The sequence below is a fragment of the Notamacropus eugenii genome, chromosome 3 (genome assembly GCF_028372415.1).
Source record: "Notamacropus eugenii isolate mMacEug1 chromosome 3, mMacEug1.pri_v2, whole genome shotgun sequence".
Taxonomy (NCBI): Eukaryota; Metazoa; Chordata; class Mammalia; order Diprotodontia; family Macropodidae; genus Notamacropus; species Notamacropus eugenii.
This window is the reverse complement of record NC_092874.1, coordinates 297,967,489-298,084,178: the sequence shown is the minus strand read 5'-3', so window position 1 is coordinate 298,084,178 and position 116,690 is coordinate 297,967,489. Positions and strand designations below refer to the sequence as shown.

Below are 116,690 nucleotides of genomic sequence, written 5' to 3'. Positions count from 1 at the left end.
TTTTTCAAGCATTCTTCTCCTCATTGGCTTTTTGAACGTCTTTTGCCAATTGAGTTAGGCTATTTTTAAAGGTGTTATTTTCTTCAGCATCTTTTTGGGTCTCTTTTAGCAAGGTGTTGACCTGCTTTTCCTGTTTTTCTTGCATCTCTCTCATTTCTCTTCCCAGTTTTCCCTCCACCTCTCTAACTTGATTTTCAAAATCCTTTTTGAGCTCTGCCATGGCCTCAGCCCATTGAATGTTGATTTTGGATGTTTGGGATACAGAAGCCTTGACTTCTATGTCTTTCCCTGACGGTAAGCCTCGTTCTTCCTCATCTGAAAGGATGGGAAGAGATATCTGTTCACCAAGAAAGTAACCTTCTCTGGTCTTATTTTTTTTCCACTTTTTGGGCATTTTCCCAACCAGTTACTTGACTCTTGGGTCCTTTGTCAAGAGTAGGGTATACTTTGAGAATCTGTGAGATCTCAGTTGCTCCAAGGTGGCACGATCAAGCATGTGCTGCTCTGGACGCAGAAAGGGATTTTTATGTCCAGAATCTTAGCAATTACGTCTCCACAGCCACCTAGCCTCCAGTTCCATCAAGTCAGCACTGGGGGCTGATTTTCAGATAAGCTGTATGGGCAGGTGTAACGGGACGAGTTAGAGCCAACCCCTATCCATTTCAGGATGCCACACTGAGAGCCTGCCTAGATAACCTAGGGGCTTGTCAGTAGGGGTGGAACTAGATGGATTTCAGGAGGAAGGGTCTCGTCTTTGTTTGCAACGTGGCAGTTCTTTGTCCTGGCTCCGGATGTCCAGTGGAGAAGACACCCATATAAGGAAAGGTGATAGGTGATAGGTTCAATGTGAAAGGTGATAGCTGATAGGTTCAACGTAAGGCTTAGGAATGTTTTACATAAAGACTACATATGCATGTGAATGAGATGAAATACACGGAGTCTTCACCACCTTTGTCTCCCGCCCCATTTCATTACTCACGAGATCAAGGCCTCTTGCTGGACAAGAGCCTTGGGTCGCGGTCAGGGGTTCCCGTAAATGGTCTAGGGGACCCCAACAGGCAGGGTCGCCATTCACTGTGAGACAAAGACCAGCTAGGCCAGGTCCTCCACCCAGGGCTGAGGTAAGACTCAGCTCTTCAGTGCCCCCAGGGGTTTTTACGCTGTATGGGCTGCTGTGCACCCTCTGTGGCTGCTGCCTGCTGCTGGAGCTATAGGAAGGCCCTGCTCCCTTCCTGGCCAACTGAATAAACCACATCACAGATCTTTGGCGCCTGTGGGTTGAGGGATCTGAGAACCTGCTGCTGCAACTGGAGATTCCACAACTGGAAATTCCACTCCTGAGGTGTCCTCCTTCCAGAGTCTCATCATGTTACTCCACGTCACATCAGGCGGGCAAGGCCAGGCTGGGCTCCACGCTCCGCTCAGCGTCCAGCATAAACGATGTTTCTGTGGGCCTTTCAGGTCACCGTCGGCTGAAAATCTCCTCCACTCTGTTGTTCTCCACTTGTGCTGCTCCATGATTTGTTGAGAGTCCCTCTCTACAGGTATTTTGTGGGCTGTGTGGGGAGACCCTACATAAGTGTGTTTTTCTAGTCCCCCATCTTGGCTCCGCCCCCCCACTCATGCGTTTTCATATTAACGAAAATCCATCTGTGGTCTCCCTTATCTGTGGGAAAAAAAACCCTTATAATAAATATATACAATTCAAATTCCTGCAATTAAATTTTTTTCAATTCTTCTAACTCTTCCTGAAACAAGTATTTCTGCTACATAGATGACTGAACTCTTTCCTTTCCTAATCCTAGGTTACACTTTGCAATGTCTTTTTTGCCATTTTCTCTGCCCACCTTTGCACTGAAATCACCAAATATCAAGGTGTATATTGACTTCATCTGGAGAAATCTACCGTTTTTTTTCATAGAATTTCTTGACCTCATCTTTTGCTCTGATGTTGACTCCAAAGCTCCAAGGAGGTTTTGGGAGCTGCTGTATTTGTGTTTGGCTAATGAGATCTGTAAAGTAAGTAGGCTGAATCACCTGAGTCACTTCTTGTTTGTTAGATCCAATGATATCAATCCTTTTCTTGATTTCTCAAAGAGCCTGTGAGCCATCCTTCCATTTCCTGATTTCTGTGGCTTCATTTATAGCAAAAATGTCAATATTGATACACATGCTATCCTCCAATGGAATGCTGAATAGGAATCAATGGAGAAGGATCTCACATTTAAGGAAGTGCAGTTCAACTGAAGTTCAAACTATACCCAAAGGACTATACAACTGTGTTATATGTACCCTTTGACCCAGCAATACCACTACTAGGTCTGTATTCCAAAGAGATCATAAAGAAGGGAAAGGACCCACATGCACAAAAATGTTTATAGCAGCTTTTTGTGAGAGCAAAGTATTGGAAATTGAAGGGATGCTCATCGATTGGGAAATGGCTGAACAAGCTGGGGTGTATGAATGGAGTGGAATACTACTGTGCTATGAGAGTGATGAGTAGGCTGATTTCAGAAAAACCTGGAAAGGCTCACATGAACTCATGCTGAGTGAAGTGAGCAGAACTACGAGAACATTGTACACAGTAACAGCCACTTTGTGTGATAAGTAACTTTGATAGACTTCGTTCTTCTGAGAAGTACAAGGCTCTAAGACAATTCCAAAAGACTCGTTGGAAGAAATGACATCGACCTCCAGACAAAGAACTGTGAAGTCTGACTGCAGATTTAAGAGCACTATTTTTCTCTGTTTTTCTTTCTCGTTTTTCCCTTTTCTTCTGATTCTTCTTTCACAGCATGACTAATGTGGAAACGCGCGTAATATGATTGTCCACATATAGCCTATATCAGAGCGTTTTCTGTCTTGGGGAAAGGGAAGGGGAGACGAAAGGAGAAAATAATTGTGGAACTCAAAACCTTATAAAAGTGAATGCTGAAAAGAAGTATTTTTTTAAATAGAAAAGAAAATGAGGTTCAAAGCTGCAATTTCATAGCCACCTTCTGCTTCCTTTTCTGACACTGTCTGTTATCACTGGAGTCCTACAAGAGGGATGCCCACAAATTTTGTCTTTTTGTTTTAGGAATTGCCATGGCCAAAAGTCACCACCTGGTGGCGAGCCCATAGCTAAGACTGCTCAGGATCCTCATGCTCCTATCTCAGCAGCCTCCTCTTGTCCGATGCCTTCCCTGCCCCAGTTGACAGGGTTCTCGCCATCCTCATACTGACTCATTCATGTACACGGAACAGAAGAGACGCTCTCTGAGGACAGAGGCCACTTCACTGCTCTTTCTGTATCTCAGTCCCTACAATGTAGCAAGAACTTCTCAGATTATACAGAGCTGAATGGACTTACCACCTCCACACTGATCTGGGGCTTCCATTCCCCATTATCCATTGTGGTGTCCGATCCTTCCTATCCCAGAGATCATTCTCCTCAAAAGAGAAAATAGAAGTAAAGGAGAAGATTGTATCAGCTCATTTATGCCAATCCCTTCCTTGTACTTTCTCTTACCTGCAACATAGCTTGCTTGCAATGCACTCGCACGCACGCACACACACACACACACACACACACGCAGAAATTTACACTTGAATCTAAAATATTGAAGCGAGTTAGACCTAATTATGGGAAATCGAATGATTCCAACCATTCTCAAGTTATTTCCATTTTTTTAAGAGCTGGAGTGGGAGGATAAGAAGGTAGTCTAATCGGCACCCAAATAAAGGATGTTGAGAAATAAAACAGATATTAAGGTACTTGTGGAATTCACACACGAGGTTTACGTGGACCCACTCCCCGCGCGCGCCCCCGCCTCAGCTCGCCCCCGCTTTGCCCCCGCGCCCCATTGTCCGCCCGCCCCACGTTCGCCCCGCGTTCCCCCAATGTTCCTCCCGCGTGTCCACGGTAGCGGCCGACGCGGACGCGATCGCGGCTGGCGGGCGGGGGAGGGTCGGAGCCGTTTCTGCAGGTACCTTCTCTGCATGTACCCGGGCGGGTCAGGGCCGGGAGAGGAGGGGGCGGGGGAGGGGCCACGGCTCGGGCACGGTGCCCTCCTCTGTGCCAGGACACGGCCGCCCCCCCAAACCTGGGCACAGAGTTGGCCCCTCCCCTTGTCTGCCCCCCAAACCTGGGCACAGCTCTCCCGCCAGAGTTGCCCCTGGTGCAGCTGCCTCTGGTTCATCCCCTAACCTCTCCCCCAAATCCCCAGCATCCAGGGATGTCGGTAACTGAGTTGGGTCCCTCGGTGCCAGGCCTGCTTGCCCCCTTGCTTCCTCTCCCCACAAACAACCCCAAAATGGAGTTGCCCAGGCCCGGACTCACTTCCCAGTGCCAAGGCCTGGCATGCCTTTCCACCTCCCTCTGGGCCAAAGTTGTGTTGATTTTCCCAGTGAGTGTGTGCATACACGTGTCTGTGTGACTTGTGTGTATTTGGAGAGGGTGGGAGAGCTGGCAACAGTCCCGTGCCCAGACCTGATGCACCCTGTCCCCTGGCCCCAGATGCCCCCCTTGGCTGGCCAGACTGGGACTCATCACCCACTCTTTGCCTGGTCTTGGCCAGGCTCATCCTCCCAGTGCCAGAGGCCAGCTGCCCTCCAGCTTACCCTCTAACGTGGGGCATCCCCAGCCCGGGGATGATCCTCCCAGGATGAAGGCCCTGCTGCCCCTGGCTCACTGGGTGACCCTGCCAGAGCATCATGGCCCCCTTCCTAGTTCCTCCCTGAAGGAAATCCTCTCAGGCCACTGGCCACTTCCCTCCACTTCCCCTGAACTTTGCAGAGCTGAACCAAACTCAGACTCCCGGCACGTGCAAGTGATCCCTTTTCTTTGGGTTAGCAGCTCCTGAAAAGGCCTGTGGAGGGTGTTGTGGGTCATCGCTGGGCAGATGAGAGAAGGCCAGGCTGCTCCACGCTGGAGCTATTGAAAAGTGTCAATGTTTGTGGTTTGAAACCTTACCAATCCCCCAGGCCCTTTCTGGGCAGCCTGGAAGAGTCTGTCCATCTCTGGCCCTGCAAATTCTGTTCACAGTCTGGGCAGATCCTGTGTGCTCACCAGCCTGAGCCAACAGGAGTCCATCCCTGTGGGTCAGTGACTGCCAGAGCAAGACAGTAGGTGGCCTTCAGATGAAAGTCACTTGGCTGGGGAGGCATGTGAAGGTTCAAGGCAGGGGGATGGTAGCATCTTGGCCTGACAGTCCCCAGGAGACTGTGGGAGACTAGTGAGATTGTGGGTAAAATCAGCTCTCATTTGCACATAACAGGATGGAGTGGGGTGAGTCAGGATAAAGCAGAGGGATGTAGGGGGCAGGTGCCCCAGGTTCTAACACCACCCTGGCCCTGCTGGTGACCATGTGATGGCAGATGAGGCAGTATCTTTCTAAACTGGGCTTTTATCCTCTCACATGAAAACAAAGGACTCTTCTTGATGAGCGCCACCTTATTGGGGGCCAGTACTGTGACTGCCTCTGAAATCTCCAAGGGCCCTTTCAATACTAATATTCTATGGTTGTAGGTCAGCATAGGAAGTAGTAGCAGAGAGAGAGTTCTGCCTTTACTGGGCCTGCAACCATGCCTTGTGCTGTTCAAAACATGGGGGTTTTTTGAGGGGGGGAGGGCAGAGCAGGGATTAGATTATGATGACAGAGGGTAGGGTTGGCTTTTCCCTTTGACTGTAGAATTCAGAATAGTCAAGAGCTTAGATTCTCTGTCTTTATGATACTGGAATGCTGAAGATAAGGCTACCTGGCAGACCGGGGGCTTTCCTTGGCAATTTGGGGGGTGCCCATACAGCCTTTTCAGGCCTCCCCTGGGATGTGGTTAGGTTTGTATCCACAACAGCCTGACTACTAGCTGTACTGCTTTGTTTGAGGCCTCGGGCAAAGACTCCACCCAAGCATGGGGGAGGGAGGGTGAGAGCTGATGCTGATGCCCGAGTGGGTGGGCATTCAAAGACTCCAGTGGGGCAGACTTGATTACCATGTGGGGGTGGAAGCTAGCAAGGGACATCAGGCCAGCTGTCTGCCTTGGCTGCTGCCGATTTCCCTCTTCCTGTCCTTGCCAAGTGGGCACCCCATCTTCAGAGAAGCTCACGGGTCGACCAAATGGGCTTCCTTAGCCAGGGAGACATGTGGTTTCTTGCTTTTTAGGACAAGTCTAGTAGGAACTCTCCCTGCTAGCCAAACCAGGCCTTCTTGTTCTCCCAACTGGCAGAGACATCCATTGGGGTCTCTGTCCCACGACCCAAGCAAGCATCTTGGAAATGAAAGCAGTAACCCCCAGAATACAGCTTCTGGCAAAGGTCACAGGCCCTCCAAAATCAAGGTTGGGTATATTAGAGATGGTTTTATAGCATGGATAGACTAGGAAACCAAGCTGAGATCCCCTACAACCTGGTCTCGTCTGTAATCTGAGTTAGGGGTGGTCTAATTCATGTTCATGACATCCATGTCTCCTAAGGCTGGGACAGCCTCCCTTTTGTATCAGCCCTCTGTCACTGAAACTTTGCTTGTGCAATCCTTGACAATTCAGAAATCCCTGAGGAGGCAGTGAGGTTGGAGCTGAGGGAGCTGGGGGACAGGAAGGCCCAGGGCCTGCTTTGGAGGCTCTTCCTGGTGGTATGGGGACCCCTGGAGAATTTACCACTTGTCTGTTTACTCATTTGTAAAATGAGTTCAATAATCCAGTTGTCCATTGAGGGCTCTTACTAAAGAAACACATGACCTAAGGGGTGGGGTTAGTATCTGATGGTTAGCTTGGACCCCATCCACCCTCCAGAATGATCACAGAACTGGGTGCTGTTGGGGATGAGGGGAAACAAAGACATGGAAGGGAAAGCAGGCCTTTCCCTCAGAGTTAACAACTATGGCGAGAAGGAAATTGTGTGTGTGCGAAGCGACCTGAGAACAATCCCAAGGCAAGTGTCAAAACCCCAGATTCAGTAAAGACACCAAGGGAGACATTCCAAATGGAGGCTGGAGAGAGAGTGGGGGCAGCGCTTCACCAGGGAAGCCACCTGCAAGAAGATGTCACGGCCAGCTCAGGCACAAAGCTGGCAGGCTTGGCCCTGGTGAGCAGCCACCCTCAGCGTCTGGGAGACACTTCAGAAACTCTTTAGGAAAGCGCCTCTCTGTCCCAGTGCAGCCAGCTTTCCTTTTGGAGGAATCCATCCCTCCCCTTCAACGTCTCCCCCATCAGGCTCTTCTCAGGGGGTCCCAGAAAATCACACCTAGTCAGTCAGTAAGCACAGCTTCTCATTACTTTTTGCTTCTTCCAGGAATTTCTAGCACTTCTAGAGTGAGATTTTGATGATGTCTCGACGCAGTCAGCGCCTGAGCCATCGTTACCATGTTGATGATGATGGAGGCAGCAGCAGCAGCAGCAGTGGAGGAAGTTCCCTGGTGGCTGGTCAGCACACTGCCTTCAAGGACAGTCCCTTAAGGTAAGCCACTCCACAGCGGCCCTAGGTCATCTTCCAGATCACAACCACTCAGGGCAGCCAAGGGCCTGGCCAGCTTCCATGTGCACCTTTCTTTCCTGCCCCCATCTTTGGTGGAAACATCACTCTAGTGCTTTCTTTCCCCACAAATGCGAGAATTTCCTGTCCCCAGCACCGTCTCTTCCCCTTCTACCCCAACCTGGGCTGCTGCTGCCTTCACTCTCTGAGAACAGGAACTAGGGAGGGGTGACTTTGAGCATTGAGAGGGCCAGAAACTGAGGCTTAAAGCTGGGCAGGGAACAACCATCATGTGGCCCAGTACCCACGGTTTCTGGGGTGAGCTGCAGGGCCTAGCAAGAGCATAGGAAGCCATGGGGGTGATGGACCTGTGGGGGAGGAGACAGGTTCAGGTGGCTTTAGCTCCTCTTGTACCTCATCATGGTGGTTCCATTTGGAAAGAGGCCCTGCCTGGCCCATGGGAGCTGGGGATTTGTTCCAATGTTATAAAGGATTCATCTGTTGAAGGAATAAGAACAGAAGAGGGCTTTGGGGATCATTTCTTTTCATCCTAGAAGCTCCTTGAAAGTCTCTTCCTCCTCCAGGCCTTTCTCCCCCTGTTTTTCTCCTGCTTCATCTCCTTCACCCTCTTTCCTTTGCTCTTCATGCTTGGCGCCCCCCAGGACTCTGAAGAGGAAATCTGGCAGTGTGAAACGCCTCTCACCAGCCCCTCACCTGGGCCCTGCTTCCAATCCTCACACTACCTACTACAGTGAATCAGTGGTCAGCGATTCCTACGTCAGGGGCCCCCGGGTCGCCTCGGTGGACAAAAGCTCCATCCTACAAGATCAGCTGGACAGCGATGTCTACTGGAGTGAACGTGGTGAGCTCTGGCCAGAGCTTGACAAACCCGAGGGCTTGGGCTGGGGAGAAGGAAGGAAGCTCCTCCCTGTCTTCTAAAGATTCCTAAGGAGGCTAGTGTCTGTTGGGAGTTACCTTACTCCTCCAGGTTGGCTCATCTCCCTGGATCCTCCCAGGTGGGAGATCCTTCCATTCTCCTGAAGCCCCTCAGTCCCACAGACGGCATTTTTCCAGATCTGGGTGACAATAACCATGCCTCCTAAGGCAGAAGGCCACCTGGTTTTGTGCAGCCAATGAGCTAAAAATCATCTTTACATGTTTCAGTAAAGTTCCATTACACTTAAAAACATAAAAAGTGTTCTTACCTCATACAGAAATAGGAAGGGGGCCGGATTTTGCCCTTGTGCAGAACTCCATTCCTGCCCTAAACCACATGGGGGGGGCTTCTGGGTTCAGACCCCCAAAGGGGTGGGAAGTCTGAATTCTGAAAAGTTCTGCCAGGTGTTCCACCTCTGGCAGCTGCTGTTGCTGGAAGCCTGAAGCTCCCTGCTTATCAGGCACCTCCATGCTCTGTGCAGGTGGGGACTTGGTGAGGAGGAGGAGAGGCCTGGGAGGTGCTGAGAAGAGTAAGATCAATGGACTGAATGAGGGCAAAGTCACCTATGATATCTATGGATCTTCCTCAGGATACTCCTCGGAGGATGACTCTGCAGGTAGGCAGCACTTCCTGCCTACTGGAACTCCATCCCCTGGACGCTGCCCCGTGTACTTTGAAGGGTGCCCCATCCAGGGGGGATGGGGAGAACATAGATTTCAGATAAAAGGAGAGAGAACTCTGCAGTCTGGCTCCAGGTGGGGGTTTGGAGGTTGGGAGGGCCCAAGCCTCAGCATGGTAATGGGGATGCCTGAGGCCCACTTGTGTCTCCTTCTGGGTGGCTCCTCATGTCTTCACTTTCCTGCAGGGCACACACTTATGGACCAGCCTGGCTCAGCATCCTCATTAAGGAATGCTGCCTCCCAAGTTGGCGCTTTCTTGTGGGTGGCCATCACTTTTCCAGGTGGGTTCTGGGAGTGGGTGGGCACACTGCCCAGGGCAGTCCCTGCTGTGGGCCCATAAGAGCTTCCTCATTCCTACGCTGGGGCACACCAGGCCTGGGTGCTAACCCTAGGACAGTGTGTGGAGACAGGCTTTTATGGCAGGATCCCCAGGCACAGCTAGAAAGCCTTGGGAGATTCAAGGAGCAGCTGCAGAGTGGGCAGGCTGTGAGCAAGCTAACTCTGGGATAGGAGGGCGAAGCCTTTGAACCCCTCTGCTGGGACTTTTACAGGTTGGCTCTTTGGCCTGTTCTACTGGTGGCTGGGCACTACCTGCTACCGCCTGACCACAGCTGCCTCCCTGCTGGACGTCTTTGTCTTAACCAGGTCAGTGAGGCCTCCCTGGGCTCTGCCAGAACCAAAGAACCCATGCTTGAAAAAGCTTCACCACGCTTGAGCTCAGTTCAGCTTTTGAGACTTTTGTGCCATGAATCTTATGACAGAAGGTCAGGTCAGGGTCAGGCGTGTGCTGGAATCAGCTGGAACCAGCTTGAACCTGCTCCTGAGTGTCAGCTACCAGTCAGGGCTCCTCTGGGTATCTAGACTGAAGAAGAAGATGGGACAAGTTGTGTGTGCCTTCACCTCCTTCAGAACTGCTTGTTAACCCTTCCCCAGCACATGCCAATCCCCATGAGCACAGGTGCTGCTCTATTCCTGAGTATCTTGGAGGAGCTGTCCCCTCAGTAGTTCCTGCCTCTCATCTCCACTGACTCTGGTGGCTTCACCTTGGCCAGTTGGAAAGTCCTGAGCTCCCAGGGGTTGTAGTCTCTTCCCAGTCCTTCGGGTAGCCAGGCCATCCTTACAGTTTCTCTGTGGGGGGTCATGTCCAGGTTTCCAGGCAGCCTCCAGGGCTGTGTCCAGGAGCCTGTAGAGCAGGGGTAGGGAACCTGCGCTCTCCAGGCCACATGTAGCCTTCTAGGTCCTGGGGTGCAACCTTTGGACTGAGGCCAAGTTTTACAGAACAAATCCTTTTCTTAAGGAGATTTGTTCTTGGAAGTCTAGATTCAGTCAAAGGGCCACCCTTGAGGACCTCAAGTGCCACATGTGATCTCCAGGCTGCAGGTTCCCTATCTAGCTCTGGATTCTTGGGGCCACAGGCTAGGCCCAGGGAGACTAGCCAACCTTGTCAGGGCTTACTCCTTCCAAGTCCCAATTTGACAAGCACTGAAATGATTTAGCCAAAAGAAGCCTGCCCAATTCACTAGCATATAAGCACATTCCTGAGAGCCCTGGGAGGGAGATGCCTTCCACCAGCCCTGTCACCTTTCATAACAACATTCACACATTTGACCAAGGTCAAATTTTCTCCTTCCACTTGACCTCGAGGGCTGTCCATAAAAGCCCAGAGCTCCCCATCGTAGCTGTCCCAGGGTGGGGGCACACCCTTTGTTGGTTTCCTCAGCAGCTCAGGGAGGGTCGCACAGGAATCTGGTGGGGAAGACCAGGCACTAATGTCTCCTCCTTCATCCCCATGAAATCCAGGAGCTTTTCAACTCTGAAGAAGTTGTTTCTGCTTCTCTTGATGCTGTTGCTTCTGGCTTCGCTGGCTTACGGTGAGCCTTGCTGAGTCCCCAGGGCACCCTGCCAGCCCAGACAGACAAGGGCTTGGGGGCAGGGCTGCTGAACGCAAGTCTGGAAGACAGAGCTTTGAAGGGGAGCCTTTAGCCTTTAGGGGAAAAGGGACCCAGGCCTTGTATGGGAAAGTTCTTGTGCCTGAAATGGGATAGACGGCCTGTGTCTCCTCCTCTTGATCCAATCCCACAAGCCTTTCTTGTGCATCTTCTGTATGCAGGCCTCCCAGACTCATGCTGCATGCCTACTATGACAGTGCTGGCTTTACATGGGTGTTTGATCTGCCCCCTCAGTGGTCACTGTCAAGGCACTTGAGGGTGGGGGAACTGGTAGAAGAGCTGAGTCCACAATGAATGGGTTAGCTAGGCAGGACACAGCCAATGCCAGCTCTGGAGGCCTTTGCCCCTTCTCACTGGGGAGAATGGACAGGGTGGTCCTCCCTGGATGGTCCCAAAAGAGCTGTACTCTGTTCAGGAACCATGACATCACTTACCCCCTACTATGAGATGAAGCCCAGCTTGGGAATGGTGACACCACAAGCTGTCAGTTACCAGGACCTCTATTCAGCTGGCATCTCCTGAAAGCACTCTGATCCTCCAGAAGAGACAGGGCTGTATGTGGACCAGGCTTGGGACCAGGAGGCAGGACTTCTCCATGTCCTCTCCCCAGCTGCTTCTTGTCCCTCATTTTTCTCATAATCCAAAAGTGTGTAATGACTCCTGAAAGGATCATGAGAGATGCCTTTCCTGAAGGGTCTTGCCTTCCAGATCATGGGGCCCATAATGCATGCACCTTCCTTGGGCCAGGGTCTGAGCCCATGTGGATGTGACACTGCCAGACACAGTCCAGGTGTAGGTCCTCATCCTGGACATGTTTCCCTTCTGGTGCCTCAGCCTCTGCCTTCATTAGCCTTTCCTCCCATGTGCTAGGTGCTTGGTATTTTTACCCCTATGGACTACAGACATTCCACCCTGCTATGCTGTCCTGGTGGGCAGCAAAGGGCAGCAACAGGAGAGAGGAGGTGTGGGAAGCAGGAGAATCCACCCCATATTTCCAGGTGAGTGCCTGGGTGAGTGCCAGGAACACTTTGTGCAGGACAGGCAGACAGTCTGCTCACAACCAAGTCTGTTCCAATCAACCCCAGAATCACTCAGTCCACTACCATTTCTTAAGTGTGGCCTACTGTGTGTCAGGCACTGTGCTAAGGGATGGGAATTCAAAGAAAGAATTCAAACCCAAACAAACAAGCCCACAGTCCCTGCCCTGAAGGAGTCCCCGAGTCATGAGGAAACAACTAGGTACAATGGAGATCTACCAGGACAGATGGGAGTGAAGCAGTAGAGGGAGTTGGCTATGCTGTTTCTTCTATGGCAGCCATACAGACTATTACCATACCATCTTTGAAGACAGTTCTGGCCTGGCAGGATCTTCCAGGTGGTGTCCTCTCCTAGCGCTGTCTTTGAAACAGCTCTGCAGCACTATGAGGCATCAGAGGAGGGGGAAGCAGGATTAGCCAGAGGAAGCTGCTTTTGTTTCCATTTTGTAATGAACAAAAGTCTGTTTTATTTCCCTTCTCCCTCTCCCACCCATTCAGAAAAATGAAAAGCAAACCACTTGTAACAAATGTGCAGAGTTAAGCAAACCAGTCCCTTTTTGGCCATGTCTAAAAGATCTATGTCTCCTTCTGCCTCCTGAGGCCATCTCTCTGTCAGAAGTTGGGTCATTTTCCAGAAAAGTACTTGGTCACTGCATCGATCAGAGTTCTAAAGTCTTTCAAAGTTGCTTCTTTGTGGTTCTTCTCACTCTGCTCTGCACCAGTTCATACAAAGTCTTCTCAGGTTTCTCTCAATACCACCTATTTCATTGTTTCTTAGAGCACGGTTGTATTCAATCCTTACACCATAATTTATTCAGCTCTTGCCCAGTTCGGGGGCAAGCCAGTAGTTTCCATTTCTTTGTCTTTGCTGTTTGGGTGCCAAGTGTGTGTCATGCAGAAGATAGGTCATTCATCTCAGTGGTGACAGTCTCTTCTTAATGGTCTGTGCTGTGGGGCAAGAGATGAGAATATAAATCCAGGCTATAATGAAGCCTTCATTTAGTAACCTCGATTTATCCATGGATTTCCATCTCCAAACTCATCAATCTTTGCACCAGGGCCACTCACAAGCAGCATTAGGAGACTCTCTCACCTTGGATATGCAGATCCCTGGGGAGCCAGGGTCAGAAAACCTGGGCTCAAGTTTGAGCTTTGCCACTTGCTAGCTTTGGGACCTGGGGCAGTTCAATGCCAACCTCTCAAGACTCAGCCTCCCGCGTTCCCCCGCTGCCTTCAACTGAAATCATAGTTGCCTCCCCCAAAAGGCCTTCCCTAACACCTTGTCACACAGTGAAGTGATTCTGGAGGGGGGGGGGTCTCCAGAAATTGGTAGCAGAGCCCAGACTATCAGAGTTGATCAAGCTGGGAAGACTTGAAGGCTGTGTGCAGATCCTGGTGTCTGCCCACCAGAAGCTTGGCCACCAGGTGATTGGATTTGGGGAGTCATGATGACTTGGGAAGCAGATAAAAAGACCAAACAACCTTTGCCTTCTGCAGCCACCTTCTGTTTGTGGACAGAGGTCAGGGGACCTCAGAGAAGGAGAAAGAGTAATTGGTCTCCCTCAGTCCTCACACAGTCCAACCACAGTCTAAGTGGTTGACATTATTCCAGTGTAATCTGAGGGGTGACATGGAGTGGTGGGATAAAGGACATGGCTCTAGAAACAGCAACAGATGAGGTGCTGGATGTCAGATGCACAATGAGGTCCACGATTTTGGACACAGCCAGTGTCAGAATTTGATTTGTCTGACTTCTCATGTCAGCTGCAAGGAGTTTTTTTTTCAGATGTGGGGGGGAAAACAATCAGTGGAATGATCACTCACAGGCAGAAGAATTTGGAGGAGGCAAATCAGCCTCAAGGATTAGATTTCATCACATTTTTAAAGGCAACTAAAAAACCCCATAGTTGCTATTCCAAATGAGCATAAGGCAACAGAGGGCAAAGGAAGTCCAGGAGGAAGCTGAGAAGATCATTTTGTCCTTGTGACCCCAACACTCGGCATAGCCTGTTACACTTAGTGGGAGTGTATGAGTGTTTGTTGGCTGTCATTGTACTAAGTCCACAAAACAACGTGCAAGGGAAGAAGACACAACTATTATTTGTCAGTAAGAAAGTCCCCAGGCACAGGATACATGATCAGCACCAAAAGATGTCACAACGAAACCAAAGGACCATCTTCACGGAATGAGAAATGCTGGTTACACGAATCATTTCAGCATCAAGGACCAGATCAGTGACTGGGCCCCACAAAGGTCAAAATCGAGCAAGTTAGAAGAAAGGGGGACAAAAGGGGAAAAAACATACCGTACAGCTCCAACAGCTCCAGTCCTTCCTCTTCAGATGTGTCAACCACTCAGGCACGGCAAAAGGAACACTGACTCATAGCATCGTTTCCTAAGGATGTTTGACTGCTGCCCCAAAACATCACATTCCAGTGAGAAGGCCAGCAATCCTAGAGGCTGCCTCCGTCAGAGACCAGCGGCTCTTGTCAAGCAAAGAAACCAAAGGCAACACTGGATCTGAAAATAGGCCACTGGCGCAAGAGAAGAAGAGGGTGGTGACTAAAGGATACAAACAGTGGACCCGTGAAACGAAAACATCAGGAAGGGCCCTCAGCCTCCCTCTTCAGCTCAGTCCTGAGAGTGGAGGCCCCCAAATTCTTGAGGCAGCTCCTTCCCCTCTCAGTGACTCACCTTGTTAGGAAGCTGTTCCTGCCTCTGAAATGTGCCACAACTTCTACCTTGCCAGGACAAGCAAAGCAACTCTAACCCTGTCCATGTCCACAAAGTCTGAAAACCATTTTCATGTCTCCTCATCGTGTTGTGTGTTTCCAAAAGTTTTCTTGATATCATTGGTTTTTACTTAACCTACCTTTCCCAGTGTGTCTTCTCAGAAAGAGAAGCAGGGAATTTGGAAAAACCCTGCAAAGCTTGTGTGATCTACTAGTGAAAATCATTTTGAATTAGGTACATCTTTACACACACACACACACACACACACACACACACACACACAAACGCACACATCCCACTGACTTTGAAGACTTGTCTCTAGCTTTTGCTTTCATGTGACCCACCTTGCTCAGTGTATCCTTCCCATTTTGCCCTCCCACAGAGCCAGCCCTAAGCAAAAGAATAAACCAAAAAGGGGAAGAAAAGTTCAGACAGCAGGCGAGCCCAGCATTAGATGCAGGTTCCCTGCCAGTATTTCCCACCCTAGCCAGGACGGGAAGGGAAGAAGATCCTCATGGGTCATCTCTGTTCTTTCCATTTCCATGGTTGTCTGTGGTGCTTGTTTTCTTGTTCTCCTCATTCATTTATTCCACTTTTCCCCAGTTCATGTAAGTCTTCTAATTAAGCAGAGTTGTGGCTTCGTACAGCATAGTCATATTTCCTTGTATCCATAAGCCACTCCTCTGTCAATGAGTTCTTTGCTACCAAAGAACTTTCTTAGTGGTTCAATTGGTATGGCACTGAATAAGTTAATTTAGGTAGTTTTATCATTTTTATGCTACTGGCTTGACCTACCCACGAGGAGTGAGTACATCTCCAACTGTTGAGATCTCTACGTATGAAGAATGTTTTGTAATTGTGTTCATATAGTTCCTGTGTGTGTCTTGGCAGGCAAACTCTCAGGTTGTATACAGTATACAATTGTATACAGTTATTTTCAATGGAATTTCTCTTTCTATCTCTTCCTGCTGGATTTTCTTGATTAATATATAGAAATGCTGATGGTTTTGATGGGCTTCCAACTTTCTTTAAGTAATTGTTTGAACTGGTTTTGTTTTAAACTGGTTTTTTAGATGACTCTCTAGGGTTCTCTTGGTAAACCATTGTATCATCTACCAAAAGAGATAGTTTTGGTTCCTCATTGCAGTTTTTTCCCTTCAGTTTCTTTTCTGCCTTATTGCTATATCTAGCAGTTGCTGTAACTGGTACAACACTGAATAGCAATGGTTGGCAATGGACTTTCTTCCTTTACCGTGATCTTACTGGGAAGGCTTATCCCCATTACATATCATGCTTGCTCTTGGTTTTAGTTAGATAATACTTATTTTAAAGAAGACTCCATTTATTCCTGTGCTTTCTAGTGTTTTTCAACAGGGATGAGGCATTTTGTCAAAAGCTTTGTCTGCACCTGTTGAAATCATATAAATTTGTTGTTTATGTTATTGATATAATCAGTTACATTTATAGTTTTCCTAATAATTGACCCAGGCCCAACTTCTTGGTATCAATCCAGCTTGGTCACAGTGTCACAATATATCTTTGTGATATATTCCTGTAATCTCCTTTCTTAGCATTTAATATTTTTCATCAATATTCATTAATGAAATTGATCTATAGTTCCCTTTCTTGGGGAGACGTGACTCTCCTTGGTTTGGGTATCAAGATTATATTTTTGTCATAGAAAGAATTTGATAAGATTCTATCTTTACCTGTTTTTCAAATCGTTTATTTAGTGTTGGAATTGATTACTTTTTAATCATTTGGAAAAATTTGATTTAGTCCTGGGGTTTTTTCTTAGAGAGATCATTTATAGCTTGTTTCGTTCCTTTTTCTAAGATGGGGTTATTTAAGGGCTCTGTTAAACAGGACTATTTATATTTGTAAAATTCATTTCATTTAGATTTTCATTTTTATTATTGGCATGTAGTTGGGCAACAAAGCTCCTAGTAATTACTTTTATTTTCTCTTCATAGATTGTAAATTCACTGTTTTCATTTTCTGATGTAATAATTTGGTTTTCTTTTGTAAAAATTAAATTAGCCAAGGATTTATCTATTTAATTGTTTTTCTCAAAGCTTATAGTTTTATTTATTAGTTCATTGGGGTTTTGTTCTTTCAATTTCGTTCATCTTTCTATCGATTCAAGATTTTAATTTTGGTGTTTAATTGGGAAGGGATTAATCTGTTGGTTTTCTAAATATTTTAGTTGCATGTCTAATTCTTTAATCTGTTTCTTTGTCTCTTTGATTGATGTAAGCATTTGAAAATATACATTTCCCTCTAAGTCCTGCATTGACTGCATCCCCAAAATTTAGTTATGTCATTGTCACCATGAAATTGTTAACCATTTCTATGATTTGTTCTTTGACTCATCCATTCTTTAGGATCCATTCTGTAAGATCCATTCTTTTTCTCCAACTCCTCTATTTGTGTATCTTTCTGTTTCAAGCATATTTCTTGTAAATAACATATTGTTGGATTCTGGTTTCTAATCCATTCAACTGTATTCTTCCATTTTATGAGTGAGTTCATCCCATTCCCATTCACAGTTGTGTTCATTAAATGTATATTTTTTTCCATGCTATTCTTTTACACTCATCCTTTTGTTTTTTACTCTGTCCCTTCTTCAGTAGTCTTTTGTTTCTGACCTTTGCCTCCCTTAATCTATCCCGTCATTCTTCCCTCCCCCTCACCTTTCTCTTAGACGCTTTTCCTCCTACTTCTCCTTGCGTAAAATGAATCTCTCCATCTCATTGTGTGTGTATGTGTATTCTTCCCTCTTTCAACCAGTTCAGATGAGAATAAGGTTCGTGTTGCCTGTTCCCCTCTTCTGTCCCTCCCATTGTATAAACTCTTTCTAGTGCACCCCATTTATGAGATAACTTTCCCCATTCTTTCTCTCCTTCCCCACAACCTTCCAGTGCATTTCTCTTCTCCACCCTTCCATTCTTTTGAGATCCTCACAACATAATACAGTCATTCAGGTCGCTATCTATTTAGACTGCTTCTAGGACCCGTGGTGATCACAAAATTCTGAAGTGGTTACATGTATCATCTTGCCACACAAGGGATCTAAACAATTTGCCCTTTTTTAGTGACTTGTGATTTCTCACTCATGTTCACCTTATTATTCTTCTCCTGAGTTCTGTGTTTGAATGTCAAATTTTCTATTCTGTTCTGGTCTTTTCATCAGGAATGCTTGAAAGTTCTCTATTTCACGAAGGGTCCTTATTCCCCTGTAGGACGATACACAGTTTTGCTGGGTAGTTTAATCTTATTGTGGGCTCTAATCCTAGATCTTTTCCACTCCAGAATATGATATCCCAAGCCCTGTACTCCTTTAATGTGGAAGCTTCTAAATCTCATGTGTCCTGACAGTACTGGATTATTTCTCTCTGGCTATTTGCAGAATTTTCTCCTTGACCTGGCAGTTCTGGATTTAGAACAGTTGCTGGGAGTTTTCATGTAGGGGTTTCTTTCAGGAAATGATTTGTGGTTTCAAGTTCTACTTTGCCCTCTGATTCTAACACATCTGGGCATTTTCCTTTGTAATATCTTAAAATATTATGTTGAGCTCCTTTTTTGTTCCTGGCTTTTGGATAGACAAATGACTCTCCAATTCTCTCTCCTCAATCCATTTCTAGGTCATTGGAGTTTTGTATGAGATCCTATACATTTTCTCTTGAATTGATTTTATTTTTTGTTGTTGTCTCCTAGAGTTATTAGCTTCTATTTGCTCAGTTCTAATTTTTAAGGAATTCAGTATTTTTGTGCCTCTTTTACTAATTATTCATTCTTTTCTCATATCTTTCTTGTACCGCTTTTTAAAAATTTTTCCTCTTCCACTCTTAAAATCACTTTTTGTTCATTTTTATCTCATTCTTTAACTCTTCTAGGAATTCTTGTTCAACTCTTATCCAATCTACCCTTTTTCTTGGAGGATTTGCTTAAAGATATCTTCAAGTCATTGGCTTCTTCTGTCTTTCTGTCTTGAGCCATAGTAGCCCTTTGTGGTCAGGTTCAGTTTTGTTTACTCATTCTTCCAGCCTATTTCTTGACTATGAACTTGATGTTGGCATTGGGCTCAGCTCACCTCTGGGCTTTCTTAGTTCAGTCCGCAAACTTTCAGTGCTTCCATAGTGGTGATATCTGTTCACTGCTATTCTTGTCTGAGTTGTGCAAGTTCCTGACTCAGGTTTAGGTCTTCTGGCTTGCGGGTGCTGGAGTTTCTGTAGAATGTTATTGGACTCAGTCATTGTTAGCACACTTTGAGGTTCTGCAGGTTCAGAGGGACCGAACTTATTGAGTCTTCTTGCGTCTGGGTCTCCTACCCAAGGTATCCCACTGCAGGACTAAAAGTGAACATTGAGCCCCCAGCTGTGCTCTGGGGCTCAGGTCCAGAACCTCTTTGCAGAACCCCTTTCTTGATCAGTGCTCAGCTAGGGCCTCGCTCACTCATAACTGCTCCTCTCAGCCTAGAAGAGTCATTTGGCCCCCTTCATGCTCCCAGGATAGCCTGGGATCTGCTCCTGCTCAGGGATTCAGTTCTAGCCCTTTTACCATCCTTGGGCAATGAAATGCTTCCCACTGTCCTGGCTGCCATTATGTTGGGCTCCTGGCCAGCCCCCACCTCAGTGTCCACAGCTCTCTTATTTCTTAAGCTTCCCTGGGCTGGAGAAATGACGCACAGGGATGTTTTCTTGGCTTTCCTCATGAGAATGTGGTCTGGCACATTATCTAGATGGTTAGAGAGGAGGTGGGCTGGGCTCATCAAAAATGCCCACCCTCCCTCTGTTCTCTTGGTTCTGCCCCTGTGCTGTGTGGTTGGTGGGGAGGGGACCTTCTGCATGCTTAGCCTCCTTTGTACCTCTTGGGGAGGTCTCTGACCTGGCTTTTTGCCCTGAGCTCTCTCAGCTTCTTTGCCATTTCGACCCTGGTGACCCTGGCCCTCCCTCATCACTCTCCTGGCTCACTGCCGCAGTGTCCTGAGTGGCCTCCCTGCCTCCAGTCTGTTCTGCACTCTGCTCTCAAAGGAACTTTCCTTAAGAACAGAGCAGACCAAGTGACTTCCCTCCTCAGTCAATGGCAGGGCCTCCCCTTTGCCCCCCAGAGGAAAACAGCCCCACCCTGTCTTTCCAGCCTTAGCCTCATTGGTCTTCTGTACTCCTTTCACACTCGGTGACCCTACCCAAATGGCTGCCCCCATGCTGAGAATTCATTCTGGTGCTCTTTCTTCCAGTCAGCCTGTCAACCCACATGTATTTATTAAGCACTTCCTCAGTGCCGGGTCCCGGCCTAGGGGACACAGGTACACAAAATGAAACCATTCCCATTGACCAGGAACTTCCATTCTCAGGCGGAGACCAACAATGCTTACGTTTTTGTAAATAGCGTAAGTGTGAAATGAAGAAATCTGCCGACAGCAGTTAAACGACCTGGTGGCTTTTAATGTCCTTGTCTCCTCCATTCAAATGGAAGTTCTTCGTACACAAGAAAGGTTTCCTTCTTGGTCCTTGTGTTCTCAGCACTCAGCCCCACCTCGGGCACACAGTGGTGCTTAACAAATGCCCAGTGCTCCTTGTTCCTCCTCCTAAGAGACTTTTCATCTTTGTGTGTTTTCCTCCTTGTTCCCAAGGCTGAACAGCATGTCCTGTCCAAGGTTCATGCCCTAGAAAGGCGGCTGGAAACTCTGGCTTCTGAATACTCTGCACGTTGGCAGAAGGAGGCCATCAGGCTGGAGTTGCTGGAGCTGCAGGGGGCCAGTGGGAATGGAGGTGGAAAAAGCCTGAGCCACGAGGATATTTCAACTCTCCTGGAGGGCCTGATGAGCCAATGGGAACCCACCCTGAAGAAGGACTTCCGTAGGGACACCACTGCCCACATCCAGGTGAGGAGAACGCTCTGCTAAGAAGACCAGGTCGGCAAGCCCAGCTAGTGGAAGGCATAGAGGTCTTGAGGTGAGGCAGCACTCTGGGCTTGGCAGGACCTGCCAAGTTCTCTGGGTCTTGTTGAACGCCTGTCTCCTTTTTTGTGGTCTCCAGGAAGCACTCACCACCCTCAGGGCAGAACATCGGCAAGATTTGGATAATGTTCTAAAGAAGATTTCTCAGGCATCCCAGGTAATCCAGAAGCTCTGACGCTTCTGGAGGCAGAGACACAGGGGATGGAGGGTGGGGGGGGGGGGGAGGGGAGGGGGGCTGGGGGGGAGAGGGGGCAGAGACGTCTTGGGGGAGGTCACTTGTAGCTGGAAATGTTGGTGCTGCTGTCAGTAGACCTAACACTTGCTTACAGGTTTCTGGCCAGATTCCATACTTGTATGGGAGCATATTCGATTGACTCATTGTCCCTGAGAGCTCCTGTCTGAGGACTCTGGATCCCCTTGTCCGAAGGATAAGCAGAGAGCTTACTGATCTAAAGCAACCTAAGCCTCCTCCTGTAGCTCCTTTCTGGAACCCCTTTCCTGTACTGAGCACATCCATGCATGAAGACTAGGGAGGGATAAGATTGTCAATGAGAAGACTGTAACTCAACAGCTGAGTTTGAAACTCTTTTCAGGGACTGAGAAGTGACCTCACCACTCTAGGGAAAGTGGTTCATGCCTAATCTCAGCTGAGTTGGGGTCTCTGTCAGATGCCTCCTCTTGGTGGGATGATAAGAGAGGAGTCCAGTCTTTGAAAGGTCTAGCCCAAACTCAAGGTCAAGATTTCTGGAGCCCAACAGTTTGCAGAGACTCAGATCCTCCTTAGCAGACAGAGGGTCCACCCAGAGGAGACAATGAGTCCCCAGAGTGTGGTTTGGTGTTTTCATCAGTCTCATTGTGCCATCATCTTCCTTACAGGAGCTGGAAAGCTGGGTGCTCCAGCTAAAATCTGAATGGCAGAGGTAAGGCCCCAAACTAACTGGCAAAGAGAAGAGGAGGGAAGGAAGGCTAGAAAACTAGACCAGAGAAAGCACCACTGAGATTCTCTGGGGGGGTGTCAGTAGAGCCAGAATACTTGGGTTAGCATGTCCATAGGATTAATCCCAGCTGGTAAGGACCTCAGAGAGCAGATGAGGGTCCTGAGGCCTGGGAGGGAAATGACTTGGCCAGGGTCACACAGGGAGTAAATGTCAGGGAAGACTTGCACCCAGATCTCTGGTTCTGTTCTTTCCCTTTGATAGTGGTTCTGCTTGACTCTATCCTGTGTCACTAGCCAGTGGCTGCCCTTCCCTTTTCCTTTTGTCACTGTCTAGTTTGGCCCAAGAAGCCCTCCAGGAAAACATATTAAAGGCTATGGGTCCACTGGAGGCCCAGCTGGCTGGCCTGAGACAGGAACTGGCAGCCGTGAGCCAGAGACAGGCTGCAGTGGCAGAGGAAGTAGACCTTTGGCCACAGAAGATGGCAGCCCTGCGCAGTGATGTGAGTCCTCCAGTCCACCACTTAGACCACATGTGCCCCTCTCTCCAAGGTGGGCTGCCTGAGCATCTGCCCAGGGAGACCCAACCCTCTAAGGTGTCCACTGGGGTCCAATGAGATCTTTTTTGGTAGACCTGAAAGCAGTGGAAAAATGCCAGTCACTTGGTTCACAACCGTCCCTTCCCTGGCACCAGGAAGACATGCATAGGCTCTGAGCTCTCAGAGTCTTTCTAGACACCCCCTCCCCAGGTCCCCTGTCCCGGCCCTCTTTCTTCCTTACCTCTACTGTTTTGTGGATGGTCTCTGGTGGTTTCTAGGTGGAGTCTCAGTTCCCAGCCTGGATCAGTCAGTACCTTCTTCGAGACAAGGGCGCTAAGGCTGGGCTTCTTCAGCTGGAGGAGGTACAGGCCCAACTTCGGGACCTGGAGCACAGAATCCTCACTCAGGTGGCAGAAGGGCAGGTCAAATCTGCCAGTGAAGCTGCTGCCAGCCTGAGGCTGACCCTTCACAAGGAAGGAGTGACTGGGGTCACAGAGGAGGTGAGGCCTGCCCCATTCCCTGTCTGCCTGTCGGAGGTCATGGGTTTGCCCTGAGAGGAGCCTCCAGGGAAGGAAGGGGAAGCCCTGGCAGAGCAGGTAGCACACGTGGCCCTCTGGTGAAAGGGCTGGGCCAGTTCTGCAGGCAGCTAGGCCCATGAGTCCATCCATGCCTGTCTTTTAGGATGTGCACCAGATTGTGAATGAGGCCCTGAAGAGATACAGTGAAGACCGCATTGGGCTAGTGGATTATGCCCTGGAGTCCTCAGGTAGGTAGCCTGTAGAAAGCCAGAGGGCTGGGGACATGATGGTTGCCCATTAAGGGACAGCAGGAATTAAAAACTCATGATGCCCCTTATGGGACGGGGCAGTTGAAGGGCTGATGCCCTGGCAGTGACCCCTCATCTTCAGGACTACCTCTGTGTCCTGCCAGCCCTCAGCTGCCCCCACCTCACTTCTCTCCCTCTTGTTCTTTCAGGGGCCAGCATCATCAGTAGCCGCTGCTCAGAGACCTATGATACCAAGACGGCCCTTCTCAGTCTGTTTGGCATCCCCTTGTGGTACTATTTCCAGTCCCCAAGAGCCATCCTCCAGGTATGACAGAACAAAGGGCCCCCAGCTTGGCTCTCTGCCATCTCCCACCTTCTGTGGGAGCTGGGCTCTCAAGGTGGGAGGATTACACAATGGAAATCTATTCCATTGGCTGCCCACCTGACTTGTCACCTGACTTGTCTTGTGCCCACAGCCAGATGTTTACCCTGGCAACTGCTGGGCATTCCGGGGCCCCCAGGGCTTTGCTGTGGTTCGATTATCTGCCCGCATCCACCTCAGTGCTGTCACCTTGGAGCATGTACCCAAAGCCCTGTCTCCCATCAGCAACATCCCTAGCGCTCCCAAGGATTTTGTCATCTTGGTGAGTATCTGAGCCTTGCAGCTCTCCATTCCAGTATGCCTGACAGCCATTTCTTAACAGCAGCATTGTGAGGTGAGGAATGGAAGGATGTGCCCATTTTACAGCTGGGATATTGAGGCTGGTCTCTGGACTCCACAACCAGCCCTTTCCCTGCTCCCCCTCTTCTTAGAGAGAAGCCAGAAGAGGACAGCTGACAGCAGTCAAGATTTCAATGCTGTCTCAGGGTCCTTTTATACAACTCCTTTATACATGGGTGCCTCCATGGCCAGGTGTCCCATGGGGGAGCTGAGTGGGGATGATGAGCACCATTCCCTACAGTCACCTCCTTAGGGCAGAGTTGGAATGTCCTCATAAGGCGGATGTGGGTGAAAAAAGTGGAGCCAGAGGAGAAGAAGAAACGTGTAGGGGAACAGGATGCTTCAGGACCTAAATCCTGATAGATGAAGAAACTGAGGCACCTACAATTAAATTGTGTGTCCCAAGCCATTCAGCAGCTTAGGGGAAGAGGCAGAGAAGGAGGCCAGGGGCTTGGAGGGAAAAGGATCTGTCTACTGAGTTAGTGAGAGATGCTGGAAGGTGAGGGGACCAAAGAAGGAAACATCATGGTGGCTTTTGCTTTCTCCCCTTTACTCTCCCCAATGTATCCCCCCCTACACCCCCTTCCTCCTCCTCTTCCACCTCCTCCTCCACAACCTCCCCTTCCTTTGCCTCCCTGGATAGATCTGGATTCATGTCCTAACAGCATGACCTTTCCTCTAACCCCCTCCCATCCATCCATCCATCCATCCATCCATCCATCCATCCATCCATCCATCCCTTCCCTTTGCTTTTCCTTCTCTGTAGGGGCTAAATGAAGATTCACAGTCGGAAGGGGTGGCCCTCGGGCACTTTACCTATGATAATGCTGGGGAGTCCATTCAGACCTTCCACTTTCAGGTATGGAGGGCTGGCCCCACAGTGCCCCAGGGAGGCTGGTGCTCTTGAAGGCTAGATCACCAGCCATGGGGATGCTGTGGCTTTGCTAGGAGCTGCAGTTTGAGCCAGGACCCCATGGTTCTGATAGCAACCTGAGGGATAACATTCAGCCACTGAAGAAGGCCTGGGGGGGACGGGCTCTGGGGTCAGGATGTCCACCAAGGGATCACGAGCCTTCCTGACCCCAGTCTCCTCTTCCCACAGGGCAATGACACAGCCCCATACCAGGTGGTCGAACTTCGGATCTTAAGCAACTGGGGTCACCCTGAGTACACCTGCATTTACCGCTTCCGGGTCCATGGGAAGCCTGCCAATTAGCCTCTCCCCCCCAGGGCCTTTCCCCTCTTTCCCCCTTCAGCCCCTCCCCTCCCCCAGCAAGCACTTCATCCCACTTTCTCGCCCTCTCCCACACTTCATCCCTTATGGCCACTGTGGCTTCTGGGAGAGATACAAGGTGGGAGCCTACCACCATGGAGCAGTTTGGCCCCACCCTGCCCTCTCTGATGGAGAGGAGATCACCAGCTCAGCTATTTGTTTCACTCCCCATCCTCTTGAGGGTCAGGTGGCCCAGCTCCCTACCAGGCCCTGCCTGCCCTCAGGAGGTGTATACACAGCTATGTATGATATGTTGAAGGTGTGAGTCAAGACATCATGAGGGCCTTATTATGCTCAGCAGCACTCAGAACCACAGCTTAGGCCACCTTAGCTTACCTTGCCCAAGAGTCTAGGTCAAAGAACTTGGTTTATTGAGGGCATGACAACTTGGGCAGTTCCAAAGGGCAGACTGGTAGACAGTCTGTCTTGGGCATGCCCCAGCAGGTGGCTAAAGCTCCCGTCCATGGTAGCATGCATAGTTCTCTTTACCATGGGGCATGATGGGGGCAGTCTTTGAAATCTGAAGTATCTGGGACTGGCCACAATTCCCTGGTGTTAAGTTTATTGGGATAGAGTTGGGGTTAGTTTTTTGGAGTTAAGGCTGGGATGGGAGGGGAAGGGCAAATTCTTTGGCCCTGCGGGCCCATTGTATTATGTATATAGATAGATATTTATATTTATACATAGATCTCTTTGTTCTTTGTTATCAGACAGAAAAGCTACGGGCTTCATTTCCGGCTTCCTCCCCCTGGGGCCCAGGGTGATATTCACTCCAGCTCCAGCTTGGGGTGGGGGGCAGGCTGTCAGGCACGGATCCTCACAGTGACATTGCCATCCTTCCTGCCTTTTACTGTAGGAGGGAAGGCAGGCCTTCACACCACAGGGCTGGCCACTGGTCCCTGAAGCAAGCAGGGGCACTCACTCATCTGCAGGCTTTGGGGGTCACCAGCAGACAGTGGCAGGCTGACCCTAGCTGGCCCTCAACCCAGTTTGCTCCCTCTGCTTCTGTTCGCTTACCAGGAAGCTGGCGTCTGAGCAGCCCTGCATAGGAACCTACAGATGGGGTCTTAGTTCTTCCCCATCACAAAGGCTACTGTTTAATTCTTTACTTTGATTTTTTAATCAACAAATTCTAATTTATGCCTATGCAAATATAAATTTTCTCTGGGATCTGTGGCTTCTCCTTGTCCACCTGTTGCTCTTGAGGCCAACTTGGAGTAGTGGGGAAAAGAAGGTGGTATTCTGGTAGAAACTCCCTGGTTAAAGGGCGGCTTCCTTGCTGCTGAGTGAGGCCTGGGAGGGATTGTCCTGGGCATCGAGAGGGAGCTAAGCCCAGGCCTGGGCTGGGAGAAGCAAAGCTGGGTAAGGGAACCAGAGGAGGCTTTCTCATTTCTGCCTGCTCCTTTAAAGCTCACCCAAGGCCTCTCCTGGTCTTAATCCTCCCTCAGTGCGCCCAAATTGATGTTTTATACTTCCTTGTGTGTGTCTGCATATCCATACATAAACACACACCTATCCAGACAGACATTCCTCTGTGTGCCTGCTCCATCTTTCAGGAGCAGGACAGCTTTCTAAGGAAAAGAGCTTTGTGTCTGCCTTGGTCTCCCCCATAGCTAGCACAAGGCCTGCCACCCAGCAGACACTTTATCTGAGCATTGCTATTCACTTCAACTCAGGTGTAAAGAAAGAATATACTCTACAGCCTTCTCAACAAGGGGTCACCAGCATGCCTTTGACAGCCTCCAGCAAGGGTTAAACACGTCACAAACTGCCAGCCGTCCTCTTCCACTTTCAGACAGCTCAAGTTGTTGGGAAATTTGTCCTGAAATCAGGCTGAAATCTATCTTTGGGCATCTTCCACCCACTATTCCTCGTTCTTTCATCCTGGGTCAAGCAGAACACGCTAATCCCCCTTCCACATCACTTTTCAAATAGTAGCATTAGAGAGTGGCTACTGCGTGCCAGCCACTGTGCCGAGCACTTTACAAATATCTCCTTTGATCCACACAACAACCCTGTGAGGTAGGCACCATTTCTAGACCCATTTTGCAGATGAGGAAATGTAGGCACAGAGGTGAAATGACTTGTCCAGGGTCACACAGCTGGTAAGTATCTGAGGGAGAATTTGAACTTGGATCTTCCTGCTTCCAGGTGCAGAGTTCCATCTCCTGTGCCACCTGAAGACAGTTCTCATGGTCCTCTGACAGCTTCTCAAGGGCCTTACACCATGTTCTTGGAGCCCTTCATCATTCTGTTCACCCTTCTCTGAATGCACCTCACCTTGGTCATTTCTTTCCCACACTGTGATGCTCAGGCCTGAACACTGCCCTCTAGCTGTGGTCTCCTCAGGACAGACTTGGGCTGACCTATTACTGACCCCCCTTCCTAGATCGTAGGCCTCTCCATGCCCCTCAGGAAGGCACTGGTCATTCCAACCATCAAGTTTAACTAGTGATTCACACAGACACTGCTATCCCCTAAAATCCCCAAATCCTTTAACAGGAGCCATGGCTGCATCACCCTCCCCCACTCATTGGTTTTTCTTTTCTAATTCTTGTTGAGGACTCTGCTTTTACCTCCACTGGATATTTTCATTTGGATAGAATCCTAAATTTTAGCTAGCTGAAACCTCCTCCATCCTATCAGTCATGTGACATCTCCACCCCTCCCTCCCAGCTCTAGCATTGGCACATTTGGACAAGCACACCTTGTGCTATTTCACTGAAGTCGTTGATAAAAATGCTGAACAAGCACGGAGAAAAGGGGAGATCCCTGGGGCAATCAGGACAATTCCCCTGAGACCTCCCAGGGAGCTGGCATCAGCTCATTAGCCAGCACTCGACAGGTAGGGCAATGTAACCCGTTAACCCTTTCCAAATCCACCTGTCATCTGAGATTCAGACTGTGCTAAAATCTGACTGCACTTTGCAGAATTGCTCTGATCCAAGCAAAGACTAGCAGCTCATCAGACACCATTTTACAAGGGATCTGGGATCTTGGCAGCGTAGGCAGGAAATGCACATTTTTATCCTGTGCAGTTCTGCCCTCCTGTCACGAAAACAAACTGCTTCGTGGACCAAAGGAGAGATAGTGCTCAGAGTCTGAAAAAGTTCTTGTTCAACTGAGGTTGGAAATGGCTTTCTTGATGGAGCAGTTCCCACCTGCTTGATGAACTCATGCACCTTATATAAAGCAGTGAACAGGAAGGGAGAGTTCAGGATTCTCTGTCCAGAGTCACTTGCCCATAATGTCTCATTGAGGCACAAAGCACAAATGGGGCAAGAACATAAAATCAGGGTTACCTAAGGGACATTTAGAATAGGCTGGAGCTCACCTTGAGATGGGAGAGAAGGGAGAGTGAGGTTAATAAACCTTTGCCTCTATGCTTCTAACTTAAGGGGGAAGTGGTGGGGGGGAAGAGTTTAAAAAGGAAAGTAAGTTAATCTGGGTCCTACAATTACCTAAAGGTAACCTGTCCAATCCAGTAGGCAGAGATGCAGAGATTTTACAGAGCTCTAGGGAGCCCAGCCTCTTTACAGGCATGACCTGGATGAAGATCCCGACCAGGAGACTGAGAAAGGGCAGTCAAACATGAAGGAAGAAAAACAGGTGAGGTTGGACTCATGAAAACCTGGAGAGAAAAGAGTGGGAAGGAGAAGAAGACCCTGGATTCAATCCTGGGTCTGTTACTCTTCTCTCTTCATTCTACTTCACTCAGTGATCTCATCAGCTGCCATGGATTGAATCACCCTCTCCATGCTCATGATTTCTCAAATCTACCTATTCTGCCTAAAACCCTGTGCTGACCTCCAGTCTTTCATCTCTCGTTGCTTTGTTGATGCCACAAATTGGATGTCGTGTAGACATTTTCAACTCAACATGTCCAAAACAGAACTCTTCATCTTCCCCCTATTCTTTCCCCTCCTACCTTCCCTATTACTGTAGAGGGCACCACCATCTTCCAGGCTCCTAACCTTGGCATCATCTTCAAATCCTAACTTCTGTCCAAGGGATTGCCAAAGATTGTCCAATTTACCTCTGCAACATCTCTTGTGGATTTCAGCATTGCAGCACCTCTCATCAGTTTCACCTCTCCAACATCCCTTGCAGATTTCACCCTTCAACATCTCTCAGATTTCATCTTTGCAGCATCTCTGATCAGTTTTACCTCTCCAACATCTCTTGTCCATTTCAGCTTTGCAACATTTGTCATCAATTTCACCTCTCCAACATCTCTTGTCCATTTCAGCTTTGCAGCACCTCTCATCAATTTCACCTCTCCAATATCTCTCACAGATTTCATCTTTACAGCATCTCTCATCGGTTTCACCTCTCCAATATGTCATGCAGATTTCACCCTTCAACATCTCTTGCAGATTTCACCTTGGCACCATCTCTCCTCAGGCTCACCTCTGCAGCATCTTTCAAAAACAGAACTTTCTTCTCTGATGCTGCCCCTACCCTAGTCCAGGCCTCATCTCCTGTGCACTGTTGTTTTCTTATGACTCACCATTTATTTTATTTGTACAAAGTAGTGAAGAATCATACCATGGCTGGGGGAAAATGATGTTTTAGGATTTAAACAAGTTCTTTCATTTTGAAACATCTCTTTTGAAGGCTTGGGACTAGTAATTTTAGCTCCAGCATCTTTGGGTTTGGACTCAGCAGGCTTCCCAGCCTTGGAATCACTGGGCTCTGTGTCCTTAGAATCAGACTTGGCTGCCGTGGGATCAGACTTGGTGACCTTGATGGCAGACTTGGTGACCTTAAGGTCAGTGCGCTTTGGAGCCTTAGAGTCAGGCTTCATGATCCTGAAGCCTGGACGTTTGGTGGCAGCCCTAGGGCCTGGATGCTTAGTGGCCATCTTGTGGCCAGCATGCTGGGCACTCGCCTCAGGGATCTTAGCCCTAAGAAGTTTGACCTCGAAGGCCTTGGTGGCTTCATGGCTTCTGCTTGGACCTTGGGAATTGTTTGGTTTTTTTGGTTTACATCTTCTTCAGCTCCTTCTTGTGTTTCTTGGCAAAGCATGTGTTTCTCAGAAACTTGGAGTTGACCCATCTCAGAGACATGTATCACCGTGACTTAGGTTTCCTGATGCCATTTCTGTGCCATTTTTGTGATTGGTTGTGGCTGGTATGGTTCTTAGACTTAGCCATCTTTACACAACAACCTTCACTAACAGGCATTCCACCCACTAGAAGAAGTCAAAGCTAGAGACAGGAAAGGTCATGCCTGCACTACTGCAGTATTTCCCGGTGGATGTGCCTCCCTCAAGTCTCTCCCTCCTCCTTCCAGTTGTCAAACTGATTTTCCTGAGGTGCAGGTCTATGCCACTCAACTCCTCAATAAACCTGTGACTCTCTATTGCCTCCAGGATCAAATACAGAATCCTCTCTGAACGAGAGTTCAAAACCCTCCCTAACCTAGCCCTCTCCTGCCTTTCCACTCATCTCCCACTTCACTCCCCACTTCTTCAATCCAGTGACACTGGCCTCCTGACTCTTCCTTGCACATGACTGTCCATCTTCCATGCTGGGAATGTTGTCCCTCCTTTTCTGTGCTTCCCTAGCTCCCTTCAAGCACCAGTTAAAATCTTACCTTCTACAAGAAGCCTCCCCCAACTCGCCTTCATTCTGTCTTCTGCTGACTTTTTCCTCTTTTTCAGTACATTCTTTGTACTCATTTTTTGCACGTTGTCTCTCTCATCAGATTGTGAGGCCCTTGAGGGCAGGCACCCTGTTTTTGTCTTTCTTTCTATTCCTACCTTTTAACACACCTGGTGCATGATAAGTATTTAATAAATATTTATTGACTGAATGATCCTATTAAAAGCTGCAGAGCGATGGATGGAGGATGAGGACTGAGAGAGGACTGAGAGAGGATCGGACAGTCAAGAAGTCACCAGTTTGGGTGGAATAATGAGGTTGGAGGCCAGACTACAGAGGGTAAAGAGAGTGAAAGAAAGGAAGTGAATGTGCCTCTTGTAGACAATGTACCCAATCAATAAACATTCCTCAATCCGGCAGAGTACATGAGGGACAGAAACATCCAAATGTGGTCAATGGTAACCTCATTTCTTACAGAAACACCAACACATCTGTTGCATTTTTAGTATTTTTGTTGTCTCCTTGGCAGTTTCGTTTTTGATATATACTCTCGGGGTGGTTCAATCTCACACCTAGATTGCTGGAAATTTAGCTTTTCCTTCCACAATTTTTCTCCGTTTTTATAAAGGCAGAGGGGATCTTTCTTCATGATCTTCCATTGCCCTAATTCAGGTTTTGGGAACGAGGTCATGTTCTAAACCTGTGTTGCCCTTGGTTGCCACATTTCTCTATTTGATAATGGGATCAGGTGGTGCTTGGCTAAATATTTTCTAGGATATTTTGACCTCCTCTAGGTGGCAATTGCTTTATGTTGATTCAATTTCTGCCCTTTCCTTCCTCTGTTTCCTACTTTTCACCACTTTTCACTTACTTGAGTGGGTCAAGTTGAAGCTATTTGGATTGCATGCCATCTTATCTTTCTCTCTAATTTGGGGGTTTTGTCCTCTGCTTTAACAAGATGATTTGACTGCATATATTATTCAGAAATGATTCCCACATCGATAACCAATCATTTCTTATCCATTAAGATACATTTTAGGCTGAGATTGTTTGGCATTTGCCACATCCAGGGATTTCCTACACTCATGTTTTTTGTTTTTGTGTTTTAAATTAATTTATTTATTTAACTTTTAACATTCATTTTCACAAAATTTTGGGTTCCAAATTTTCTCCCCATTTCTCCCCTTCCCCCTAAAACGCCAAGCATTCTAATTGCCCCAATCACCAGTCTGCCCTCTCTTCTTGCCCTTCCCTTGTCCCCATCTTCTCTTTTGTCCTGTAGGGAGAGATAACTTTCTATACCCCATTACCTGTATTTCTTATTTCCTAGTAGCAAGAAAAATACTTGACAGTTGTTCCTAAAACTTTGAATTCCAACTTCTCTTCATCCCTCCCTCCCCAACCATTCCCTTTGGGAAGGCAAGCAATTCACTATAGGCCATATCTGTGTAGTTTTGCAAGTGACTTCCATAATAGTCGTGTTGTGTAAGACTAACTATATTTCCCTCCATGCTATCCTGCCCCACATTGCTTCTATTCTCTCTTTTGATCCTGTCCCTCCCTAAGTGTTGACTTCAAATTGCTCCCTCCTTCCACTGCCCTCCCTTCTGTCATCCCTCCCACCCTGCTGATCCCATTCTCCCCCACTTTCCTGTATTGTAGGATAGGTTTTCATACCAAAACGAGTGTGCATTTTATTCCTTCCTTTAGTCGAATGTGATGAGAGTAAGCTTCATGTTTTTCTCTCTCCTCCCCTCTTTTTCCCTCCACTGAAAAGTCTTTTGCTTGCCTCTTTTATGAGAAATAATTTGCCCCATTCCATTTCTCCCTTTCTTCTCCTAATATATTTGTCTCTTGCTGCTTAATTTCATTTCTTTAAGATATGATCCCATCCTATTTAATTCACTCTGTGCTCTGTGTGTGTGTGCGTGCATGTGTCTGTGTGTGTGTGTGTGTGTGTGTGTGTGTGTGTGTAATCCTACCAATTCCCCAAATACTGAAAAGTTTCAAGAGTTACAAATATTGTCTTTCCATGTAGGAATGTAAACAGTTCAACTTTAGTAAGTCCCTTTGACTTCTCTTTGCTGTTTACCTTTTCATGCTTCTCTTCATTCTTGTGTTTGAAAGTCAGATTTTCTTTTCAGCTCTGGTCTTTTCATCAAGAATGCTTGAAAGTCCTCTATTTTGTTGAAAGACCATTGTTTCCCCTGAAGTATTATACTCAGTTTTGCTGGGTAGGTGATTCTTGGTTTTGGTCCTACTTCCTTTGACTTTGGGAATATCATATTCCACGCCCTTTGATCCCTTAATGTAGAAGCTGCTAGATCTTGTGTTATCCTGATTGTATTGCCACAATATTTGAATTGTTTCTTTCCAGCTGCTTGCAATATTTTCTCCTTGACCTGGGAACTCTGGAATTTGGCCACAATGTTCCTAGGAGTTTCTCTTTTTGGATGTCTTTCAGGTGGTGATGGGTGGATTCTTTCAATATTTATTTTGCCCTCTCATTCGAGAATATCAAGGCAGTTTTCCTTGATAATTTCATGAAAGATGATGTCCAGGCTCTTGTTTTGATCACGGCTTTCAGGTAGTCCCATAATTTTTAAATTGTCTCTCCTGGATCTATTTTCTAGGTCAGTGTTTTTCCAATGAGGTATTTCATGTTATCTTCCATTTGTTCATTCTTTTGGTTTTGTTTTGTGATTTCTTGGTTTCTCATAAAGTCATTAGCCTCCATCTGTTCCATTCTAATTTTGAAAGAACTATTTTCTTCAGTGAGCTTTTGGACATCCTTTTCCATTTGACTGATTCTGCTTTTTCAAGCATTCTTCTCCTCATTGGCTTTTTGAACGTCTTTTGCCAATTGAGTTAGGCTATTTTTAAAGGTGTTATTTTCTTCAGCATCTTTTTGGGTCTCTTTTAGCAAGGTGTTGACCTGCTTTTCCTGTTTTTCTTGCATCTCTCTCATTTCTCTTCCCAGTTTTCCCTCCACCTCTCTAACTTGATTTTCAAAATCCTTTTTGAGCTCTGCCATGGCCTCAGCCCATTGAATGTTGATTTTGGATGTTTGGGATACAGAAGCCTTGACTTCTATGTCTTTCCCTGACGGTAAGCCTCGTTCTTCCTCATCTGAAAGGATGGGAAGAGATATCTGTTCACCAAGAAAGTAACCTTCTCTGGTCTTATTTTTTTTCCACTTTTTGGGCATTTTCCCAACCAGTTACTTGACTCTTGGGTCCTTTGTCAAGAGTAGGGTATACTTTGAGAATCTGTGAGATCTCAGTTGCTCCAAGGTGGCACGATCAAGCATGTGCTGCTCTGGACGCAGAAAGGGATTTTTATGTCCAGAATCTTAGCAATTACGTCTCCACAGCCACCTAGCCTCCAGTTCCATCAAGTCAGCACTGGGGGCTGATTTTCAGATAAGCTGTATGGGCAGGTGTAACGGGACGAGTTAGAGCCAACCCCTATCCATTTCAGGATGCCACACTGAGAGCCTGCCTAGATAACCTAGGGGCTTGTCAGTAGGGGTGGAACTAGATGGATTTCAGGAGGAAGGGTCTCGTCTTTGTTTGCAACGTGGCAGTTCTTTGTCCTGGCTCCGGATGTCCAGTGGAGAAGACACCCATATAAGGAAAGGTGATAGGTGATAGGTTCAATGTGAAAGGTGATAGCTGATAGGTTCAACGTAAGGCTTAGGAATGTTTTACATAAAGACTACATATGCATGTGAATGAGATGAAATACACGGAGTCTTCACCACCTTTGTCTCCCGCCCCATTTCATTACTCACGAGATCAAGGCCTCTTGCTGGACAAGAGCCTTGGGTCGCGGTCAGGGGTTCCCGTAAATGGTCTAGGGGACCCCAACAGGCAGGGTCGCCATTCACTGTGAGACAAAGACCAGCTAGGCCAGGTCCTCCACCCAGGGCTGAGGTAAGACTCAGCTCTTCAGTGCCCCCAGGGGTTTTTACGCTGTATGGGCTGCTGTGCACCCTCTGTGGCTGCTGCCTGCTGCTGGAGCTATAGGAAGGCCCTGCTCCCTTCCTGGCCAACTGAATAAACCACATCACAGATCTTTGGCGCCTGTGGGTTGAGGGATCTGAGAACCTGCTGCTGCAACTGGAGATTCCACAACTGGAAATTCCACTCCTGAGGTGTCCTCCTTCCAGAGTCTCATCATGTTACTCCACGTCACATCAGGCGGGCAAGGCCAGGCTGGGCTCCACGCTCCGCTCAGCGTCCAGCATAAACGATGTTTCTGTGGGCCTTTCAGGTCACCGTCGGCTGAAAATCTCCTCCACTCTGTTGTTCTCCACTTGTGCTGCTCCATGATTTGTTGAGAGTCCCTCTCTACAGGTATTTTGTGGGCTGTGTGGGGAGACCCTACATAAGTGTGTTTTTCTAGTCCCCCATCTTGGCTCCGCCCCCCCACTCATGCGTTTTCATATTAACGAAAATCCATCTGTGGTCTCCCTTATCTGTGGGAAAAAAAACCCTTATAATAAATATATACAATTCAAATTCCTGCAATTAAATTTTTTTCAATTCTTCTAACTCTTCCTGAAACAAGTATTTCTGCTACATAGATGACTGAACTCTTTCCTTTCCTAATCCTAGGTTACACTTTGCAATGTCTTTTTTGCCATTTTCTCTGCCCACCTTTGCACTGAAATCACCAAATATCAAGGTGTATATTGACTTCATCTGGAGAAATCTACCGTTTTTTTTCATAGAATTTCTTGACCTCATCTTTTGCTCTGATGTTGACTCCAAAGCTCCAAGGAGGTTTTGGGAGCTGCTGTATTTGTGTTTGGCTAATGAGATCTGTAAAGTAAGTAGGCTGAATCACCTGAGTCACTTCTTGTTTGTTAGATCCAATGATATCAATCCTTTTCTTGATTTCTCAAAGAGCCTGTGAGCCATCCTTCCATTTCCTGATTTCTGTGGCTTCATTTATAGCAAAAATGTCAATATTGATACACATGCTATCCTCCAATGGAATGCTGAATAGGAATCAATGGAGAAGGATCTCACATTTAAGGAAGTGCAGTTCAACTGAAGTTCAAACTATACCCAAAGGACTATACAACTGTGTTATATGTACCCTTTGACCCAGCAATACCACTACTAGGTCTGTATTCCAAAGAGATCATAAAGAAGGGAAAGGACCCACATGCACAAAAATGTTTATAGCAGCTTTTTGTGAGAGCAAAGTATTGGAAATTGAAGGGATGCTCATCGATTGGGAAATGGCTGAACAAGCTGGGGTGTATGAATGGAGTGGAATACTACTGTGCTATGAGAGTGATGAGTAGGCTGATTTCAGAAAAACCTGGAAAGGCTCACATGAACTCATGCTGAGTGAAGTGAGCAGAACTACGAGAACATTGTACACAGTAACAGCCACTTTGTGTGATAAGTAACTTTGATAGACTTCGTTCTTCTGAGAAGTACAAGGCTCTAAGACAATTCCAAAAGACTCGTTGGAAGAAATGACATCGACCTCCAGACAAAGAACTGTGAAGTCTGACTGCAGATTTAAGAGCACTATTTTTCTCTGTTTTTCTTTCTCGTTTTTCCCTTTTCTTCTGATTCTTCTTTCACAACATGACTAATGTGGAAACGCGCGTAATATGATTGTCCACATATAGCCTATATCAGAGCGTTTTCTGTCTTGGGGAAAGGGAAGGGGAGACGAAAGGAGAAAATGATTCTGGAACTCAAAACCTTATAAAAGTGAATGCTGAAAAGAAGTATTTTTTTAAATAGAAAAGAAAATGAGGTTCAAAGCTGCAATTTCATAGCCACCTTCTGCTTCCTTTTCTGACACTGTCTGTTATCACTGGAGTCCTGCAAGAGGGATGCCCACAAATTTTGTCTTTTTGTTTTAGGAATTGCCATGGCCAAAAGTCACCACCTGGTGGCGAGCCCATAGCTAAGACTGCTCAGGATCCTCATGCTCCTATCTCAGCAGCCTCCTCTTGTCCGATGCCTTCCCTGCCCCAGTTGTCAGGGTTCTCGCCATCCTCATACTGACTCATTCATGTACACGGAACAGAAGAGACGCTCTCTGAGGACAGAGGCCACTTCACTGCTCTTTCTGTATCTCAGTCCCTACAATGTAGCAAGAACTTCTCAGATTATACAGAGCTGAATGGACTTACCACCTCCACACTGATCTGGGGCTTCCATTCCCCATTATCCTTTGTGGTGTCCGATCCTTCCTATCCCAAAGATCATTCTCCTCAAAAGAGAAAATAGAAGTAAAGGAGAAGATTGTATCAGCTCATTTATGCCAATCCCTTCCTTGTACTTTCTCTTACCTGCAACATAGCTTGCTTGCAATGCACTCGCACGCACGCACACACACACACACACACACACACACGCAGAAATTTACACTTGAATCTAAAATATTGAAGCGAGTTAGACCTAATTATGGGAAATCGAATGATTCCAACCATTCTCAAGTTATTTCCATTTTTTTTAAGAGCTGGAGTGGGAGGATAAGAAGGTAGTCTAATCGGCACCCAAATAAAGGATGTTGAGAAATAAAACAGATATTAAGGTACTTGTGGAATTCACACACGAGGTTTACGTGGACCCACTCTCCGCGCGCGCCCCCGCCTCAGCTCGCCACCGCTTTGCCCCCGCGCCCCATTGTCCGCCCGCCCCACGTTCGCCCCGCGTTCCCCCAATGTTCCTCCCGCGTGTCCACGGTAGCGGCCGACGCGGACGCGATCGCGGCTGGCGGGCGGGGGAGGGTCGGAGCCGTTTCTGCAGGTACCTTCTCTGCATGTACCCGGGCGGGTCAGGGCCGGGAGAGGAGGGGCGGGGGAGGGGCCACGGCTCGGGCACGGTGCCCTCCTCTGTGCCAGGACACGGCCGCCCCCCCAAACCTGGGCACAGAGTTGGCCCCTCCCCTTGTCTGCCCCCCAAACCTGGGCACAGCTCTCCCGCCAGAGTTGCCCCTGGTGCAGCTGCCTCTGGTTCATCCCCTAACCTCTCCCCCAAATCCCCAGCATCCAGGGATGTCGGTAACTGAGTTGGGTCCCTCGGTGCCAGGCCTGCTTGCCCCCTTGCTTCCTCTCCCCACAAACAACCCCAAAATGGAGTTGCCCAGGCCCGGACTCACTTCCCAGTGCCAAGGCCTGGCATGCCTTTCCACCTCTCTCTGGGCCAAAGTTGTGTTGATTTTCCCAGTGAGTGTGTGCATACACGTGTCTGTGTGACTTGTGTGTATCTGGAGAGGGTGGGAGAGCTGGCAACAGTCCTGTGCCCAGACCTGATGCACCCTGTCCCCTGGCCCCAGATGCCCCCCTTGGCTGGCCAGACTGGGACTCATCACCCACTCTTTGCCTGGTCTTGGCCAGGCTCATCCTCCCAGTGCCAGAGGCCAGCTGCCCTCCAGCTTACCCTCTAACGTGGGGCATCCCCAGCCCGGGGATGATCCTCCCAGGATGAAGGCCCTGCTGCCCCTGGCTCACTGGGTGACCCTGCCAGAGCATCATGGCCCCCTTCCTAGTTCCTCCCTGAAGGAAATCCTCTCAGGCCACTGGCCACTTCCCTCCACTTCCCCTGAACTTTGCAGAGCTGAACCAAACTCAGACTCCCGGCACGTGCAAGTGATCCCTTTTCGTTGGGTTAGCAGCTCCTGAAAAGGACTGTGGAGGGTGTTGTGGGTCATCGCTGGGCAGATGAGAGAAGGCCAGGCTGCTCCACGTTGGAGCTATTGAAAAGTGTCAATGTTTGTGGTTGAAACCTTACCAATCCCCCAGGCCCTTTCTGGGCAGCCTGGAAGAGTCTGTCCATCTCTGGCCCTGCAAATTCTGTTCACAATCTGGGCAGATCCTGTGTGCTCAGCAGCCTGAGCCAACGGGAGTCCATCCCTGTGGGTCAGTGACTGCCAGAGCAAGACAGTAGGTGGCCTTCAGATGAAAGTCACTTGGCTGGGGAGGCATGTGAAGGTTCAAGGCAGGGGGATGGTAGCATCTTGGCCTGACAGTCCCCAGGAGACTGTGGGAGACTAGTGAGATTGTGGGTAAAATCAGCTCTCATTTGCACATAACAGGATGGAGTGGGGTGAGTCAGGATAAAGCAGAGGGATGTAGGGGGCAGGTGCCCCAGGTTCTAACACCACCCTGGCCCTGCTGGTGACCATGTGATGGCAGATGAGGCAGTATCTTTCTAAACTGGGCTTTTATCCTCTCACATGAAAACAAAGGACTCTTCTTGATGAGCGCAACCTTATTGGGGGCCAGTACTGTGACTGCCTCTGAAATCTCCAAGGGCCCTTTCAATACTAATATTCTATGGTTGTAGGTCAGCATAGGAAGTAGTAGCAGAGAGAGAGTTCTGCCTTTACTGGGCCTGCAACCATGCCTTGTGCTGTTCAAAACATGGGGGTTTTTTGAGGGGGGGAGGGCAGAGCAGGGATTAGATTATGATGACAGAGGGTAGGGTTGGCTTTTCCCTTTGACTGTAGAATTCAGAATAGTCAAGAGCTTAGATTCTCTGTCTTTATGATACTGGAATGCTGAAGATAAGGCTACCTGGCAGACCGGGGGCTTTCCTTGGCAATTTGGGGGGTGCCCATACAGCCTTTTCAGGCCTCCCCTGGGATGTGGTTAGGTTTGTATCCACAACAGCCTGACTACTAGCTGTACTGCTTTGTTTGAGGCCTCGGGCAAAGACTCCACCCAAGCATGGGGGAGGGAGGGTGAGAGCTGATGCTGATGCCCGAGTGGGTGGGCATTCAAAGACTCCAGTGGGGCAGACTTGATTACCATGTGGGGGTGGAAGCTAGCAAGGGACATCAGGCCAGCTGTCTGCCTTGGCTGCTGGCGATTTCCCTCTTCCTGTCCTTGCCAAGTGGGCACCCCATCTTCAGAGAAGCTCACGGGTCGACCAAATGGGCTTCCTTAGCCAGGGAGACATGTGGTTTCTTGCTTTTTAGGACAAGTCTAGTAGGAACTCTCCCTGCTAGCCAAACCAGGCCTTCTTGTTCTCCCAACTGGCAGAGACATCCATTGGGGTCTCTGTCCCACGACCCAAGCAAGCATCTTGGAAATGAAAGCAGTAACCCCCAGAATACAGCTTCTGGCAAAGGTCACAGGCCCTCCAAAATCAAGGTTGGGTATATTAGAGATGGTTTTATAGCATGGATAGACTAGGAAACCAAGCTGAGATCCCCTACAACCTGGTCTCGTCTGTAATCTGAGTTAGGGGTGGTCTAATTCATGTTCATGACATCCATGTCTCCTAAGGCTGGGACAGCCTCCCTTTTGTATCAGCCCTCTGTCACTGAAACTTTGCTTGTGCAATCCTTGACAATTTAGAAATCCCTGAGGAGGCAGTGAGGTTGGAGCTGAGGGAGCTGGGGGACAGGAAGGCCCAGGGCCTGCTTTGGAGGCTCTTCCTCCAAAGAGGTATGGGGACCCCTGGAGAATTTACCACTTGTCTGTTTACTCATTTGTAAAATGAGTTCAATAATCCAGTTGTCCATTGAGGGCTCTTACTAAAGAAACACATGACCTAAGGGGTGGGGTTAGTATCTGATGGTTAGCTTGGACCCCATCCACCCTCCAGAATGATCACAGAACTGGGTGCTGTTGGGGATGAGGGGAAACAAAGACATGGAAGGGAAAGCAGGCCTTTCCCTCAGAGTTAACAACTATGGCGAGAAGGAAATTGTGTGTGTGTGAAGCGACCTGAGAACAATCCCAAGGCAAGTGTCAAAACCCCAGATTCAGTAAAGACACCAAGGGAGACATTCCAAATGGAGGCTGGAGAGAGAGTGGGGGCAGCGCTTCACCAGGGAAGCCACCTGCAAGAAGATGTCACGGCCAGCTCAGGCACAAAGCTGGCAGGCTTGGCCCTGCTGAGCAACCACCCTCAGCGTCTGGGAGACACTTCAGAAACTCTTTAGGAAAGCGCCTCTCTGTCCCAGTGCAGCCAGCTTTCCTTTTGGAGGAATCCATCCCTCCCCTTCAACGTCTCCCCCATCAGGCTCTTCTCAGGGGGTCCCAGAAAATCACACCTAGTCAGTCAGTAAGCACAGCTTCTCATTACTTTTTGCTTCTTCCAGGAATTTCTAGCACTTCTAGAGTGAGATTTTGATGATGTCTCGACGCAGTCAGCGCCTGAGCCATCGTTACCATGTTGATGATGATGGAGGCAGCAGCAGCAGCAGCAGTGGAGGAAGTTCCCTGGTGGCTGGTCAGCACACTGCCTTCAAGGACAGTCCCTTAAGGTAAGCCACTCCACAGCGGCCCTAGGTCATCTTCCAGATCACAACCACTCAGGGCAGCCAAGGGCCTGGCCAGCTTCCATGTGCACCTTTCTTTCCTGCCCCCATCTTTGGTGGAAACATCACTCTAGTGCTTTCTTTCCCCACAAATGCGAGAATTTCCTGTCCCCAGCACCGTCTCTTCCCCTTCTACCCCAACCTGGGCTGCTGCTGCCTTCACTCTCTGAGAACAGGAACTAGGGAGGGGTGACTTTGAGCATTGAGAGGGCCAGAAACTGAGGCTTAAAGCTGGGCAGGGAACAACCATCATGTGGCCCAGTACCCACGGTTTCTGGGGTGAGCTGCAGGGCCTAGCAAGAGCATAGGAAGCCATGGGGGTGATGGACCTGTGGGGGAGGAGACAGGTTCAGGTGGCTTTAGCTCCTCTTGTACCTCATCATGGTGGTTCCATTTGGAAAGAGGCCCTGCCTGGCCCATGGGAGCTGGGGATTTGTTCCAATGTTATAAAGGATTCATCTGTTGAAGGAATAAGAACAGAAGAGGGCTTTGGGGATCATTTCTTTTCATCCTAGAAGCTCCTTGAAAGTCTCTTCCTCCTCCAGGCCTTTCTCCCCCTGTTTTTCTCCTGCTTCATCTCCTTCACCCTCTTTCCTTTGCTCTTCATGCTTGGCGCCCCCCAGGACTCTGAAGAGGAAATCTGGCAGTGTGAAACGCCTCTCACCAGCCCCTCACCTGGGCCCTGCTTCCAATCCTCACACTACCTACTACAGTGAATCAGTGGTCAGCGATTCCTACGTCAGGGGCCCCCGGGTCGCCTCGGTGGACAAAAGCTCCATCCTACAAGATCAGCTGGACAGCGATGTCTACTGGAGTGAACGTGGTGAGCTCTGGCCAGAGCTTGACAAACCCGAGGGCTTGGGCTGGGGAGAAGGAAGGAAGCTCCTCCCTGTCTTCTAAAGATTCCTAAGGAGGCTAGTGTCTGTTGGGAGTTACCTTACTCCTCCAGGTTGGCTCATCTCCCTGGATCCTCCCAGGTGGGAGATCCTTCCATTCTCCTGAAGCCCCTCAGTCCCACAGATGGCACTTTTCCAGATCTGGGTGACAATAACCATGCCTCCTAAGGCAGAAGGCCACCTGGTTTTGTGCAGCCAATGAGCTAAAAATCATCTTTACATGTTTCAGTAAAGTTCCATTACACTTAAAAACATAAAAAGTGTTCTTACCTCATACAGAAATAGGAAGGGGGCCAGATTTTGCCCTTGTGCAGAACTCCATTCCTGCCCTAAACCACATGGGGGGTGCTTCTGGGTTCAGACCCCCAAAGGGGTGGGAAGTCTGAATTCTGAAAAGTTCTGCCAGGTGTTCCACCTCTGGCAGCTGCTGTTGCTGGAAGCCTGAAGCTCCCTGCTTATCAGGCACCTCCATGCTCTGTGCAGGTGGGGACTTGGTGAGGAGGAGGAGAGGCCTGGGAGGTGCTGAGAAGAGTAAGATCAATGGACTGAATGAGGGCAAAGTCACCTATGATATCTATGGATCTTCCTCAGGATACTCCTCGGAGGATGACTCTGCAGGTAGGCAGCACTTCCTGCCTACTGGAACTCCATCCCCTGGACGCTGCCCCGTGTACTTTGAAGGGTGCCCCATCCAGGGGGGATGGGGAGAACATAGATTTCAGATAAAAGGATAGAGAACTCTGCAGTCTGGCTCCAGGTGGGGGTTTGGAGGTTGGGAGGGCCCAAGCCTCAGCATGGTAATGGGGATGCCTGAGGCCCACTTGTGTCTCCTTCTGGGTGGCTCCTCATGTCTTCACTTTCCTGCAGGGCACACACTTATGGACCAGCCTGGCTCAGCATCCTCATTAAGGAATGCTGCCTCCCAAGTTGGCGCTTTCTTGTTGGTGGCCATCACTTTTCCAGGTGGGTTCTGGGAGTGGGTGGGCACACTGCCCAGGGCAGTCCCTGCTGTGGGCCCATAAGAGCTTCCTCATTCCTACGCTGGGGCACACCAGGCCTGGGTGCTAACCCTAGGACAGTGTGTGGAGACAGGCTTTTATGGCAGGATCCCCAGGCACAGCTAGAAAGCCTTGGGAGATTCAAGGAGCAGCTGCAGAGTGGGCAGGCTGTGAGCAAGCTAACTCTGGGATAGGAGGGCGAAGCCTTTGAACCCCTCTGCTGGGACTTTTACAGGTTGGCTCTTTGGCCTGTTCTACTGGTGGCTGGGCACTACCTGGTACCGCCTGACCACAGCTGCCTCCCTGCTGGACGTCTTTGTCTTAACCAGGTCAGTGAGGCCTCCCTGGGCTCTGCCAGAACCAAAGAACCCATGCTTGAAAAAGCTTCACCACGCTTGAGCTCAGTTCAGCTTTTGAGACTTTTGTGCCATGAATCTTATGACAGAAGGTCAGGTCAGGGTCAGGCGTGTGCTGGAATCAGCTGGAACCAGCTTGAACCTGCTCCTGAGTGTCAGCTACCAGTCAGGGCTCCTCTGGGTATCTAGACTGAAGAAGAAGATGGGACAAGTTGTGTGTGCCTTCACCTCCTTCAGAACTGCTTGTTAACCCTTCCCCAGCACATGCCAATCCCCATGAGCACAGGTGCTGCTCTATTCCTGAGTATCTTGGAGGAGCTGTCCCCTCAGTAGTTCCTGCCTCTCATCTCCACTGACTCTGGTGGCTTCACCTTGGCCAGTTGGAAAGTCCTGAGCTCCCAGGGGTTGTAGTCTCTTCCCAGTCCTTCGGGTAGCCAGGCCATCCTTACAGTTTCTCTGTGGGGGGTCATGTCCAGGTTTCCAGGCAGCCTCCAGGGCTGTGTCCAGGAGCCTCTAGAGCAGGGGTAGGGAACCTGCGCTCTCCTGGCCACATGTAGCCTTCTAGGTCCTGGGGTGCAACCTTTGGACTGAGGCCAAGTTTTACAGAACAAATCCTTTTCTTAAGGAGATTTGTTCTTGGAAGTCTAGATTCAGTCAAAGGGCCACCCTTGAGGACCTCAAGTGCCACATGTGATCTCCAGGCTGCAGGTTCCCTATCTAGCTCTGGATTCTTGGGGCCACAGGCTAGGCCCAGGGAGACTAGCCAACCTTGTCAGGGCTTACTCCTTCCAAGTCCCAATTTGACAAGCACTGAAATGATTTAGCCAAAAGAAGCCTGCCCAATTCACTAGCATATAAGCACATTCCTGAGAGCCCTGGGAGGGAGATGCCTTCCACCAGCCCTGTCACCTTTCATAACAACATTCACACATTTGACCAAGGTCAAATTTTCTCCTTCCACTTGACCTCGAGGGCTGTCCATAAAAGCCCAGAGCTCCCCATCGTAGCTGTCCCAGGGTGGGGGCACACCCTTTGTTGGTTTCCTCAGCAGCTCAGGGAGGGTCGCACAGGAATCTGGTGGGGAAGACCAGGCACTAATGTCTCCTCCTTCATCCCCATGAAATCCAGGAGCTTTTCAACTCTGAAGAAGTTGTTTCTGCTTCTCTTGATGCTGTTGCTTCTGGCTTCGCTGGCTTACGGTGAGCCTTGCTGAGTCCCCAGGGCACCCTGCCAGCCCAGACAGACAAGGGCTTGGGGGCAGGGCTGCTGAACGCAAGTCTGGAAGACAGAGCTTTGAAGGGGAGCCTTTAGCCTTTAGGGGAAAAGGGACCCAGGCCTTGTATGGGAAAGTTCTTGTGCCTGAAATGGGATAGACGGCCTGTGTCTCCTCCTCTTGATCCAATCCCACAAGCCTTTCTTGTGCATCTTCTGTATGCAGGCCTCCCAGACTCATGCTGCATGCCTACTATGACAGTGCTGGCTTTACATGGGTGTTTGATCTGCCCCCTCAGTGGTCACTGTCAAGGCACTTGAGGGTGGGGGAACTGGTAGAAGAGCTGAGTCCACAATGAATGGGTTAGCTGGGCAGGACACAGCCAATGCCAGCTCTGGAGGCCTTTGCCCCTTCTCACTGGGGAGAATGGACAGGGTGGTCCTCCCTGGATGGTCCCAAAAGAGCTGTACTCTGTTCAGGAACCATGACATCACTTACCCCCTACTATGAGATGAAGCCCAGCTTGGGAATGGTGACACCACAAGCTGTCAGTTACCAGGACCTCTATTCAGCTGGCATCTCCTGAAAGCACTCTGATCCTCCAGAAGAGACAGGGCTGTATGTGGACCAGGCTTGGGACCAGGAGGCAGGACTTCTCCATGTCCTCTCCCCAGCTGCTTCTTGTCCCTCATTTTTCTCATAATCCAAAAGTGTGTAATGACTCCTGAAAGGATCATGAGAGATGCCTTTCCTGAAGGGTCTTGCCTTCCAGATCATGGGGCCCATAATGCATGCACCTTCCTTGGGCCAGGGTCTGAGCCCATGTGGATGTGACACTGCCAGACACAGTCCAGGTGTAGGTCCTCATCCTGGACATGTTTCCCTTCTGGTGCCTCAGCCTCTGCCTTCATTAGCCTTTCCTCCCATGTGCTAGGTGCTTGGTATTTTTACCCCTATGGACTACAGACATTCCACCCTGCTATGCTGTCCTGGTGGGCAGCAAAGGGCAGCAACAGGAGAGAGGAGGTGTGGGAAGCAGGAGAATCCACCCCATATTTCCAGGTGAGTGCCTGGGTGAGTGCCAGGAACACTTTGTGCAGGACAGGCAGACAGTCTGCTCACAACCAAGTCTGTTCCAATCAACCCCAGAATCACTCAGTCCACTACCATTTCTTAAGTGTGGCCTACTGTGTGTCAGGCACTGTGCTAAGGGATGGGAATTCAAAGAAAGAATTCAAACCCAAACAAACAAGCCCACAGTCCCTGCCCTGAAGGAGTCCCCGAGTCATGAGGAAACAACTAGGTACAATGGAGATCTACCAGGACAGATGGGAGTGAAGCAGTAGAGGGAGTTGGCTATGCTGTTTCTTCTGTGGCAGCCATACAGACTATTACCATACCATCTTTGAAGACAGTTCTGGCCTGGCAGGATCTTCCAGGTGGTGTCCTCTCCTAGCGCTGTCTTTGAAACAGCTCTGCAGCACTATGAGGCATCAGAGGAGGGGGAAGCAGGATTAGCCAGAGGAAGCTGCTTTTGTTTCCATTTTGTAATGAACAAAAGTCTGTTTTATTTCCCTTCTCCCTCTCCCACCCATTCAGAAAAATGAAAAGCAAACCACTTGTAACAAATGTGCAGAGTTAAGCAAACCAGTCCCTTTTTGGCCATGTCTAAAAGATCTATGTCTCCTTCTGCCTCCTGAGGCCATCTCTCTGTCAGAAGTTGGGTCATTTTCCAGAAAAGTACTTGGTCACTGCATCGATCAGAGTTCTAAAGTCTTTCAAAGTTGCTTCTTTGTGGTTCTTCTCACTCTGCTCTGCACCAGTTCATACAAAGTCTTCTCAGGTTTCTCTCAATACCACCTATTTCATTGTTTCTTAGAGCACGGTTGTATTCAATCCTTACACCATAATTTATTCAGCTCTTGCCCAGTTCGGGGGCAAGCCAGTAGTTTCCATTTCTTTGTCTTTGCTGTTTGGGTGCCAAGTGTGTGTCATGCAGAAGATAGGTCATTCATCTCAGTGGTGACAGTCTCTTCTTAATGGTCTGTGCTGTGGGGCAAGAGATGAGAATATAAATCCAGGCTATAATGAAGCCTTCATTTAGTAACCTCGATTTATCCATGGATTTCCATCTCCAAACTCATCAATCTTTGCACCAGGGCCACTCACAAGCAGCATTAGGAGACTCTCTCACCTTGGATATGCAGATCCCTGGGGAGCCAGGGTCAGAAAACCTGGGCTCAAGTTTGAGCTTTGCCACTTGCTAGCTTTGGGACCTGGGGCAGTTCAATGCCAACCTCTCAAGACTCAGCCTCCCGCGTTCCCCCGCTGCCTTCAACTGAAATCATAGTTGCCTCCCCCAAAAGGCCTTCCCTAACACCTTGTCACACAGTGAAGTGATTCTGGAGGGGGGGGGGTCTCCAGAAATTGGTAGCAGAGCCCAGACTATCAGAGTTGATCAAGCTGGGAAGACTTGAAGGCTGTGTGCAGATCCTGGTGTCTGCCCACCAGAAGCTTGGCCACCAGGTGATTGGATTTGGGGAGTCATGATGACTTGGGAAGCAGATAAAAAGACCAAACAACCTTTGCCTTCTGCAGCCACCTTCTGTTTGTGGACAGAGGTCAGGGGATCTCAGAGAAGGAGAAAGAGTAATTGGTCTCCCTCAGTCCTCACACAGTCCAACCACAGTCTAAGTGGTTGACATTATTCCAGTGTAATCTGAGGGGTGACATGGAGTGGTGGGATAAAGGACATGGCTCTAGAAACAGCAACAGATGAGGTGCTGGATGTCAGATGCACAATGAGGTCCACGATTTTGGACACAGCCAGTGTCAGAATTTGATTTGTCTGACTTCTCATGTCAGCTGCAAGGAGTTTTTTTTTCAGATGTGGGGGGGAAAACAATCAGTGGAATGATCACTCACAGGCAGAAGAATTTGGAGGAGGCAAATCAGCCTCAAGGATTAGATTTCATCACATTTTTAAAGGCAACTAAAAAACCCCATAGTTGCTATTCCAAATGAGCATAAGGCAACAGAGGGCAAAGGAAGTCCAGGAGGAAGCTGAGAAGATCATTTTGTCCTTGTGACCCCAACACTCGGCATAGCCTGTTACACTTAGTGGGAGTGTATGAGTGTTTGTTGGCTGTCATTGTACTAAGTCCACAAAACAACGTGCAAGGGAAGAAGACACAACTATTATTTGTCAGTAAGAAAGTCCCCAGGCACAGGATACATGATCAGCACCAAAAGATGTCACAACGAAACCAAAGGACCATCTTCACGGAATGAGAAATGCTGGTTACACGAATCATTTCAGCATCAAGGACCAGATCAGTGACTGGGCCCCACAAAGGTCAAAATCGAGCAAGTTAGAAGAAAGGGGGACAAAAGGGGAAAAAACATACCGTACAGCTCCAACAGCTCCAGTCCTTCCTCTTCAGATGTGTCAACCACTCAGGCACGGCAAAAGGAACACTGACTCATAGCATCGTTTCCTAAGGATGTTTGACTGCTGCCCCAAAACATCACATTCCAGTGAGAAGGCCAGCAATCCTAGAGGCTGCCTCCGTCAGAGACCAGCGGCTCTTGTCAAGCAAAGAAACCAAAGGCAACACTGGATCTGAAAATAGGCCACTGGCGCAAGAGAAGAAGAGGGTGGTGACTAAAGGATACAAACAGTGGACCCGTGAAACGGCAAACATCAGGAAGGGCCCTCAGCCTCCCTCTTCAGCTCAGTCCTGAGAGTGGAGGCCCCCAAATTCTTGAGGCAGCTCCTTCCCCTCTCAGTGACTCACCTTGTTAGGAAGCTGTTCCTGCCTCTGAAATGTGCCACAACTTCTACCTTGCCAGGACAAGCAAAGCAACTCTAACCCTGTCCATGTCCACAAAGTCTGAAAACCATTTTCATGTCTCCTCATCGTGTTGTGTGTTTCCAAAAGTTTTCTTGATATCATTGGTTTTTACTTAACCTACCTTTCCCAGTGTGTCTTCTCAGAAAGAGAAGCAGGGAATTTGGAAAAACCCTGCAAAGCTTGTGTGATCTACTAGTGAAAATCATTTTGAATTAGGTACATCTTTACACACACACACACACACACACACACACACACACACACACAAACGCACACATCCCACTGACTTTGAAGACTTGTCTCTAGCTTTTGCTTTCATGTGACCCACCTTGCTCAGTGTATCCTTCCCATTTTGCCCTCCCACAGAGCCAGCCCTAAGCAAAAGAATAAACCAAAAAGGGGAAGAAAAGTTCAGACAGCAGGCGAGCCCAGCATTAGATGCAGGTTCCCTGCCAGTATTTCCCACCCTAGCCAGGACGGGAAGGGAAGAAGATCCTCATGGGTCATCTCTGTTCTTTCCATTTCCATGGTTGTCTGTGGTGCTTGTTTTCTTGTTCTCCTCATTCATTTATTCCACTTTTCCCCAGTTCATGTAAGTCTTCTAATTAAGCAGAGTTGTGGCTTCGTACAGCATAGTCATATTTCCTTGTATCCATAAGCCACTCCTCTGTCAATGAGTTCTTTGCTACCAAAGAACTTTCTTAGTGGTTCAATTGGTATGGCACTGAATAAGTTAATTTAGGTAGTTTTATCATTTTTATGCTACTGGCTTGACCTACCCACGAGGAGTGAGTACATCTCCAACTGTTGAGATCTCTACGTATGAAGAATGTTTTGTAATTGTGTTCATATAGTTCCTGTGTGTGTCTTGGCAGGCAAACTCTCAGGTTGTATACAGTATACAATTGTATACAGTTATTTTCAATGGAATTTCTCTTTCTATCTCTTCCTGCTGGATTTTCTTGATTAATATATAGAAATGCTGATGGTTTTGATGGGCTTCCAACTTTCTTTAAGTAATTGTTTGAACTGGTTTTGTTTTAAACTGGTTTTTTAGATGACTCTCTAGGGTTCTCTTGGTAAACCATTGTATCATCTACCAAAAGAGATAGTTTTGGTTCCTCATTGCAGTTTTTTCCCTTCAGTTTCTTTTCTGCCTTATTGCTATATCTAGCAGTTGCTGTAACTGGTACAACACTGAATAGCAATGGTTGGCAATGGACTTTCTTCCTTTACCGTGATCTTACTGGGAAGGCTTATCCCCATTACATATCATGCTTGCTCTTGGTTTTAGTTAGATAATACTTATTTTAAAGAAGACTCCATTTATTCCTGTGCTTTCTAGTGTTTTTCAACAGGGATGAGGCATTTTGTCAAAAGCTTTGTCTGCACCTGTTGAAATCATATAAATTTGTTGTTTATGTTATTGATATAATCAGTTACATTTATAGTTTTCCTAATAATTGACCCAGGCCCAACTTCTTGGTATCAATCCAGCTTGGTCACAGTGTCACAATATATCTTTGTGATATATTCCTGTAATCTCCTTTCTTAGCATTTAATATTTTTCATCAATATTCATTAATGAAATTGATCTATAGTTCCCTTTCTTGGGGAGACGTGACTCTCCTTGGTTTGGGTATCAAGATTATATTTTTGTCATAGAAAGAATTTGATAAGATTCTATCTTTACCTGTTTTTCAAATCGTTTATTTAGTGTTGGAATTGATTACTTTTTAATCATTTGGAAAAATTTGATTTAGTCCTGGGGTTTTTTCTTAGAGAGATCATTTATAGCTTGTTTCGTTCCTTTTTCTAAGATGGGGTTATTTAAGGGCTCTGTTAAACAGGACTATTTATATTTGTAAAATTCATTTCATTTAGATTTTCATTTTTATTATTGGCATGTAGTTGGGCAACAAAGCTCCTAGTAATTACTTTTATTTTCTCTTCATAGATTGTAAATTCACTGTTTTCATTTTCTGATGTAATAATTTGGTTTTCTTTTGTAAAAATTAAATTAGCCAAGGATTTATCTATTTAATTGTTTTTCTCAAAGCTTATAGTTTTATTTATTAGTTCATTGGGGTTTTGTTCTTTCAATTTCGTTCATCTTTCTATCGATTCAAGATTTTAATTTTGGTGTTTAATTGGGAAGGGATTAATCTGTTGGTTTTCTAAATATTTTAGTTGCATGTCTAATTCTTTAATCTGTTTCTTTGTCTCTTTGATTGATGTAAGCATTTGAAAATATACATTTCCCTCTAAGTCCTGCATTGACTGCATCCCCAAAATTTAGTTATGTCATTGTCACCATGAAATTGTTAACCATTTCTATGATTTGTTCTTTGACTCATCCATTCTTTAGGATCCATTCTGTAAGATCCATTCTTTTTCTCCAACTCCTCTATTTGTGTATCTTTCTGTTTCAAGCATATTTCTTGTAAATAACATATTGTTGGATTCTGGTTTCTAATCCATTCAACTGTATTCTTCCATTTTATGAGTGAGTTCATCCCATTCCCATTCACAGTTGTGTTCATTAAATGTATATTTTTTTCCATGCTATTCTTTTACACTCATCCTTTTGTTTTTTACTCTGTCCCTTCTTCAGTAGTCTTTTGTTTCTGACCTTTGCCTCCCTTAATCTATCCCGTCATTCTTCCCTCCCCCTCACCTTTCTCTTAGACGCTTTTCCTCCTACTTCTCCTTGCGTAAAATGAATCTCTCCATCTCATTGTGTGTGTATGTGTATTCTTCCCTCTTTCAACCAGTTCAGATGAGAATAAGGTTCGTGTTGCCTGTTCCCCTCTTCTGTCCCTCCCATTGTATAAACTCTTTCTAGTGCACCCCATTTATGAGATAACTTTCCCCATTCTTTCTCTCCTTCCCCACAACCTTCCAGTGCATTTCTCTTCTCCACCCTTCCATTCTTTTGAGATCCTCACAACATAATACAGTCATTCAGGTCGCTATCTATTTAGACTGCTTCTAGGACCCGTGGTGATCACAAAATTCTGAAGTGGTTACATGTATCATCTTGCCACACAAGGGATCTAAACAATTTGCCCTTTTTTAGTGACTTGTGATTTCTCACTCATGTTCACCTTATTATTCTTCTCCTGAGTTCTGTGTTTGAATGTCAAATTTTCTATTCTGTTCTGGTCTTTTCATCAGGAATGCTTGAAAGTTCTCTATTTCACGAAGGGTCCTTATTCCCCTGTAGGACGATACACAGTTTTGCTGGGTAGTTTAATCTTATTGTGGGCTCTAATCCTAGATCTTTTCCACTCCAGAATATGATATCCCAAGCCCTGTACTCCTTTAATGTGGAAGCTTCTAAATCTCATGTGTCCTGACAGTACTGGATTATTTCTCTCTGGCTATTTGCAGAATTTTCTCCTTGACCTGGCAGTTCTGGATTTAGAACAGTTGCTGGGAGTTTTCATGTAGGGGTTTCTTTCAGGAAATGATTTGTGGTTTCAAGTTCTACTTTGCCCTCTGATTCTAACACATCTGGGCATTTTCCTTTGTAATATCTTAAAATATTATGTTGAGCTCCTTTTTTGTTCCTGGCTTTTGGATAGACAAATGACTCTCCAATTCTCTCTCCTCAATCCATTTCTAGGTCATTGGAGTTTTGTATGAGATCCTATACATTTTCTCTTGAATTGATTTTATTTTTTGTTGTTGTCTCCTAGAGTTATTAGCTTCTATTTGCTCAGTTCTAATTTTTAAGGAATTCAGTATTTTTGTGCCTCTTTTACTAATTATTCATTCTTTTCTCATATCTTTCTTGTACCGCTTTTTAAAAATTTTTCCTCTTCCACTCTTAAAATCACTTTTTGTTCATTTTTATCTCATTCTTTAACTCTTCTAGGAATTCTTGTTCAACTCTTATCCAATCTACCCTTTTTCTTGGAGGATTTGCTTAAAGATATCTTCAAGTCATTGGCTTCTTCTGTCTTTCTGTCTTGAGCCATAGTAGCCCTTTGTGGTCAGGTTCAGTTTTGTTTACTCATTCTTCCAGCCTATTTCTTGACTATGAACTTGATGTTGGCATTGGGCTCAGCTCACCTCTGGGCTTTCTTAGTTCAGTCCGCAAACTTTCAGTGCTTCCATAGTGGTGATATCTGTTCACTGCTATTCTTGTCTGAGTTGTGCAAGTTCCTGACTCAGGTTTAGGTCTTCTGGCTTGCGGGTGCTGGAGTTTCTGTAGAATGATATTGGACTCAGTCATTGTTAGCACACTTTGAGGTTCTGCAGGTTCAGAGGGACCGAACTTATTGAGTCTTCTTGCGTCTGGGTCTCCTACCCGAGGTATCCCACTGCAGGACTAAAAGTGAACATTGAGCCCCCAGCTGTGCTCTGGGGCTCAGGTCCAGAACCTCTTTGCAGAACCCCTTTCTTGATCAGTGCTCAGCTAGGGCCTCGCTCACTCATAACTGCTCCTCTCAGCCTAGAAGAGTCATTTGGCCCCCTTCATGCTCCCAGGATAGCCTGGGATCTGCTCCTGCTCAGGGATTCAGTTCTAGCCCTTTTACCATCCTTGGGCAATGAAATGCTTCCCACTGTCCTGGCTGCCATTATGTTGGGCTCCTGGCCAGCCCCCACCTCAGTGTCCACAACTCTCTTATTTCTTAAGCTTCCCTGGGCTGGAGAAATGACGCACAGGGATGTTTTCTTGGCTTTCCTCATGAGAATGTGGTCTGGCACATTATCTAGATGGTTAGAGAGGAGGTGGGCTGGGCTCATCAAAAATGCCCACCCTCCCTCTGTTCTCTTGGTTCTGCCCCTGTGCTGTGTGGTTGGTGGGGAGGGGACCTTCTGCATGCTTAGCCTCCTTTGTACCTCTTGGGGAGGTCTCTGACCTGGCTTTTTGCCCTGAGCTCTCTCAGCTTCTTTGCCATTTCGACCCTGGTGACCCTGGCCCTCCCTCATCACTCTCCTGGCTCACTGCCGCAGTGTCCTGAGTGGCCTCCCTGCCTCCAGTCTGTTCTGCACTCTGCTGTCAAAGGAACTTTCCTTAAGAACAGAGCAGACCAAGTGACTTCCCTCCTCAGTCAATGGCAGGGCCTCCCCTTTGCCCCCCAGAGGAAAACAGCCCCACCCTGTCTTTCCAGCCTTAGCCTCATTGGTCTTCTGTACTCCTTTCACACTCGGTGACCCTACCCAAATGGCTGCCCCCATGCTGAGAATTCATTCTGGTGCTCTTTCTTCCAGTCAGCCTGTCAACCCACATGTATTTATTAAGCACTTCCTCAGTGCCGGGTCCCGGCCTAGGGGACACAGGTACACAAAATGAAACCATTCCCATTGACCAGGAACTTCCATTCTCAGGCGGAGACCAACAATGCTTACGTTTTTGTAAATAGCGTAAGTGTGAAATGAAGAAATCTGCCGACAGCAGTTAAACGACCTGGTGGCTTTTAATGTCCTTGTCTCCTCCATTCAAATGGAAGTTCTTCGTACACAAGAAAGGTTTCCTTCTTGGTCCTTGTGTTCTCAGCACTCAGCCCCACCTCGGGCACACAGTGGTGCTTAACAAATGCCCAGTGCTCCTTGTTCCTCCTCCTAAGAGACTTTTCATCTTTGTGTGTTTTCCTCCTTGTTCCCAAGGCTGAACAGCATGTCCTGTCCAAGGTTCATGCCCTAGAAAGGCGGCTGGAAACTCTGGCTTCTGAATACTCTGCACGTTGGCAGAAGGAGGCCATCAGGCTGGAGTTGCTGGAGCTGCAGGGGGCCAGTGGGAATGGAGGTGGAAAAAGCCTGAGCCACGAGGATATTTCAACTCTCCTGGAGGGCCTGATGAGCCAATGGGAACCCACCCTGAAGAAGGACTTCCGTAGGGACACCACTGCCCACATCCAGGTGAGGAGAACGCTCTGCTAAGAAGACCAGGTCGGCAAGCCCAGCTAGTGGAAGGCATAGAGGTCTTGAGGTGAGGCAGCACTCTGGGCTTGGCAGGACCTGCCAAGTTCTCTGGGTCTTGTTGAACGCCTGTCTCCTTTTTTGTGGTCTCCAGGAAGCACTCACCACCCTCAGGGCAGAACATCGGCAAGATTTGGATAATGTTCTAAAGAAGATTTCTCAGGCATCCCAGGTAATCCAGAAGCTCTGACGCTTCTGGAGGCAGAGACACAGGGGATGGAGGGTGGGGGGGGGGGGAGGGGAGGGGGGCTGGGGGGGAGAGGGGGCAGAGACGTCTTGGGGGAGGTCACTTGTAGCTGGAAATGTTGGTGCTGCTGTCAGTAGACCTAACACTTGCTTACAGGTTTCTGGTCAGATTCCATACTTGTATGGGAGCATATTCGATTGACTCATTGTCCCTGAGAGCTCCTGTCTGAGGACTCTGGATCCCCTTGTCCGAAGGATAAGCAGAGAGCTTACTGATCTAAAGCAACCTAAGCCTCCTCCTGTAGCTCCTTTCTGGAACCCCTTTCCTGTACTGAGCACATCCATGCATGAAGACTAGGGAGGGATAAGATTGTCAATGAGAAGACTGTAACTCAACAGCTGAGTTTGAAACTCTTTTCAGGGACTGAGAAGTGACCTCACCACTCTAGGGAAAGTGGTTCATGCCTAATCTCAGCTGAGTTGGGGTCTCTGTCAGATGCCTTCTCTTGGTGGGATGATAAGAGAGGAGTCCAGTCTTTGAAAGGTCTAGCCCAAACTCAAGGTCAAGATTTCTGGAGCCCAACAGTTTGCAGAGACTCAGATCCTCCTTAGCAGACAGAGGGTCCACCCAGAGGAGACAATGAGTCCCCAGAGTGTGGTTTGGTGTTTTCATCAGTCTCATTGTGCCATCATCTTCCTTACAGGAGCTGGAAAGCTGGGTGCTCCAGCTAAAATCTGAATGGCAGAGGTAAGGCCCCAAACTAACTGGCAAAGAGAAGAGGAGGGAAGGAAGGCTAGAAAACTAGACCAGAGAAAGCACCACTGAGATTCTCTGGGGGGGTGTCAGTAGAGCCAGAATACTTGGGTTAGCATGTCCATAGGATTAATCCCAGCTGGTAAGGACCTCAGAGAGCAGATGAGGGTCCTGAGGCCTGGGAGGGAAATGACTTGCCCAGGGTCACACAGGGAGTAAATGTCAGGGAAGACTTGCACCCAGATCTCTGGTTCTGTTCTTTCCCTTTGATAGTGGTTCTGCTTGACTCTATCCTGTGTCACTAGCCAGTGGCTGCCCTTCCCTTTTCCTTTTGTCACTGTCTAGTTTGGCCCAAGAAGCCCTCCAGGAAAACATATTAAAGGCTATGGGTCCACTGGAGGCCCAGCTGGCTGGCCTTAGACAGGAACTGGCAGCCCTGAGCCAGAGACAGGCTGCAGTGGCAGAGGAAGTAGACCTTTGGCCACAGAAGATGGCAGCCCTGCGCAGTGATGTGAGTCCTCCAGTCCACCACTTAGACCACATGTGCCCCTCTCTCCAAGGTGGGCTGCCTGAGCATCTGCCCAGGGAGACCCAACCCTCTAAGGTGTCCACTGGGGTCCAATGAGATCTTTTTTGGTAGACCTGAAAGCAGTGGAAAAATGCCAGTCACTTGGTTCACAACCGTCCCTTCCCTGGCACCAGGAAGACATGCATAGGCTCTGAGCTCTCAGAGTCTTTCTAGACACCCCCTCCCCAGGTCCCCTGTCCCGGCCCTCTTTCTTCCTTACCTCTACTGTTTTGTGGATGGTCTCTGGTGGTTTCTAGGTGGAGTCTCAGTTCCCAGCCTGGATCAGTCAGTACCTTCTTCGAGACAAGGGCGCTAAGGCTGGGCTTCTTCAGCTGGAGGAGGTACAGGCCCAACTTCGGGACCTGGAGCACAGAATCCTCACTCAGGTGGCAGAAGGGCAGGTCAAATCTGCCAGTGAAGCTGCTGCCAGCCTGAGGCTGACCCTTCACAAGGAAGGAGTGACTGGGGTCACAGAGGAGGTGAGGCCTGCCCCATTCCCTGTCTGCCTGTCGGAGGTCATGGGTTTGCCCTGAGAGGAGCCTCCAGGGAAGGAAGGGGAAGCCCTGGCAGAGCAGGTAGCACACGTGGCCCTCTGGTGAAAGGGCTGGGCCAGTTCTGCAGGCAGCTAGGCCCATGAGTCCATCCATGCCTGTCTTTTAGGATGTGCACCAGATTGTGAATGAGGCCCTGAAGAGATACAGTGAAGACCGCATTGGGCTAGTGGATTATGCCCTGGAGTCCTCAGGTAGGTAGCCTGTAGAAAGCCAGAGGGCTGGGGACATGATGGTTGCCCATTAAGGGACAGCAGGAATTAAAAACTCATGATGCCCCTTATGGGACGGGGCAGTTGAAGGGCTGATGCCCTGGCAGTGACCCCTCATCTTCAGGACTACCTCTGTGTCCTGCCAGCCCTCAGCTGCCCCCACCTCACTTCTCTCCCTCTTGTTCTTTCAGGGGCCAGCATCATCAGTAGCCGCTGCTCAGAGACCTATGATACCAAGACGGCCCTTCTCAGTCTGTTTGGCATCCCCTTGTGGTACTATTTCCAGTCCCCAAGAGCCATCCTCCAGGTATGACAGAACAAAGGGCCCCCAGCTTGGCTCTCTGCCATCTCCCACCTTCTGTGGGAGCTGGGCTCTCAAGGTGGGAGGATTACACAATGGAAATCTATTCCATTGGCTGCCCACCTGACTTGTCACCTGACTTGTTTTCTGCCCACAGCCAGATGTTTACCCTGGCAACTGCTGGGCATTCCGGTGCCCCCAGGGCTTTGCTGTGGTTCGATTATCTGCCCGCATCCACCTCAGTGCTGTCACCTTGGAGCATGTACCCAAAGCCCTGTCTCCCATCAGCAACATCCCTAGCGCTCCCAAGGATTTTGTCATCTTGGTGAGTATCTGAGCCTTGCAGCTCTCCATTCCAGTATGCCTGACAGCCATTTCTTAACAGCAGCATTGTGAGGTGAGGAATGGAAGGATGTGCCCATTTTACAGCTGGGATATTGAGGCTGGTCTCTGGACTCCACAACCAGCCCTTTCCCTGCTCCCCCTCTTCTTAGAGAGAAGCCAGAAGAGGACAGCTGACAGCAGTCAAGATTTCAATGCTGTCTCAGGGTCCTTTTATACAACTCCTTTATACATGGGTGCCTCCATGGCCAGGTGTCCCATGGGGGAGCTGAGTGGGGATGATGAGCACCATTCCCTACAGTCACCTCCTTAGGGCAGAGTTGGAATGTCCTCATAAGGAGGATGTGGGTGAAAAAAGTGGAGCCAGAGGAGAAGAAGAAACGTGTAGGGGAACAGGATGCTTCAGGACCTAAATCCTGATAGATGAAGAAACTGAGGCACCTACAATTAAATTGTGTGTCCCAAGCCATTCAGCAGCTTAGGGGAAGAGGCAGAGAAGGAGGCCAGGGGCTTGGAGGGAAAAGGATCTGTCTACTGAGTTAGTGAGAGATGCTGGAAGGTGAGGGGACCAAAGAAGGAAACATCATGGTGGCTTTTGCTTTCTCCCCTTTACTCTCCCCAATGTATCCCCCCCTACACCCCCTTCCTCCTCCTCTTCCACCTCCTCCTCCACAACCTCCCCTTCCTTTGCCTCCCTGGATAGATCTGGATTCATGTCCTAACAGCATGACCTTTCCTCTAACCCCCTCCCATCCATCCATCCATCCATCCATCCATCCATCCATCCATCCATCCATCCCTTCCCTTTGCTTTTCCTTCTCTGTAGGGGCTAAATGAAGATTCACAGTCGGAAGGGGTGGCCCTCGGGCACTTTACCTATGATAATGCTGGGGAGTCCATTCAGACCTTCCACTTTCAGGTATGGAGGGCTGGCCCCACAGTGCCCCAGGGAGGCTGGTGCTCTTGAAGGCTAGATCACCAGCCATGGGGATGCTGTGGCTTTGCTAGGAGCTGCAGTTTGAGCCAGGACCCCATGGTTCTGATAGCAACCTGAGGGATAACATTCAGCCACTGAAGAAGGCCTGGGGGGGACGGGCTCTGGGGTCAGGATGTCCACCAAGGGATCACGAGCCTTCCTGACCCCAGTCTCCTCTTCCCACAGGGCAATGACACAGCCCCATACCAGGTGGTCGAACTTCGGATCTTAAGCAACTGGGGTCACCCTGAGTACACCTGCATTTACCGCTTCCGGGTCCATGGGAAGCCTGCCAATTAGCCTCTCCCCCCCAGGGCCTTTCCCCTCTTTCCCCCTTCAGCCCCTCCCCTCCCCCAGCAAGCACTTCATCCCACTTTCTCGCCCTCTCCCACACTTCATCCCTTATGGCCACTGTGGCTTCTGGGAGAGATACAAGGTGGGAGCCTACCACCATGGAGCAGTTTGGCCCCACCCTGCCCTCTCTGATGGAGAGGAGATCACCAGCTCAGCTATTTGTTTCACTCCCCATCCTCTTGAGGGTCAGGTGGCCCAGCTCCCTACCAGGCCCTGCCTGCCCTCAGGAGGTGTATACACAGCTATGTATGATATGTTGAAGGTGTGAGTCAAGACATCATGAGGGCCTTATTATGCTCAGCAGCACTCAGAACCACAGCTTAGGCCACCTTAGCTTACCTTGCCCAAGAGTCTAGGTCAAAGAACTTGGTTTATTGAGGGCATGACAACTTGGGCAGTTCCAAAGGGCAGACTGGTAGACAGTCTGTCTTGGGCATGCCCCAGCAGGTGGCTAAAGCTCCCGTCCATGGTAGCATGCATAGTTCTCTTTACCATGGGGCATGATGGGGGCAGTCTTTGAAATCTGAAGTATCTGGGACTGGCCACAATTCCCTGGTGTTAAGTTTATTGGGATAGAGTTGGGGTTAGTTTTTTGGAGTTAAGGCTGGGATGGGAGGGGAAGGGCAAATTCTTTGGCCCTGCGGGCCGATTGTATTATGCATATAGATAGATCTTTATATTTATACATAGATCTCTTTGTTCTTTGTTATCAGACAGAAAAGCTACAGGCTTCATTTCCGGCTTCCTCCCCCTGGGGCCCAGGGTGATATTCACTCCAGCTCCAGCTTGGGGTGGGGGGCAGGCTGTCAGGCACGGATCCTCACAGTGACATTGCCATCCTTCCTGCCTTTTACTGTAGGAGGGAAGGCAGGCCTTCACACCACAGGGCTGGCCACTGGTCCCTGAAGCAAGCAGGGGCACTCACTCATCTGCAGGCTTTGGGGGTCACCAGCAGACAGTGGCAGGCTGACCCTAGCTGGCCCTCAACCCAGTTTGCTCCCTCTGCTTCTGTTCGCTTACCAGGAAGCTGGCGTCTGAGCAGCCCTGCATAGGAACCTACAGATGGGGTCTTAGTTCTTCCCCATCACAAAGGCTACTGTTTAATTCTTTACTTTGATTTTTTAATCAACAAATTCTAATTTATGCCTATGCAAATATAAATTTTCTCTGGGATCTGTGGCTTCTCCTTGTCCACCTGTTGCTCTTGAGGCCAACTTGGAGTAGTGGGGAAAAGAAGGTGGTATTCTGGTAGAAACTCCCTGGTTAAAGGGCGGCTTCCTTGCTGCTGAGTGAGGCCTGGGAGGGATTGTCCTGGGCATCGAGAGGGAGCTAAGCCCAGGCCTGGGCTGGGAGAAGCAAAGCTGGGTAAGGGAACCAGAGGAGGCTTTCTCATTTCTGCCTGCTCCTTTAAAGCTCACCCAAGGCCTCTCCTGGTCTTAATCCTCCCTCAGTGCGCCCAAATTGATGTTTTATACTTCCTTGTGTGTGTCTGCATATCCATACATAAACACACACCTATCCAGACAGACATTCCTCTGTGTGCCTGCTCCATCTTTCAGGAGCAGGACAGCTTTCTAAGGAAAAGAGCTTTGTGTCTGCCTTGGTCTCCCCCATAGCTAGCACAAGGCCTGCCACCCAGCAGACACTTTATCTGAGCATTGCTATTCACTTCAACTCAGGTGTAAAGAAAGAATATACTCTACAGCCTTCTCAACAAGGGGTCACCAGCATGCCTTTGACAGCCTCCAGCAAGGGTTAAACACGTCACAAACTGCCAGCCGTCCTCTTCCACTTTCAGACAGCTCAAGTTGTTGGGAAATTTGTCCTGAAATCAGGCTGAAATCTATCTTTGGGCATCTTCCACCCACTATTCCTCGTTCTTTCATCCTGGGTCAAGCAGAACACGCTAATCCCCCTTCCACATCACTTTTCAAATAGTAGCATTAGAGAGTGGCTACTGCGTGCCAGCCACTGTGCCGAGCACTTTACAAATATCTCCTTTGATCCACACAACAACCCTGTGAGGTAGGCACCATTTCTAGACCCATTTTGCAGATGAGGAAATGTAGGCACAGAGGTGAAATGACTTGTCCAGGGTCACACAGCTGGTAAGTATCTGAGGGAGAATTTGAACTTGGATCTTCCTGCTTCCAGGTGCAGAGTTCCATCTCCTGTGCCACCTGAAGACAGTTCTCATGGTCCTCTGACAGCTTCTCAAGGGCCTTACACCATGTTCTTGGAGCCCTTCATCCTTCTGTTCACCCTTCTCTGAATGCACCTCACCTTGGTCATTTCTTTCCCACACTGTGATGCTCTGGCCTGAACACTGCCCTCTAGCTGTGGTCTCCTCAGGACAGACTTGGGCTGACCTATTACTGACCCCCCTTCCTAGATCGTAGGCCTCTCCATGCCCCTCAGGAAGGCACTGGTCATTCCAACCATCAAGTTTAACTAGTGATTCACACAGACACTGCTATCCCCTAAAATCCCCAAATCCTTTAACAGGAGCCATGGCTGCATCACCCTCCCCCACTCATTGGTTTTTCTTTTCTAATTCTTGTTGAGGACTCTGCTTTTACCTCCACTGGATATTTTCATTTGGATAGAATCCTAAATTTTAGCTAGCTGAAACCTCCTCCATCCTATCAGTCATGTGACATCTCCACCCCTCCCTCCCAGCTCTAGCATTGGCACATTTGGACAAGCACACCTTGTGCTATTTCACTGAAGTCGTTGATAAAAATGCTGAACAAGCACGGAGAAAAGGGGAGATCCCTGGGGCAATCAGGACAATTCCCCTGAGACCTCCCAGGGAGCTGGCATCAGCTCATTAGCCAGCACTCGACAGGTAGGGCAATGTAACCCGTTAACCCTTTCCAAATCCACCTGTCATCTGAGATTCAGACTGTGCTAAAATCTGACTGCACTTTGCAGAATTGCTCTGATCCAAGCAAAGACTAGCAGCTCATCAGACACCATTTTACAAGGGATCTGGGATCTTGGCAGCGTAGGCAGGAAATGCACATTTTTATCCTGTGCAGTTCTGCCCTCCTGTCACGAAAACAAACTGCTTCGTGGACCAAAGGAGAGATAGTGCTCAGAGTCTGAAAAAGTTCTTGTTCAACTGAGGTTGGAAATGGCTTTCTTGATGGAGCAGTTCCCACCTGCTTGATGAACTCATGCACCTTATATAAAGCAGTGAACAGGAAGGGAGAGTTCAGGATTCTCTGTCCAGAGTCACTTGCCCATAATGTCTCATTGAGGCACAAAGCACAAATGGGGCAAGAACATAAAATCAGGGTTACCTAAGGGACATTTAGAATAGGCTGGAGCTCACCTTGAGATGGGAGAGAAGGGAGAGTGAGGTTAATAAACCTTTGCCTCTATGCTTCTAACTTAAGGGGGAAGTGGTGGGGGGGAAGAGTTTAAAAAGGAAAGTAAGTTAATCTGGGTCCTACAATTACCTAAAGGTAACCTGTCCAATCCAGTAGGCAGAGATGCAGAGATTTTACAGAGCTCTAGGGAGCCCAGCCTCTTTACAGGCATGACCTGGATGAAGATCCCGACCAGGAGACTGAGAAAGGGCAGTCAAACATGAAGGAAGAAAAACAGGTGAGGTTGGACTCATGAAAACCTGGAGAGAAAAGAGTGGGAAGGAGAAGAAGACCCTGGATTCAATCCTGGGTCTGTTACTCTTCTCTCTTCATTCTACTTCACTCAGTGATCTCATCAGCTGCCATGGATTGAATCACCCTCTCCATGCTCATGATTTCTCAAATCTACCTATTCTGCCTAAAACCCTGTGCTGACCTCCAGTCTTTCATCTCTCGTTGCTTTGTTGATGCCACAAATTGGATGTCGTGTAGACATTTTCAACTCAACATGTCCAAAACAGAACTCTTCATCTTCCCCCTATTCTTTCCCCTCCTACCTTCCCTATTACTGTAGAGGGCACCACCATCTTCCAGGCTCCTAACCTTGGCATCATCTTCAAATCCTAACTTCTGTCCAAGGGATTGCCAAAGATTGTCCAATTTACCTCTGCAACATCTCTTGTGGATTTCAGCATTGCAGCACCTCTCATCAGTTTCACCTCTCCAACATCCCTTGCAGATTTCACCCTTCAACATCTCTCAGATTTCATCTTTGCAGCATCTCTGATCAGTTTTACCTCTCCAACATCTCTTGTCCATTTCAGCTTTGCAACATTTGTCATCAATTTCACCTCTCCAACATCTCTTGTCCATTTCAGCTTTGCAGCACCTCTCATCAATTTCACCTCTCCAATATCTCTCACAGATTTCATCTTTACAGCATCTCTCATCGGTTTCACCTCTCCAATATGTCATGCAGATTTCACCCTTCAACATCTCTTGCAGATTTCACCTTGGCACCATCTCTCCTCAGGCTCACCTCTGCAGCATCTTTCAAAAACAGAACTTTCTTCTCTGATGCTGCCCCTACCCTAGTCCAGGCCTCATCTCCTGTGCACTGTTGTTTTCTTATGACTCACCATTTATTTTATTTGTACAAAGTAGTGAAGAATCATACCATGGCTGGGGGAAAATGATGTTTTAGGATTTAAACAAGTTCTTTCATTTTGAAACATCTCTTTTGAAGGCTTGGGACTAGTAATTTTAGCTCCAGCATCTTTGGGTTTGGACTCAGCAGGCTTCCCAGCCTTGGAATCACTGGGCTCTGTGTCCTTAGAATCGGACTTGGCTGCCGTGGGATCATACTTGGTGACCTTGATGGCAGACTTGGTGACCTTAAGGTCAGTGCGCTTTGTAGCCTTAGAGTCAGGCTTCATGATCCTGAAGCCTGGACGTTTGGTGGCAGCCCTAGGGCCTGGATGCTTAGTGGCCATCTTGTGGCCAGCGTGCTGGGCACTCGCCTCAGGGATCTTAGCCCTAAGAAGTTTGACCTCGAAGGCCTTGGTGGCTTCATGGCTTCTGCTTGGACCTTGGGAATTGTTTGGTTTTTTTGGTTTACATCTTCTTCAGCTCCTTCTTGTGTTTCTTGGCAAAGCATGTGTTTCTCAGAAACTTGGAGTTGACCCATCTCAGAGACATGTATCACCGTGACTTAGGTTTCCTGATGCCATTTCTGTGCCATTTTTGTGATTGGTTGTGGCTGGTATGGTTCTTAGACTTAGCCATCTTTACACAACAACCTTCACTAACAGGCATTCCACCCACTAGAAGAAGTCAAAGCTAGAGACAGGAAAGGTCATGCCTGCACTACTGCAGTATTTCCCGGTGGATGTGCCTCCCTCAAGTCTCTCCCTCCTCCTTCCAGTTGTCAAACTGATTTTCCTGAGGTGCAGGTCTATGCCACTCAACTCCTCAATAAACCTGTGACTCTCTATTGCCTCCAGGATCAAATACAGAATCCTCTCTGAACGAGAGTTCAAAACCCTCCCTAACCTAGCCCTCTCCTGCCTTTCCACTCATCTCCCACTTCACTCCCCACTTCTTCAATCCAGTGACACTGGCCTCCTGACTCTTCCTTGCACATGACCGTCCATCTTCCATGCTGGGAATGTTGTCCCTCCTTTTCTCTGCTTCCCTAGCTCCCTTCAAGCACCAGTTAAAATCTTACCTTCTACAAGAAGCCTCCCCCAACTCGCCTTCATTCTGTCTTCTGCTGACTTTTTCCTCTTTTTCAGTACATTCTTTGTACTCATTTTTTGCACGTTGTCTCTCTCATCAGATTGTGAGGCCCTTGAGGGCAGGCACCCTGTTTTTGTCTTTCTTTCTATTCCTACCTTTTAACACACCTGGTGCATGATAAGTATTTAATAAATATTTATTGACTGAATGATCCTATTAAAAGCTGCAGAGCGATGGATGGAGGATGAGGACTGAGAGAGGACTGAGAGAGGATCGGACAGTCAAGAAGTCACCAGTTTGGGTGGAATAATGAGGTTGGAGGCCAGACTACAGAGGGTAAAGAGAGTGAAAGAAAGGAAGTGAATGTGCCTCTTGTAGACAATGTACCCAATCAATAAACATTCCTCAATCCGGCAGAGTACATGAGGGACAGAAACATCCAAATGTGGTCAATGGTAACCTCATTTCTTACAGAAACACCAACATATCTGTTGCATTTTTAGTATTTTTGTTGTCTCCTTGGCAGTTTCGTTTTTGATATATACTCTCGGGGTGGTTCAATCTCACACCTAGATTGCTGGAAATTTAGCTTTTCCTTCCACAATTTTTCTCCGTTTTTATAAAGGCAGAGGGGATCTTTCTTCATGATCTTCCATCGCCCTAATTCAGGTTTTGGGAACGAGGTCATGTTCTAAACCTGTGTTGCCCTTGGTTGCCACATTTCTCTATTTGATAATGGGATCAGGTGGTGCTTGGCTAAATATTTTCTAGGATATTTTGACCTCCTCTAGGTGGCAATTGCTTTATGTTGATTCAATTTCTGCCCTTTCCTTCCTCTGTTTCCTACTTTTCACCACTTTTCACTTACTTGAGTGGGTCAAGTTGAAGCTATTTGGATTGCATGCCATCTTATCTTTCTCTCTAATTTGGGGGTTTTGTCCTCTGCTTTAACAAGATGATTTGACTGCAAAGATTATTCAGAAATGATTCCCACATCGATAACCAATCATTTCTTATCCATTAAGATACATTTTAGGCTGAGATTGTTTGGCATTTGCCACATCCAGGGATTTCCTACACTCATGTTTTTTGTTTTTGTGTTTTAAATTAATTTATTTATTTAACTTTTAACATTCATTTTCACAAAATTTTGTGTTCCAAATTTTCTCCCCATTTCTCCCCTTCCCCCTAAAACGCCAAGCATTCTAATTGCCCCAATCACCAGTCTGCCCTCTCTTCTTGCCCTTCCCTTGTCCCCATCTTCTCTTTTGTCCTGTAGGGAGAGATAACTTTCTATACCCCATTACCTGTATTTCTTATTTCCTAGTAGCAAGAAAAATACTTGACAGTTGTTCCTAAAACTTTGAATTCCAACTTCTCTTCATCCCTCCCTCCCCAACCATTCCCTTTGGGAAGGCAAGCAATTCACTATAGGCCATATCTGTGTAGTTTTGCAAGTGACTTCCATAATAGTCGTGTTGTGTAAGACTAACTATATTTCCCTCCATGCTATCCTGCCCCACATTGCTTCTATTCTCTCTTTTGATCCTGTCCCTCCCTAAGTGTTGACTTCAAATTGCTCCCTCCTTCCACTGCCCTCCCTTCTGTCATCCCTCCCACCCTGCTGATCCCATTCTCCCCCACTTTCCTGTATTGTAGGATAGGTTTTCATACCAAAACGAGTGTGCATTTTATTCCTTCCTTTAGTCGAATGTGATGAGAGTAAGCTTCATGTTTTTCTCTCTCCTCCCCTCTTTTTCCCTCCACTGAAAAGTCTTTTGCTTGCCTCTTTTATGAGAAATAATTTGCCCCATTCCATTTCTCCCTTTCTCCTCCTAATATATTTGTCTCTTGCTGCTTAATTTCATTTCTTTAAGATATGATCCCATCCTATTTAATTCACTCTGTGCTCTGTGTGTGTGTGCGTGCATGTGTCTGTGTGTGTGTGTGTGTGTGTGTGTGTGTGTGTGTAATCCTACCAATTCCCCAAATACTGAAAAGTTTCAAGAGTTACAAATATTGTCTTTCCATGTAGGAATGTAAACAGTTCAACTTTAGTAAGTCCCTTTGACTTCTCTTTGCTGTTTACCTTTTCATGCTTCTCTTCATTCTTGTGTTTGAAAGTCAGATTTTCTTTTCAGCTCTGGTCTTTTCATCAAGAATGCTTGAAAGTCCTCTATTTTGTTGCAAGACCATTGTTTCCCCTGAAGTATTATACTCAGTTTTGCTGGGTAGGTGATTCTTGGTTTTGGTCCTACTTCCTTTGACTTTGGGAATATCATATTCCACGCCCTTTGATCCCTTAATGTAGAAGCTGCTAGATCTTGTGTTATCCTGATTGTATTGCCACAATATTTGAATTGTTTCTTTCCAGCTGCTTGCAATATTTTCTCCTTGACCTGGGAACTCTGGAATTTGGCCACAATGTTCCTAGGAGTTTCTCTTTTTGGATGTCTTTCAGGTGGTGATGGGTGGATTCTTTCAATATTTATTTTGCCCTCTCATTCGAGAATATCAAGGCAGTTTTCCTTGATAATTTCATGAAAGATGATGTCCAGGCTCTTGTTTTGATCACGGCTTTCAGGTAGTCCCATAATTTTTAAATTGTCTCTCCTGGATCTATTTTCTAGGTCAGTGTTTTTCCAATGAGGTATTTCATGTTATCTTCCATTTGTTCATTCTTTTGGTTTTGTTTTGTGATTTCTTGGTTTCTCATAAAGTCATTAGCCTCCATCTGTTCCATTCTAATTTTGAAAGAACTATTTTCTTCAGTGAGCTTTTGGACATCCTTTTCCATTTGACTGATTCTGCTTTTTCAAGCATTCTTCTCCTCATTGGCTTTTTGAACGTCTTTTGCCAATTGAGTTAGGCTATTTTTAAAGGTGTTATTTTCTTCAGCATCTTTTTGGGTCTCTTTTAGCAAGGTGTTGACCTGCTTTTCCTGTTTTTCTTGCATCTCTCTCATTTCTCTTCCCAGTTTTCCCTCCACCTCTCTAACTTGATTTTCAAAATCCTTTTTGAGCTCTGCCATGGCCTCAGCCCATTGAATGTTGATTTTGGATGTTTGGGATACAGAAGCCTTGACTTCTATGTCTTTCCCTGATGGTAAGCCTCGTTCTTCCTCATCTGAAAGGATGGGAAGAGATATCTGTTCACCAAGAAAGTAACCTTCTCTGGTCTTATTTTTTTTCCACTTTTTGGGCATTTTCCCAACCAGTTACTTGACTCTTGGGTCCTTTGTCAAGAGTAGGGTATACTTTGAGAATCTGTGAGATCTCAGTTGCTCCAAGGTGGCACGATCAAGCATGTGCTGCTCTGGACGCAGAAAGGGATTTTTATGTCCAGAATCTTAGCAATTACGTCTCCACAGCCACCTAGCCTCCAGTTCCATCAAGTCAGCACTGGGGGCTGATTTTCAGATAAGCTGTATGGGCAGGTGTAACGGGACGAGTTAGAGCCAACCCCTATCCATTTCAGGACGCCACACTGAGAGCCTGCCTAGATAACCTAGGGGCTTGTCAGTAGGGGTGGAACTAGATGGATTTCAGGAGGAAGGGTCTCGTCTTTGTTTGCAACGTGGCAGTTCTTTGTCCTGGCTCCGGATGTCCAGTGGAGAAGACACCCATATAAGGAAAGGTGATAGGTGATAGGTTCAATGTGAAAGGTGATAGCTGATAGGTTCAACGTAAGGCTTAGGAATGTTTTACATAAAGACTACATATGCATGTGAATGAGATGAAATACACGGAGTCTTCACCACCTTTGTCTCCCGCCCCATTTCATTACTCACGAGATCAAGGCCTCTTGCTGGACAAGAGCCTTGGGTCGCGGTCAGGGGTTCCCGTAAATGGTCTAGGGGACCCCAACAGGCAGGGTCGCCATTCAGTGTGAGACAAAGACCAGCTAGGCCAGGTCCTCCACCCAGGGCTGAGGTAAGACTCAGCTCTTCAGTGCCCCCAGGGGTTTTTACGCTGTATGGGCTGCTGTGCACCCTCTGTGGCTGCTGCCTGCTGCTGGAGCTATAGGAAGGCCCTGCTCCCTTCCTGGCCAACTGAATAAACCACATCACAGATCTTTGGCGCCTGTGGGTTGAGGGATCTGAGAACCTGCTGCTGCAACTGGAGATTCCACAACTGGAAATTCCACTCCTGAGGTGTCCTCCTTCCAGAGTCTCATCATGTTGCTCCACGTCACATCAGGCGGGCAAGGCCAGGCTGGGCTCCACGCTCCGCTCAGCGTCCAGCATAAACGATGTTTCTGTGGGCCTTTCAGGTCACCGTCGGCTGAAAATCTCCTCCACTCTGTTGTTCTCCACTTGTGCTGCTCCATGATTTGTTGAGAGTCCCTCTCTACAGGTATTTTGTGGGCTGTGTGGGGAGACCCTACATAAGTGTGTTTTTCTAGTCCCCCATCTTGGCTCCGCCCCCCCACTCATGCGTTTTCATATTAACGAAAATCCATCTGTGGTCTCCCTTATCTGTGGGAAAAAAAACCCTTATAATAAATATATACAATTCAAATTCCTGCAATTAAATTTTTTTCAATTCTTCTAACTCTTCCTGAAACAAGTATTTCTGCTACATAGATGACTGAACTCTTTCCTTTCCTAATCCTAGGTTACACTTTGCAATGTCTTTTTTGCCATTTTCTCTGCCCACCTTTGCACTGAAATCACCAAATATCAAGGTGTATATTGACTTCATCTGGAGAAATCTACCGTTTTTTTTCATAGAATTTCTTGACCTCATCTTTTGCTCTGATGTTGACTCCAAAGCTCCAAGGAGGTTTTGGGAGCTGCTGTATTTGTGTTTGGCTAATGAGATCTGTAAAGTAAGTAGGCTGAATCACCTGAGTCACTTCTTGTTTGTTAGATCCAATGATATCAATCCTTTTCTTGATTTCTCAAAGAGCCTGTGAGCCATCCTTCCATTTCCTGATTTCTGTGGCTTCATTTATAGCAAAAATGTCAATATTGATACACATGCTATCCTCCAATGGAATGCTGAATAGGAATCAATGGAGAAGGATCTCACATTTAAGGAAGTGCAGTTCAACTGAAGTTCAAACTATACCCAAAGGACTATACAACTGTGTTATATGTACCCTTTGACCCAGCAATACCACTACTAGGTCTGTATTTGTGAGAGCAAAGTATTGGAAATTGAAGGGATGCTCATCGATTGGGAAATGGCTGAACAAGCTGGGGTGTATGAATGGAGTGGAATACTACTGTGCTATGAGAGTGATGAGTAGGCTGATTTCAGAAAAACCTGGAAAGGCTCACATGAACTCATGCTGAGTGAAGTGAGCAGAACTACGAGAACATTGTACACAGTAACAGCCACTTTGTGTGATAAGTAACTTTGATAGACTTCGTTCTTCTGAGAAGTACAAGGCTCTAAGACAATTCCAAAAGACTTCTTGGAAGAAATGACATCGACCTCCAGACAAAGAACTGTGAAGTCTGACTGCAGATTTAAGAGCACTATTTTTCTCTGTTTTTCTTTCTCGTTTTTCCCTTTTCTTCTGATTCTTCTTTCACAACATGACTAATGTGGAAACGCGCGTAATATGATTGTCCACATATAGCCTATATCAGAGCGTTTTCTGTCTTGGGGAAAGGGAAGGGGAGACGAAAGGAGAAAATGATTCTGGAACTCAAAACCTTATAAAAGTGAATGCTGAAAAGAAGTATTTTTTTAAATAGAAAAGAAAATGAGGTTCAAAGCTGCAATTTCATAGCCACCTTCTGCTTCCTTTTCTGACACTGTCTGTTATCACTGGAGTCCTGCAAGAGGGATGCCCACAAATTTTGTCTTTTTGTTTTAGGAATTGCCATGGCCAAAAGTCACCACCTGGTGGCGAGCCCATAGCTAAGACTGCTCAGGATCCTCATGCTCCTATCTCAGCAGCCTCCTCTTGTCCGATGCCTTCCCTGCCCCAGTTGTCAGGGTTCTCGCCATCCTCATACTGACTCATTCATGTACACGGAACAGAAGAGACGCTCTCTGAGGACAGAGGCCACTTCACTGCTCTTTCTGTATCTCAGTCCCTACAATGTAGCAAGAACTTCTCAGATTATACAGAGCTGAATGGACTTACCACCTCCACACTGATCTGGGGCTTCCATTCCCCATTATCCTTTGTGGTGTCCGATCCTTCCTATCCCAAAGATCATTCTCCTCAAAAGAGAAAATAGAAGTAAAGGAGAAGATTGTATCAGCTCATTTATGCCAATCCCTTCCTTGTACTTTCTCTTACCTGCAACATAGCTTGCTTGCAATGCACTCGCACGCACGCACACACACACACACACACACACACACACGCAGAAATTTACACTTGAATCTAAAATATTGAAGCGAGTTAGACCTAATTATGGGAAATCGAATGATTCCAACCATTCTCAAGTTATTTCCATTTTTTTAAGAGCTGGAGTGGGAGGATAAGAAGGTAGTCTAATCGGCACCCAAATAAAGGATGTTGAGAAATAAAACAGATATTAAGGTACTTGTGGAATTCACACACGAGGTTTACGTGGACCCACTCTCCGCGCGCGCCCCCGCCTCAGCTCGCCACCGCTTTGCCCCCGCGCCCCATTGTCCGCCCGCCCCACGTTCGCCCCGCGTTCCCCCAATGTTCCTCCCGCGTGTCCACGGTAGCGGCCGACGCGGACGCGATCGCGGCTGGCGGGCGGGGGAGGGTCGGAGCCGTTTCTGCAGGTACCTTCTCTGCATGTACCCGGGCGGGTCAGGGCCGGGAGAGGAGGGGCGGGGGAGGGGCCAGGGCTCGGGCACGGTGCCCTCCTCTGTGCCAGGACACGGCCGCCCCCCCAAACCTGGGCACAGAGTTGGCCCCTCCCCTTGTCTGTCCCCCAAACCTGGGCACAGCTCTCCCGCCAGAGTTGCCCCTGGTGCAGCTGCCTCTGGTTCATCCCCTAACCTCTCCCCCAAATCCCCAGCATCCAGGGATGTCGGTAACTGAGTTGGGTCCCTCGGTGCCAGGCCTGCTTGCCCCCTTGCTTCCTCTCCCCACAAACAACCCCAAAATGGAGTTGCCCAGGCCCGGACTCACTTCCCAGTGCCAAGGCCTGGCATGCCTTTCCACCTCTCTCTGGGCCAAAGTTGTGTTGATTTTCCCAGTGAGTGTGTGCATACACGTGTCTGTGTGACTTGTGTGTATCTGGAGAGGGTGGGAGAGCTGGCAACAGTCCCGTGCCCAGACCTGATGCACCCTGTCCCCTGGCCCCAGATGCCCCCCTTGGCTGGCCAGACTGGGACTCATCACCCACTCTTTGCCTGGTCTTGGCCAGGCTCATCCTCCCAGTGCCAGAGGCCAGCTGCCCTCCAGCTTACCCTCTAACGTGGGGCATCCCCAGCCCGGGGATGATCCTCCCAGGATGAAGGCCCTGCTGCCCCTGGCTCACTGGGTGACCCTGCCAGAGCATCATGGCCCCCTTCCTAGTTCCTCCCTGAAGGAAATCCTCTCAGGCCACTGGCCACTTCCCTCCACTTCCCCTGAACTTTGCAGAGCTGAACCAAACTCAGACTCCCGGCACGTGCAAGTGATCCCTTTTCGTTGGGTTAGCAGCTCCTGAAAAGGACTGTGGAGGGTGTTGTGGGTCATCGCTGGGCAGATGAGAGAAGGCCAGGCTGCTCCACGTTGGAGCTATTGAAAAGTGTCAATGTTTGTGGTTGAAACCTTACCAATCCCCCAGGCCCTTTCTGGGCAGCCTGGAAGAGTCTGTCCATCTCTGGCCCTGCAAATTCTGTTCACAATCTGGGCAGATCCTGTGTGCTCACCAGCCTGAGCCAACGGGAGTCCATCCCTGTGGGTCAGTGACTGCCAGAGCAAGACAGTAGGTGGCCTTCAGATGAAAGTCACTTGGCTGGGGAGGCATGTGAAGGTTCAAGGCAGGGGGATGGTAGCATCTTGGCCTGACAGTCCCCAGGAGACTGTGGGAGACTAGTGAGATTGTGGGTAAAATCAGCTCTCATTTGCACATAACAGGATGGAGTGGGGTGAGTCAGGATAAAGCAGAGGGATGTAGGGGGCAGGTGCCCCAGGTTCTAACACCACCCTGGCCCTGCTGGTGACCATGTGATGGCAGATGAGGCAGTATCTTTCTAAACTGGGCTTTTATCCTCTCACATGAAAACAAAGGACTCTTCTTGATGAGCGCAACCTTATTGGGGGCCAGTACTGTGACTGCCTCTGAAATCTCCAAGGGCCCTTTCAATACTAATATTCTATGGTTGTAGGTCAGCATAGGAAGTAGTAGCAGAGAGAGAGTTCTGCCTTTACTGGGCCTGCAACCATGCCTTGTGCTGTTCAAAACATGGGGGTTTTTTGAGGGGGGGAGGGCAGAGCAGGGATTAGATTATGATGACAGAGGGTAGGGTTGGCTTTTCCCTTTGACTGTAGAATTCAGAATAGTCAAGAGCTTAGATTCTCTGTCTTTATGATACTGGAATGCTGAAGATAAGGCTACCTGGCAGACCGGGGGCTTTCCTTGGCAATTTGGGGGGTGCCCATACAGCCTTTTCAGGCCTCCCCTGGGATGTGGTTAGGTTTGTATCCACAACAGCCTGACTACTAGCTGTACTGCTTTGTTTGAGGCCTCGGGCAAAGACTCCACCCAAGCATGGGGGAGGGAGGGTGAGAGCTGATGCTGATGCCCGAGTGGGTGGGCATTCAAAGACTCCAGTGGGGCAGACTTGATTACCATGTGGGGGTGGAAGCTAGCAAGGGACATCAGGCCAGCTGTCTGCCTTGGCTGCTGCCGATTTCCCTCTTCCTGTCCTTGCCAAGTGGGCACCCCATCTTCAGAGAAGCTCACGGGTCGACCAAATGGGCTTCCTTAGCCAGGGAGACATGTGGTTTCTTGCTTTTTAGGACAAGTCTAGTAGGAACTCTCCCTGCTATCCAAACCAGGCCTTCTTGTTCTCCCAACTGGCAGAGACATCCATTGGGGTCTCTGTCCCACGACCCAAGCAAGCATCTTGGAAATGAAAGCAGTAACCCCCAGAATACAGCTTCTGGCAAAGGTCACAGGCCCTCCAAAATCAAGGTTGGGTATATTAGAGATGGTTTTATAGCATGGATAGACTAGGAAACCAAGCTGAGATCCCCTACAACCTGGTCTCGTCTGTAATCTGAGTTAGGGGTGGTCTAATTCATGTTCATGACATCCATGTCTCCTAAGGCTGGGACAGCCTCCCTTTTGTATCAGCCCTCTGTCACTGAAACTTTGCTTGTGCAATCCTTGACAATTTAGAAATCCCTGAGGAGGCAGTGAGGTTGGAGCTGAGGGAGCTGGGGGGCAGGAAGGCCCAGGGCCTGCTTTGGAGGCTCTTCCTCCAAAGAGGTATGGGGACCCCTGGAGAATTTACCACTTGTCTGTTTACTCATTTGTAAAATGAGTTCAATAATCCAGTTGTCCATTGAGGGCTCTTACTAAAGAAACACATGACCTAAGGGGTGGGGTTAGTATCTGATGGTTAGCTTGGACCCCATCCACCCTCCAGAATGATCACAGAACTGGGTGCTGTTGGGGATGAGGGGAAACAAAGACATGGAAGGGAAAGCAGGCCTTTCCCTCAGAGTTAACAACTATGGCGAGAAGGAAATTGTGTGTGTGTGAAGCGACCTGAGAACAATCCCAAGGCAAGTGTCAAAACCCCAGATTCAGTAAAGACACCAAGGGAGACATTCCAAATGGAGGCTGGAGAGAGAGTGGGGGCAGCGCTTCACCAGGGAAGCCACCTGCAAGAAGATGTCACGGCCAGCTCAGGCACAAAGCTGGCAGGCTTGGCCCTGCTGAGCAACCACCCTCAGCGTCTGGGAGACACTTCAGAAACTCTTTAGGAAAGCGCCTCTCTGTCCCAGTGCAGCCAGCTTTCCTTTTGGAGGAATCCATCCCTCCCCTTCAACGTCTCCCCCATCAGGCTCTTCTCAGGGGGTCCCAGAAAATCACACCTAGTCAGTCAGTAAGCACAGCTTCTCATTACTTTTTGCTTCTTCCAGGAATTTCTAGCACTTCTAGAGTGAGATTTTGATGATGTCTCGACGCAGTCAGCGCCTGAGCCATCGTTACCATGTTGATGATGATGGAGGCAGCAGCAGCAGCAGCAGTGGAGGAAGTTCCCTGGTGGCTGGTCAGCACACTGCCTTCAAGGACAGTCCCTTAAGGTAAGCCACTCCACAGCGACCCTAGGTCATCTTCCAGATCACAACCACTCAGGGCAGCCAAGGGCCTGGCCAGCTTCCATGTGCACCTTTCTTTCCTGCCCCCATCTTTGGTGGAAACATCACTCTAGTGCTTTCTTTCCCCACAAATGCGAGAATTTCCTGTCCCCAGCACCGTCTCTTCCCCTTCTACCCCAACCTGGGCTGCTGCTGCCTTCACTCTCTGAGAACAGGAACTAGGGAGGGGTGACTTTGAGCATTGAGAGGGCCAGAAACTGAGGCTTAAAGCTGGGCAGGGAACAACCATCATGTGGCCCAGTACCCACGGTTTCTGGGGTGAGCTGCAGGGCCTAGCAAGAGCATAGGAAGCCATGGGGGTGATGGACCTGTGGGGGAGGAGACAGGTTCAGGTGGCTTTAGCTCCTCTTGTACCTCATCATGGTGGTTCCATTTGGAAAGAGGCCCTGCCTGGCCCATGGGAGCTGGGGATTTGTTCCAATGTTATAAAGGATTCATCTGTTGAAGGAATAAGAACAGAAGAGGGCTTTGGGGATCATTTCTTTTCATCCTAGAAGCTCCTTGAAAGTCTCTTCCTCCTCCAGGCCTTTCTCCCCCTGTTTTTCTCCTGCTTCATCTCCTTCACCCTCTTTCCTTTGCTCTTCATGCTTGGCGCCCCCCAGGACTCTGAAGAGGAAATCTGGCAGTGTGAAACGCCTCTCACCAGCCCCTCACCTGGGCCCTGCTTCCAATCCTCACACTACCTACTACAGTGAATCAGTGGTCAGCGAGTCCTACGTCAGGGGCCCCCGGGTCGCCTCGGTGGACAAAAGCTCCATCCTACAAGATCAGCTGGACAGCGATGTCTACTGGAGTGAAGGTGGTGAGCTCTGGCCAGAGCTTGACAAACCCGAGGGCTTGGGCTGGGGAGAAGGAAGGAAGCTCCTCCCTGTCTTCTAAAGATTCCTAAGGAGGCTAGTGTCTGTTGGGAGTTACCTTACTCCTCCAGGTTGGCTCATCTCCCTGGATCCTCCCAGGTGGGAGATCCTTCCATTCTCCTGAAGCCCCTCAGTCCCACAGATGGCACTTTTCCAGATCTGGGTGACAATAACCATGCCTCCTAAGGCAGAAGGCCACCTGGTTTTGTGCAGCCAATGAGCTAAAAATCATCTTTACATGTTTCAGTAAAGTTCCATTACACTTAAAAACATAAAAAGTGTTCTTACCTCATACAGAAATAGGAAGGGGGCCAGATTTTGCCCTTGTGCAGAACTCCCTTCCTGCCCTAAACCACATGGGGGGTGCTTCTGGGTTCAGACCCCCAAAGGGGTGGGAAGTCTGAATTCTGAAAAGTTCTGCCAGGTGTTCCACCTCTGGCAGCTGCTGTTGCTGGAAGCCTGAAGCTCCCTGCTTATCAGGCACCTCCATGCTCTGTGCAGGTGGGGACTTGGTGAGGAGGAGGAGAGGCCTGGGAGGTGCTGAGAAGAGTAAGATCAATGGACTGAATGAGGGCAAAGTCACCTATGATATCTATGGATCTTCCTCAGGATACTCCTCGGAGGATGACTCTGCAGGTAGGCAGCACTTCCTGCCTACTGGAACTCCATCCCCTGGACGCTGCCCCGTGTACTTTGAAGGGTGCCCCATCCAGGGGGGATGGGGAGAACATAGATTTCAGATAAAAGGAGAGAGAACTCTGCAGTCTGGCTCCAGGTGGGGGTTTGGAGGTTGGGAGGGCCCAAGCCTCAGCATGGTAATGGGGATGCCTGAGGCCCACTTGTGTCTCCTTCTGGGTGGCTCCTCATGTCTTCACTTTCCTGCAGGGCACACACTTATGGACCAGCCTGGCTCAGCATCCTCATTAAGGAATGCTGCCTCCCAAGTTGGCGCTTTCTTGTGGGTGGCCATCACTTTTCCAGGTGGGTTCTGGGAGTGGGTGGGCACACTGCCCAGGGCAGTCCCTGCTGTGGTCCCATAAGAGCTTCCTCATTCCTATGCTGGGGCACACCAGGCCTGGGTGCTAACCCTAGGACAGTGTGTGGAGACAGGCTTTTATGGCAGGATCCCCAGGCACAGCTAGAAAGCCTTGGGAGATTCAAGGAGCAGCTGCAGAGTGGGCAGGCTGTGAGCAAGCTAACTCTGGGATAGGAGGGCGAAGCCTTTGAACCCCTCTGCTGGGACTTTTACAGGTTGGCTCTTTGGCCTGTTCTACTGGTGGCTGGGCACTACCTGCTACCGCCTGACCACAGCTGCCTCCCTGCTGGACGTCTTTGTCTTAACCAGGTCAGTGAGGCCTCCCTGGGCTCTGCCAGAACCAAAGAACCCATGCTTGAAAAAGCTTCACCACGCTTGAGCTCAGTTCAGCTTTTGAGACTTTTGTGCCATGAATCTTATGACAGAAGGTCAGGTCAGGGTCAGGCGTGTGCTGGAATCAGCTGGAACCAGCTTGAACCTGCTCCTGAGTGTCAGCTACCAGTCAGGGCTCCTCTGGGTATCTAGACTGAAGAAGAAGATGGGACAAGTTGTGTGTGCCTTCACCTCCTTCAGAACTGCTTGTTAACCCTTCCCCAGCACATGCCAATCCCCATGAGCACAGGTGCTGCTCTATTCCTGAGTATCTTGGAGGAGCTGTCCCCTCAGTAGTTCCTGCCTCTCATCTCCACTGACTCTGGTGGCTTCACCTTGGCCAGTTGGAAAGTCCTGAGCTCCCAGGGGTTGTAGTCTCTTCCCAGTCCTTCGGGTAGCCAGGCCATCCTTACAGTTTCTCTGTGGGGGGTCATGTCCAGGTTTCCAGGCAGCCTCCAGGGCTGTGTCCAGGAGCCTGTAGAGCAGGGGTAGGGAACCTGCGCTCTCCTGGCCACATGTAGCCTTCTAGGTCCTGGGGTGCAACCTTTGGACTGAGGCCAAGTTTTACAGAACAAATCCTTTTCTTAAGGAGATTTGTTCTTGGAAGTCTAGATTCAGTCAAAGGGCCACCCTTGAGGACCTCAAGTGCCACATGTGATCTCCAGGCTGCAGGTTCCCTATCTAGCTCTGGATTCTTGGGGCCACAGGCTAGGCCCAGGGAGACTAGCCAACCTTGTCAGGGCTTACTCCTTCCAAGTCCCAATTTGACAAGCACTGAAATGATTTAGCCAAAAGAAGCCTGCCCAATTCACTAGCATATAAGCACATTCCTGAGAGCCCTGGGAGGGAGATGCCTTCCACCAGCCCTGTCACCTTTCATAACAACATTCACACATTTGACCAAGGTCAAATTTTCTCCTTCCACTTGACCTCGAGGGCTGTCCATAAAAGCCCAGAGCTCCCCATCGTAGCTGTCCCAGGGTGGGGGCACACCCTTTGTTGGTTTCCTCAGCAGCTCAGGGAGGGTCGCACAGGAATCTGGTGGGGAAGACCAGGCACTAATGTCTCCTCCTTCATCCCCATGAAATCCAGGAGCTTTTCAACTCTGAAGAAGTTGTTTCTGCTTCTCTTGATGCTGTTGCTTCTGGCTTCGCTGGCTTACGGTGAGCCTTGCTGAGTCCCCAGGGCACCCTGCCAGCCCAGACAGACAAGGGCTTGGGGGCAGGGCTGCTGAACGCAAGTCTGGAAGACAGAGCTTTGAAGGGGAGCCTTTAGCCTTTAGGGGAAAAGGGACCCAGGCCTTGTATGGGAACGTTCTTGTGCCTGAAATGGGATAGACGGCCTGTGTCTCCTCCTCTTGATCCAATCCCACAAGCCTTTCTTGTGCATCTTCTGTATGCAGGCCTCCCAGACTCATGCTGCATGCCTACTATGACAGTGCTGGCTTTACATGGGTGTTTGATCTGCCCCCTCAGTGGTCACTGTCAAGGCACTTGAGGGTGGGGGAACTGGTAGAAGAGCTGAGTCCACAATGAATGGGTTAGCTGGGCAGGACACAGCCAATGCCAGCTCTGGAGGCCTTTGCCCCTTCTCACTGGGGAGAATGGACAGGGTGGTCCTCCCTGGATGGTCCCAAAAGAGCTGTACTCTGTTCAGGAACCATGACATCACTTACCCCCTACTATGAGATGAAGCCCAGCTTGGGAATGGTGACACCACAAGCTGTCAGTTACCAGGACCTCTATTCAGCTGGCATCTCCTGAAAGCACTCTGATCCTCCAGAAGAGACAGGGCTGTATGTGGACCAGGCTTGGGACCAGGAGGCAGGACTTCTCCATGTCCTCTCCCCAGCTGCTTCTTGTCCCTCATTTTTCTCATAATCCAAAAGTGTGTAATGACTCCTGAAAGGATCATGAGAGATGCCTTTCCTGAAGGGTCTTGCCTTCCAGATCATGGGGCCCATAATGCATGCACCTTCCTTGGGCCAGGGTCTGAGCCCATGTGGATGTGACACTGCCAGACACAGTCCAGGTGTAGGTCCTCATCCTGGACATGTTTCCCTTCTGGTGCCTCAGCCTCTGCCTTCATTAGCCTTTCCTCCCATGTGCTAGGTGCTTGGTATTTTTACCCCTATGGACTACAGACATTCCACCCTGCTATGCTGTCCTGGTGGGCAGCAAAGGGCAGCAACAGGAGAGAGGAGGTGTGGGAAGCAGGAGAATCCACCCCATATTTCCAGGTGAGTGCCTGGGTGAGTGCCAGGAACACTTTGTGCAGGACAGGCAGACAGTCTGCTCACAACCAAGTCTGTTCCAATCAACCCCAGAATCACTCAGTCCACTACCATTTCTTAAGTGTGGCCTACTGTGTGTCAGGCACTGTGCTAAGGGATGGGAATTCAAAGAAAGAATTCAAACCCAAACAAACAAGCCCACAGTCCCTGCCCTGAAGGAGTCCCCGAGTCATGAGGAAACAACTAGGTACAATGGAGATCTACCAGGACAGATGGGAGTGAAGCAGTAGAGGGAGTTGGCTATGCTGTTTCTTCTGTGGCAGCCATACAGACTATTACCATACCATCTTTGAAGACAGTTCTGGCCTGGCAGGATCTTCCAGGTGGTGTCCTCTCCTAGCGCTGTCTTTGAAACAGCTCTGCAGCACTATGAGGCATCAGAGGAGGGGGAAGCAGGATTAGCCAGAGGAAGCTGCTTTTGTTTCCATTTTGTAATGAACAAAAGTCTGTTTTATTTCCCTTCTCCCTCTCCCACCCATTCAGAAAAATGAAAAGCAAACCACTTGTAACAAATGTGCAGAGTTAAGCAAACCAGTCCCTTTTTGGCCATGTCTAAAAGATCTATGTCTCCTTCTGCCTCCTGAGGCCATCTCTCTGTCAGAAGTTGGGTCATTTTCCAGAAAAGTACTTGGTCACTGCATCGATCAGAGTTCTAAAGTCTTTCAAAGTTGCTTCTTTGTGGTTCTTCTCACTCTGCTCTGCACCAGTTCATACAAAGTCTTCTCAGGTTTCTCTCAATACCACCTATTTCATTGTTTCTTAGAGCACGGTTGTATTCAATCCTTACACCATAATTTATTCAGCTCTTGCCCAGTTCGGGGGCAAGCCAGTAGTTTCCATTTCTTTGTCTTTGCTGTTTGGGTGCCAAGTGTGTGTCATGCAGAAGATAGGTCATTCATCTCAGTGGTGACAGTCTCTTCTTAATGGTCTGTGCTGTGGGGCAAGAGATGAGAATATAAATCCAGGCTATAATGAAGCCTTCATTTAGTAACCTCGATTTATCCATGGATTTCCATCTCCAAACTCATCAATCTTTGCACCAGGGCCACTCACAAGCAGCATTAGGAGACTCTCTCACCTTGGATATGCAGATCCCTGGGGAGCCAGGGTCAGAAAACCTGGGCTCAAGTTTGAGCTTTGCCACTTGCTAGCTTTGGGACCTGGGGCAGTTCAATGCCAACCTCTCAAGACTCAGCCTCCCGCGTTCCCCCGCTGCCTTCAACTGAAATCATAGTTGCCTCCCCCAAAAGGCCTTCCCTAACACCTTGTCACACAGTGAAGTGATTCTGGAGGGGGGGGGGTCTCCAGAAATTGGTAGCAGAGCCCAGACTATCAGAGTTGATCAAGCTGGGAAGACTTGAAGGCTGTGTGCAGATCCTGGTGTCTGCCCACCAGAAGCTTGGCCACCAGGTGATTGGATTTGGGGAGTCATGATGACTTGGGAAGCAGATAAAAAGACCAAACAACCTTTGCCTTCTGCAGCCACCTTCTGTTTGTGGACAGAGGTCAGGGGACCTCAGAGAAGGACAAAGAGTACTTGGTCTCCCTCAGTCCTCACACAGTCCAACCACAGTCTAAGTGGTTGACATTATTCCAGTGTAATCTGAGGGGTGACATGGAGTGGTGGGATAAAGGACATGGCTCTAGAAACAGCAACAGATGAGGTGCTGGATGTCAGATGCACAATGAGGTCCACGATTTTGGACACAGCCAGTGTCAGAATTTGATTTGTCTGACTTCTCATGTCAGCTGCAAGGAGTTTTTTTTTCAGATGTGGGGGGGAAAACAATCAGTGGAATGATCACTCACAGGCAGAAGAATTTGGAGGAGGCAAATCAGCCTCAAGGATTAGATTTCATCACATTTTTAAAGGCAACTAAAAAACCCCATAGTTGCTATTCCAAATGAGCATAAGGCAACAGAGGGCAAAGGAAGTCCAGGAGGAAGCTGAGAAGATCATTTTGTCCTTGTGACCCCAACACTCGGCATAGCCTGTTACACTTAGTGGGAGTGTATGAGTGTTTGTTGGCTGTCATTGTACTAAGTCCACAAAACAACGTGCAAGGGAAGAAGACACAACTATTATTTGTCAGTAAGAAAGTCCCCAGGCACAGGATACATGATCAGCACCAAAAGATGTCACAACGAAACCAAAGGACCATCTTCACGGAATGAGAAATGCTGGTTACACGAATCATTTCAGCATCAAGGACCAGATCAGTGACTGGGCCCCACAAAGGTCAAAATCGAGCAAGTTAGAAGAAAGGGGGACAAAAGGGGAAAAAACATACCGTACAGCTCCAACAGCTCCAGTCCTTCCTCTTCAGATGTGTCAACCACTCAGGCACGGCAAAAGGAACACTGACTCATAGCATCGTTTCCTAAGGATGTTTGACTGCTGCCCCAAAACATCACATTCCAGTGAGAAGGCCAGCAATCCTAGAGGCTGCCTCCGTCAGAGACCAGCGGCTCTTGGCAAGCAAAGAAACCAAAGGCAACACTGGATCTGAAAATAGGCCACTGGCGCAAGAGAAGAAGAGGGTGGTGACTAAAGGATACAAACAGTGGCCCCGTGAAACGGCAAACATCAGGAAGGGCCCTCAGCCTCCCTCTTCAGCTCAGTCCTGAGAGTGGAGGCCCCCAAATTCTTGAGGCAGCTCCTTCCCCTCTCAGTGACTCACCTTGTTAGGAAGCTGTTCCTGCCTCTGAAATGTGCCACAACTTCTACCTTGCCAGGACAAGCAAAGCAACTCTAACCCTGTCCATGTCCACAAAGTCTGAAAACCATTTTCACGTCTCCTCATCGTGTTGTGTGTTTCCAAAAGTTTTCTTGATATCATTGGTTTTTACTTAACCTACCTTTCCCAGTGTGTCTTCTCAGAAAGAGAAGCAGGGAATTTGGAAAAACCCTGCAAAGCTTGTGTGATCTACTAGTGAAAATCATTTTGAATTAGGTACATCTTTACACACACACACACACACACACACACACACACACACACACACACGCACACATCCCACTGACTCTGAAGACTTGTCTCTAGCTTTTGCTGTCATGTGACCCACCTTGCTCAGTGTATCCTTCCCATTTTGCCCTCCCACAGAGCCAGCCCTTAAGCAACAGAATAAACCAAAAAGGGGAAGAAAAGTTCAGCAGAACACAGCAGGCGAGCCCAGCATTAGATGCAGGTTCCCTGCCAGTATTTCCCACCCTAGCCAGGACGGGAAGGGAAGAAGATCCTCATGGGTCATGTCTGTTCTTTCCATTTCCATGGTTGTCTGTGGTGCTTGTTTTCTTGTTCTCCTCATTCATTTATTCCACTTTTCCCCAGTTCATGTAAGTCTTCTAATTAAGCAGAGTTGTGGCTTCGTACAGCATAGTCATATTTCCTTGTATCCATAAGCCACTCCTCTATCAATGAGTTCTTTGCTACCAAAGAACTTTCTTAGTGGTTCAATTGGTATGGCACTGAATAAGTTAATTTAGATAGTTTTATCATTTTTATGCTACTGGCTTGACCTACCCACGAGGAGTGAGTACATCTCCAACTGTTGAGATCTCTACTTATGAAGAATGTTTTGTAATTGTGTTCATATAGTTCCTGTGTGTGTCGTGGCAGGCAAACTCTCAGGTTGTATACAGTATACAATTGTATACAGTTATTTTCAATGGAATTTCTCTTTCTATCTCTTCCTGCTGGATTTTCTTGATTAATATATAGAAATGCTGATGGTTTTGATGGGCTTCCAACTTTCTTTAAGTAATTGTTTGAACTGGTTTTGTTTTAAACTGGTTTTTTAGATGACTCTCTAGGGTTCTCTTGGTAAACCATTGTATCATCTACCAAAAGAGATAGTTTTGGTTCCTCATTGCAGTTTTTTCCCTTCAGTTTCTTTTCTGCCTTATTGCTATATCTAGCAGTTGCTGTAACTGGTACAACACTGAATAGCAATGGTTGGCAATGGACTTTCTTCCTTTACCGTGATCTTACTGGGAAGGCTTATCCCCATTACATATCATGCTTGCTCTTGGTTTTAGTTAGATAATACTTATTTTAAAGAAGACTCCATTTATTCCTGTGCTTTCTAGTGTTTTTCAACAGGGATGAGGCATTTTGTCAAAAGCTTTGTCTGCACCTGTTGAAATCATATAAATTTGTTGTTTATGTTATTGATATAATCAGTTACATTTATAGTTTTCCTAATAATTGACCCAGGCCCAACTTCTTGGTATCAATCCAGCTTGGTCACAGTGTCACAATATATCTTTGTGATATATTCCTGTAATCTCCTTTCTTAGCATTTAATATTTTTCATCAATATTCATTAATGAAATTGATCTATAGTTCCCTTTCTTGGGGAGACGTGACTCTCCTTGGTTTGGGTATCAAGATTATATTTTTGTCATAGAAAGAATTTGATAAGATTCTATCTTTACCTGTTTTTCAAATCGTTTATTTAGTGTTGGAATTGATTACTTTTTAATCATTTGGAAAAATTTGATTTAGTCCTGGGGTTTTTTCTTAGAGAGATCATTTATAGCTTGTTTCGTTCCTTTTTCTAAGATGGGGTTATTTAAGGGCTCTGTTAAACAGGACTATTTATATTTGTAAAATTCATTTCATTTAGATTTTCATTTTTATTATTGGCATGTAGTTGGGCAACAAAGCTCCTAGTAATTACTTTTATTTTCTCTTCATAGATTGTAAATTCACTGTTTTCATTTTCTGATGTAATAATTTGGTTTTCTTTTGTAAAAATTAAATTAGCCAAGGATTTATCTATTTAATTGTTTTTCTCAAAGCTTATAGTTTTATTTATTAGTTCATTGGGGTTTTGTTCTTTCAATTTCGTTCATCTTTCTATCGATTCAAGATTTTAATTTTGGTGTTTAATTGGGAAGGGATTAATCTGTTGGTTTTCTAAATATTTTAGTTGCATGTCTAATTCTTTAATCTGTTTCTTTGTCTCTTTGATTGATGTAAGCATTTGAAAATATACATTTCCCTCTAAGTCCTGCATTGACTGCATCCCCAAAATTTAGTTATGTCATTGTCACCATGAAATTGTTAACCATTTCTATGATTTGTTCTTTGACTCATCCATTCTTTAGGATCCATTCTGTAAGATCCATTCTTTTTCTCCAACTCCTCTATTTGTGTATCTTTCTGTTTCAAGCATATTTCTTGTAAATAACATATTGTTGGATTCTGGTTTCTAATCCATTCAACTGTATTCTTCCATTTTATGAGTGAGTTCATCCCATTCCCATTCACAGTTGTGTTCATTAAATGTATATTTTTTTCCATGCTATTCTTTTACACTCATCCTTTTGTTTTTTACTCTGTCCCTTCTTCAGTAGTCTTTTGTTTCTGACCTTTGCCTCCCTTAATCTATCCCGTCATTCTTCCCTCCCCCTCACCTTTCTCTTAGACGCTTTTCCTCCTACTTCTCCTTGCGTAAAATGAATCTCTCCATCTCATTGTGTGTGTATGTGTATTCTTCCCTCTTTCAACCAGTTCAGATGAGAATAAGGTTCGTGTTGCCTGTTCCCCTCTTCTGTCCCTCCCATTGTATAAACTCTTTCTAGTGCACCCCATTTATGAGATAACTTTCCCCATTCTTTCTCTCCTTCCCCACAACCTTCCAGTGCATTTCTCTTCTCCACCCTTCCATTCTTTTGAGATCCTCACAACATAATACAGTCATTCAGGTCGCTATCTATTTAGACTGCTTCTAGGACCCGTGGTGATCATAAAATTCTGAAGTGGTTACATGTATCATCTTGCCACACAAGGGATCTAAACAATTTGCCCTTTTTTAGTGACTTGTGATTTCTCACTCATGTTCACCTTATTATTCTTCTCCTGAGTTCTGTGTTTGAATGTCAAATTTTCTATTCTGTTCTGGTCTTTTCATCAGGAATGCTTGAAAGTTCTCTATTTCACGAAGGGTCCTTATTCCCCTGTAGGACGATACACAGTTTTGCTGGGTAGTTTAATCTTATTGTGGGCTCTAATCCTAGATCTTTTCCACTCCAGAATATGATATCCCAAGCCCTGTACTCCTTTAATGTGGAAGCTTCTAAATCTCATGTGTCCTGACAGTACTGGATTATTTCTCTCTGGCTATTTGCAGAATTTTCTCCTTGACCTGGCAGTTCTGGATTTAGAACAGTTGCTGGGAGTTTTCATGTAGGGGTTTCTTTCAGGAAATGATTTGTGGTTTCAAGTTCTACTTTGCCCTCTGATTCTAACACATCTGGGCATTTTCCTTTGTAATATCTTAAAATATTATGTTGAGCTCCTTTTTTGTTCCTGGCTTTTGGATAGACAAATGACTCTCCAATTCTCTCTCCTCAATCCATTTCTAGGTCATTGGAGTTTTGTATGAGATCCTATACATTTTCTCTTGAATTGATTTTATTTTTTGTTGTTGTCTCCTAGAGTTATTAGCTTCTATTTGCTCAGTTCTAATTTTTAAGGAATTCAGTATTTTTGTGCCTCTTTTACTAATTATTCATTCTTTTCTCATATCTTTCTTGTACCGCTTTTTAAAAATTTTTCCTCTTCCACTCTTAAAATCACTTTTTGTTCATTTTTATCTCATTCTTTAACTCTTCTAGGAATTCTTGTTCAACTCTTATCCAATCTACCCTTTTTCTTGGAGGATTTGCTTAAAGATATCTTCAAGTCATTGGCTTCTTCTGTCTTTCTGTCTTGAGCCATAGTAGCCCTTTGTGGTCAGGTTCAGTTTTGTTTACTCATTCTTCCAGCCTATTTCTTGACTATGAACTTGATGTTGGCATTGGGCTCAGCTCACCTCTGGGCTTTCTTAGTTCAGTCCGCAAACTTTCAGTGCTTCCATAGTGGTGATATCTGTTCACTGCTATTCTTGTCTGAGTTGTGCAAGTTCCTGACTCAGGTTTAGGTCTTCTGGCTTGCGGGTGCTGGAGTTTCTGTAGAATGTTATTGGACTCAGTCATTGTTAGCACACTTTGAGGTTCTGCAGGTTCAGAGGGACCGAACTTATTGAGTCTTCTTGCGTCTGGGTCTCCTACCCGAGGTATCCCACTGCAGGACTAAAAGTGAACATTGAGCCCCCAGCTGTGCTCTGGGGCTCAGGTCCAGAACCTCTTTGCAGAACCCCTTTCTTGATCAGTGCTCAGCTAGGGCCTCGCTCACTCATAACTGCTCCTCTCAGCCTAGAAGAGTCATTTGGCCCCCTTCATGCTCCCAGGATAGCCTGGGATCTGCTCCTGCTCAGGGATTCAGTTCTAGCCCTTTTACCATCCTTGGGCAATGAAATGCTTCCCACTGTCCTGGCTGCCATTATGTTGGGCTCCTGGCCAGCCCCCACCTCAGTGTCCACAGCTCTCTTATTTCTTAAGCTTCCCTGGGCTGGAGAAATGACGCACAGGTATGTTTTCTTGGCTTTCCTCATGAGAATGTGGTCTGGCACATTATCTAGATGGTTAGAGAGGAGGTGGGCTGGGCTCATCAAAAATGCCCACCCTCCCTCTGTTCTCTTGGTTCTGCCCCTGTGCTGTGTGGTTGGTGGGGAGGGGACCTTCTGCATGCTTAGCCTCCTTTGTACCTCTTGGGGAGGTCTCTGACCTGGCTTTTTGCCCTGAGCTCTCTCAGCTTCTTTGCCATTTCGACCCTGGTGACCCTGGCCCTCCCTCATCACTCTCCTGGCTCACTGCCGCAGTGTCCTGAGTGGCCTCCCTGCCTCCAGTCTGTTCTGCACTCTGCTCTCAAAGGAACTTTCCTTAAGAACAGAGCAGACCAAGTGACTTCCCTCCTCAGTCAATGGCAGGGCCTCCCCTTTGCCCCCCAGAGGAAAACAGCCCCACCCTGTCTTTCCAGCCTTAGCCTCATTGGTCTTCTGTACTCCTTTCACACTCGGTGACCCTACCCAAATGGCTGCCCCCATGCTGAGAATTCATTCTGGTGCTCTTTCTTCCAGTCAGCCTGTCAACCCACATGTATTTATTAAGCACTTCCTCAGTGCCGGGTCCCGGCCTAGGGGACACAGGTACACAAAATGAAACCATTCCCATTGACCAGGAACTTCCATTCTCAGGCGGAGACCAACAATGCTTACGTTTTTGTAAATAGCGTAAGTGTGAAATGAAGAAATCTGCCGACAGCAGTTAAACGACCTGGTGGCTTTTAATGTCCTTGTCTCCTCCATTCAAATGGAAGTTCTTCGTACACAAGAAAGGTTTCCTTCTTGGTCCTTGTGTTCTCAGCACTCAGCCCCACCTCGGGCACACAGTGGTGCTTAACAAATGCCCAGTGCTCCTTGTTCCTCCTCCTAAGAGACTTTTCATCTTTGTGTGTTTTCCTCCTTGTTCCCAAGGCTGAACAGCATGTCCTGTCCAAGGTTCATGCCCTAGAAAGGCGGCTGGAAACTCTGGCTTCTGAATACTCTGCACGTTGGCAGAAGGAGGCCATCAGGCTGGAGTTGCTGGAGCTGCAGGGGGCCAGTGGGAATGGAGGTGGAAAAAGCCTGAGCCACGAGGATATTTCAACTCTCCTGGAGGGCCTGATGAGCCAATGGGAACCCACCCTGAAGAAGGACTTCCGTAGGGACACCACTGCCCACATCCAGGTGAGGAGAACGCTCTGCTAAGAAGACCAGGTCGGCAAGCCCAGCTAGTGGAAGGCATAGAGGTCTTGAGGTGAGGCAGCACTCTGGGCTTGGCAGGACCTGCCAAGTTCTCTGGGTCTTGTTGAACGCCTGTCTCCTTTTTTGTGGTCTCCAGGAAGCACTCACCACCCTCAGGGCAGAACATCGGCAAGATTTGGATAATGTTCTAAAGAAGATTTCTCAGGCATCCCAGGTAATCCAGAAGCTCTGACGCTTCTGGAGGCAGAGACACAGGGGATGGAGGGCGGGGGGGGGGATGGGGGGGGGGGGAGGGGGGCTTGGGGGGGAGAGGGGGCAGAGACGTCTTGGGGGAGGTCACTTGTAGCTGGAAATGTTGGTGCTGCTGTCAGTAGACCTAACACTTGCTTACAGGTTTCTGGCCAGATTCCATACTTGTATGGGAGCATATTCGATTGACTCATTGTCCCTGAGAGCTCCTGTCTGAGGACTCTGGATCCCCTTGTCCGAAGGATAAGCAGAGAGCTTACTGATCTAAAGCAACCTAAGCCTCCTCCTGTAGCTCCTTTCTGGAACCCCTTTCCTGTACTGAGCACATCCATGCATGAAGACTAGGGAGGGATAAGATTGTCAATGAGAAGACTGTAACTCAACAGCTGAGTTTGAAACTCTTTTCAGGGACTGAGAAGTGACCTCACCACTCTAGGGAAAGTGGTTCATGCCTAATCTCAGCTGAGTTGGGGTCTCTGTCAGATGCCTCCTCTTGGTGGGATGATAAGAGAGGAGTCCAGTCTTTGAAAGGTCTAGCCCAAACTCAAGGTCAAGATTTCTGGAGCCCAACAGTTTGCAGAGACTCAGATCCTCCTTAGCAGACAGAGGGTCCACCCAGAGGAGACAATGAGTCCCCAGAGTGTGGTTTGGTGTTTTCATCAGTCTCATTGTGCCATCATCTTCCTTACAGGAGCTGGAAAGCTGGGTGCTCCAGCTAAAATCTGAATGGCAGAGGTAAGGCCCCAAACTAACTGGCAAAGAGAAGAGGAGGGAAGGAAGGCTAGAAAACTAGACCAGAGAAAGCACCACTGAGATTCTCTGGGGGGGTGTCAGTAGAGCCAGAATACTTGGGTTAGCATGTCCATAGGATTAATCCCAGCTGGTAAGGACCTCAGAGAGCAGATGAGGGTCCTGAGGCCTGGGAGGGAAATGACTTGCCCAGGGTCACACAGGGAGTAAATGTCAGGGAAGACTTGCACCCAGATCTCTGGTTCTGTTCTTTCCCTTTGATAGTGGTTCTGCTTGACTCTATCCTGTGTCACTAGCCAGTGGCTGCCCTTCCCTTTTCCTTTTGTCACTGTCTAGTTTGGCCCAAGAAGCCCTCCAGGAAAACATATTAAAGGCTATGGGTCCACTGGAGGCCCAGCTGGCTGGCCTGAGACAGGAACTGGCAGCCGTGAGCCAGAGACAGGCTGCAGTGGCAGAGGAAGTAGACCTTTGGCCACAGAAGATGGTAGCCCTGCGCAGTGATGTGAGTCCTCCAGTCCACCACTTAGACCACATGTGCCCCTCTCTCCAAGGTGGGCTGCCTGAGCATCTGCCCAGGGAGACCCAACCCTCTAAGGTGTCCACTGGGGTCCAATGAGATCTTTTTTGGTAGATCTGAAAGCAGTGGAAAAATGCCAGTCACTTGGTTCACAACCGTCCCTTCCCTGGCACCAGGAAGACATGCATAGGCTCTGAGCTCTCAGAGTCTTTCTAGACACCCCCTCCCCAGGTCCCCTGTCCCAGCCCTCTTTCTTCCTTACCTCTACTGCTTTGTGGATGGTCTCTGGTGGTTTCTAGGTGGAGTCTCAGTTCCCAGCCTGGATCAGTCAGTACCTTCTTCAAGACAAGGGCGCTAAGGCTGGGCTTCTTCAGCTGGAGGAGGTACAGGCCCAACTTCGGGACCTGGAGCACAGAATCCTCACTCAGGTGGCAGAAGGGCAGGTCAAATCTGCCAGTGAAGCTGCTGCCAGCCTGAGGCTGACCCTTCACAAGGAAGGAGTGACTGGGGTCACAGAGGAGGTGAGGCCTGCCCCATTCCCTGTCTGCCTGTCGGAGGTCATGGGTTTGCCCTGAGAGGAGCCTCCAGGGAAGGAAGGGGAAGCCCTGGCAGAGCAGGTAGCACACGTGGCCCTCTGGTGAAAGGGCTGGGCCAGTTCTGCAGGCAGCTAGGCCCATGAGTCCATCCATGCCTGTCTTTTAGGATGTGCACCAGATTGTGAATGAGGCCCTGAAGAGATACAGTGAAGACCGCATTGGGCTAGTGGATTATGCCCTGGAGTCCTCAGGTAGGTAGCCTGTAGAAAGCCAGAGGGCTGGGGACATGATGGTTGCCCATTAAGGGACAGCAGGAATTAAAAACTCATGATGCCCCTTATGGGACGGGGCAGTTGAAGGGCTGATGCCCTGGCAGTGACCCCTCATCTTCAGGACTACCTCTGTGTCCTGCCAGCCCTCAGCTGCCCCCACCTCACTTCTCTCCCTCTTGTTCTTTCAGAGGCCAGCATCATCAGTAGCCGCTGCTCAGAGACCTATGATACCAAGACGGCCCTTCTCAGTCTGTTTGGCATCCCCTTGTGGTACTATTTCCAGTCCCCAAGAGCCATCCTCCAGGTATGACAGAACAAAGGGCCCCCAGCTTGGCTCTCTGCCATCTCCCACCTTCTGTGGGGGCTGGGCTCTCAAGGTGGGAGGATTACACAATGGAAATCTATTCCATTGGCTGCCCACCTGACTTGTCACCTGACTTGTCTTCTGCCCACAGCCAGATGTTTACCCTGGCAACTGCTGGGCATTCCGGGGCCCCCAGGGCTTTGCTGTGGTTCGATTATCTGCCCGCATCCACCTCAGTGCTGTCACCTTGGAGCATGTACCCAAAGCCCTGTCTCCCATCAGCAACATCCCTAGCGCCCCCAAGGATTTTGTCATCTTGGTGAGTATCTGAGCCTTGCAGCTCTCCATTCCAGTATGCCTGACAGCCATTTCTTAACAGCAGCATTGTGAGGTGAGGAATGGAAGGATGTGCCCATTTTACAGCTGGGATATTGAGGCTGGTCTCTGGACTCCACAACCAGCCCTTTCCCTGCTCTCCCTCTTCTTAGAGAGAAGCCAGAAGAGGACAGCTGACAGCAGTCAAGATTTCAATGCTGTCTCAGGGTCCTTTTATACAACTCCTTTATACATGGGTGCCTCCATGGCCAGGTGTCCCATGGGGGAGCTGAGTGGGGATGATGAGCACCATTCCCTACAGTCACCTCCTTAGGGCAGAGTTGGAATGTCCTCATAAGGAGGATGTGGGTGAAAAAAGTGGAGCCAGAGGAGAAGAAGAAACGTGTAGGGGAACAGGATGCTTCAGGACCTAAATCCTGATAGATGAAGAAACTGAGGCACCTACAATTAAATTGTGTGTCCCAAGCCATTCAGCAGCTTAGGGGAAGAGGCAGAGAAGGAGGCCAGGGGCTTGGAGGGAAAAGGATCTGTCTACTGAGTTAGTGAGAGATGCTGGAAGGTGAGGGGACCAAAGAAGGAAACATCATGGTGGCTTTTGCTTTCTCCCCTTTACTCTCCCCAATGTATCCCCCCCTACACCCCCTTCCTCCTCCTCTTCCACCTTCTCCTCCACAACCTCCCCTTCCTTTGCCTCCCTGGATAGATCTGGATTCATGTCTTAACAGCATGACCTTTCCTCTAACCCCCTCCCATCCATCCATCCATCCATCCATCCATCCATCCATCCATCCATCCATCCCTTCCCTTTGCTTTTCCTTTTCTGTAGGGGCTAAATGAAGATTCACAGTCGGAAGGGGTGGCCCTCGGGCACTTTACCTATGATAATGCTGGGGAGTCCATTCAGACCTTCCACTTTCAGGTATGGAGGGCTGGCCGCACAGTGTCCCAGGGAGGCTGGTGCTCTTGAAGGCTAGATCACCAGCCATGGGGATGCTGTGGCTTTGCTAGGAGCTGCAGTTTGATCCAGGACCCCATGGTTCTGATAGCAACCTGAGGGATAACATTCAGCCACTGAAGAAGGCCTGGGGGGGACGGGCTCTGGGGTCAGGATGTCCACCAAGGGATCACGAGCCTTCCTGACCCCAGTCTCCTCTTCCCACAGGGCAATGACACAGCCCCATACCAGGTGGTCGAACTTCGGATCTTAAGCAACTGGGGTCACCCTGAGTACACCTGCATTTACCGCTTCCGGGTCCATGGGAAGCCTGCCAATTAGCCTCTCCCCCCCAGGGCCTTTCCCCTCTTTCCCCCTTCAGCCCCTCCCCTCCCCCAGCAAGCACTTCATCCCACTTTCTCGCCCTCTCCCACACTTCATCCCTTATGGCCACTGTGGCTTCTGGGAGAGATACAAGGTGGGAGCCTACCACCATGGAGCAGTTTGGCCCCACCCTGCCCTCTCTGATGGAGAGGAGATCACCAGCTCAGCTATTTGTTTCACTCCCCATCCTCTTGAGGGTCAGGTGGCCCAGCTCCCTACCAGGCCCTGCCTGCCCTCAGGAGGTGTATACACAGCTATGTATGATATGTTGAAGGTGTGAGTCAAGACATCATGAGGGCCTTATTATGCTCAGCAGCACTCAGAACCACAGCTTAGGCCACCTTAGCTTACCTTGCCCAAGAGTCTAGGTCAAAGAACTTGGTTTATTGAGGGCATGACAACTTGGGCAGTTCCAAAGGGCAGACTGGTAGACAGTCTGTCTTGGGCATGCCCCAGCAGGTGGCTAAAGCTCCCGTCCATGGTAGCATGCATAGTTCTCTTTACCATGGGGCATGATGGGGGCAGTCTTTGAAATCTGAAGTATCTGGGACTGGCCACAATTCCCTGGTGTTAAGTTTATTGGGATAGAGTTGGGGTTAGTTTTTTGGAGTTAAGGCTGGGATGGGAGGGGAAGGGCAAATTCTTTGGCCCTGCGGGCCGATTGTATTATGTATATAGATAGATCTTTATATTTATACATAGATCTCTTTGTTCTTTGTTATCAGACAGAAAAGCTACAGGCTTCATTTCCGGCTTCCTCCCCCTGGGGCCCAGGGTGATATTCACTCCAGCTCCAGCTTGGGGTGGGGGGCAGGCTGTCAGGCACGGATCCTCACAGTGACATTGCCATCCTTCCTGCCTTTTACTGTAGGAGGGAAGGCAGGCCTTCACACCACAGGGCTGGCCACTGGTCCCTGAAGCAAGCAGGGGCACTCACTCATCTGCAGGCTTTGGGGGTCACCAGCAGACAGTGGCAGGCTGACCCTAGCTGGCCCTCAACCCAGTTTGCTCCCTCTGCTTCTGTTCGCTTACCAGGAAGCTGGCGTCTGAGCAGCCCTGCATAGGAACCTACAGATGGGGTCTTAGTTCTTCCCCATCACAAAGGCTACTGTTTAATTCTTTACTTTGATTTTTTAATCAACAAATTCTAATTTATGCCTATGCAAATATAAATTTTCTCTGGGATCTGTGGCTTCTCCTTGTCCACCTGTTGCTCTTGAGGCCAACTTGGAGTAGTGGGGAAAAGAAGGTGGTATTCTGGTAGAAACTCCCTGGTTAAAGGGTGGCTTCCTTGCTGCTGAGTGAGGCCTGGGAGGGATTGTCCTGGGCATCGAGAGGGAGCTAAGCCCAGGCCTGGGCTGGGAGAAGCAAAGCTGGGTAAGGGAACCAGAGGAGGCTTTCTCATTTCTGCCTGCTCCTTTAAAGCTCACCCAAGGCCTCTCCTGGTCTTAATCCTCCCTCAGTGCGCCCAAATTGATGTTTTATACTTCCTTGTGTGTGTCTGCATATCCATACATAAACACACACCTATCCAGACAGACATTCCTCTGTGTGCCTGCTCCATCTTTCAGGAGCAGGACAGCTTTCTAAGGAAAAGAGCTTTGTGTCTGCCTTGGTCTCCCCCATAGCTAGCACAAGGCCTGCCACCCAGCAGACACTTTATCTGAGCATTGCTATTCACTTCAACTCAGGTGTAAAGAAAGAATATACTCTACAGCCTTCTCAACAAGGGGTCACCAGCATGCCTTTGACAGCCTCCAGCAAGGGTTAAACACGTCACAAACTGCCAGCCGTCCTCTTCCACTTTCAGACAGCTCAAGTTGTTGGGAAATTTGTCCTGAAATCAGGCTGAAATCTATCTTTGGGCATCTTCCACCCACTATTCCTCGTTCTTTCATCCTGGGTCAAGCAGAACATGCTAATCCCCTTCCACATCACTTTTCAAATAGTAGCATTAGAGAGTGGCTACTGCGTGCCAGCCACTGTGCCGAGCACTTTACAAATATCTCCTTTGATCCACACAACAACCCTGTGAGGTAGGCACCATTTCTAGACCCATTTTGCAGATGAGGAAATGTAGGCACAGAGGTGAAATGACTTGTCCAGGGTCACACAGCTGGTAAGTATCTGAGGGAGAATTTGAACTTGGATCTTCCTGCTTCCAGGTGCAGAGTTCCATCTCCTGTGCCACCTGAAGACAGTTCTCATGGTCCTCTGACAGCTTCTCAAGGGCCTTACACCATGTTCTTGGAGCCCTTCATCATTCTGTTCACCCTTCTCTGAATGCACCTCACCTTGGTCATTTCTTTCCCACACTGTGATGCTCAGGCCTGAACACTGCCCTCTAGCTGTGGTCTCCTCAGGACAGACTTGGGCTGACCTATTACTGACCCCCCTTCCTAGATCGTAGGCCTCTCCATGCCCCTCAGGAAGGCACTGGTCATTCCAACCATCAAGTTTAACTAGTGATTCACACAGACACTGCTATCCCCTAAAATCCCCAAATCCTTTAACAGGAGCCATGGCTGCATCACCCTCCCCCACTCATTGGTTTTTCTTTTCTAATTCTTGTTGAGGACTCTGCTTTTACCTCCACTGGATATTTTCATTTGGATAGAATCCTAAATTTTAGCTAGCTGAAACCTCCTCCATCCTATCAGTCATGTGACATCTCGACCCCTCCCTCCCAGCTCTAGCATTGGCACATTTGGACAAGCACACCTTGTGCTATTTCACTGAAGTCGTTGATAAAAATGCTGAACAAGCACGGAGAAAAGGGGAGATCCCTGGGGCAATCAGGACAATTCCCCTGAGACCTCCCAGGGAGCTGGCATCAGCTCATTAGCCAGCACTCGACAGGTAGGGCAATGTAACCCGTTAACCCTTTCCAAATCCACCTGTCATCTGAGATTCAGACTTTGCTAAAATCTGACTGCACTTTGCAGAATTGCTCTGATCCAAGCAAAGACTAGCAGCTCATCAGGCACCATTTTACAAGGGATCTGGGATCTTGGCAGCGTAGGCAGGAAATGCACATTTTTATCCTGTGCAGTTCTGCCCTCCTGTCACGAAAACAAACTGCTTCGTGGACCAAAGGAGAGATAGTGCTCAGAGTCTGAAAAAGTGCTTGTTCAACTGAGGTTGGAAATGGCTTTCTTGATGGAGCAGTTCCCACCTGCTTGATGAACTCATGCACCTTATATAAAGCAGTGAACAGGAAGGGAGAGTTCAGGATTCTCTGTCCAGAGTCACTTGCCCATAATGTCTCATTGAGGCACAAAGCACAAATGGGGCAAGAACATAAAATCAGGGTTACCTAAGGGACATTTAGAATAGGCTGGAGCTCACCTTGAGATGGGAGAGAAGGGAGAGTGAGGTTAATAAACCTTTGCCTCTATGCTTCTAACTTAAGGGGGGAGTGGTGGGGGGGAAGAGTTTAAAAAGGAAAGTAAGTTAATCTGGGTCCTACAATTACCTAAAGGTAACCTGTCCAATCCAGTAGGCAGAGATGCAGAGATTTTACAGAGCTCTAGGGAGCCCAGCCTCTTAACAGGCATGACCTGGATGAAGATCCCGACCAGGAGACTGAGAAAGGGCAGTCAAACATGAAGGAAGAAAAACAGGTGAGGTTGGACTCATGAAAACCTGGAGAGAAAAGAGTGGGAAGGAGAAGAAGACCCTGGATTCAATCCTGGGTCCGTTACTCTTCTCTCTTCATTCTACTTCACTCAGTGATCTCATCAGCTGCCATGGATTGAATCACCCTCTCCATGCTCATGATTTCTCAAATCTACCTATTCTGCCTAAAACCCTGTGCTGACCTCCAGTCTTTCATCTCTCGTTGTTTTGTTGATGCCACAAATTGGATGTCGTGTAGACATTTTCAACTCAACATGTCCAAAACAGAACTCTTCATCTTCCCCCTATTCTTTCCCCTCCTACCTTCCCTATTACTGTAGAGGGCACCACCATCTTCCAGGCTCCTAACCTTGGCATCATCTTCAAATCCTAACTTCTGTCCAAGGGATTGCCAAAGATTGTCCAATTTACCTCTGCAACATCTCTTGTGGATTTCAGCATTGCAGCACCTCTCATCAGTTTCACCTCTCCAACATCCCTTGCAGATTTCACCCTTCAACATCTCTCAGATTTCATCTTTGCAGCATCTCTGATCAGTTTTACCTCTCCAACATCTCTTGTCCATTTCAGCTTTGCAACATTTGTCATCAATTTCACCTCTCCAACATCTCTTGTCCATTTCAGCTTTGCAGCACCTCTCATCAATTTCACCTCTCCAATATCTCTCACAGATTTCATCTTTACAGCATCTCTCATCGGTTTCACCTCTCCAATATGTCATGCAGATTTCACCCTTCAACATCTCTTGCAGATTTCACCTTGGCACCATCTCTCCTCAGGCTCACCTCTGCAGCATCTTTCAAAAACAGAACTTTCTTCTCTGATGCTGCCCCTACCCTAGTCCAGGCCTCATCTCCTGTGCACTGTTGTTTTCTTATGACTCACCATTTATTTTATTTGTACAAAGTAGTGAAGAATCATACCATGGCTGGGGGAAAATGATGTTTTAGGATTTAAACAAGTTCTTTCATTTTGAAACATCTCTTTTGAAGGCTTGGGACTAGTAATTTTAGCTCCAGCATCTTTGGGTTTGGACTCAGCAGGCTTCCCAGCCTTGGAATCACTGGGCTCTGTGTCCTTAGAATCAGACTTGGCTGCCGTGGGATCAGACTTGGTGACCTTGATGGCAGACTTGGTGACCTTAAGGTCAGTGCGCTTTGGAGCCTTAGAGTCAGGCTTCATGATCCTGAAGCCTGGACGTTTGGTGGCAGCCCTAGGGCCTGGATGCTTAGTGGCCATCTTGTGGCCAGCATGCTGGGCACTCGCCTCAGGGATCTTAGCCCTAAGAAGTTTGACCTCCAAGGCCTTGGTGGCTTCATGGCTTCTGCTTGGACCTTGGGAATTGTTTGGTTTTTTTGGTTTACATCTTCTTCAGCTCCTTCTTGTGTTTCTTGGCAAAGCATGTGTTTCTCAGAAACTTGGAGTTGACCCATCTCAGAGACATGTATCACCGTGACTTAGGTTTCCTGATGCCATTTCTGTGCCATTTTTGTGATTGGTTGTGGCTGGTATGGTTCTTAGACTTAGCCATCTTTACACAACAACCTTCACTAACAGGCATTCCACCCACTAGAAGAAGTCAAAGCTAGAGACAGGAAAGGTCATGCCTGCACTACTGCAGTATTTCCCGGTGGATGTGCCTCCCTCAAGTCTCTCCCTCCTCCTTCCAGTTGTCAAACTGATTTTCCTGAGGTGCAGGTCTATGCCACTCAACTCCTCAATAAACCTGTGACTCTCTATTGCCTCCAGGATCAAATACAGAATCCTCTCTGAACGAGAGTTCAAAACCCTCCCTAACCTAGCCCTCTCCTGCCTTTCCACTCGTCTCCCACTTCACTCCCCACTTCTTCAATCCAGTGACACTGGCCTCCTGACTCTTCCTTGCACATGACCGTCCATCTTCCATGCTGGGAATGTTGTCCCTCCTTTTCTCTGCTTCCCTAGCTCCCTTCAAGCACCAGTTAAAATCTTACCTTCTACAAGAAGCCTCCCCCAACTCGCCTTCATTCTGTCTTCTGCTGAGTTTTTCCTCTTTTTCAGTACATTCTTTGTACTAATTTTTTGCACATTGTCTCTCTCATCAGATTGTGAGGCCCTTGAGGGCAGGCACCCTGTTTTTGTCTTTCTTTCTATTCCTACCTTTTAACACACCTGGTGCATGATAAGTATTTAATAAATATTTATTGACTGAATGATCCTATTAAAAGCTGCAGAGCGATGGATGGAGGATGAGGACTGAGAGAGGACTGAGAGAGGATCGGACAGTCAAGAAGTCACCAGTTTGGGTGGAATAATGAGGTTGGAGGCCAGACTACAGAGGGTAAAGAGAGTGAAAGAAAGGAAGTGAATGTGCCTCTTGTAGACAATGTACCCAATCAATAAACATTCCTCAATCCAGCAGAGGACATGAGGGACAGAAACATCCAAATGTGGTCAATGGTAACCTCATTTCTTACAGAAACACCAACACATCTGTTGCATTTTTAGTATTTTTGTTGTCTCCTTGGCAGTTTCGTTTTTGATATATACTCTCGGGGTGGTTCAATCTCACACCTAGATTGCTGGAAATTTAGCTTTTCCTTCCACAATTTTTCTCCGTTTTTATAAAGGCAGAGGGGATCTTTCTTCATGATCTTCCATCGCCCTAATTCAGGTTTTGGGAACGAGGTCATGTTCTAAACCTGTGTTGCCCTTGGTTGCCACATTTCTCTATTTGATAATGGGATCAGGTGGTGCTTGGCTAAATATTTTCTAGGATATTTTGACCTCCTCTAGGTGGCAATTGCTTTATGTTGATTCAATTTCTGCCCTTTCCTTCCTCTGTTTCCTACTTTTCACCACTTTTCACTTACTTGAGTGGGTCAAGTTGAAGCTATTTGGATTGCATGCCATCTTATCTTTCTCTCTAATTTGGGGGTTTTGTCCTCTGCTTTAACAAGATGATTTGACTGCAAAGATTATTCAGAAATGATTCCCACATCGATAACCAATCATTTCTTATCCATTAAGATACATTTTAGGCTGAGATTGTTTGGCATTTGCCACATCCAGGGATTTCCTACACTCATGTTTTTTGTTTTTGTGTTTTAAATTAATTTATTTATTTAACTTTTAACATTCATTTTCACAAAATTTTGGGTTCCAAATTTTCTCCCCATTTCTCCCCTTCCCCCTAAAACGCCAAGCATTCTAATTGCCCCAATCACCAGTCTGCCCTCTCTTCTTGCCCTTCCCTTGTCCCCATCTTCTCTTTTGTCCTGTAGGGAGAGATAACTTTCTATACCCCATTACCTGTATTTCTTATTTCCTAGTAGCAAGAAAAATACTTGACAGTTGTTCCTAAAACTTTGAATTCCAACTTCTCTTCATCCCTCCCTCCCCAACCATTCCCTTTGGGAAGGCAAGCAATTCACTATAGGCCATATCTGTGTAGTTTTGCAAGTGACTTCCATAATAGTCGTGTTGTGTAAGACTAACTATATTTCCCTCCATGCTATCCTGCCCCACATTGCTTCTATTCTCTCTTTTGATCCTGTCCCTCCCTAAGTGTTGACTTCAAATTGCTCCCTCCTTCCACTGCCCTCCCTTCTGTCATCCCTCCCACCCTGCTGATCCCATTCTCCCCCACTTTCCTGTATTGTAGGATAGGTTTTCATACCAAAACGAGTGTGCATTTTATTCCTTCCTTTAGTCGAATGTGATGAGAGTAAGCTTCATGTTTTTCTCTCTCCTCCCCTCTTTTTCCCTCCACTGAAAAGTCTTTTGCTTGCCTCTTTTATGAGAAATAATTTGCCCCATTCCATTTCTCCCTTTCTCCTCCCAATATATTTCTCTCTTGCTGCTTAATTTCATTTCTTTAAGATATGATCCCATCCTATTTAATTCACTCTGTGCTCTGTGTGTGTGTGCGTGTGTGTGTGTGTGTGTGTGTAATCCTACCAACTCCCCAAATACTGAAAAGTTTCAAGAGTTACAAATATTGTCTTTCCATGTAGGAATGTAAACAGTTCAACTTTAGTAAGTCCCTTTGACTTCTCTTTGCTGTTTACCTTTTCATGCTTCTCTTCATTCTTGTGTTTGAAAGTCAGATTTTCTTTTCAGCTCTGGTCTTTTCATCAAGAATGCTTGAAAGTCCTCTATTTTGTTGCAAGACCATTGTTTCCCCTGAAGTATTATACTCAGTTTTGCTGGGTAGGTGATTCTTGGTTTTGGTCCTACTTCCTTTGACTTTGGGAATATCATATTCCACGCCCTTTGATCCCTTAATGTAGAAGCTGCTAGATCTTGTGTTATCCTGATTGTATTGCCACAATATTTGAATTGTTTCTTTCCAGCTGCTTGCAATATTTTCTCCTTGACCTGGGAACTCTGGAATTTGGCCACAATGTTCCTAGGAGTTTCTCTTTTTGGATGTCTTTCAGGTGGTGATGGGTGGATTCTTTCAATATTTATTTTGCCCTCTCATTCGAGAATATCAGGGCAGTTTTCCTTGATAATTTCATGAAAGATGATGTCCAGGCTCTTGTTTTGATCACGGCTTTCAGGTAGTCCCATAATTTTTAAATTGTCTCTCCTGGATCTATTTTCTAGGTCAGTGTTTTTCCAATGAGGTATTTCATGTTATCTTCCATTTGTTCATTCTTTTGGTTTTGTTTTGTGATTTCTTGGTTTCTCATAAAGTCATTAGCCTCCATCTGTTCCATTCTAATTTTGAAAGAACTATTTTCTTCAGTGAGCTTTTGGACATCCTTTTCCATTTGACTGATTCTGCTTTTTCAAGCATTCTTCTCCTCATTGGCTTTTTGAACGTCTTTTGCCAATTGAGTTAGGCTATTTTTAAAGGTGTTATTTTCTTCAGCATCTTTTTGGGTCTCTTTTAGCAAGGTGTTGACCTGCTTTTCCTGTTTTTCTTGCATCTCTCTCATTTCTCTTCCCAGTTTTCCCTCCACCTCTCTAACTTGATTTTCAAAATCCTTTTTGAGCTCTGCCATGGCCTCAGCCCATTGAATGTTGATTTTGGATGTTTGGGATACAGAAGCCTTGACTTCTATGTCTTTCCCTGATGGTAAGCCTCGTTCTTCCTCATCTGAAAGGATGGGAAGAGATATCTGTTCACCAAGAAAGTAACCTTCTCTGGTCTTATTTTTTTTCCACTTTTTGGGCATTTTCCCAACCAGTTACTTGACTCTTGGGTCCTTTGTCAAGAGTAGGGTATACTTTGAGAATCTGTGAGATCTCAGTTGCTCCAAGGTGGCACGATCAAGCATGTGCTGCTCTGGACGCAGAAAGGGATTTTTATGTCCAGAATCTTAGCAATTACGTCTCCACAGCCACCTAGCCTCCAGTTCCATCAAGTCAGCACTGGGGGCTGATTTTCAGATAAGCTGTATGGGCAGGTGTAACGGGACGAGTTAGAGCCAACCCCTATCCATTTCAGGACGCCACACTGAGAGCCTGCCTAGATAACCTAGGGGCTTGTCAGTAGGGGTGGAACTAGATGGATTTCAGGAGGAAGGGTCTCGTCTTTGTTTGCAACGTGGCAGTTCTTTGTCCTGGCTCCGGATGTCCAGTGGAGAAGACACCCATATAAGGAAAGGTGATAGGTGATAGGTTCAATGTGAAAGGTGATAGCTGATAGGTTCAACGTAAGGCTTAGGAATGTTTTACATAAAGACTACATATGCATGTGAATGAGATGAAATAAACGGAGTCTTCACCACCTTTGTCTCCCGCCCCATTTCATTACTCACGAGATCAAGGCCTCTTGCTGGACAAGAACCTTGGGTCGCGGTCAGGGGTTCCCGTAAATGGTCTAGGGGACCCCAACAGGCAGGGCCGCCATTCAGTGTGAGACAAAGACCAGCTAGGCCAGGTCCTCCACCCAGGGCTGAGGTAAGACTCAGCTCTTCAGTGCCCCCAGGGGTTTTTACGCTGTATGGGCTGCTGTGCACCCTCTGTGGCTGCTGCCTGCTGCTGGAGCTATAGGAAGGCCCTGCTCCCTTCCTGGCCAACTGAATAAACCACATCACAGATCTTTGGCGCCTGTGGGTTGAGGGATCTGAGAACCTGCTGCTGCAACTGGAGATTCCACAACTGGAAATTCCACTCCTGAGGTGTCCTCCTTCCAGAGTCTCATCATGTTGCTCCACGTCACATCAGGCGGGCAAGGCCAGGCTGGGCTCCACGCTCCGCTCAGCGTCCAGCATAAACGATGTTTCTGTGGGCCTTTCAGGTCACCGTCGGCTGAAAATCTCCTCCACTCTGTTGTTCTCCACTTGTGCTGCTCCATGATTTGTTGAGAGTCCCTCTCTACAGGTATTTTGTGGGCTGTGTGGGGAGACCCTACATAAGTGTGTTTTTCTAGTCCCCCATCTTGGCTCCGCCCCCCCACTCATGCGTTTTCATATTAACGAAAATCCATCTGTGGTCTCCCTTATCTGTGGGAAAAAAAACCCTTATAATAAATATATACAATTCAAATTCCTGCAATTAAATTTTTTTCAATTCTTCTAACTCTTCCTGAAACAAGTATTTCTGCTACATAGATGACTGAACTCTTTCCTTTCCTAATCCTAGGTTACACTTTGCAATGTCTTTTTTGCCATTTTCTCTGCCCACCTTTGCACTGAAATCACCAAATATCAAGGTGTATATTGACTTCATCTGGAGAAATCTACCGTTTTTTTTCATAGAATTTCTTGACCTCATCTTTTGCTCTGATGTTGACTCCAAAGCTCCAAGGAGGTTTTGGGAGCTGCTGTATTTGCGTTTGGCTAATGAGATCTGTAAAGTAAGTAGGCTGAATCACCTGAGTCACTTCTTGTTTGTTAGATCCAATGATATCAATCCTTTTCTTGATTTCTCAAAGAGCCTGTGAGCCATCCTTCCATTTCCTGATTTCTGTGGCTTCATTTATAGCAAAAATGTCAATATTGATACACATGCTATCCTCCAATGGAATGCTGAATAGGAATCAATGGAGAAGGATCTCACATTTAAGGAAGTGCAGTTCAACTGAAGTTCAAACTATACCCAAAGGACTATACAACTGTGTTATATGTACCCTTTGACCCAGCAATACCACTACTAGGTCTGTATTCCAAAGAGATCATAAAGAAGGGAAAGGACCCACATGCACAAAAATGTTTATAGCAGCTTTTTGTGAGAGCAAAGTATTGGAAATTGAAGGGATGCTCATCGATTGGGAAATGGCTGAACAAGCTGGGGTGTATGAATGGAGTGGAATACTACTGTGCTATGAGAGTGATGAGTAGGCTGATTTCAGAAAAACCTGGAAAGGCTCACATGAACTCATGCTGAGTGACGTGAGCAGAACTACGAGAACATTGTACACAGTAACAGCCACTTTGTGTGATAAGTAACTTTGATAGACTTCGTTCTTCTGAGAAGTACAGGGCTCTAAGACAATTCCAAAAGACTCGTTGGAAGAAATGACATGGACCTCCAGACAAAGAACTGTGAAGTCTGACTGCAGATTTAAGAGCACTATTTTTCTCTGTTTTTCTTTCTCGTTTTTCCCTTTTCTTCTGATTCTTCTTTCACAACATGACTAATGTGGAAACGCGCGTAATATGATTGTCCACATATAGCCTATATCAGAGCGTTTTCTGTCTTGGGGAAAGGGAAGGGGAGACGAAAGGAGAAAATAATTGTGGAACTCAAAACCTTATAAAAGTGAATGCTGAAAAGAAGTATTTTTTTAAATAGAAAAGAAAATGAGGTTCAAAGCTGCAATTTCATAGCCACCTTCTGCTTCCTTTTCTGACACTGTCTGTTATCACTGGAGTCCTGCAAGAGGGATGCCCACAAATTTTGTCTTTTTGTTTTAGGAATTGCCATGGCCAAAAGTCACCACCTGGTGGCGAGCCCATAGCTAAGACTGCTCAGGATCCTCATGCTCCTATCTCAGCAGCCTCCTCTTGTCCGATGCCTTCCCTGCCCCAGTTGTCAGGGTTCTCGCCATCCTCATACTGACTCATTCATGTACACGGAACAGAAGAGACGCTCTCTGAGGACAGAGGCCACTTCACTGCTCTTTCTGTATCTCAGTCCCTACAATGTAGCAAGAACTTCTCAGATTATACAGAGCTGAATGGACTTACCACCTCCACACTGATCTGGGGCTTCCATTCCCCATTATCCATTGTGGTGTCCGATCCTTCCTATCCCAGAGATCATTCTCCTCAAAAGAGAAAATAGAAGTAAAGGAGAAGATTGTATCAGCTCATTTATGCCAATCCCTTCCTTGTACTTTCTCTTACCTGCAACATAGCTTGCTTGCAATGCACTCGCACGCACGCACACACACACACACACACACACACACACACACGCAGAAATTTACACTTGAATCTAAAATATTGAAGCGAGTTAGACCTAATTATGGGAAATCGAATGATTCCAACCATTCTCAAGTTATTTCCATTTTTTTAAGAGCTGGAGTGGGAGGATAAGAAGGTAGTCTAATCGGCACCCAAATAAAGGATGTTGAGAAATAAAACAGATATTAAGGTACTTGTGGAATTCACACACGAGGTTTACGTGGACCCACTCCCCCCCGCGCGCGCCCCCGCCCCAGCTTGCCCCCGCGCCCCATTGTCCGCCCGCCCCACGTTCGCCCCGCGTTCCCCCAATGTTCCTCCCGCGTGTCCACGGTAGCGGCCGACGCGGACGCGATCGCGGCTGGCGGGCGGGGGAGGGTCGGAGCCGTTTCTGCAGGTACCTTCTCTGCATGTACCCGGGCGGGTCAGGGCCGGGAGAGGAGGGGGCGGGGGAGGGGCCACGGCTCGGGCACGGTGCCCTCCTCTGTGCCAGGACACGGCCGCCCCCCCAAACCTGGGCACAGAGGCGGCCCCTCCCCTTGTCTGCCCCCCAAACCTGGGCACAGCTCTCCCGCCAGAGTTGCCCCTGGTGCAGCTGCCTCTGGTTCATCCCCTAACCTCTCCCCCAAATCCCCAGCATCCAGGGATGTCGGTAACTGAGTTGGGTCCCTCGGTGCCAGGCCTGCTTGCCCCCTTGCTTCCTCTCCCCACAAACAAACGCAAAATGGAGTTGCCCAGGCCCGGACTCACTTCCCAGTGCCAAGGCCTGGCATGCCTTTCCACCTCCCTCTGGGCCAGAGTTGTGTTGATTTTCCCAGTGAGTGTGTGCATACACGTGTCTGTGTGACTTGTGTGTATTTGGAGAGGGTGGGAGAGCTGGCAACAGTCCCGTGCCCAGACCTGATGCACCCTGTCCCCTGGCCCCAGATGCCCCCCTTGGCTGGCCAGACTGGGACTCATCACCCACTCTTTGCCTGGTTTTGGCCAGGCTCATCCTCCCAGTGCCAGAGGCCAGCTGCTCTCCAGCTTACCCTCTAACGTGGGGCATCCCCAGCCCGGGGATGATCCTCCCAGGATGAAGGCCCTGCTGCCCCTGGCTCACTGGGTGACCCTGCCGGAGCATCATGGCCCCCTTCCTAGTTCCTCCCTGAAAGAAATCCTCTCAGGCCACTGGCCACTTTCCTCCACTTCCCCTGAACTTTGCAGAGCTGAACCAAACTCAGACTCCCGGCACGTGCAAGTGATCCCTTTTCTTTGGGTTAGCAGCTCCTGAAAAGGACTGTGGAGGGTGTTGTGGGTCATCGCTGGGCAGATGAGAGAAGGCCAGGCTGCTCCACGCTGGAGCTATTGAAAAGTGTCAATGTTTGTGGATGAAACCTTGCCAATCCCCCAGGCCCTTTCTGGGCAGCCTGGAAGAGTCTGTCCATCTCTGGCCCTGCAAATTCTGTTCACAGTCTGGGCAGATCCTGTGTGCTCACCAGCCTGAGCCAACAGGAGTCCATCCCTGTGGGTCAGTGACTGCCAGAGCAAGACAGTAGGTGGCCTTCAGATGAAAGTCACTTGGCTGGGGAGGCATGTGAAGGTTCAAGGCAGGGGGATGGTAGCATCTTGGCCTGACAGTCCCCAGGAGACTGTGGGAGACTAGTGAGATTGTGGGTAAAATCAGCTCTCATTTGCACATAACAGGATGGAGTGGGGTGAGTCAGGATAAAGCAGAGGGATGTAGGGGGCAGGTGCCCCAGGTTCTAACACCACCCTGGCCCTGCTGGTGACCATGTGATGGCAGATGAGGCAGTATCTTTCTAAACTGGGCTTTTATCCTCTCACATGAAAACAAAGGACTCTTCTTGATGAGCGCCACCTTATTGGGGGCCAGTACTGTGACTACCTCTGAAATCTCCAAGGGCCCTTTCAATACTAATATTCTATGGTTGTAGGTCAGCATAGGAAGTAGTAGCAGAGAGAGAGTTCTGCCTTTACTGGGCCTGCAACCATGCCTTGTGCTGTTCAAAACATGGGGGCTTTTTGAGGGGGGGAGGGCAGAGCAGGGATTAGATTATGATGACAGAGGGTAGGGTTGGCTTTTCCCTTTGACTGTAGAATTCAGAATAGTCAAGAGCTTAGATTCTCTGTCTTTATGATACTGGAATGCTGAAGATAAGGCTACCTGGCAGACCGGGGGCTTTCCTTGGCAGTTTGGGGGGTGCCCATACAGCCTTTTCAGGCCTCCCCTGGGATGTGGTTAGGTTTGTATCCAGAACAGCCTGACTACTAGCTGTACTGCTTTGTTTGAGGCCTCGGGCAAAGACTCCACCCAAGCATGGGGGAGGGAGGGTGAGAGCTGATGCTGATGCCCGAGTGGGTGGGCATTCAAAGACTCCAGTGGGGCAGACTTGATTGCCATGTGGGGGTGGAAGCTAGCAAGGGACATCAGGCCAGCTGTCTGCCTTGGCTGCTGCCGATTTCCCTCTTCCTGTCCTTGCCAAGTGGGCACCCCATCTTCAGAGAAGCTCACGGGTCGACCAAATGGGCTTCCTTAGCCAGGGAGACATGTGGTTTCTTGCTTTTTAGGACAAGTCTAGTAGGAACTCTCCCTGCTAGCCAAACCAGGCCTTCTTGTTCTCCCAACTGGCAGAGACATCCATTGGGGTCTCTGTCCCACGACCCAAGCAAGCATCTTGGAAATGAAAGCAGTAACCCCCAGAATACAGCTTCTGGCAAAGGTCACAGGCCCTCCAAAATCAAGGTTGGGTATATTAGAGATGGTTTTATAGCATGGATAGACTAGGAAACCAAGCTGAGATCCCCTACAACCTGGTCTCGTCTGTAATCTGAGTTAGGGGTGGTCTAATTCATGTTCATGACATCCATGTCTCCTAAGGCTGGGACAGCCTCCCTTTTGTATCAGCCCTCTGTCACTGAAACTTTGCTTGTGCAATCCTTGACAATTCAGAAATCCCTGAGGAGGCAGTGAGGTTGGAGCTGAGGGAGCTGGGGGACAGGAAGGCCCAGGGCCTGCTTTGGAGGCTCTTCCTGGTGGTATGGGGACCCCTGGAGAATTTACCACTTGTCTGTTTACTCATTTGTAAAATGAGTTCAATAATCCAGTTGTCCATTGAGGGCTCTTACTAAAGAAACACATGACCTAAGGGGTGGGGTTAGTATCTGATGGTTAGCTTGGACCCCATCCACCCTCCAGAATGATCACAGAACTGGGTGCTGTTGGGGATGAGGGGAAACAAAGACATGGAAGGGAAAGCAGGCCTTTCCCTCAGAGTTAACAACTATGGCGAGAAGGAAATTGTGTGTGTGTGAAGCGACCTGAGAACAATCCCAAGGCAAGTGTCAAAACCCCAGATTCAGTAAAGACACCAAGGGAGACATTCCAAATGGAGGCTGGAGAGAGAGTGGGGGCAGCGCTTCACCAGGGAAGCCACCTGCAAGAAGATGTCACGGCCAGCTCAGGCACAAAGCTGGCAGGCTTGGCCCTGGTGAGCAGCCACCCTCAGCGTCTGGGAGACACTTCAGAAACTCTTTAGGAAAGCGCCTCTCTGTCCCAGTGCAGCCAGCTTTCCTTTTGGAGGAATCCATCCCTCCCCTTCAACGTCTCCCCCATCAGGCTCTTCTCAGGGGGTCCCAGAAAATCACACCTAGTCAGTCAGTAAGCACAGCTTCTCATTACTTTTTGCTTCTTCCAGGAATTTCTAGCACTTCTAGAGTGAGATTTTGATGATGTCTCGACGCAGTCAGCGCCTGAGCCATCGTTACCATGTTGATGATGATGGAGGCAGCAGCAGCAGCAGCAGTGGAGGAAGTTCCCTGGTGGCTGGTCAGCACACTGCCTTCAAGGACAGTCCCTTAAGGTAAGCCACTCCACAGCGACCCTAGGTCATCTTCCAGATCACAACCACTCAGGGCAGCCAAGGGCCTGGCCAGCTTCCATGTGCACCTTTCTTTCCTGCCCCCATCTTTGGTGGAAACATCACTCTAGTGCTTTCTTTCCCCACAAATGCGAGAATTTCCTGTCCCCAGCACCGTCTCTTCCCCTTCTACCCCAACCTGGGCTGCTGCTGCCTTCACTCTCTGAGAACAGGAACTAGGGAGGGGTGACTTTGAGCATTGAGAGGGCCAGAAACTGAGGCTTAAAGCTGGGCAGGGAACAACCATCATGTGGCCCAGTACCCACGGTTTCTGGGGTGAGCTGCAGGGCCTAGCAAGAGCATAGGAAGCCATGGGGGTGATGGACCTGTGGGGGAGGAGACAGGTTCAGGTGGCTTTAGCTCCTCTTGTACCTCATCATGGTGGTTCCATTTGGAAAGAGGCCCTGCCTGGCCCATGGGAGCTGGGGATTTGTTCCAATGTTATAAAGGATTCATCTGTTGAAGGAATAAGAACAGAAGAGGGCTTTGGGGATCATTTCTTTTCATCCTAGAAGCTCCTTGAAAGTCTCTTCCTCCTCCAGGCCTTTCTCCCCCTGTTTTTCTCCTGCTTCATCTCCTTCACCCTCTTTCCTTTGCTCTTCATGCTTGGCGCCCCCCAGGACTCTGAAGAGGAAATCTGGCAGTGTGAAACGCCTCTCACCAGCCCCTCACCTGGGCCCTGCTTCCAATCCTCACACTACCTACTACAGTGAATCAGTGGTCAGCGAGTCCTACGTCAGGGGCCCCCGGGTCGCCTCGGTGGACAAAAGCTCCATCCTACAAGATCAGCTGAACAGCGATGTCTACTGGAGTGAACGTGGTGAGCTCTGGCCAGAGCTTGACAAACCCGAGGGCTTGGGCTGGGGAGAAGGAAGGGAGCTCCTCCCTGTCTTCTAAAGATTCCTAAGGAGGCTAGTGTCTGTTGGGAGTTACCTTACTCCTCCAGGTTGGCTCATCTCCCTGGATCCTCCCAGGTGGGAGATCCTTCCATTCTCCTGAAGCCCCTCAGTCCCACAGATGGCACTTTTCCAGATCTGGGTGACAATAACCGTGCCTCCTAAGGCAGAAGGCCACCTGGTTTTGTGCAGCCAATGAGCTAAAAATCATCTTTACATGTTTCAGTAAAGTTCCATTACACTTAAAAACATAAAAAGTGTTCTTACCTCATACAGAAATAGGAAGGGGGCCGGATTTTGCCCTTGTGCAGAACTCCATTCCTGCCCTAAACCACATGGGGGGGGCTTCTGGGTTCAGACCCCCAAAGGGGTGGGAAGTCTGAATTCTGAAAAGTTCTGCCAGGTGTTCCACCTCTGGCAGCTGCTGTTGCTGGAAGCCTGAAGCTCCCTGCTTATCAGGCACCTCCATGCTCTGTGCAGGTGGGGACTTGGTGAGGAGGAGGAGAGGCCTGGGAGGTGCTGAGAAGAGTAAGATCAATGGACTGAATGAGGGCAAAGTCACCTATGATATCTATGGATCTTCCTCAGGATACTCCTCGGAGGATGACTCTGCAGGTAGGCAGCACTTCCTGCCTACTGGAACTCCATCCCCTGGACGCTGCCCCGTGTACTTTGAAGGGTGCCCCATCCAGGGGGGATGGGGAGAACATAGATTTCAGATAAAAGGATAGAGAACTCTGCAGTCTGGCTCCAGGTGGGGGTTTGGAGGTTGGGAGGGCCCAAGCCTCAGCATGGTAATGGGGATGCCTGAGGCCCACTTGTGTCTCCTTCTGGGTGGCTCCTCATGTCTTCACTTTCCTGCAGGGCACACACTTATGGACCAGCCTGGCTCAGCATCCTCATTAAGGAATGCTGCCTCCCAAGTTGGCGCTTTCTTGTGGGTGGCCATCACTTTTCCAGGTGGGTTCTGGGAGTGGGTGGGCACACTGCCCAGGGCAGTCCCTGCTGTGGGCCCATAAGAGCTTCCTCATTCCTACGCTGGGGCACACCAGGCCTGGGTGCTAACCCTAGGACAGTGTGTGGAGACAGGCTTTTATGGCAGGATCCCCAGGCACAGCTAGAAAGCCTTGGGAGATTCAAGGAGCAGCTGCAGAGTGGGCAGGCTGGGAGCAAGCTAACTCTGGGATAAGAGGGCGAAGCCTTTGAACCCCTCTGCTGGGACTTTTACAGGTTGGCTCTTTGGCCTGTTCTACTGGTGGCTGGGCACTACCTGCTACCGCCTGACCACAGCTGCCTCCCTGCTGGACGTCTTTGTCTTAACCAGGTCAGTGAGGCCTCCCTGGGCTCTGCCAGAACCAAAGAACCCATGCTTGAAAAAGCTTCACCACCCTTGAGCTCAGTTCAGCTTTTGAGACTTTTGTGCCATGAATCTTATGACAGAAGGTCAGGTCAGGGTCAGGGGTGTGCTGGAATCAGCTGGAACCAGCTTGAACCTGCTCCTGAGTGTCAGCTACCAGTCAGGGCTCCTCTGGGTATCTAGACTGAAGAAGAAGATGGGACAAGTTGTGTGTGCCTTCACCTCCTTCAGAACTGCTTGTTAACCCTTCCCCAGCACATGCCAATCCCCATGAGCACAGGTGCTGCTCTATTCCTGAGTATCTTGGAGGAGCTGTCCCCTCAGTAGTTCCTGCCTCTCATCTCCACTGACTCTGGTGGCTTCACCTTGGCCAGTTGGAAAGTCCTGAGCTCCCAGGGGTTGTAGTCTCTTCCCAGTCCTTCGGGTAGCCAGGCCATCCTTACAGTTTCTCTGTGGGGGGTCATGTCCAGGTTTCCAGGCAGCCTCCAGGGCTGTGTCCAGGAGCCTGTAGAGCAGGGGTAGGGAACCTGCGCTCTCCAGGCCACATGTAGCCTTCTAGGTCCTGGGGTGCAACCTTTGGACTGAGGCCAAGTTTTACAGAACAAATCCTTTTCTTAAGGAGATTTGTTCTTGGAAGTCTAGATTCAGTCAAAGGGCCACCCTTGAGGACCTCAAGTGCCACATGTGATCTCCAGGCTGCAGGTTCCCTATCTAGCTCTGGATTCTTGGGGCCACAGGCTAGGCCCAGGGAGACTAGCCAACCTTGTCAGGGCTTACTCCTTCCAAGTCCCAATTTGACAAGCACTGAAATGATTTAGCCAAAAGAAGCCTGCCCAATTCACTAGCATATAAGCACATTCCTGAGAGCCCTGGGAGGGAGATGCCTTCCACCAGCCCTGTCACCTTTCATAACAACATTCACACATTTGACCAAGGTCAAATTTTCTCCTTCCACTTGACCTCGAGGGCTGTCCATAAAAGCCCAGAGCTCCCCATCGTAGCTGTCCCAGGGGAGGGTCGCACAGGAATCTGGTGGGGAAGACCAGGCACTAATGTCTCCTCCTTCATCCCCATGAAATCCAGGAGCTTTTCAACTCTGAAGAAGTTGTTTCTGCTTCTCTTGATGCTGTTGCTTCTGGCTTCGCTGGCTTACGGTGAGCCTTGCTGAGTCCCCAGGGCACCCTGCCAGCCCAGACAGACAAGGGCTTGGGGGCAGGGCTGCTGAACGCAAGTCTGGAAGACAGAGCTTTGAAGGGGAGCCTTTAGCCTTTAGGGGAAAAGGGACCCAGGCCTTGTATGGGAAAGTTCTTGTGCCTGAAATGGGATAGACGGCCTGTGTCTCCTCCTCTTGATCCAATCCCACAAGCCTTTCTTGTGCATCTTCTGTATGCAGGCCTCCCAGACTCATGCTGCATGCCTACTATGACAGTGCTGGCTTTACATGGGTGTTTGATCTGCCCCCTCAGTGGTCACTGTCAAGGCACTTGAGGGTGGGGGAACTGGTAGAAGAGCTGAGTCCACAATGAATGGGTTAGCTGGGCAGGACACAGCCAATGCCAGCTCTGGAGGCCTTTGCCCCTTCTCACTGGGGAGAATGGACAGGGTGGTCCTCCCTGGATGGTCCCAAAAGAGCTGTACTCTGTTCAGGAACCATGACATCACTTACCCCCTACTATGAGATGAAGCCCAGCTTGGGAATGGTGACACCACAAGCTGTCAGTTACCAGGACCTCTATTCAGCTGGCATCTCCTGAAAGCACTCTGATCCTCCAGAAGAGACAGGGCTGTATGTGGACCAGGCTTGGGACCAGGAGGCAGGACTTCTCCATGTCCTCTCCCCAGCTGCTTCTTGTCCCTCATTTTTCTCATAATCCAAAAGTGTGTAATGACTCCTGAAAGGATCATGAGAGATGCCTTTCCTGAAGGGTCTTGCCTTCCAGATCATGGGGCCCATAATGCATGCACCTTCCTTGGGCCAGGGTCTGAGCCCATGTGGATGTGACACTGCCAGACACAGTCCAGGTGTAGGTCCTCATCCTGGACATGTTTCCCTTCTGGTGCCTCAGCCTCTGCCTTCATTAGCCTTTCCTCCCATGTGCTAGGTGCTTGGTATTTTTACCCCTATGGACTACAGACATTCCACCCTGCTATGCTGTCCTGGTGGGCAGCAAAGGGCAGCAACAGGAGAGAGGAGGTGTGGGAAGCAGGAGAATCCACCCCATATTTCCAGGTGAGTGCCTGGGTGAGTGCCAGGAACACTTTGTGCAGGACAGGCAGACAGTCTGCTCACAACCAAGTCTGTTCCAATCAACCCCAGAATCACTCAGTCCACTACCATTTCTTAAGTGTGGCCTACTGTGTGTCAGGCACTGTGCTAAGGGATGGGAATTCAAAGAAAGAATTCAAACCCAAACAAACAAGCCCACAGTCCCTGCCCTGAAGGAGTCCCCGAGTCATGAGGAAACAACTAGGTACAATGGAGATCTACCAGGACAGATGGGAGTGAAGCAGTAGAGGGAGTTGGCTATGCTGTTTCTTCTATGGCAGCCATACAGACTATTACCATACCATCTTTGAAGACAGTTCTGGCCTGGCAGGATCTTCCAGGTGGTGTCCTCTCCTAGCGCTGTCTTTGAAACAGCTCTGCAGCACTATGAGGCATCAGAGGAGGGGGAAGCAGGATTAGCCAGAGGAAGCTGCTTTTGTTTCCATTTTGTAATGAACAAAAGTCTGTTTTATTTCCCTTCTCCCTCTCCCACCCATTCAGAAAAATGAAAAGCAAACCACTTGTAACAAATGTGCAGAGTTAAGCAAACCAGTCCCTTTTTGGCCATGTCTAAAAGATCTATGTCTCCTTCTGCCTCCTGAGGCCATCTCTCTGTCAGAAGTTGGGTCATTTTCCAGAAAAGTACTTGGTCACTGCATCGATCAGAGTTCTAAAGTCTTTCAAAGTTGCTTCTTTGTGGTTCTTCTCACTCTGCTCTGCACCAGTTCATACAAAGTCTTCTCAGGTTTCTCTCAATACCACCTATTTCATTGTTTCTTAGAGCACGGTTGTATTCAATCCTTACACCATAATTTATTCAGCTCTTGCCCAGTTCGGGGGCAAGCCAGTAGTTTCCATTTCTTTGTCTTTGCTGTTTGGGTGCCAAGTGTGTGTCATGCAGAAGATAGGTCATTCATCTCAGTGGTGACAGTCTCTTCTTAATGGTCTGTGCTGTGGGGCAAGAGATGAGAATATAAATCCAGGCTATAATGAAGCCTTCATTTAGTAACCTCGATTTATCCATGGATTTCCATCTCCAAACTCATCAATCTTTGCACCAGGGCCACTCACAAGCAGCATTAGGAGACTCTCTCACCTTGGATATGCAGATCCCTGGGGAGCCAGGGTCAGAAAACCTGGGCTCAAGTTTGAGCTTTGCCACTTGCTAGCTTTGGGACCTGGGGCAGTTCAATGCCAACCTCTCAAGACTCAGCCTCCCGCGTTCCCCCGCTGCCTTCAACTGAAATCATAGTTGCCTCCCCCAAAAGGCCTTCCCTAACACCTTGTCACACAGTGAAGTGATTCTGGAGGGGGGGGGGTCTCCAGAAATTGGTAGCAGAGCCCAGACTATCAGAGTTGATCAAGCTGGGAAGACTTGAAGGCTGTGTGCAGATCCTGGTGTCTGCCCACCAGAAGCTTGGCCACCAGGTGATTGGATTTGGGGAGTCATGATGACTTGGGAAGCAGATAAAAAGACCAAACAACCTTTGCCTTCTGCAGCCACCTTCTGTTTGTGGACAGAGGTCAGGGGACCTCAGAGAAGGAGAAAGAGTACTTGGTCTCCCTCAGTCCTCACACAGTCCAACCACAGTCTAAGTGGTTGACATTATTCCAGTGTAATCTGAGGGGTGACATGGAGTGGTGGGATAAAGGACATGGCTCTAGAAACAGCAACAGATGAGGTGCTGGATGTCAGATGCACAATGAGGTCCACGATTTTGGACACAGCCAGTGTCAGAATTTGATTTGTCTGACTTCTCATGTCAGCTGCAAGGAGTTTTTTTTTTCAGATGTGGGGGGGAAAACAATCAGTGGAATGATCACTCACAGGCAGAAGAATTTGGAGGAGGCAAATCAGCCTCAAGGATTAGATTTCATCACATTTTTAAAGGCAACTAAAAAACCCCATAGTTGCTATTCCAAATGAGCATAAGGCAACAGAGGGCAAAGGAAGTCCAGGAGGAAGCTGAGAAGATCATTTTGTCCTTGTGACCCCAACACTCGGCATAGCCTGTTACACTTAGTGGGAGTGTATCAGTGTTTGTTGGCTGTCCTTGTACTAAGTCCACAAAACAACGTGCAAGGGAAGAAGACACAACTATTATTTGTCAGTAAGAAAGTCCCCAGGCACAGGATACATGATCAGCACCAAAAGATGTCACAACGAAACCAAAGGACCATCTTCACGGAATGAGAAATGCTGGTTACACGAATCATTTCAGCATCAAGGACCAGATCAGTGACTGGGCCCCACAAAGGTCAAAATCGAGCAAGTTAGAAGAAAGGGGGACAAAAGGGGAAAAAACATACCGTACAGCTCCAACAGCTCCAGTCCTTCCTCTTCAGATGTGTCAACCACTCAGGCACGGCAAAAGGAACACTGACTCATAGCATCGTTTCCTAAGGATGTTTGACTGCTGCCCCAAAACATCACATTCCAGTGAGAAGGCCAGCAATCCTAGAGGCTGCCTCCGTCAGAGACCAGCGGCTCTTGTCAAGCAAAGAAACCAAAGGCAACACTGGATCTGAAAATAGGCCACTGGCGCAAGAGAAGAAGAGGGTGGTGACTAAAGGATACAAACAGTGGACCCGTGAAACGAAAACATCAGGAAGGGCCCTCAGCCTCCCTCTTCAGCTCAGTCCTGAGAGTGGAGGCCCCCAAATTCTTGAGGCAGCTCCTTCCCCTCTCAGTGACTCACCTTGTTAGGAAGCTGTTCCTGCCTCTGAAATGTGCCACAACTTCTACCTTGCCAGGACAAGCAAAGCAACTCTAACCCTGTCCATGTCCACAAAGTCTGAAAACCATTTTCATGTCTCCTCATCGTGTTGTGTGTTTCCAAAAGTTTTCTTGATATCATTGGTTTTTACTTAACCTACCTTTCCCAGTGTGTCTTCTCAGAAAGAGAAGCAGGGAATTTGGAAAAACCCTGCAAAGCTTGTGTGATCTACTAGTGAAAATCATTTTGAATTAGGTACATCTTTACACACACACACACACACACACACACACACACACACACACACAAACGCACACATCCCACTGACTTTGAAGACTTGTCTCTAGCTTTTGCTTTCATGTGACCCACCTTGCTCAGTGTATCCTTCCCATTTTGCCCTCCCACAGAGCCAGCCCTAAGCAAAAGAATAAACCAAAAAGGGGAAGAAAAGTTCAGACAGCAGGCGAGCCCAGCATTAGATGCAGGTTCCCTGCCAGTATTTCCCACCCTAGCCAGGACGGGAAGGGAAGAAGATCCTCATGGGTCATCTCTGTTCTTTCCATTTCCATGGTTGTCTGTGGTGCTTGTTTTCTTGTTCTCCTCATTCATTTATTCCACTTTTCCCCAGTTCATGTAAGTCTTCTAATTAAGCAGAGTTGTGGCTTCGTACAGCATAGTCATATTTCCTTGTATCCATAAGCCACTCCTCTGTCAATGAGTTCTTTGCTACCAAAGAACTTTCTTAGTGGTTCAATTGGTATGGCACTGAATAAGTTAATTTAGGTAGTTTTATCATTTTTATGCTACTGGCTTGACCTACCCACGAGGAGTGAGTACATCTCCAACTGTTGAGATCTCTACGTATGAAGAATGTTTTGTAATTGTGTTCATATAGTTCCTGTGTGTGTCTTGGCAGGCAAACTCTCAGGTTGTATACAGTATACAATTGTATACAGTTATTTTCAATGGAATTTCTCTTTCTATCTCTTCCTGCTGGATTTTCTTGATTAATGTATAGAAATGCTGATGGTTTTGATGGGCTTCCAACTTTCTTTAAGTAATTGTTTGAACTGGTTTTGTTTTAAACTGGTTTTTTAGATGACTCTCTAGGGTTCTCTTGGTAAACCATTGTATCATCTACCAAAAGAGATAGTTTTGGTTCCTCATTGCAGTTTTTTCCCTTCAGTTTCTTTTCTGCCTTATTGCTATATCTAGCAGTTGCTGTAACTGGTACAACACTGAATAGCAATGGTTGGCAATGGACTTTCTTCCTTTACCGTGATCTTACTGGGAAGGCTTATCCCCATTACATATCATGCTTGCTCTTGGTTTTAGTTAGATAATACTTATTTTAAAGAAGACTCCATTTATTCCTGTGCTTTCTAGTGTTTTTCAACAGGGATGAGGCATTTTGTCAAAAGCTTTGTCTGCACCTGTTGAAATCATATAAATTTGTTGTTTATGTTATTGATATAATCAGTTACATTTATAGTTTTCCTAATAATTGACCCAGGCCCAACTTCTTGGTATCAATCCAGCTTGGTCACAGTGTCACAATATATCTTTGTGATATATTCCTGTAATCTCCTTTCTTAGCATTTAATATTTTTCATCAATATTCATTAATGAAATTGATCTATAGTTCCCTTTCTTGGGGAGACGTGACTCTCCTTGGTTTGGGTATCAAGATTATATTTTTGTCATAGAAAGAATTTGATAAGATTCTATCTTTACCTGTTTTTCAAATCGTTTATTTAGTGTTGGAATTGATTACTTTTTAATCATTTGGAAAAATTTGATTTAGTCCTGGGGT

General features: G+C 48.2%; 4 protein-coding genes and 1 long non-coding RNA gene across 5 annotated transcripts in view; all 5 read left to right on the top strand.

Annotated features, from left to right (window-relative positions):
• Positions 1-7,304: 7,304 nt before the first annotated feature.
• LOC140532110 (SUN domain-containing protein 2-like) lies at positions 7,305-23,644 on the top strand. Its single transcript, XM_072650654.1, has 15 exons — positions 7,305-7,435; positions 8,113-8,312; positions 8,869-9,003; positions 9,253-9,348; positions 9,619-9,712; positions 11,178-11,274; positions 11,919-12,014; positions 20,423-20,674; positions 20,829-20,906; positions 21,626-21,669; positions 22,021-22,186; positions 22,501-22,722; positions 22,904-22,988; positions 23,198-23,313; positions 23,465-23,644. The coding sequence occupies exons 1-15, from the start codon at positions 7,305-7,307 to the stop codon at positions 23,642-23,644; spliced, it is 1,992 nt and encodes a 663-aa protein (XP_072506755.1).
• An 844-nt stretch (positions 23,645-24,488) lies between these two features.
• Positions 24,489-26,152, top strand: LOC140534746 (uncharacterized). Its single transcript, XR_011977445.1, has 2 exons — positions 24,489-24,568; positions 24,812-26,152. It is a non-coding gene; the product is annotated as an uncharacterized lncRNA (long non-coding RNA).
• A 14,559-nt stretch (positions 26,153-40,711) lies between these two features.
• Positions 40,712-58,334, top strand: LOC140532109 (SUN domain-containing protein 2-like). The gene is made up of 17 exons (XM_072650653.1): positions 40,712-40,842; positions 41,520-41,719; positions 42,276-42,410; positions 42,660-42,755; positions 43,026-43,119; positions 44,585-44,681; positions 45,326-45,421; positions 53,833-54,084; positions 54,239-54,316; positions 55,035-55,078; positions 55,430-55,595; positions 55,910-56,131; positions 56,313-56,397; positions 56,607-56,722; positions 56,874-57,041; positions 57,885-57,977; positions 58,221-58,334. Exons 1-17 carry the CDS (start codon positions 40,712-40,714, stop codon positions 58,332-58,334), a joined length of 2,187 nt encoding a protein of 728 aa, XP_072506754.1.
• Positions 58,335-74,060: 15,726 nt separating this feature from the next.
• Positions 74,061-91,698, top strand: LOC140532107 (SUN domain-containing protein 2-like). Its single transcript, XM_072650652.1, has 17 exons — positions 74,061-74,191; positions 74,869-75,068; positions 75,625-75,759; positions 76,009-76,104; positions 76,375-76,468; positions 77,934-78,030; positions 78,675-78,770; positions 87,189-87,440; positions 87,595-87,672; positions 88,399-88,442; positions 88,794-88,959; positions 89,274-89,495; positions 89,677-89,761; positions 89,971-90,086; positions 90,238-90,405; positions 91,249-91,341; positions 91,585-91,698. Exons 1-17 carry the CDS (start codon positions 74,061-74,063, stop codon positions 91,696-91,698), a joined length of 2,187 nt encoding a protein of 728 aa, XP_072506753.1.
• A 15,755-nt stretch (positions 91,699-107,453) lies between these two features.
• The window catches only part of LOC140532106 (SUN domain-containing protein 2-like), a 17,594-nt gene continuing 8,357 nt past the window's right edge, over positions 107,454-116,690 (top strand). The window contains exons 1-7 of the mRNA XM_072650651.1: positions 107,454-107,584; positions 108,262-108,461; positions 109,018-109,152; positions 109,402-109,497; positions 109,768-109,861; positions 111,288-111,384; positions 112,029-112,124. Coding sequence (XP_072506752.1) covers positions 107,454-107,584; positions 108,262-108,461; positions 109,018-109,152; positions 109,402-109,497; positions 109,768-109,861; positions 111,288-111,384; positions 112,029-112,124 — 849 coding nt within the window. The remainder of the gene's footprint in view (positions 107,585-108,261; positions 108,462-109,017; positions 109,153-109,401; positions 109,498-109,767; positions 109,862-111,287; positions 111,385-112,028; positions 112,125-116,690) is intronic.

Bases quoted from the DNA above. Each gene is read 5' to 3' on its own strand.
- LOC140532109 (XM_072650653.1), top strand. From the start codon at position 40,712: ATGTCTCGACGCAGTCAGCGCCTGAGCCATCGTTACCATGTTGATGAT. The intron at 54,085-54,238 runs GTGAGGAGAACG...TGTGGTCTCCAG, and splicing joins ACACCACTGCCCACATCCAG to GAAGCACTCACCACCCTCAG. The intron at 55,079-55,429 runs GTAAGGCCCCAA...GTCACTGTCTAG, and splicing joins CTAAAATCTGAATGGCAGAG to TTTGGCCCAAGAAGCCCTCC.
- LOC140532107 (XM_072650652.1), top strand. From the start codon at position 74,061: ATGTCTCGACGCAGTCAGCGCCTGAGCCATCGTTACCATGTTGATGAT. The intron at 87,441-87,594 runs GTGAGGAGAACG...TGTGGTCTCCAG, and splicing joins ACACCACTGCCCACATCCAG to GAAGCACTCACCACCCTCAG. The intron at 87,673-88,398 runs GTAATCCAGAAG...TCTTCCTTACAG, and splicing joins AGATTTCTCAGGCATCCCAG to GAGCTGGAAAGCTGGGTGCT.
- LOC140532110 (XM_072650654.1), top strand. From the start codon at position 7,305: ATGTCTCGACGCAGTCAGCGCCTGAGCCATCGTTACCATGTTGATGAT. The intron at 11,275-11,918 runs GTGGGGGAACTG...TATGGACTACAG, and splicing joins CACTGTCAAGGCACTTGAGG to ACATTCCACCCTGCTATGCT. The intron at 22,723-22,903 runs GTGAGGCCTGCC...CCTGTCTTTTAG, and splicing joins TGACTGGGGTCACAGAGGAG to GATGTGCACCAGATTGTGAA.